Here is a 144,179-nt window from a genome sequence, read left to right on the forward strand (position 1 = left end):
GAACTAACTGCCTTTATCTTGTTGCTTGTAAGATTCTCTTTTTGTCTTTAACCTTTGCCATTTTAATTATTATGTGTCTTTTATTTACCCACACACTGATTGACTTCAAGGAGTGGCTGCAACCACTATGGAGAATCTGCTGTGTAAGGGAAAACCCCACAGAACAGGATTTACTTCTCCTGAGTCCACCCTTTGAGTGTATCACTTGTGGAGGTGGTTGGGTGGTGCTTCAACATGATCTGAAGCTGTCCACCAGTTGCATTGTCTCTGGAGCCTCCCAGGAAGTGCAGGCCAAAGTCATCCTCCACCTTTGCCCTGCCTGGGGCCACCCAGCATGAGCCACAAAGTAATATGCAGATGGCTACTACTGTGCTGGGCTTGGAGGTGCCCAGGATAGGCCAAGCTGCAAACCAAGGGTAGCTGCCACTATTGCCAGGCCTGGGGACACTTAGCGAGAGGTAGGGGGCATGCTGAGGCCAGAAACTGCTTTTTTGAGAGATTTTAGGAAAGTCTGAAACATGAGCCAAGAGAGGCCATTTGTATAAAAAAAGCCACTGGAAAAGCTCAGGTGGACCCACAAGTTGGATGGGGCAGCGTCTCAAGATATCATCGGGGTGAGGAGAACATTGTTAGCTAGGTTGATGGTCTGGGGTTGGGGGGGGGGGGCGCTCAGAAAGGAACAATGGTCTCTTCCAGCACTTCTGTCTGGGAGTAAGTTGCCCCTCTAGCTCTTGCTATCATACCAGACAATTTAATTCCTCCTTGTATGTCTGTGGTACCTTTCAAGCTCCTACCCCAGAGCTGGAGCTCAGAGGGAGTGAGTCGAAGTAAGTCCATGTGCAGATCATTTTAGAGGAATGCCTGGGAATCCAGCAGTCCTCCATCTTAGCCACAATCCAATCTTGTTTTTAAAGCCAGAAGTTATGGGGGCTTCTCTTCCTGGCACTGGAACCCTGGGCTTGGGGGCCTGGTATGAGGATGAGACCCCTTGCTCCTTGGGGGTACTTCCACATCTGAGATATTCCTCCCAATTTTTAACAGCCACACATGGGTTTGGGATTAGTTTGACCCTCTTCTCTGTCCCTCCCACCAGTCTTGCTGTGGCTTCTTCTTTATACCCTTAGCTGTAGGACTTCTGTTCAACCAGATTTCAGGTAGTTCTCAATGATGGTTGTTCTTCTGTCTGGGAGTAAGTTGCCCCTCTAGCTCTTGCTATCATACCAGACAATTTAATTCCTCCTTGTATGTCTGTGGTACCTTTCAAGCTCCTGCCCCAGAGCTGGAGCTCAGAGGGAGTGAGTCGAAGTAAGTCCATGTGCAGATAATTTTAGAGGAATACCTGGGAATCCAGCAGTTTAGTTGTATTTTTATGTGGTTGTGGGAGGATTAAAATATTGCATTTACCTATACCACATATGGAGCAGAACTGATTAATTTTTAATATATTGAAAATGTGAAAATACAACCATTCGTTTTGAGGTTTGTTTTGTTGTTTTTGTTCTTATTAACTAACACACAATCCAGCACAAACTAAGGTAATATACTCAAAGATGGAATTTTCCCCAAAGAGAAACAAATCACAGATAGAGCCAAAGACCCAAGTTCTGCACAAATATTTGCTTGTCTGAAACCAATAAAACAGGGTAAAATGATGTTTTGAAAAAAAGCACAAAAACCTCTTTATTTATAAAATTATATTCAACAAAAAAGAATTATATATTCACTCAGTAAATATTAAGCAAATAGTCATTATACACCAGAGACTAAGTATGGAGTGAATACTATTATTACTACTGCTCATAACTACATCATTAGTAAGAAAAATGTACTGATAATTTATTATGTGTCAGATGCTTTAATAAGTGTTTTACATGCATTATCTCACTCCTTATAATAATCTTATGTAACATGGCATTAATATCATCCCCATATTAGAAATACAGGAATTAATGTTAATGAAATAACCTTCTCACTACAGCAAGCTGATAGAGATGAAAATCCGATATGTCTATAAAAATAAGTTCTGGTATTCAAGTAGTTCACAGTGATATTACAATGATAATTAGAAGGTGTTACAGTAGGAAAATGAGGGAGCACTTAACCTAGACTAGCCTAGAGAGATATGGGAGTCAGCTAATGAGATCAGTGTTGGAGAATGAAGAATTGGCAAATGCTGGCTGGGGCAGAGTTGAACAGAGAAGACACCTTCTCACAGAAGGAGCAGTTATGAAAAGACTCATAGATGAAAGGACTCATAGGCACAAAGACTCTTACCTAGAAAAATAGTAGAAACTTAGATGAGAATAAAATTAATATGGATGAACAGGCTCAAGCAGAGCATAAGTGCTTTAACAAAAGTTAAGGAGTTTGTATTTCATCCTATGATTCATAGAGGGGCATTGAACTATTTTAAGTAGGGGGTTAAATGATTAGTCTTAAGTTTCTTAAAGACTCTTCTAGCATCACTGTTGAAAATATACTGAAGGGGTGTCAATGTTCAAGGCAGACATTAAAACAGATGAGAGCACGTGGTCTTAACTAAAGTGTTTACAGTGGAGATAGAGAATGAACTGACTCAAGGGTTATAATTGAGGTAAAATTAGTAAGAATTCATCACTACTTTATGGTATAAATGCAGAAGTCAAGAAGCAGTCCTAGGTTTCAAATTAGGGCAATTGGGTACCATTCACCAAGATATGAAATACCAAAGAGGGGACCTCAGATTTGGTGCAAAGGTAATTAATTCAATTTCAGACATATTGTGTCACATCAGACTAGCCAAGTGGAGATAACCAGTAGGCAGTTGTTTCCATAGGTCTAAAACATGAGAGAAATCGCTAGGTTAAAAATCTAGGCTTAGGAGTTATCTGTATAAAAATTATATTGAAAAGTAAGTTAGTTGCTGAGATCTCCCTAATAGAATATTAGCAAAATTAGGTTCAGCAAAAGTAAGTTTACAGTTGTTCATATGAAAAATAATACAACAATAAATAATAATGCAAGAATAAACTCTGTTTTTCATACTTGCAATTATAAACCTACCTTGGCCCTACCCTATATATACTAAAGAGAACATTTTAAAATTGAATTTATTAGGGTGTCACTGGTTAATACAATTATATAGGTTTCAGATGTACAATTCTGTAATACATCATCTGTATACTGTACTGTGTGTTCATAACCCCAAGTCAGATCGCTTTCCATAAACATTAATCCTGATTTTTCTCTCCTCCAACTTCCCCACCCTCTTTTCCCTTTGGTAGTCACCATACTGTTGCCTGTGTCTATGAGTTTTTTTTGTTTGGTTGCTTTGTTTTATTCTTTATTCCTTCACCTTTTTCATTCAAACCCCACAACCACGAATCCCCTCTGACAGCTGTCAGTCTGTAAAAGAACATTCTTTCAAACCAGAGGCCCAGTGCACTAAATGTGTGTCCCTCAGCCCAGCCTGCACCCTCTCCAATCTGGGACCCCTTGAGGGATGTCCAACTGCCGGTTTAGGCCTGATTCCGGTGGCTTCCAATCCAGGACTGCTGGCTGCCAACCACTTGCCTGCCTGCCTGCCTGCCTGATTGCCCCTAACTACTTCTGCCTGCCAGCCTGATCAACGCCTAACTGCTCCCCTGGAGGACTGATTGCCCCTAACTGCCCTCCCCTGCCAGCCTGGTCACCCCTAACTACCCTCCCTTGCCAGCATGGTTGCCCCTAACTGCCCTCCCTTGCTGGCCTGGTTGCCCCCAACTGCCCTCCCCTGCAGGCTTGGTTGCCCCCAACTGCCCTCCCCTGCCAGCCTGGTCACCCCTACTGCTCTCCCCTGCCAGCCTGGTTGCCCCTAACTGCTCTCCCCTGCAGGTCTGGTTCACCCCAACTGCCATCCCCTGCAGGCCTGGTCCCCCACAACTGCCCTCCTCTGCAGGCCTTGTTGCACCCAACTGCCCTCCCCTGCAGGCCTGGTCACTCTCAACTGCCCTCCCCTGTAGGTCTGGTCCCCCCAACTGCCATCCCCTGCAGGCCTGGTCCCCCACAACCGCCCTCCTCTGCAGGCCTTGTTGCACCCAACTGCCCTCCCCTGCAGGCCTGGTCACTCCCAACTGCCATCCCCTGTAGGCCTGGTTCACCCCAACTGCCATCCCCTGCAGGCCTTGTCCCCCACAACTGCCCTCCTCTGCAGGCCTTGTTGCACCCAACTGCCCTCCCCTGCAGGCCTGATCCGTCCCAACTGCCCTCCCCTGCTGGCCATCTTGTGGCAGCCATCTTGTGTCCACATGGGGGTGGCCATCTTTGACCACATGGGGGTGGCCATCTTGTGTGTTGGAGTGATGGTCAATTTGCATATTACTCTTTTATTAATAGGATGTTATTTATTTCTGCTCTCATATTTATTATTTTCTTTCTATTGTTTGCTTTAAATTTATTATTTATTTATTTATTTATTTATTTATTTATTTATTTAACTCTTCTCTTTTTTGTTTCTTAAGGTGGGAGTTTAGGTTATTCTTTTTTCTAGTATAAACATTTAGTGATAGAAATATCCTTCTTAGTACTCTTTTGCTCTGTTTCAAAATCATTGACATGATATAATTTTACTGTCATGAACTTCAATGGAATTTTGATTTCTCTTAAGTCTTAATCTTTGACCCATTGATTACTTAGTAGTGTATTGTTAAGTTGCCAGTTATTTAAATTTTTTGTTACATTTTTAATGATTTCTATATACTTGATACGATTTGTTATTTTAAATTTGTTGAGATTTGTTTTATGGTCCAGGGTATGGTCTGCCTTAGAAAATGTTACATGGATACTTGAAAAAATGTTTATTTTGCTCTTTTGCTATTGTTATATGAGCTGTTCCACATATTTCAATTAGATCCTGTGATTGGGTGTTTTTCAGTTCAATATCCTTACTGATTTTCCATCTTGTAATTCTATTCATTGCTGAGAAAGAGGTGGAAATTTCTCCAATTATATTTGTAGATGTTTGCTATTTATCCTTTCATTTCTAACAGGTATTGCTTCACATGTTTTACATTTCTGATTTTTGGGGCATATACACATTATGATAGTTATGTCTTCTTGGGAATTAACCCTTAGGCTTTATATGATGTTGCTCTCTGTCTCTGGTAATTTTCTTTGTTCAGAAATATATTTTGTTTGCTATTAATAAAGCTACTACAGATTTCTTTTGATTATTGTTTAAATAGTATTACTGGTTTTAAACAACTGTCTTAGCTTGTTTTAACAAAAATACCATAGAGTGGGTGGCTTAAACAATAAACATTTCTCAAAATTCTGCAGGCTGGGGAGTCAAAGTTTAAGGCACTGGTAGAACTGATGTCTGGTGAAGGCCTGTTTTCTGGTTTTTATTTTTTGCTGTGTCTTCACATGGTAAAAGGGATGAGGGAGCTTCCTGGGTGCTCCTGTTTTAAGGGCACTAATCCCACTCATAAGGGCTCTACTCTCATAACCTAATCACCACCTAAGAACCCACTTCCAAATAATATCAAGTTGGGAGTTAGATTTCAATGTATGAATTTGGGGGGAAACAAACATTCCATATATAGCATTAACCATATTGTTATATTTGAGGTGAGTTTTTGATAAACAGCATGTAGTTGGGTTATGTTTTCTTATAGACACTGCCAATCTCTACATATTAATTGTTGTAGTAACACCATTTACATTTAATATAATTCTTAGTGATTGTTCTAAGTAGTACAATATATATACATATTATAGTTACTGGTATTGACATCTTACCAGTTTGAGTGATGTACAGAATCCTTACTTCTCTTTATCCTACTCTATCCTTCCTCATCCTAACTAATAAAAGAGTAATATGCAAATTGACCATACTTTTGCTACACCGACAAGCCACACCCATCAGCCAATCAGGAGCGAGTATGCAAATTAACCCAACCAAGATGGCTGCAGCCAAGGAACTGCACCAAACAGGAGGCTTGGGTTTCCCCAGCAATGGAGGAAGCCAAGCTTGCCTGCCGCCATGGCCGGCCTAGGCCTACACTCAAGGCTACAAAGTTTCAATTATAGAAGATAAATAAATCCCAACAAAAATGGCGGCAGCCACGGAGCTGGAGAGAGCAGGAGGTTTGAGTTGCCCCCTGCGATGGAGGATGCCAAGCTTCATGGCCTGTCTTGGCCTCCGCTCAAGGCTACAAAGTTTAAATTATAGAAGATAAATAAACCCCAGATACCAGGGCCTCCGCTTGGGTCGCCGGGGTGTGTGGCCGCACTGCAAACCACCATAGGCCCCTTGCCCAGGCCGCCCCATGCCCCAAGGGAACCCCCACCCTGATCCAGGACACCCTTCAGGGCAAACAAGGCGGCCCCCACCCGTGCACCAGGCCTCTATCCTATCTAATAAAAGAGTAATGTGCAAATTGACCATCACTCCAACAGACAATATGGTTGCCCCCATGTGGTCAAAGATATCTGCCCCCATGTGGACACAAGATGGCCGCGACAAGATGGCCAGCAGGGGAGGGCAGTTGGGAGGGACCAGACCTGCAAGGGAGGGCAGTTAGAGTCAATCAAGCCTGCAGGGGCGGGCAGGTAGGGGTGACCAGGCCAGCAGAGGAGGGAAGTTGGGGGTGACCGGGTCTGTAGGGAAGGGCAGTTAGGGGTGACCAGGCCTTCAGGGGATGGGCAGTTAGGGGTGACCAGGCCAACAGGGGAGGGCAGTTAGGGTCAATCAGGCTGGCAGAGGAGCAGTTAGGCATCAATCAGGCTGTCAGGGGAGTGGTTAGGGGGTGATCAGGCTGGCAGGCAGAAGTGGTTAGGGGCAATCAGGAAGGCAAGCAGGCAAGCAGTTGGGAGTCAGCAGTCCTGGATTGTGAGATGGATGTCCGACTGCCAGGTAGGATTGGGCCTAAACGGGCAGTCGGACATCCCTTGAGGGGTCCCAGATTGGAGAGGGTGCAGGCTAGGCTGAGGGACACACACCCCCGTGCACAAATTTCGTGCACCAGGCCTCTAGTTTATAATATAAATGACTTAAATATTTCCTCTAATGCATTTAGAACTACATCCGACAGTGTTATGATGTTTGCTTCAAACATAAGATATATCTTAGAAAATTCAAGAGGAGGAAGTCTATTACATTTGCCCATATTTTTACTGTTTCTGTTATTATTTCTTTCTTTCACATGTTCCAAGGTTTCCTTAACCATTTTTTCTTCTGTTTCAAGCATGTCCTTTAGTGATTCTTTAAGATGTAGATGTGATGGCAATACATTCTCTTAATTTTCCTTTATCTGAAATTTTTCTTCATTATTGAAGGATATCTTTGCTGAATATACAGGCTGGGGCAAAAGTAGGTTTACAGTTGTGAATATGTGAAACAGTTTATTATATTATTGCTTATTAATTATTGTATTATTTTCCATATGAACAACTGTAAACCTGTTTTTGCCCCAACCTGTAGAGTTTTTGGCTAAGTTATTTTTCTTTCAGCACTTTCTGTGCTGCCCATTCTGGCCTCCATCCTGTCAGATGGTAAATATGCCATCATTTGAATTAGCTTTGAACTGTAGGTAAAATTTAATTTTTATATTTCAAGATTTTGATTTTTATCTTTGGTATTTAGAAGTTTGACTATGAGTCTTCTTGGATGTATCCCATTGAAGGTTCATTCAACTTCTTTAATCTGTAGGTTTCTGTCTTATGCAAATTTGAGAAATTTTTGGCCATTATTTCATTATATACTCTTTCCTCCACATTCTCTTTCTATTCTCTAAAACTCAGTGAAACAAATTTTAGTATGTTCATCATTGCTAATTGAAGCATTTTTATGATGATTGCTTTAAACTCATCAGATAATGCCAACATTTCTGTCATCTATGTGCTGGTATGTATTGATAGTCTTTTCTCATTCAAGTTTTTATTTTAGTCTAAGTGATTTTTTTATTAATAGCTGGACATTTTGGATATAAGATTATGAGACAGGATCCTATTTAACTTTCTGTCTTTGCTGTCTTCCACTGACACTGCTTGTGCATGGTAGAATTGGGTGTTGACTTGTTACTGTAAGGTAGGGGTTGAAAGTCCAGGTTTCCCTCTTGGCTTTCATTGATGCCAGTGGGGAAGAGACTCCTCATTATTTGTGGGCAAATGTGTGAGAGTTACAGCTCCCCAGTAGTCCTTCACTGACTACATCTTGGCTGAGAAAGGGTGGGGTACTTCATTACTTCTCACCATGTGTCCTCTGCTGATACTGTAAGGAAGTGATTACATGTGTGGCACATTCTTGCTGAGCAAGGCTCAAAGTCCCAGCACCTTACTTTGCCTTCTCTAATATCATCCCAGCAGAGGAGGAGGGAGAAGGATGATTCATTATATGCTGCTGAGAGTGGAAATCTATGCTTCCCCCCTTGTGCTTTGCTGGTGGGGTATAGGGGTGAGGCCACTGGTTTTCACATGGTGGTTTTTTGGAGTAGAATGATTTTTTTTTCTAAAAATTTTCTGTCTTCCTCAGTTGGTCCTTTGATTAGCAAAAACAGGTTCTTCTTGTGGCTCTTTTTGTCTGTACTTGTTGGCCTTTCCAGATTGCCAATACCGCTAGAACCCTTTCTAGGATATATGAGGGGAAAATGCACAACAGCACAACCCTGGACTCACTGCTGTGCCAATTCCTCAGGACCAAAGGTCCCTAGACAGTCTCTTTTTCATCTCTACCTTTCAGAATCTTCATATACTTGTTTTATGTATAATATGCATGGTCTTCAAGTGCACATACTAGAAGAAAGAGAATTTTGCCCAGTGCATCTTATTCTCAAACAGGAAGTCACTGCAATCTTCTGGAATTTTATGAACATTAAATGGGTTAAGGTGCATAAATCACTTAGAACAGTACTGACACATAGTAAGTGTTCAATTAACACTTTTCATGTTACTTATTCTAAAAATTGACAACCTATAAAAGTTTGCTTTTTATCTTTTGAAAAGTTGTGCATCAAACAATAAATATCAATGGACACAGACTTACATTCTGAATGGACAGAAGAATCACAGAACACATTTTTCTAAGGCCTTTGAAGAGATTTAGATCTTTTTTGGAGAGATGAGATATGATATTTGAAGGCAATACAAAGTTACATATAATGAATCCCCTAAGGTATGCCATACAAAAGGTCAGTCTTGCTATGATTTGAGCCTGTGTTTATAGGGAATCTGGCTATTGAACAGCTGCTGCTAATGCCATTAATCTATCCTATCCAGCTCTATAACTTGCACTAGGGAGTTATATTTGTTATGGTCATTGATTTCAAAACATTTTGCAGTCATTCGTATCAATTTAAAATACTGCAGTTACTTAAGTCTCACATCAAATATATTATAGAAGGACAGTGAAAGCCAATGTGCATGAATGTTGCAGTATTTATTAAGGTTATTTCCAAATCTCAGCCCACCAATATAGGATGCTTCGTGGTGAAAGAAATTTTGTAATAAGTAGTAGAAATGCAATATGATCTCTTAGAAAATGGAACCTAAGGTATATAATTCATACATTTTTATGCTAGAATGATTAGTAAACAAGGCAATTCTTTGAGAGTTGTGTTAGAATAGGAGGCTGAAATTCTTCAGAGATATCATTCTGTCACATGCAAATAAGAAGGAGAATTCAAGGGTAGAATCATTAATAGTGCTGTTTTCAGATTTTAGTCACTAGTTTTGCATTACTTAGCTAAAAAAATAAACAAAATAAAAAATAAATCCCCTTATGAAAAACGGAGTATAAGTGAAAAATGGGAGAGGTGAAGGAGGGAACCTATGTATTGGCTTTGTCTCTCTAACTCATTCTTGACAAAGTGCACACTGAAAAGATAAGATAAAAAAGAGACCGCCATTGAAATGATTTCAGTGCAGTAATGCTTCTTTGATCATGCACACTCACCCCATCACTTCTGAGGGCAAATAGGTCATATACTTGAAGAGCTTGACTATGAATTAGACCATTGTGAGTGATTGGGGTCCTGACATTTTCCCTCCCCACAGGGTTTTAAAAATTAGATAGTATAAATTGATTGATTTCATGAGACAGCAGGGCTGTCTTAATCTCATCACAAGCAGCTTAATAATAATGGTATAAAATGCTTCAAAAATCAAGCAATTCATATGAAGTTCATTGGTAACTCTGGTACTGTCATTCAACATCATTAATTCCATGTCTGCAAGAGGAAAGTTAGGGAGCCCCTAAGATTCTCAATTGTAAGAAATGGCTTCTTTTCCTGATCCTTGTACCTCCAAATCTAGTTTTGTTGGTTTATCATATTTACATAATAACGAGAGATTAGGTATATGCAATTATAAGTAAAACTCAACATGGCATTGTAGGCAAAGCACTGAATTACAAATAAAAATATTTGGATACTAGCCTTGATGCTGTCCTTTATTTGCTGTGTGCCTATGGGTAGTTCATTTAAATATATCTGTATCTCAGTGTTTTTGAAAAATCAATCATTTAAGAAAATAAAATATGTCCTACTTCATAGGATGTATCGAACAATACGATGGATATGAAAATACTTTAAAAGAATAAAGCATTATAATTCTCACCCCTTTAATATACGCTGGCTTTATGGAAAATACTAGAGGCCTGGTGCATGAAATTCATGCATGGGGGAGGTGGTGGTCCCCTCATCCCAGCCTGCACCCTCTCCAATCGGGAACCCTCAGGGGATGTGTGACTGCTGGTTTAGGACTAAACCAGCAGTTGGACATTCCTCTCACAATCCTGGATCGCTGGCTCCTAACCACTCACCTACCTGCCTGCCTGATTGCCCCTAACTGGCTCCCCTGCCTGCCTGGTCGCCCCCAACTGCCCCCCTCTGCTGGCCTGGTCACCCCTCACCACCCCCCTCTGCTGTCCTGGTCACCCCCAACTGCCCCCCTCTGCCGGCCTGGTCGCCCCTAACTGCCCCCCTCTGCCAGCCTGGTTGCCCCTCACTGCCCCCCTCTGCTGGTCTGGTTGCCCTTAACTGCCCCCCCCCACCAGCCTGGTCATCCCATACAGCCTTCTGTTCAGTCGTTTGGTCGTCCCTCACTCACCCCTCCTGCCGGCCTGGTCACCCCACGCAGCCTATTCGGTCATCCGTTCGGTTGTTTTGGTTGTGATGGTCGCTTAAGCTTTTATATATATACTAGGGGCCTGGTGCACGAAATTCGTGCACTTGGGGTTAGGGGTCCCTCAGCCCAACCTGCCCCCTCTCAGATACTGGGAGCCCTCAGGGGATGTCCTACTGACAGCTTAGGCCTGTGCCCCACAGTGTACCTAAGCCGCAGTCTGGCCTCCCTTTGTGGGAGGCAACCGAGCTGGTCAGGGGAAGGCACCAGCCCCATCACCCCACTGCTACAGCCACTGCTATCGAAAGTGGGGAGCTGGGTGTCCACTCTGACTCCAGGCCAAAAGCCTCCAGCGGAGGCTTTCGGTCTGGTGCCAGAGCAGACCCCAGCTCCCTGCAATCTGTCGTAGGGAGTCAGCTCAGGGTGCCTATGTATGCAAATTAACTGCCATCTTGGTCAGATTTATTTGCATACTCGCTTTGATTGGATGGTGATCGTGGCTTGGGCGTAGCGAAGGTGCGGTCAATTTGTATATTACTGTTTTATTAGGTAGGATATATAGATATAGGATACACACATTTCATGGACATACATTTAACACATGATATATTCCTATGGGAGGTCAACAGTAACAGGATTTTGAAAAGAGACTGGAAGGAAAGAAATAGTAACAAACAAAAAGATAAAGAATGTATTTTGTGGAAAGAGACAATTAGAATTATTAATCTATTTAGTATGCAGAATAAAGACAGAGATGATTATGGTAAACTCTTATAGTCTTTACATAGAATTTGGAGATATTACAATAATAACCACCATGATACCATGGAGAAATATATATATAGTTTGATCTGAGGTCAAAATATTTACTCAAGAATGATAAATACCATGTGATTTTACTTATATGTGGAATCTAAAGAATAAAATAAATGAGCAAACAAAATAGAAACAGACTCATAGATACAGAGAACAAACTGATGGTTGTCAGAGGGGAGAAGGTTGGGGGGCTGGGTGAAAAGGTGATGGGATTAAGAAGTATAAATTGGTAGTTACAGAATGGTCATGGTTGTGTAAAGTACAACATAAGGAATATATATATATATATACACACACACACACACACTAGTGGCCAGGTGCACAAAATTTGTGCATGGGGGGGTTCCCTCAGCCCAGCCTGCACCCTCTCCAATTGTGGATCCCTTGGGGGATGTCCAACCTCCGGTTTAGGCCCGATCCCTGTGGACATCTCTCTCGCAATCTGGGACAGCTGGCTCCTAACCACTCACCTGCCTGCCTGCCTGATCATCCCTGACTGCCTTTGCCTGCCTGCCTGATCGCCCCTAACTTCCTTCCCTTGCCAGCCTGATCTCGCCCCCAACTTCCCTCCCCTACCGACTTGATCTCGCCCCCAACTGCCCTCCCCTGCCAGCCCGGTTGCCCCCAACTCCCCTCTCTGCCTCGGCCCCCAACACCATGGCTTTGTCTGGAAGGAAGTTGGATATCCGGAAGATGGACGGTTAACCTGGTCTAATTTGCATATTACCCTTTTATTATTATAGATAGATTATATAGAATAAGATTGCTTAAAGGGGTGGAAAGTCTTTTTCAGCAGGAGGAGATGCTCTTGGCAGACAAAAACACATAATCCCTATATCTGGACAGATAGCCAGCCATATGCACTATACTGCCAACCGGTCATTAAAAAATTGAACCGCTTTCTTACACCTTACACCAAATAGCTATTGCCCTTAAAGCTCCTCCTCAGCCCCTACCTTAGGTTCTGCCTTCACAGTTCACCCAGATTAGGTTCTGATTGGTCGGTTTCTATGCCAGTTAGCGTCTCTGGGCCTATCAATAGGCCTGATCAGAGAGGCAGGACTGATGAGCAGCCCCAGTGGAGGCCCAAGAAAAAGAGAGGTGAGGCCAGGCCTGGAGCAAAAGAGAGAGGCAAGGGCTGATCAACAGGTGCCACAGAGGCTACAGATCATACCCTGCTTCTCTTTCTAGGTCTTTCTTCAGGCCTGATCCGCAGCACCCTTGGTCGGTCGAGCCTTTGGTCATTTTGGATGTTACGGACCTTGGGTTTTTATATATATTAGGATAGTCAATAATATTCTAATAACTGTGTGTGGTGCCAGGTGGGCACTGGAAATATCAATACTTTGTAAAGTGTATGATTGTCTAACCACTATGCTGTACACCTGAAACTAATACAAAATAATATTGAATGTCAACTGTAATTGAAAAATAAAATTTAAAATAAAATAATAAAAAATGCACTCTGGGATGTTTTGTTTATTTTCTTTAAAGAAGTTTTAGATTCACAAAACAATTGAGAGGTGGTTCAAAGATTAACTGGGGAACTTATATGCATATATGCATAGCCCATGGACACAGACAATAGTGTGGTTAAGGCCTTGGAGGGGTGGGTGCGAGGTAGAGGGGGTTAATGGGGAAAAAGAGGGGGCCATCTGTAATACTTTCAACAATAAAGATCCATTTAAAAATATTTCCTATATACTCCTACCCCCACACATGAATAGCCTCTCTCATTATCAACATCTTATGAAATTGTGGAGGATCCCTATGAATGTCATCCTGGAGTTTTTAACTCTCAGACTTGCCCACATTGTAACTTTAGCAATTTGTCAATCACAATTCCAGTTTCTTTATCCCAGCTCTGGCTCCCATGGCAGTTTCCACTCATGAGTCTGCTATGGTAAATTGATGTTCTGTTTATTCACCTATCAATCTCTCCAATCTTAGGGACAGCAGTTTTCCCTGTATCCTTTCCCTCTCATGTATCTCAGAGAATCTGTCGATTGTTTGTTTAGTCTGTCCAAGCTTTTAATTTATTATTATAGGACCGAGTGTTCACTTCCAAACTCCTTACATGGGAAACCAAAACCAAAAGTGCCTGGAATTATTTTTATAGCCATGTGTTAGGGCTCCCTTTTCACACCAAATCTGGACCCCTTTAAATTCCTGAGGGCTGAGTGTGAATCCCAGCTCATCACCAGATGGGCCCTCAGGTTATAAGTTCCTAGGTCAGTGATGGGCAAACTTTTGAGCTTGGTGTGTCAAACTTCGCCAAAAAAACTGAGCATAACTCGGATAGTGTGTCACTTTGAGGAAAAAACATTATTTCACAAATGTCAAATGTTTCATCCTCAAGAGCAGCAAATGTTTCATCCTAGGCATGCGGCCGCCTGAGCGGCCGCGTGTCATCAGAAATGGCTACGCGTGTCATAGGTTCGCCATCACTGTCCTAGGTGGTTGTGACAGATTATGGTCCCTGTGTATCTTTGTCCTCTTTTGTACTCACTTTTGCCTCCTACCCAACATCAAGTCCTGGAGTCTAGATCCTTAGCTCATTTCTCTTTTATTGCTCACCTTAGCTCAATTCAGTTTATTTCTCAGAAGTTTCTGGTACTCAAGTGTTGGGTCAACATTTCTCCTATTTTATTTTTAATTTTTTGTATTCCTGGTATCCCAGATCACTTGTTTTCCTTGCAAATATTTATTGCTGTTATATGCTGAATCCAGCTTATCCAGAACTAATTCAATAGAGTATGATAATAAGCTTTAAGTATATGGACCCAAACCTTAGATTTAACCTCTTTGATGAAATGTGGCTTTCTGAATCATCCATATAGATATGGAGAATATAACATCTGGAGAGAGATATATTTCCCGCTGTGGAGAAGTAACAAACCATTTATACATATCAAAATTAAAGAGACATTAATTGCTCATAATATACAGGGTAATAGTAAAATAGTCAAAAGTCAATTTTGAAAGAAAACTCTTCTAATATCCATAATACTAACATGGACAAACTTAGAATTTTCATTTGGGTTCTCAGACCCATTCTGAATATCTTTTTAATTCTTATTCATCCTATTACTAGCCATTAAGAGACAGTGTCTGGCCCTAGCCAGTTTTGCTCAATGGATAGAGCATTGGCCTGCAGACTGAAGGGTCCTGGGTTCGATTCTGGTCAAGGGCACATGCCCTAGTTATGGGCTCAATCCCAAATAGGGGGTGTGCAGGAGGCAGCCAATCAATGATTCTCTTTCATCATTGATGTTTTTATCTCTCTCTCCCTCTCCCTTCCTCTCTGAAATCAATATATATATATATATATATATATATATTTTTTTTTGTTAAGAAGACACAGTGTCTGTACATTAGCACTATCCAGTAGCTGATTCTCTATTGAAAGCATATTTTCTGCAGAAATATCTGATCATTATTGGAAACAAATGTTCTAAAGCAAGTCAGTGCTTAAAGCCAAAATAACCCTCTTAGAATTCGCTTAATTGAAACTTACTAAAAACAATGTATTACGTCCATTAGAAACATGTGGGCTTATGAGTACCTGAGCATGTCCCATTTAAACATTTACATCCCACAAATTCCACTTCATGTGACATCTGTTAAATATATTTAAAACTTTGCTTTCTGTGAATGTATCTGTATATTTGGAAAGAATTGTTGTTCTTTTCATGTTCTAAATATGTTTACACTCATTCAGAACATCAAGTATACTGTTAATAGCTTTAATTGTTGGAAAGTTATTAATATATACTAATTCCAATTCTACCACTCTGTATTTATCATCCACTAATTCTAGTTCTGCTTTTTGTAACTGTACAAACAGATCTAATGCCTCTTTTGTATGAGTATCTTTAAAATATTATATTGTCGTTTTCATTTCTGTTCCAATCATCTTTGTCAGGAAGAACATCCTTATAATTTCTTCAATTGTTGCCCCTCTAATAGATACTTTATCTGATGAGCAGGAAGTGCAGGAGTGTTCTCACTACTTTTGTTCCAAACATCGAATACTTTATTAACACAGCCTGTGATAACATTAGCTCTCCCTCCCCCAGCCCTCATGTCTTAGGTTGACTCCAATTGGGTAGGCACATTAAATGAAATTGTTTTTCTGTTGAAATGACAGTTAATATGGTCTGCCATGCCCTATACTTGTACAATTGCTTTTTTAGAGATTTCAACTTTTAAAATATATTTTTATTGATTTCAAAGAGGAAGGGAGAGGGAGAGAAATAGAGTCATTTATCGGCTGCTTCCTGCACATCCCCTACTGGGGATCGAGCCCACAACCTGGGCATGTGCCCTGACCCAGAATCAAACCATGATCTCCTGGTTCATAGGTTGATGCTCAACCATTGAGCCACACTGGTTGGGCTACAATTGCTTTTTTAAACTAAATGCAGGATATATATATATATATATATATATATATATATATATATATTCAAATATTATATATATTCAAATATTATATATATTCAAATATTATATATATTCAAATATATATATATATATATATATATATATATATATATATATATATTCAATTTAGTCTGGGGTCTTAATATCCTTTATAAGTTTATTTCATTCTATTCTTTAAGTTTTTATTCAAGTATAATTTTTTAAATGGTGAATAAAGGACAAAGTCTTTTGGACCATCACTAGGAAAATCAATACAGATTGGAATTTATCTATTAATGAATGACCTTCTTGCAAAGTTTCTTAGGCTGGCTGCATATTATAATCACCTGGGGAGTTTTTAAAAATAAATATCTATGCATGGACCCTGCTCCATACCAATTAAATGGAAATCTCTGTGGGTGGAACTCTGGCCTTAGTAATTGTTTTTCAAGGTTCCTCAGATAATTCTAAAGTACAGCCTGGGTTGCAATGAACTAATCAGGTCATTTTTGTCCAGTTCTCTTTTCTTCTGCTTTCTTTAAAATCTTATAAGGTCCAAAACAACTAAGAATATACAAAGGGAAAGGATAGACTCTTCAATAAATGGTGATAGGAAAACTGAATAGCCACCTGTAAAAGAATGAAATGACCACTATCTTACACCATATGCAAAAATCAACTCAAAATGAATTAAAAACTTGAATGCAAGACCCCAAACTATAAAACTCCAAGAAGAAAACCTGCTATAAGTTCAATGGTATAATCATAGTGATGATTTTTTTTTGGGATTTTACACCAAAAGCAAAGGCAAAAAAAGTAAAAATAATAAAGTGGGACTATAGCAAACTAAAATGATTCTGCACAGTAAAAGAAATCATCAAAAAATGAAAAGGCAAGCTATGGAATGGGATACATATTTGCAAATTATACATCTGGTAAGGGGTTAACAGCCAAAATATGTAAAGAACACAAACAACTCAATGGCAAGAAAAAAAACCCAATCTGATTAAAAAATGGGCAGAGAATTGAATACAGACATTTTCCCCCAAGAAGACATATAAATGGACAACAGGTACATGAAGAGGTTCTCAGCATCACTAATTATCAGGGAAATTCAAGTATAAACAGCAATGAATTATCACCTCACATCTGTTAGAATGGCTGTTATAAAAAAGATGAGAATTAAGTATTAGCAAAGATGAGGAAAAAAGAGAACACTTGTGCACTGTTGGTGGGAATGCAGATTGGTACAGCCACTATGGGAAACAGTATGGATGCTTCTTAAGAATTTAAAAATATAACTACCATATGACCTAGAAATTCTACTTCTGGGTATTTTATGAATGAAATGGAAACACTAACTTGCAAAGATACCTACAACTCTATGTTCATCACAGCATTATTTACCATAGCCAATCCATGGAAACAAAGTGTCCATCAATGGATAAATAAAGAAATTTGATATATATATGAATATTATTAAGCCATGAAAATGAAGGAAACATTTCCAATTATAACAACATGGATGGACCTTGAGAGCATTATACTAAGTAAAATAACTCAGAGAGAGGAAGACAAATACTATATAACATCATTTATATGTGGAATCTTTTTAAAAAACATCCAAACACCTTATAGATACAGAGAACAGATTGGTGGTTATTAAAGGTGGGGCTCGAAGATGGGTGAAATGGATAAAGATAGTCAAAAGGTACAAATTTATAGTTAAAAAATAAATAAGTCTTGGGGGTATAATTTTAAAAATATATACAGTGGTATATGGACATTCACACACAGATTGATTACAAGTAACAAGAACAATTACTTATGTGAGAGAATTTAGCATAATAAACAATAGTAAATTCCTGCTTTGCTGTTAATTTTTAATCACTTTGTCCAATTATTATACTACCTTGAGAAGTAATTCACTAAATAATTAAGAGATATATGATGAGTCATCTCACACCTGTCAGAACGGCAATCATCAATAAATCAACAAATAAGTGCTGGAGAGGATGTGGTGAAAAGGGGAATCCTTGTGGATTGTTGGTGGGAATGCAGACTGGTGCACCCACTGTGGAAAACAGTATGGAGTTTCCTCAAAAAATGGAACTGCCTTAAGACCCAGTGATTCCACTTCTGGGAATATATCTGAAGAAACCTGAAACACTAATTTGAAAGAATATATACACCCCTATGTTCATTGCAGGGTTGTTTACAATACCAAAGATCTGGAAACAGCCCAAATGCCCATCAGTAGATGAGTGGATAGAAAAACTGTGGTACATTTACACAATGAAATACAACTTGGCCATAGAAAAAGAAGGAAACCTTACCTTTTGAGAAAGCATGGATAGACCTGGAGAGTATGATGCTAAGTGAAACAAGACAGTCTGAGAATGACAAGTACCATATGATCTCACTAATATGCAGAATCTAATGAACAAAATAAACTAATGAACAAAATAGAAACAGAGGCATAGATACATGGAACAGACTGACAGATCTCAGGGTAGGAGGACTGGATGAAAGAAGGTGAAGGGATTAAGAAAAAAAAACCATATATACATAACACATAGATACAGACAATAGTGTGGTGGTAGCCAGAGGGAAAGAGGGGTGGGGTAGTGGAAGTGGGCAAAGGAGCAGGGAAATGGGGATGAAAAGAGACTTTGCTTGTGGTGATGAGAACACAATGCAGTGTGCAGATGATGTTTTATTGAGTTGTACACTTGAAATCTGTATGATTTTGTGAATCAATGTCACCCCAAGGAATTCAATGAAAAAAAAAGAGATATATGATAAGTAAAAGACTTACGAGTATGAACACATGGAGCTGTCAACAAAGCATTTAAAATCACACATTTTAGGTATGCATTTTTAAGACATATCAAGATCATCCTTAAAACTCTCTTTGGTTACTTTAAAATGTTTTAATCACTAGGGTTGATGGCTGCCCAGATTAGGTAAGCAATGTGCATATTTTTCCCTTTATTATCCCACATAAGTAACTCTTGGTGCTATATGGTAGATACATGAAAACATTTTTAAAGAAAAGAACATTTTTTATCACAATATACAAATACTAGTGGCCCGGTGCACAAAATTCGTGCACGGGGTGGTGGGGAGGGGGGGTGTCCTTCAGCCCGGCCTGCACCCTCTCCAATCTGGGACCCCCTCGGGGGATGTCCAACTGCCGGTTTAGGCCCGATCCCACTGGACATCCCTCTCACAATTCAGGACTGCTGGCTCCTAACCGCTCACCTGCCTGCTGGCCTGATCGCCCCCAACTGCCCCCCCTTGCTGGCTTGGTCACCTCTTAATGCCCCCCTGCCAGCCTAGTCACCCCCAATTGCCCCCCACCAGCCTGATCACCCCCAACTTGCCCCCCTGACAGCCTGCTCACCCCCAGCTGCACTCCCCACCAACCTGCTCACCCCCAACTGCCCCCCTGCTGTCCTGCTCACACCCAACTGCCCCCCCACCAGCCTGATTGCCCCAACTGACCCCCACTGATGGCCTGATCACCCACAACTGCCCTCCCCTCTTGGCCCCTAACTGCCTCTACCTTGGCCCTGACACCATGGCTTTGTTAGAAGAACGTACGGAATGTCTCCTGGAAGGTCTCCCAGTCTAATTAGCATATTACCTTTTTATTAGTATAGATAGAGGCCTGGTGCACAGGTGGGGGCCAGCTGGTTTTCCCTGAAGGGTGTCCCGGATCAGGGTGGGGGTTCCCTTGGGAGGCAGGGTGGCCTGGGCGAGGGGCCTGTGGTGGTTTGCAGGCTGGCCATGCCCCCATTGGGGTGAGGGTCCCCACTGGGGATGGTGCCGGCCTGGGCGAAGGGCTGGGGCAGTTTGTAGGCCAGCCATGCCCCCATGGGGTGAGGGTCCCCAATGGGGGGTGTGGCCAGCCTGGGTGAGGGGCTGAGGGCCGTTTGCAGGCCTCTCCCTCAGCAGCCGGCACGGGTGACGCAAGCCTCCTGCACACTCTGGCCTGCTCCGTGGTCACTGCCCACAGGCCCCTCCTTTGGCAGCCAGCCTAGGCAGGTGGGAAACGTGGCTTCCTCCATCACCGGGGGTGACCCAAACCTCCCGTCCATTCCATGGCCGCCGCCATCTTTGTCCCACTAATTTGCATGTTCCCTCCTGATTGGCTGTGGGCATCACAGAGTGATGGTCAATTACCATATTTCTCTCTTATTAGTATAGATTATTAGTATAGATTTGTACTAGATCTCCAAAACCAACATATAAACATTCAGGTTTAAATCTTTTTAATCTTTATGATTAAATTTGTTTTAAACTTTATGTTTACATTATTTTTGTAGCTTTCCTCAGCTTTTCAAAAGGTGTAGGAATGTTCCAAAAAATAGTAAAAATTATGAATAATTTGTTGATTTTATGGTACATTTATAATTACAATTTAAAAATAAATAATATTCTTCTGTTATCATCTTACTTGAACAACTTCTCTTTCTTTCCATTGCATGCAAATTATAGCAAAGAACAATTCCAGTATAAATGTTTGTCGCAATGTGAAATCTTTAAGTCTTAAATTGACTAAAATGTTGAACACTTGATACAAACCTACTAGTGGTAAGAGCAAAAGAGAAGAGTCATTGTTGATATGCATTGTTGACAATAAGACATCCCGATCCATATGAACTGTAAGAGTAAACTTAGAGAATGAAAAATCATTCATTGCCATTTCTGCTAAAGTTTCTAGGCTCTTTTACCAACTCTACTTAGTTCAAATCATAGAAAATGCCTGGTCAATATTTCTCTTCTTTCTTATAAGGCCCTTAACTTAACATTTACTATTTAGCTGGGTCCACTGGCTAAGATCTCTTTAATAAAACTCAATTATCTTCTTATTAGAAATAGTGAAAAAATAAATTCCTGTGAAATCATGAGGCCTTATCTTCTCTTGTAAATGATGTCTATATCAAATAAGTTAATTCTAAATTACTGCCCAATTTGATGTTGAAATTTCAGTCATCCCTGCTCTTCTAATCCTAAGGGCAAACTTTTCCTAAACCACGTACATACATTGTATATAGACTCCTAATTAAATCAATCTCATTTTTATAATCTATTTGAAGCCTGCATAATGAGCTACTTTTGACAGAGGTGTAGAACATTAACGCAGCTAGAAATCAGCAGGGTGTCAAAATGTGAACATGAAACCAAATGTACTGGATGATGCTCTCTGTGATACTCTATTATTATTTTCACACATTCTGTTAACACAATATATACAAAATAATTTTTCATAATTTTGTGAAATCTGCATATGGTTACTGATATTTCCCTGCTAAAGATAGGTAAGCTGGTGAAGGTTTTGCTTGGGACCATATCATTATGCTATATGTTATCAAAGATTGATTTTTATAAATCCATACTCCATGCCTCTCACTTTGTGGTAACAATGTTGGCACTTGCACCTTCTTTGTGAATTCCAAGATTAAACATAGCATAACAACAACAACAAAAATAAAGTTATTCATTTCCCAGAAAAAATATCCAACACACTTGACATGTAACCAGTAGCTAACATTAAATATGTATATAAGAAATTCATTGCCAAATTTAGTACTGTGGATAAGTGTCAAGGTCTACAGCCATGCCAAAAAATGACTACACAAGGACATTTTCATAGTTATTTTTGTGCTATTGTATATATAAAGCAACTGTTATACATTGTCCTTGCCTTTTAGAAACTTATACAAAAATGTTTGACATACATGCAACAACATAATGTACTAAGCTTAACTCTCATTATCAAATGCAGAGAAGAACCAAACCTGGATGGGCCGAGAAAAACTTTGTTTCCCAAAGTGTTCACTCTGAAATTGCAGTATATGGTTGGCTACTTCTGGATACTTATTCCTTGACTCTGTGGAAAAACTGTGTGAAAGTTTTAAGGATACTACTGGCAATTGTTTTCTGCCCCCACATACAGCAGGGCATGTGAAAGGAGGCAGAGCTCAAAGCACTTGTCCTCTAGCACCCCTGACTCAGATGTCCTAAATTTGAACCTCATCTCTGAGGACTGAAAAATTCATTCAGACTTGAATGATTCTCTGAGCTCAATCTGTGGCCAGTCGTGCCTGAGCTTCCTAGCCTCACCTCTCTCTGTATAAGGAAGAAAATGGAACTAATTTTTATTGACTACTTCAAGGCACTTTGACATATTTAGTCTCATTTTATCCTCACAACTACACTACAAAGAATGGATATTATTTTGTTTATCTTGGAGGTAGAGACACTGACGTAAATTCGGGAGCCAATGTCATTCTACGATATCAGTGGGCATTGTAATTAAAACTCAGATCTCTCTAACTTCAGAATTACTTCAATTCCTTTGTGACCTAAAGCAAATAATTGATCCACTCTGATATCTGTGAATTATCTCTAATGTGGGGATAGTTCATTTGCCGTAATCACTGTTTAGATATATTATGAGGATAAAAACAGACAATGCATGTGAAAATGCTTTATAAATGGTAAAGCATACAAATGTCATTATCATCATATTCTTCACCACCACCACCATCATTATCATCAGAGAGATGATACACAGGTCTTCTCCAGGTCCAGACAAATTCTCCTTACCTAGATTTCACAACCCCAGTTCATAATGTCCACAGCACTGGGACTAGATGACAAGAAAGGCAATAGGCTCCATTTTTATGAACCCTTGCATTTCCTCAGACTGTACTAAAAACCTCTAGCAGATAAGTCTCTGAGAGATTCTGACAAACTATTTTCTCCTGCTGCAACTGTGGTGAATGAGATTTACTGCCATAAAAGCAAAATAGACTTGTTTGATGTAAAGCATTTCCCAAAGAAATGTCTTCAGAATTAGATTTTATAAGCAGTGCTCTTTGACTTTTATTGAGGCTTTTTTTTTTCTCTCCACCTCTGCAGGTATATGGCCCATCCTCTGCATTATTACACATCTTTTCTAATGAAGAGTTAGGTCCAAGTTCTTTCTGTTCTCTAGCTTTCTGACCAGATCATAAAAACATGTGAAGAGAGGGCACACCGGCTCCCTGAGGGGAGTGCACATATTGCTACTCATATTGTACTTTCCATTTTAATGCACTTCTAGAATTCTGCTGCTTAATATAGTGTGTCTAGAAAGGCAGCCAGTATAATATACTACCCTCAAGGTATCTACATCTAAAAAATAAAATCACCATAAAACACATATTTAAGCCAATTGCTTCAATTGCTCTTAGTGTATTCAAGGAGCTGGAGGTTCCTGTGCAATTCCCACAAACTCATAGTATGAAAGAAAGAAATTTTTAATGCACTACATTTAATTCAACATTACATGATAAATACATAGACCTTTTGTCTTCCAGTGATCATAAGTATCCATAAAATATTATGGCTAGAGATCTTTAGTTTCATTCACCAAAAAGGAGTACATGTTTTCACAAGTATGTCAGTGAATTCCTTAATGAGAAAAAGCTGTGTTATCTGGATTCTTTATGATATCACTTTTTCTTGTGCACATAGCTTTGTGCTTACTTCCTAATGGCATAAAGTTCAAATACCAAAATTTCTGTCTTGTTTATTGAACTAAAATTTTGTGTGGCCTACCACTGGTTCAACCACTTCATTATTCTGCTCAATGGATGTCTTCTGTGAGAGAATGATAGTTTAATACAATTCAATATATTATCCTTGTACCTATAAAGTTTAAACTACATTAGTGGTAAATGGGACAATGATTTATTTAAAACAAGATAAAGTGCAAATTATTCAAAGGGATCTTACTGTCTTAAAAGGTGCAAAGATGTTCTAATTTATCCATACTCCCATAAGAGTTATACAAATCAAATATCCATTAATTTATCTAAATACTTCTTTAAATCATTTATTGTGTTTCGCATATATCACTTTGTAATATATTACTTCACTTCTTTTGACACATTTTTTATATATGTAGTTTCTTTTAAGTTACATGGAGGATCCACTAATGTGGCATTTGATTTGATATATTTCAGACTGAATAGTGCAAAATTTGTATTCATATATAGGATGTATTCCATCTCTTTGTTTCTAGCATCTTAATTATTTATTACTAGAGGCCCGATGCACAAAATTGGTGCAAGAGTAGGCCTTCCTTCCCCTGGCTGCCAGCACTGGCTTCCCTCTGGCACCCGGGACCCGGGCTTCCCTCGCAGCCCTGGCTTCATCTGGAAGGTTGTCCAGAAGGACATCTGGTCTAATTAGCTTATTACACTTTTATTATTATAGATTATAAATATAAAATAATTATGTCTACCAATATAAAGGTACCATAGTCACAAAGAGCACAATTTAGAAATTACTGCCCCCATGGAAATTTATAGAAGTTAAATACTGCCAAAAATAATATTTTAAGTTAAAAGCTCTTTCACCCCAAAAGACCAAAATACATCTGAAGCATTATTTAATTTCTTAGAAAATAGAGGGAAGTGACAGATATCATCATACATATTTAGAGAAGTATTCTCTTTTTGGGGCATAGACATTGAAAAATGGCTTGCAATCTGGGTAAGAAGTAATTTTGCTAATATTCTAAGTGAATAAACTGATACTAATAAAAATAACATTTTTGTGATTATAACTTATCACAGGTACATTCTAGAAAATTTGAAAAATATAGGCAAGCATAATAAAAATGGTAATATCACTCTTGTTTCCATGTACTGAAGTATCATTATTAATATTTTGGGCTATATTTCCCAAACTGTGTGTATGTGCATGTGTGAGAGTGCATGTGTGTGTGTGCATTAAAGAATGTTCTCATTCTGCACATAGTTTTGTCTACTTCTTTTTAGTTGATATAATAAAAATTTTACCATGTAATAAATATGCTTTGAATTTAGCTAATAGTCTTCCACGTGAACAACATACACAATTATTTTCTTACCATTTGGCATTAGGCTTTTTTTTTTTTTTTACAATTTTGTGCTCATGTAAATAGTGAGATTAATATTCTTTATATTTATTTATTTATTTATTTATTTATTTATTTATTTATTTATTATTGTCTAAAATTTTACATATGTCTCCTTTTTCCCCAGTTGACTCCATCCCCCAGCCATTCCCACCCCGGGCAAGCCCCCATTGCCCCAGTGTCTGTGTCCATTGGTTATGCTAAGAGATTAATATTCTTGTACTTAAACATGTGTAGATCACTGATTATTTCCTGAGTATGAATTTCCATATGTGATTTATTGGTCAAAGGGTCTGAACATCTGTTGGAACTTTGTATATACAGCCAAACAGCTCTCTAGAAAGGTTTTCCAAGCCTATCCTCCCACCAGCCCAAAAGCAGTAGGCCCACCTCAGTATTCATTCACTGAGTAAGCTGATTGTTTTCATTCCTGTCAAACTGATAAGCAAAAAAATTACTTTCTTATTTATACAAATATATAAAACATGTTGTCAAAATTATTCATTTCAGGGTCTGACAGGATGTTAAATTTTAAATCTTGCTAAATGTGTCTTTAATGTCATCATCCCTCTTTCTGCCATGTTTTCTTCTACATTCAGAATTCCATCCCCTATTTCCCTAAAGATGAATCAAGTCATGTTATTATACTGCAATCTTCTTACTATCTTTACAAAGGTAAATATTTTTGCACAATATTGAAGAGTGCTAAAAATTTCTATCATTAATTGGGGAGAGAATATTTGGTAGGAGGCCTCTCTGATGTATACCCAGATTACAACTGTCTAAGCTATTATTTCTTTGCTTAAGGCTAACGGCTGCCTTGTATGTTCCTACAAGAAAGGGAGAGCACTTACCACTTGCCAGGCACAATGCTAGAATTATGATGTTACCTCACTCAAACTTCAGCATAATCCTTGGAAGTGGGTAATTTTTTCTTCATATTACATAGGCCAGGAAAATAAGGTACAGTGAGGTGAAATAATCTGCTTAAGGTCACACAGTCCTTAGGAATAAATGCTTAACATAGTAGAGAAGACATTAGCCCCTTTACATCTTTGTCCTCATCTCTCATGTTCTTTTTCTAACTTTAAATCCAATCATATATTTTTCTGTTTTTTCAATATTCAATGCTCTCTTTTGCCTTGACCATTTCCAATAGAAACTACCAAAGAATGAACAGTTCCTGATATCCATTCTCTAAACTCTTCATTCTACAGGTTTCATTTTAGAGGTCATCGCTTGGGGAAACTTCCCTGAGCCTCCTTGATCTAGACGAAATTGTGTGCTCTTGGAGTACTTTTGCATGGCCCCTATGATAACACATATCACAATGGGTCATGAATGCTATATTGAACTGCCTAGCTGTCCTTTAGAACTGAAGCACTCATTTCCCCAGCTGCATCAGAATATTGATAGATGATGGCTCTAACATGGATAGATGGTCCCTCTTCCAGAATTACCTTCAACAGAGAAAGAGCTCTTACCTTAAGGCCATACCCTTTCCCTGAAGTAGGCCACTTCCAATAACTGGTAAATGCAGTTATATAAAGGCTCAAGGACCTTGTCTCAAGATGATACAACTTTGAAGGTCATCTCAGCTCCAAAGTACTCAGATCGACCTTCTGAGGCCTTTGTTAATATTGTATTTCAGTTCTCTGCCCAATCTTACTGCCTTCTCTTCCTCACAGGTATTGGTCCTTGAGAACATTTCCTCCTCCTCAAAAAAAAAAAAAAATTCTGGCATGTGTGATAGTCTGTTTTTGAATGACATAATCTGAAACCTTTAATATTTTAATTGCTTGCTTTATTGGTTGTCTACCTCAGTAAATTATACATTTCAAGGGGACAAGAGAAATGTTTCTTTTCCTCTACACTATCTCCAGAGTATATAGGACAATGCCTGACTCAAAAACAAACGAACAAAAAATCCCTCATTGAATGAAGGAATGAGTGACAAAAGAGACAGGATTCAAATTTATACTTGCTGGAATCAAAAATCGAAGTTCCTTCCACTATGGAATATAACACTGCCCTCTTAGGAAGACCAAATCCAAAATAATACGTAAAAAGATATACTTCTGTCAAGATTACTCAACCCTATTTTGTGTCAACCAGAAATCTTCAAGAGAAAAAAAAATCAACCTTTTAGAAAAATTGTTTAAGCAAAGCCAGCCTGTGTCTAAGCGAAACATATAATTTCCCACCTAATTAAGCCAACCAGTCAAATCATGCACCATAAAAAATCTATTGTACATCAGTTGTTGCTTTAATTAAAACAAAGAACTCAATTCTGCCTCCAGGTATATTAAACTATGCAAATTTCTTTTTTCTTTTAACTTCAATTCTGCTGTACAACTTGAACCTATGGGAATATTTGCCTAATGTGAATCTATAAAACACTAAGCACAGGAAATATTATAATTTCACACCTATAATACATTTCCCTAACAATCCCCAAATAATTCATAACTGGTTGAGACAATAGAGCAGCACACTTTATAATGGATTACCAAAAACCTGCAGCTAAATTTCAGAGGAAACAGCTTATATAATTGTACTTCATTATGAAGCCAAACTAGAGATGACCATAATAAGAGATGCATAAACTCATCACTTTTCAAATGTTGATATTTCTAATACAAATTCAATTCAATTGTTATCTCCAGGTAAACTAACATTGAAATGCAACTTTCACTAAGATTTTGATATGCAACACTTCTATGTATAATACATATATATGCATACATGTTAATACTTATGTGTATTTATGTACATTTGAGCTAACAGAAAATTCCACTTTCTACACATAAGAACATTCAAAGTCATCTTAGAAACCTAAGCCAGCAACCAGTGTAAAATCACCTTTTTCAAGACAACAGTGGAAAACATAGTCCTTAAGAAGGTTTTTAGCAGTGGAATGAAGGACAGGATAAAGCAGTTTTCTTAGCTTCACAATGCAGTCTTATTTAATTTCATGATTGAATATGAAATAGATACAATGAATAATTAAAAATGGTAATTATTTAAATGGAAGTTATGTTTACTTCATTATAAATACGCGCTGTAAATTTAGAAACAAATGGAATTCACATTAATATTAGGCTAAATTCAACAAAAGAGCAAGTCTCAATTTTGGCCTTTAATTCCTATAAATATAGACCAAATAATGCATTGAGGTACAGTTGCATGGGCAATAAGTTCAGAAACAAGTAAGGAAGACAGAAAAGGATATACATATTGAATCACTCAATCTCTATTATAAACTAATAATTTGTAATTTACTAGAGGCCCGGTGCATGAAATTTGTGCATGGGGGGTTTGTCCCTCAGCCCAGCCTGCACCCTCTCCAATCTGGGACCCCTCAAGGGATGTCCCACTGCCCTAAATGGGCAGTCAGACATCCCTCTCACAATCCAGGACTGCTGGCTCCCAACTGCTCACCTGCCTGCCTTCCTGATTGCCCCTAACCACTTCTGCCTGCCAGCCTGATCACCCCCTCACCACTGCCCTGCCAGCCTGATTGATGTCTAACTGCTCCCCTGCCAGCCTGTTTGTCCCCAACTTCCCTCCTCTGCATACCTGGTCACCCCTAACTGCTTTCCCCTGCAGGCTTGATTGCCCCCAACTGCCCTCCCTTGCAGGCCTGGTCCCTCCCAAATGCCCTCCCCTGCTGGCCATCTTGTGGTGGCCATCTTGTGTCCACATGGGGGCAAGATCTTTGACCACATGGGGGCAGCTATCTTGGTCTTGTGTGTTGGAGTGATGGTCAATCTGCATATTACTCTTTTATTAGATAGGATAGAGGCCTGGTGCATGGGTGGAGGCCAGCTGGTTTGCCCTGAAGGGTGCCCTGGATCAGGGTGGGGGTTCCCTTGGGGTGTGGGGCAGCCTGTGTGAGGGGCCTGTGGTGGTTTGCAGGCTGGCCATGCCCCCTGGTGACCCAAGCGGAGGCCCTGGTATCTGGGATATATTTACCTTCTATAATTGAAACTTTGTAGCCTGGAGTGAAGCCAAGCCTCCTGCTTGCTCCATGGTGGCAGCCATTTCTGTTGGAGTTTATTCATCTTCTATAATTGAAACTTTGTAGCCTGGAGTGGAGGCCTAGGCCAGCCAGGGCAGGTGGAAAGCTTGGCTTCCTTGGTCACCGGGGGCAACCCTAGCCTGCTCTCTCCAGCTCCGTGGCTGCCACCATTTTTCTTGGGATTTATCTTCTATAATTGAAACTTTGTATCCTTGAGTGGAGGCCTGGGCTTGCCAGAGTGTGTGGAAAGCTTGGCTTCCTTCCATTGCTGGGGAAACCCAAGCCTCCTTCCTGCTCTCTGTGGCAGCAGCCATCTTGGTTAGGGTTAATTTGCATACTCACACTGAATGGCTGGTGGGCGTGGCTGGTGGGCGTGGCTTGTGTGCAGCGGAGTGATGGTTAATTTGCATATTACCCTTTTATTGGGTAGGATAATAAAAATATTATATTGCAGTAATAGACAGGCATAACATATAATAAAAAAGATAATTTGCCTTGACATTCATTTTTAGATTTATCCTTACACCAAAATAACTCATAAAGTAATTTAATTGAACATGTAAATCAGTCACACTTTTATAACTAGCAGAGACTATTTAAACATTTTCTTCTCTTTGGAAAGTGCTGTAAAATGGTATGCGTTGGTAAGCATATCACCAAGTTCAAAGCAGCTTAAACTTTTGAACTTAAAGACAATAAAGAGAATAAATTCACCAAAAAGCATATGTAAATGATGAACCTAAGAAGAACAAAGAAGCTACCCACATCATTGCAGACTCAGATAAAAGAGCAAATACAAATGTCAGGGAAATAAATTAAAGTAAAAAATGGTATTGCATGATTTCAACATTTAGTTTCATTTATTTTAAGTTAGTACACTGGAGGTTTCAAAAACAATCAACTGCCTCAAAGTTCATCTTTCTTATAAGAATCTCATTAGAACCACTATTCTGGAACATAAGTTTTAAATTACAGGCTAAAAAGGAAAAGACCACCAGTCCAGACAGTGTTGTTCAGTGGTTGAGCGTTGACCTATGAACCAGGACGTCACAGTTTGATTCCAGTCAGGGCACATGCCCAGGTTGTGGGCTTGATCCCCTGTAGGTAGGGGACATGCAGGAGGAAGCCAATCAATAATGCTCATCTTCAATATTTTCAATATTTCTATCTCTCTCTCCTTCTCTCTTCCTCTCTGAAATCAATAAAAAATATATATTTTTTAAAAGACAAAGACCATCAAGTGAATGAAGTTCAATTTTCCTCCCTGACTCCTAATCTCTAAGAATATAATTGATTTGAGCAGAACTAGAATATTTCAAAAACAAAATAATTAATTAAGGCAAGAATCTCTGGGTAAAGCAATTAAAATGTTGTTTATGCATGAATTCACTAATCACATTTTCATTTATGTATATTTAATCAAGACATCTGGGTGTTTTTAATGTTCAGATTTTACAAGTCCCTCCACTTCAGAAGGAAATGTTAAAGAAACTATAAAAGTTGCCTTCACAGTACCTAACAGAGATTCAAAAACTCCCTGTAGATTCCTTTAGCACATACAAATGTTTATATAAGTATTCACTAATGGTTACTTGACTAGTGTATTTAGTTAAATTCTAATTAAGATTGAAACCTGAGCACCCAGTTTATAGCCTACACCAATGGTTCTCCAACATTTTAGTCTTAGGATGTTATTTTGCTCTTAAAATTACTGAGGACCTCAAAGTGCTTTTGTTGACATTAGCATATACTTATTAATATAATATATATATTAGAAAGTAAAACTCAGAATTTTAAAAAAAGTATTAATTATTTTAAAATAATCATGAAACTATTACCCAATATATAAAGAACACATTTTATAACAAATATTTATATTGTACAAAAAATAGTGACAAGAGTGGTAATGTACTATATTTTCAAAACTCTCTGTCTGGCTTAATATATTTTAGCTATAGGCTTGTATTTGCTTCTGCACTTCTGTTGGATTATTTGCTTGGTGGAAGCACATGTAGAAAACAGGTCCTCACCAAGATTTTTGTTTGGAAAAGGCAAGAGCATTTTAATAACATTTTTCAGATAATTATAAATATTTATGTTTGATATTACATCAAAACTCCCCAAGTGGTAGTTTCTTAAAGGATACTTATAATGTGGAATCAGATCACAAGTTACATTATAATCTATTCGTCTATTTTGGCAATATGAATGGATATTTTACCCATCCATTATTTTGCACTATCATGCATTGTTCATTTGTAAAATAGCTCAATGAGTTATGTAGAACATCCAAATATTGACAGGTCATTATGTCATGTCAAAGATTCATGTTCAGGAGCATCATCACCAATCTCATAAGAAAAGTCTTGAGCTATTGAGAAGCTCTCAAGCTCACAGTGATGGATATATTTCACAAAACTCCAACTTTCACTTGAATTCTTGAATTTTATCATTGGCAATGAATAATTTAAGTTGCTTTCCTTAAAACCTCATGCTTATTTTGGTCATTTTTAACAAATTGTGAGCCAAAAACCCATGTCTGAATAAGCATAGATTTTCTGACAGTTGATTTTTAAGTAAAAATAGTGATCCCCAAGAAAATCACTAGTTAGGCTTATAACTCCAACAGTAGCAATTGCATAATTACTTTTCCTCAGTACAACTATTTTCAATATCAGAACATTGAGATTTTATTCTAACTTCAAATTTTGTCACACAGAGTATTAAAAAGATATGTATTCTAGGGTTCAGATTGTATAAAATGAGTAATTTTTACTGCTTAATCAAGTAAATTTTTAATTGAAACTATTTGTTGTTTTGGGTTTTTTTTCCCCTTGTGAGTACATATATACTTTGAAGCCACCAACTATGGTGTCAGCAGTTATGCTCAACGTTGCTTTTGCCCTATTGGTACAAATGTCAACCCATTAAAAATAAAATAGTGTTTTAATATTATTATGAAAATAATTTTGACCTTACAGAGCCCTGAAAGAATTTCACTGATATCCAGGGCTCCACAGACCACACTTTGGGAAGTGATGATCTACATAAAGATCATTCAGGCTGTTGGCAAAATTCAGTTGCTGTTGTTGTAGAACTTATATCCGTGTTTACTTGCTGGTGGACTACTATAGACCAGTCTTTGCTCCTAGAAGCTGCTCACATTCATTCCCATGTCTTCGATATGGATCTCTCTAGCAACAAGGAGTCAAGTCCCTCTTACTCTTGGAGTCTTTCTGCCATATCTATTTGAGTCTAGCCTGAGAAATTTCTATGCTTTTAATAGCTATCTCACTATATTGGATCCACCTGGGAAATCCAAAATAATCTCCCTATTTTGAGGTCTAAAATCTTAAAGAATATTCACAAAACTCCTTTTGTGATGGAACATAACACATTCAAAAGTTTCATAGTTTAAAGCATAGACATCTTTGGGAGATCATTCTGCCTACCACAGTCTTCCCTCTTGCCCCAAAAGGTTCACATCTTTCCCAAACTCAAAATACAGTCACCATAATTTAAGGTCCTCAAATTCCTGATCTCATTACAGTATTAAGTAAAAGTCTAGAATCTCTTCTAAATCTCATCAGCTCAAAAGATACAACAAATCTATACTAATAAAAGCCTAGGTGGTCCTCACATCATCACAAGATGGCCAAAACAAGATGGCCACCACAAGATGGCTGGCAGGGGAGGGCAGTTGGGGGTGATCAGGCATGCAGGGGAGGGCAGTTGGGGGGGACCAGGCCTGCAGGGGAGGGCACTTGGGGGCCATCATACCAGCAGGGGAGGGCAGTTGGGGGTGATCAGGCTGGCAGGGGAGCAGTTAGGCATCAATCAGGACGGCAGGGGAGCGATTAGGGGGCAATCAGGCTGCAGGAAGAAGTGGTTAGGGGCAATCAGGCAGGCAGGCAGGCAAGTGGTTAGGAGCCAGTGGTCCCAGATTGTGAGAGGGATGTCTGACTGAGGGATGGGGCCTAAACCAGCAGTTGGACATCCCCTGTGGGGTCCCAGATTGGAGAGGGTGCAGGCTGGGCTGAGGGACACCCCTCCTGTGCAAAAATTTCATGCACCAGGCCTCTAGTGTTATCATATAAATCATCTATATTACCTCTTTATTTAATCTGGGGCACAATTACTCTCCATCTTTGAATCTGTGAAGCAAAAGAAACAAATCATCTGCTCTTAAAATACAAATGTGGGACACACATAGGATAACAATTATATATATTTTTTTCTGATTAAAGTCTTAACAGGGGAAAACAGAAGGTAAAATAGGAGTTACTGGTCTAAAACATTTTGAAATCCATCTCTGCATGCCCTTTTAAATTTCAGAGACTTGAAATGAGTCTCTACATGCATAGATCCTCTGAGAGTAATCCTTCCCTTATCATGAAAGGAAGCATGTGCTTACAAATGAGTCCCCTCATCAGCTGGTTTTCTTCCAGTAGAATTTTAGAAATCAAACAGCCTTTTCTCATTTTTCAGTTCCTCTATATCTTTCAGTCCAAGCTGGCAGTGTTTCTGTAATATAAAATTCTGAAGAATTAGGTGGCTCTCCCACATATGTCACAGAAATTCACTCCATAAACCAAAGACATTTTCATAGATCTTTCTAATAGAATCCCTTTTTATGAACCCTACTACAAAGTTGGTGGGAATGCAAACTGGTGCAGCCACCGTGGAAAACAGTATGAAGTTTCCTCAAAAAAATTCAAAATGGAACTCCCATTTGACCCAGTGATCCCACTTCTAGGAATATATCCTAAAAAACCAGAAACACCAATCAGAAAGAAAGAAAGAATATATGCACCCCTATGTTCATAGAAGCACAATTTACAATAGCTAAGATCTGGAAACAGACTAAGTGCCCATCAGCAGATGAGTGGGCAAAAAACCTGTGGTACATTTACACAATGGAATATTATGAAGCTGTAAAAAAGAAAGATATCTTACCATTTGCAATATGATGGACCTGGAGAGTATTATGCTAAGCGAAATAAGCCAGTCAGAGAAAAACAAGTATCACGTAATCTCACTTATATGTGGAATCTAATGAATAAAATAAACTGAGGAACAAAATAGATCCAGAGACATAAAAGCGTGGAATAGACTGATGAATTTCAGAGGGGAGGTGGGGGTGAGAGGGTGGGGAGTAATTAACCATGGAACTTATATGCATACTAGAAGCCCAGTGCATGATATTTGTGCACTGGTAGGGTCCCTAGCAGCTGCTGGCTGCTGGCCAGGGCCTCCCTCCCTCCCCCCAGGCAGCCCCGCCTCCTGGTTGAACTCCCAGATGCACTGCCAGTCAAGGGGACAATTTGCATACTACGCTTTTATTATATAGGATGTGGACACAGACAATAGAGTGGTAAAGCCCTGGGATGGGTGGGTGCAGGGTGGAGGGAGTCAATGGGGAAAAAAACACACAAACAAAGGGGACATCTGTAATATTTTCAACAATAAAAGAAAAAATAAAATAAAATAAAATAAAATAAAATAGTTCAGTTTTCATATTTGACTTCCATTGGCTGGCTTGAGTGACAACACCTGTCAGCTTCCTATAGCCCTTTAGTTTGATTGAGATCTGTGAGGCATACCATTAATCTCTCCAAAGAGCCTTTTGCATGACTAAATACTCTGATGTTTTTATATTTCTGAGACTTCATTAAAGGTTTTGAAAGTCACTGCCATCCTTTTCTCTACAGCACACTTTCCTGACAGTGACTTCATAAATTTTTGCATGTTTTGCCATACAGTTAGGCTTAGAATTTTCCAAATTGTCAAGTTCTGGTTCTTTTTATTTAACAACTAGAGGCCCGATGCACAAATTCATGCACCAGTGAGGTCCCTCGACCTGGCCTGCAGGAAATGGGCTGAAACCAGCTCTCCAACATCCCCCAAGGGGTTTCAGATTGTGAGAGGGCACAGGCCAGGCCGAGGGACCCCACTGGTGCACAAATCCCTGCACTGGGCTTCTAGTATGCATATAAGATCTTTGGTTAATCTCTTCCCGCCCTTCCCTCTCCCCTCTTCCCTCTGAGATTCATCAGTCTGTCCCATGTTTCCATGCCTGTGCATTGAGTGTCTGCCCCTGGAGGTCAGTGTGTGTCATAAATACTGGTTGAATGGTCGAACAGTCGAATGGCCACTTAGGCTTTTATATATATAGATTTTTGCCTCAATTTGTCTTTCTCCACTTTCATTTTATTGTAAGCATCAAGAGTAAACCAGGCCACACTTTTCACACTTTGCTTGAAAATGTTAGCTCAATGACCAAATCCATCAGTTACAAATTCTGTTTTCCACACAACCACAGCAAACAATTTCACTGTTATTTGCCAATGCATAATGAGAACCCACTTCCTAAAGTTTCTCATTACATTCCTCTCAATTTTTTCTGAGCCATCACTGGTAGTGTCCTCCAAGTCCATACTTCTACTAATGGTATATACAAGGCAATTAAAGGTATTTATATCATGCTCCAAAAATTCTTTAAATCTCTGCTCACTATCCAATTCCAAAGTCATTCCATATTTTTAGGTATTTGTTATAATAGTACCACACTTCCAATAACAAAATTTGCAATTCTCAGGATTGAACAAGAGAAGCAGAACAAGGAAGATGTCTATATCTGCCTATATTTGTATTTATATCTATATCAAACAAGAAATTTCATACAAGGAAATGGCTTAAAGATTGTGTGGCCTGTGCTGTGCCCATGAGTTCTAGCTAACTATAGTCCATAGAGCAAGCTATGAGGAAAGGAAGATCATGGCAAGCTAGAACTCATGGGCATAGCATAGTCCAAAGCTGCTTTGCCAAAGCCAAAATTTGATCTCTTTGGTGCAGTGGGAGGGAATTCTCAGTATTGTTGTTAAGACCCTTCAAATGATTGATTCAGGCTACCCATCATATGCAGGGTTTTCTTCCTTATTTAAAATCAGCTGATTAGGACTTTAATTATATCTGTAAAGTCCTGATTAGGACTTTAATTATATCTCTATTATACCTTCGCAGAGATTTTCTATATTAATTTGATTGAATAACTGGCAAATGTAGACTAACCAAGTTGAAACATTAAAAAAAAAAAGCACAGCAAAAGTATTCAAAATAATTGTGTTAACATCATTCTGAACTAACCTTAAATTTTAACAGAAAATTAATCTGTCTAGCCAATGGCATAGTAAGGACTTTCAATGAATGAGAATAAGATTTGTAGTATATATATATATATCCTATCCAATAAAGATGAAATATGCAAATTGACCGTCACTCCAACACACAAAGATGGCCGCCCCCATGTGGTCAAATATGGCCACCACAAGATTGCCGGCAGGGGAGGGCAGTTGGGGGTGACCAGGCCTGCAGGGGAGGACAGTTGGGGGGGACCCAGGCCTGCAGGGGAGAGCAGTAGCAGGGGAGCAGGCCTTCAGGGAAGAGCAGTTAGGGGTGACCAGGTCTATAGGGGAGGGAAGTTGGGGGGGACCAGGCCTGCAGGGGAGGGCAGTTGGGGGTGAGCAGGCCGGCAGGGGAGGGCAATTGGGGGGAACCAGGCCTGCAGGGGAGAGCAGTTAGGGGTGACCAGGTCTGCAGGGGAGGGCAGTTAGGGACGACCAGGCCTGCAGGGGAGGGCAACTGGGGCAAACAGGCCTACAGGGGAGGGCAGTTAGGGGTGACCAAGCCAGCAGGGGTGGGCAGTTGGCGGCAACCACGCCTAGTGGGGAGAACGGTTAGGGGTGACCAGGCTGGCAAGGGAGGGCAGTTAGGGGCAATTGGGCCGGCAGGGGAGCAGTTAGGCATTGATCAGGTTGGCAGGGGAGTGGTTAGGGGGTGATCAGGCTGGCAGGCAGAAGTGGTTAGGGGCAATCAGGGAGGCAGGCAGGTGAGCGGTTGGGAGCCAGCAGTCCCAGATTGTGAGAAGGATGTCCCAGATTGGAGAGGGTGCAGGCTGGGCTGATGAACACCCCGCCCCACCCCACCCCCATGCATGAATTTCATGCACTGGGCCTCTAGTGTATATATAATTCTTAATCAGATAGAAAGCACACATAGATCAACTCTCCATTTGACTTTTTGTAGGGGTTATATTGTAGAATTAAATGCAAATAGACCGCATACTTGAAGTCAAAATGTTTCCTGAGGTGAATGGAAATATTGGAATATAATTTTTACATAACTTGTGTAAAGAAATTTTCCCAAAGTTATACATTTTTGAAATTGTAACAAAAACAAAGGAAATATATTAAGTCTATTAGTTTTTGAAGGAGTCTTTTGGGTTTTTATGTACAATATCATGTCATCTGCAAATAAGGACAGCTTTACTTCTTCTTTTCCAAATTGGATGCCTCTTATTTCTTCTTCTTGTCTAATTGCAATGGCTAATACTTCCAGTAATATGTCAAACAGGAGTGGTGAGAGAGGGCATCCATGTCTTATTCCTGTTCTTAGGGGAAATGGTTTTAGTTTTTGCCCATTGAGTATGATGTTTGCTGTGGGTTTATTATATATACCTTTTATTATGTTGAGGTATGATCCTTCTATTCTCACTTTGTTGAGAGTTTTTATCAAGAAAGGGTGTTGGATTTTATCAAATGCTTTTTATGCATCTATTGATATGACTATGTGATTTTTTTTCCCCTCTCAATTTGTTTATGTGATGTATCACGTTTATTGATTTGCGGATATTGTACCATCCTTGCATTCCTGGGATAAATCCTACTTGGTCATGGTGTATGATCTTTCTGATGTACTGCTGGAGCCGATGAATTCGGCAATGTAGCAGGATACAAAATTAACGCCAAGAAATCTATGGCATTTCTATACACCAATAGTGAATTTACAGAAAGAGAGAATAAAAAAGCAATCCCATTTACCATCACACCAAAAAAAAACTAAAATACCTAGGAATAAACTTAACTAAGGAGGTAAAAGACTTATACACGGAAAACTACAGGACACTGAAAAAAGAGATAGAGGAAGACGTAAACAGATGGAAGAACATACCATGTTCATGGATAGGTACAATCAACACCATTAAAATGTCCATACTACCCAAAGCAATCTACAGATTCAATGCACTCCCCATCAAAATACCAACAGCATATTTCACAGACCTAGAAAGAACTCTCCAAAAATTCATCTAGAATAAAAAAAGACCCCGAATAGCCACAACAATCCTGAGAAAGAAGAATAAAGTAGGAGGGATCTCAATACCAGACCTCAAGATGTATTACAAAGCCACAGTTCTCAAAACAGCCTGGTACTGGCACAAGAACAGACATATAGATTAATGGAACAGAATAGAGAATCCAGATATGGACCCAAACCACTATGCTCAATTAATATTTGACAAAGGAGGCATGAACATACAATGGAGTCAAGACAGTCTTTTCAATAAATGGTGTTGGGAAAATTGAACAGATACATTCAAAAAAATGAAAGTAGATCACCAACTTACACCATACACAAAAATCAACTCAAAATGGATACAGGACTTAGACATAAGATGGGAAACCATAAAAATACTAGAGGAATCCACAGGCAACAAAATCTCAGACATATGCCAAAAGAACTTCACTGACACTGCCCCTAGGGCAATGGAAGCTAAAGAGAAAATTAACAAATGGAACTACATCAAAATAAAAAGCTTTTTCACAGCAAAAGAAACCATCAACAAAACAACAAGAAAGCCCACTCTATGGGAGAACATATTTGCAAATGCTATCACTGATAAAGGTTTAATCTCCAACATCTACAGGCAGCTTATGCAACATAAAAGGAAGATAAATGATCCAATAAAAAAATGGGCAGCGGACCTAAATAGAATCTTTTCAAAAGAAGACAGAAGGAAGGCCAAGAGAGACATGAAAACATGCTCAAAGTCACTAATTATCCGAGAAATGCAAATCAAAACGACAATGAGGTACCATCTCACACCTGTCAGAATGGCTATCATCAACAAATCAACAAACGACAAGTGTTGGCGAGGATGCGGAGAAAAAGGAATCCTCGTGCATTGCTGGTGGGAATGCAGACTGGTGCAGCCACTGTGGAGAACAGTATGGAGTTTCCTCAAAAAACTGATAATAGAACTCCCATTTGACCCAGTAATCCCACTCCTGGGAATATATCCAAAGAAACTAGAAACACTAATCAGAAAGGATATATGCACCCCTATGTTCATAGCAGCACAATTTACAATAGCTAAGATTTGGAAACAGCCTAGGTGCCCGTCAGCAGATGACTGGATTAGAAAACTATGGTACATCTACACAATGGAATACTATGCTGCCATAAAAAAGAAGGAATTCTCATCATTTGCAGCAACCTGGATGGAATTGGAGAACATTATGCTAAGTGAAATAAGCCAGTCAATGAAAGAAAAATACCACATGATCTCACTCATTTATAGATAATGAAGAACATTATAAACTGATGAACAAAAATATAGATACAGAGACAGTAAAGCATCAAACAGACTGTCAAATTATAGGGGGAAGGTTAGGGAGAGGTGGGGGAGATAAGAGATCAACTGAAGGACTTATATGCATGCATATAAGCATAACCAATGGACACAAAACTCTGGTGGGTGAGGGCATGTATGGGTGTGGGGTAGGGGAGACAATGGTAAGATATGTACACATATAATACCTTAATAAAAAAAGTGGAAAAAAATAAAAAAAAACAAGGAAATAAAATTGATATATAGGTTAAGCATGTACATGTAACTTTTCAAGAATGAATTTAATGGACAAAATAAAGGCAAGATTGGGTATTCATTATATATAGGATATGTTTAATTATAATGAAATAATCAGGGAAAATTGTGTTCTTCATTGAGTAAAGCAATTTGTAAGATAAAAATATAATCATCATAGCTCTGACTGGTGTGGCTCAGTTGGTTGAGTGTCATCTTATGCACTGAAAGGTTGCTGGTTCAATTCCCAGTCAGAGCACATGCCTGGGTTGCAGGCTCAATCCCCAGCAGGGGGCATGCAGGAATAAGCCAATAGATGTTCAACTCTCATATCAATGTTTCTCTCCATCTCCCTCTCCCTTCCTCTATCTCTAAAAATCAATAAAAATATTTTGAAAAAATATAATCATCAAAAATATCTTAAGAGTGACATCAGGGAAACTATTGAAACACCTAACAAAAACTATCAGAACCAATCTTATCAGAACTCTTGATAGTCAAAGGTTTATAGCCACTAAATTAATGCTAAATCAGAAGGAAGTCCAGTGACACATGGTAGGATATCTTTATGGGGTTTAACTTAATCTTATTAAAAGTAATCTCCATTATAGCAATGGTCTTGGAGACTGCAGCCCACATGCCTATCGTGGGTACCTGATTCCAGGGGAAGTATAGCAGATTTTGCTCCCAAGGAATTGTGCTTATCTGTTATGAACTGCATAAGGGTTTCTTAAACTACTGACACTAGGGGCATGATTTTGTTTTGTTGAACCCAGAATTAGAATACAGAGAAGAAAAAAACAGCTGTGTGGGGGACATTTCCCTAATATATTGAATAGAAAATTTGAAAAGCCACTGTTGCTTGGAGAAAACATAGTTGAGGCAAAATTAAGGTCACAGTGATTCAGTGAATTGATGTGGAGTGAAATATTTTACAGAATAAGAGCTCTGAAAAGCTCTCACACATTCCACAGAATCGAGCAATAATTATACATGCCCAGGGAGGGACACATTCCCAGAAATGACCTGACAAATCCATAGGCTTTCCCATCTGGTAAATATTAAGGCTCCATGAGGGAAGTGAAGGCTAAGGCAGAGTTGTAAAGAGTCTGGCTAAGAATCAAAGGAGTGCCAAAACACAGAGCCAATTTGCAAACATGTGGAGAGTACGTTTTCTTTTCTTCCTAATTTTTTGTGCTCCAGGTGCTTAAGGAAATCTCTGTCAAACCACTGCCATATCACTAAATATCTGAATCACTCCAGTTCCCCCTTCCCCACCTTCCCCACAACAGCAACCAGTGTAGGCTTCTGCAGCTGTGAGTACAAGACAACAGCTGCTTGAGTACTTTCTTGCTCTATCTTCCCGCCCCCAACCAGAATTTAAAACAATGGTTTTAAGGATGCTCAGAGAGATTTTTTTTAAAAGCATAGATAAACAATTTAACAATGTCAGAAAAACAGTACAAGAACAAAATGAACTAAACAAAAAGATAGAAAACATAAAAACAAACAAACAGCTAATTGGAGCTGAAGAATACAATAACTGAACTGAATAATTCAATACAGAGATTCAACAGCAGACTTGACACAAAAGAAATACCACAAAAACCACTGAGACATAGACAAATTAATAGAATTTAACCAATCAGAGGAGTTAAAAGAAAAAATTATAAAAAAGAATAAAAAAAACCTTATAGGGCTTATGGGAAACCATGAAAATAAGCAATGCACACATAATTAGAGGCCCAAAATGAGAAGAGAGGGAGAAAGGGGTAGAAAGCTTACTTTAAGAAATAATACCTGACTATTGTCTGTGTCCATGGGCTATGCATATAAGTTATCTGGTTAATCTCTCCCTCTCCCCACCCCATAGTGTGGCCAAAGGCTTGAGATGGGTGGGTGTGGAGTGGAGGGGGTCAATGGGGGAAAATACAACAACAAAAAAAGGGGGAGACATCTGTAATACTTTCAACAATGAAGATAAATTTTAAAAAAGAATACCTGAGAACTTTTCAAACCTGGGGACAGATTTGCATATTGAAGTTTATGAATCCAATAGGTCACCACAGAACTTCAATCCAAACATACTCTCCAAGACAAAATAATCAACTGTCTAAAGATAGACAGAATTTTAAAAGTAGCGAGAAAAAAAATTCTGTGGTTAGCTCACAATTCTTAGTCATTCTCAGTCACTATAGAAATGAACTTTTAAGACACTGTTTCTCAAATATTTACTAACAATGAAGGAGCAGAAATAGAAGTCTAAATACAATGTGTGTGAGGATGGATGAGACATTAAATCTAAATATCTAGAACTTTGCTTCCTTTCACAATCACATTTTTTCTTAAAAAAATATGAAATGTGTATTTCACTATGTAAGAAATGTTTGTTTTAATGAAAAATGTTTTAAATTATGTGCAGATTAAACTACTTATTTGTCTTTCGATGTTTGAATAATACTAGCATTCTATGAAAGCATAGATATTAATATTATAGTGTTGAAACACAATGCCTTATTGCTTTTTTAAATATTTTACATATTATTTCATATTCATTCACAAGCACCAAAGTCTTTTAAGGAGAAAGGCTTATCCCAATTCGTAAAAACTGACCTAGAAAGGTCAATAGAATGCAAATTATCTTCTCCTGAAACAATGAATCTCTTTGCATGTAGTTTTTGCCATTTATATTGTGAGGTTTTGTACAGGGTCAAGAAAAAGTAGGTTTACAGTTCTGAGTACACAAAACAGAGTTAATTCTTATATTATTATTTATTAACTAGAGGCCTGGTGCATGGATTCATGCACATTTAAAGGAAATTAATTAGAAGAAATATTTTAGAGGTCTGGGAGGGACCACAGGAAGGCTCCAGGGCGTGTTCGGCCTGTCTCACCCAGTTCCAATCAGCTGGACTCCAGCAGCAAGCTAACCTACTGTTCGGAGTGTCTGCCCCCTGGTGGTCAGTGTGAGTCATAGCGACTGGTCCAATGGTTGAACGAATGGTCAGACACTTAGCATATTAGGCTTTTTATTATATAGGATTATTATATTATTTTCCATATGAACAACTGTAAACCTGCTTTTGCCCCACCCTTATGTGTTCTGTATATATATATATATATATATATATATATATATATATATATATATATATATATTTGTGAGTATTCAAAGAGACATAATCTTAAACAATTCCCTCACTATTCTTGCATATGTGTGTATACATTTGTGTTAAGACAACAACGAAAATCTCTGATCATTCAGATTATTTGACATTTGTTTGAAGGGTGATTGTTTGAAAACAAATACTCCAGAAAGTAGTTTCTCACTATCTTTCTGAGGCTTTTATAAATAATAGTTATCAAAAATGATAGAAACTCATAATCAAGGGAACAAATGGGTAGAGAAGAATGAAGAAACTTCCAAAACTAGGGTATAGATAAAAAAGGTTTATTCTCTGAAAAACCTCACTAAGATATTGACTTTTGTGTGTGTTTGAGCAGAGATGTAGAGTCATGGAAAGAATGTACAATATAGTCTCACTAGTCATCCAAGATAAACCAAAATCATTCCTAAATTGGCAGTAATAGCTCAAACCTAGGTGACTAACTTGCTTGGGCCAAAATAGCAAATTAGTGGAATATTAGGAAAGTTACTTGAGGAAGATTTGAACACTGAACCTTTCTGAAGTCCCAGAGCAAAGTGTCAGACTCACAGTAGAATTAATTATTAGAGACAAATGAAGGGAAATAAGACAGATATCAATGTCATCCCATTTATGGAATAGTTAAATTAGGATCTCTGTAAACACATTCCTCAGAGAAACAGCCATAATTTGTTAAAATTGAAAGAAAAAATAAATATGTGCAAATACACATAAGTGTATACAGCAAATGAAGAAATATTTTCATCTGCTAAATCTTGGTAGGAGCAGCAAGAGTCTGGTGCTTGAGACACAACCCACTCCTTCCCATTTTCCTAGTTCAGTATGACAAAGCTCCACCCTGGGCAGGTGTGGCCAAGAAGAAAAAGCTCCCTGTATCTCCACTCTCAAAGGTCAGGAGGGGATAGCCACCAGCATTTGTTATCTCTCGGAGATATGTTATAGAGTCTAAATTTCAGGTGAGTGCACCAGAGAGATAAATGACTTCCTTCCTCCAAGAAGCCTAAATTCAAAGGGTGAAGGCTCTAACTCAGCTACTACAGGCTAAAAATAGTGGCACCCTGATTGCCCTCAGCAAGCTAACCTGCAATTTAGAGGTTGCACACCAGTAAAGACAGCTGAGAGGACCAGAGGTTGGCATTTCCACCCAGTATCCTGCTCATAAAGGAAGAATGTCATTTAAAGAAAATGTACTGTTGTCTACAGACCCAGCTCTGGAGCAGTGACTCAGTAATTTTGCCCAGCGGAAGAGATAGGCCATATGAACAGAAACTTCTGAAGCTCTCCCCACAGAAAATGACTTTATTGGAACAGAGTGTGAGGCAGGCAAGCCTGAGGGCTCTCTAAAAAACAATGAAGTTTTTGTGGTAAGGAACTAAGAGGATACTAGTAGATCTATGAGAGCAATATGCTAAATGTATCTTAACCTATTTTGACAGAAATAATCAGAGAAAGAGACAGCTAAGGGCCCTCCTGGGGTCAGAAGAAATCTCCAAGACTGACTTCAAAATCTACCTCTGCAAAGGGCCTAGAATTTAATTGGATCAGACTGTGTAGCAATTTAAAGTCTCAGGCATTGTCAAAAATAATCCAGCAATCAATAGAAATTGTCAACAACTGGATTTGATAGCAACAGAAGCAGGCAACTTAGCAGAGATAGCATGAAAAGGCAAAGTAAATTTAAAAACACTTGTTAAATTCACTGTCATCAGAGGATAAATGTGTGCTTGCCCAAGGCTGTATCCCCTCAGGAACAATTTCAAGGATTCACACTGTAGGGAAAATAGACTTAAAGTCCATCCAAGACACTTAACAAATAAATAAGCAAACATCAAAAATGATAAGCTCCTTTAGGGGAGAGAAGTAGGGAGTACCACTACTCAAATTTTCTATAATACATTTTCCAAATGTCCAGTTTAAAATGCCAAACTATGAGACATGCAAATAAATGAGAAGGAATGAGCCATATACAGGGGAAAAAAGCAGGCAACATATACTATCTATAAGTGTATTTAGATGTCAAATTTAGCAGACAGATTTAAAAGCAGCCACTGTATATATGATCATAGAATTAAAGGAAAACATGCATAAATAAGCATCATTGTCTCATTGAAAAGAGGATATTAATAAAGAGATGCAAATTATTTTTTTAAAGATTAAATAAAAATTCTGCAGTTGAGTAATACAATAAATAAAACAAAAATTAACCAGAGGGGCACAACATCATTTCAAATGATATAAGAAAGAATCATAGAACTTGAAGATAGGTCAGTAGAGAATATAAACTTAAAGTACAGAGGGGGAAAAAGTAGAAAAACAAGGACAACCTCATAGGAAGGTGGGATAACATTGAGTGCATCAACATACACATAATGGGAGTTCCAGCAGGAGAAAAGAGAAAGGAGCCAGAAAATATTTAAAGAAACAATGGCAGAGAACCAAGATAGCGGCATAGGCAAACACCTGTACTCATTGCCTCCCACAACCACATCAAAATTACAACTAAAATACAGAGTAACCATCATCCAGAACCACCAGAAAGCTGGCTGAATGGAAGTCCTACAACTAGAGAAGTAAAGAAGAAAGCACACTGAGACTGGTAGGAGGGGCAGAGGCACAGAGTGGACTGGCCCAGCACCCATGTGTGTCACTGTTTTAATTGGGAGGGAGATTGCCTCTGCAGAGACCACCTGTGAGGAGCTACACACCAGATGCCCAACCCAGGGTCCCAGAGCTGGGAAAAGAAGTCCCTACAGGCAGTAAGAACTACGGGCTCTGAAAACCAGTGGGGATTGGGGCTAAGTAACACAGAGGCTTCTGGAGACCCAGCTGCTCCTCTTAAAAGGCCAGCACCATGAAATGAACTTACAAGCTCCCACTCACTCTGAGCTCCAGTGCTGGGCACAACTCTGGGGGACCCAGACACATATGAGGCGAAACTGAACTATCTGGCATCAGGGCAGGAACTCAGGGACAGCTTTCTCCCAGACCAAGGTGCTCACAGGCATCATTGCTCCTATGCTGGGACCTTCCTGGTTGCAAAACTGACTGGCAGCCATTTCTGTTTGCTCTGCCCTGGTGATTCCCTGAGACTCTGCCCCATACAATTTACAACCCCACCCAAGCTGTGCACATTGGCTTTTGCTTAAAAATTGCCTGTCCTTGCTCAGGCTAAAACCTGTCAAATAAGCTGCAGCTGGGTCAGGGAACCCCAAAGCTATCAATAAAAGGACCAAGACCTAACACCAGCACCAGTCTGCCTTGCTTCACAGCTGGGCCTCCTCTGGGCACTGCCAAACCCAATACAAAGAGGAGGAATCTGCAGATATCTCTGTAGCTCCTGCTGGGTGGCCCCAGGCAGTGGCTGACTTTGCACCTCCCTGGAGACCCAAGAGTCAGTGTATCCAGTGGTCAGTGTGAGACCATACCAGATTAGAACTCTTCACATCCATAAGAGACACACTCAAGGGGCAGACTCAGTGAGCACCAAAGCCCCACTGAAGCAAGTCCTGCCCCATAAGGGTGTCTCCAGCACAGCATTTCTTCCATTGTAGACATAGCTGGTCCTCACAGCCAATTAGCCTGGAGGTCAATTCCACCCAGTGATACCAACAGCAATCAAGGCTTAACTACAAAAAGACTGTACACACAGCCCACAAAGGGGTGCACCAAGAATGTCTACCTCAGGTGATTGGGGAAGGTGAGTCACTGGGCCCTATAGGACACCTACTACACAAGGCCAATCTACCAACTCAAGGAGACTTAGCAGCTCTACCCAATGCATAGAAAGAAACACAGGGAAGCAGCCAAAATGCAGAGACATAGAAACATGTCACAAATTGAAGAAATGGAAGAAAGCAAACTACTGGACATAGAGTTCAAAACCATGGTTATAAGGTTACTCAAGAATCTTCTAGAAACCTCCAAGGGACTTAGTGAGACTTTCAAGGATCTTAGTGAGAATGCCAAACAAACGGAAAAGGACCAGTCAAAAATTAAGCATACATTGACTGAAATAAAGAATAATATACAGGGATTCAACAGTAGAATAGAGGATCCCAAGAATCAAATCAATGATATCAAATATGAGGAAGCAAAAAAACACCCAACCAGAAGAGCAAAAAGAAAAAAGAATCCAAAAATACAAAGATAGTGTAAGGAGCCTCTGGGACAACTTCAAGAATACATTATGGGGATGCCAGAAGAAGAGAGAAAGCAAGATATTGAAAACCGATTTGAAGAAATAATGACAGAAAACTTCCCCTACCTGGTGAAAGAAATAGACTCACAAGTCCAGGAAGCACTGAGAACCCCAAACAAGAGAAACCCAAAGAGGCCCACACCAAGATACATCATAATTAAAATGCCAAGAGCAAAAGACAAAGAGAGAATCTTAAAAGCAGCAATGGAAAGCAGATAGTTACCTACAAGGGAGTGCCCATATGACTGTCAGCTGATTTCTCAACAGAAACTATGTAGGTCAAAGGGAGTGGGAAGAAATATTCAAAGTGATAAATAGCAAGGACCTACAACCAATATTACTCTACTTTGCAAAGCTATCATTTAGAATTGAAGGTCAGATAAAGAGCTTCACAGACAAGAAAAAGCTAAAGGAGTTCATCACCACCAGACCAGTATTATATGAAATGCTAAAGGGTATTCTTTAAGAAGAGAAAGAAGAAAAATATATAAAATATGAACAACAAAATGGCAACAAATACATATCTATCAACAAGAGAATCTAAAAATCAAATGAATAAAAAAATCTAATGAGGTATTTGCTGGATCATAGAGGGTGGAATGCAGCAGGCCTCAGCTCCAACCACCTCACTGGTATTTTCTGCAGCTGAGCAGCCTCTGGGGACTCTGGGCTCGCATCTCTGCGAAACAGTGTGTCAAGCACCCTGAGCATGTCGGGAGCTGGAGCCAGGACAGATAGTTTTCCCCTTTGTGGAAAACCAGAGACAGAGCCGGGGCTTCTGTTTAGGTTTGGTTGAAAAAAGAATTTAGCCTACATGTACTGCTTTAACCACTGGAAGAATGACAGATGACAAAGATATGTATTGATATGTGTGGTTTGGTCGAATTCCAACTTGCTTCACCCTGTTTCATGATGACATAGCTGAACGGGAGGTAGAACCATATTATTTACTTTTGCCAAGAGAAAGTTATTTGACTTTGGTAACTGACAAAGTGAAAAGGCACTTTCAGAAGGTTATGAGACAAGAAGACATTAGTGAGATATGGTTTGAACAGGAAGGCACGCCACTGAAATGGTATTATCCAATTGGCTTGCTATTTGATCTTCTTGCATCAAGTTCAGTTCTTCCTTGGAACATCACAGTACATTTTAAGGGTTTTTCAGAAAAGGACCTTCTGCACTGTCCCATCTAAGGAAGCAATTGAAGCTCATTTTATGCCTTGTGTGGAAGAAGCTGATGCATTAAAGCACAAAAGCCAAGTAATCAATGAAATGCAGAAGAAAGATCACAAGCAGCTCTTGATGGGATTACATAATGACAGATTTAACCAGTTTGGGGCCATCAATCGGGAACTCATGGAATATCCTGTAGAAGAAAGTGGATTTCGTTACATCCCTTTTAGAATATATCAGACAACAACTGAACAACCTTTCATTCAGAAGCTTTTTTGTCCTGTGGCTACAGATGGACAATTGCATACTTTAGGAGATCTCAAATAACTCTGTCCTGCCATTGCTTCTGAAATTGGAAAAGAAAGAATCAAATGATGATTCATGGAATTGAGCCGATGTTGGAAACACCTCTACAGTGCATGAGTGAACATCTGGGCTATCCAGATAATTTTCTCCATATTATTATCATCCCACAACCCACAGATTGAAGGATCAACTATGACAGGATTTACCAGAGCATGTTACCTTTCTGCTTCAGTCAGGTTAGGTGGAGGCAGCCTGACCAGAAACCCTGCTGCAAGCCAAACAGGAAAAGGATTCCATGTCTGATAAGGGCACTGGGGCTGGTCATGTTTGCATCACCACTGCTTTCCTCCACTGCCCTCATTAAACCTCAGCTGCCATAGGAAAGACTTTACAGTATCACTGCAAGTCTTCTGTGCTCTTGTAAAATATAATGAAGCCAAAAACTTTGGCTTAAGAAGAAAATGGAAATATGTGCCACTCAATTTGTATTTCTGATTAACAAATAAACAGGGGTATTTCCTAAAGTGACCATGATTGGACTTTAGCTCGAAGGAGTGGAAACATTGGTTTAATTTTCAGGAGAATTAGACTTAAGAAAGTAAAAGAGAAATTCTGTTATCAATAACTTGCAGTAGTTTTTTGTAAAAGATCAGATTACAGTAAACCCATCTTTCCTTAATGAAAATTTCCTGTTTATAGTCTGTCTATTGGTATGCAAACAGTCGTGTAACTTTGATAATAAACAGTGAGAGATTTTTAAATAAAGCTTTGAAATATGTTTTGTCTTTTAATAACATAAAAAGAAAGAAATCTAATGAACAGAATAAACTGGTGAATAAAATAGAATCAGAGGCATGGAAATGGAACAGACTGACTATTCTCACAGGGAAGAGGGGGTCGGGGGCGGGAAGAGATTAAACAAAGATCTTATATGCATGTATGCATTGCCTATGGACAGAGACAATAGGGTAGTGAAGGCCTGGGGCAGAGTGGGAACTGGGTGGAGGGGAACTATGGGGGGAAAAAAGAGGAACATCAGTAATAATCTCAACAATAAAGATTAAAAAATAAAAAGAAATAATGGTTAGCAAAGTATAGATTCAATGCAATCTCCATTAAAATACCAATAGCATATTTCACAGACCTAGAACAAACTCTCCAAAAATTTATATGGAATAAAAAATGACCCTGAATAGCCACAGCAATCCTGAGAAAGAAGAACAAATTTGGAGGGATCACAATACCAGATATCAAGTTATATTACAAAGCCACTGTTCTCAAAACTGTCTGATACTAGCACAAGAACAGACATATAGACCAATGGAACAGATCATGACCCAAGCCATTATATTCAATTAATATTTGACAAAAGAGGCAAGAGCATACAATGGAGTCAAGACAGCCTCTTTAGTAAATGGTGTTGGGAAAATTAGACAAATACAGGCAAAAAAATGAAACTAGACCACCAACTTACACCATACACAAAAATAAACTCAAAATGGATAAAATACTTGAACATAAGACAGGAAACCATAAAAATCTTAGAAAAATCTATAGGCAGAAAAATATTAGACATAGCTCATAGAAATAGGTTTACCAATACATCTCCTAGGACTATGGAAACTAAGGAGTAAATAAACAATTGGGACTACATCAAAATAAAAAGCTTCTGCACAGCAAAAGAAACCATCAACAGAACAACAGAGCCCACTGCATGGGAGAACATATTTGCTAATGTTACATCCAATAAGGGCCTAATCTCCAAAATGTATAGGGAACTCATACAACATAACAAAAGGAAGATAACTCAATCAAAAAATGGGCGAAGTACTTAAAAATAGATACTTTTTGAAAGAGGACATACAGAAGGCCAAGAGACATATGAAAACATGCTCAAAGTCACTAATCATCTGAGAGATGAAAATCAAAACGACAATGGGATACCATCTCACACCTGTCAGATTGGCTATCATCAACAAATTGACAAATGACAAGTGCTGGCGAGGATGCGAAGAAAAAGGAACCCTCGTGCACTACTGGTGGGAATGCAGACTGGTGCAGCCACTGTGGAGAATAGTATGGAGTTTCCTCAAAAAATTAAAAATGGAACTGTCATTTGACCCAGTAATCCCACTTCCAGGAATACACCCCAAGAAATCAGAAACACCAATCAGAAAGAACATATGCACCCTTATTTTCAAAGCAACACAATTTACAATAGCTAAGATTTGGAAACAGCCTAAGTGCCCATCAGCAGATGAGTGAATTAAAAAACTGTGGTACATCTACACATGGAATACTATACTTCTGTAAAAACGAAAGAACTCTTACCATTTGCAATAGCATGGATGGAACTGGAGAGCATTATGGTAAGCAAAATAAGACAGTCAGGGAAAGACAAATATCAGATGATCTCACTCATTTGTAGAATATAATGAACAACATAAACTGATGAAAAAAATAGATCCAGAGGCAGAGAAGCATCTAACAGGCCATCACACCTCAGAGGGAAGCCAGAGAAGGGTGGATTTGTGTCTAGCCAATCTGCCTTAAAGAAATGCAAAACTTCTTCTTGCTGAAATCAAGTGATTCTATAGAAACATTCCAATTCCATAATAATAATAAAAAAGAATATGGACAAAGATAAGTGTGTAATTAATAAAGACCATATAAATTATATTACTCTCTTAACTTATTTTAGAAGTGTTATATTAAATGCAAATAATAGCATGCACAAATTTACTTTATTTGATAATAAAAACACAAAGAAAGTGGATGAGAATATAGTTGTTCTGAAGTAAGAAAATGATGCTAGATAAAAACTCAATTGCATAGGAGCAAATGAATTGAACTGGAAATAGTAAATAGAAGTTTAATAAAACAAACTTCAGAAATATATACTGGCTTTTCTTTTTCCTCTCAGCTCTTTAAAAGATATAAAATTATATAAACTAACAATTATATAAATAGATTTTAAGTCTGTGACAGTATGGAAGTAACATGCAAAATAATAATAACACAAATTGGGTAAAGAAGTAACAGATGTAATAGAGAAGAGATATCTGAAGTAGATTCTGATAAGTTAAGATGTATATAATAAGTCCTAGAAAAAAAACAGTAAAATAACTTACAATATAGTGAAATCATTAAATGACTTGAAATATTACACTAGAAAATATTTATTTAATGCAGCAGTAAACAGTAAATAAGGAGTAGAGAAAAAAATAAGACAAATAGAAAACAAAAAATAGAATGGCAGGTATAAATTAAATTAAATCAATATTATAAATAGGAATGGATTAAACAATCAAATAAAAAATCATAGACTGTCAGAATAAGTTCAAACAGAAAACAAGATCCAAATATATGCTGTCTACAAAAGATACTCTTTTATTAAAATATATGTATGTTGAATTTAAAAAGATGGAAAAAGATATACCATACAAAGTGCAATAAAAAAGCCAGGATATATACTAATATATCAAAATATAGACTTTAAAAGGAAAATGTTACTATACACCTAGAGAGACAATTTATAATGATAAAGGGGTCAATATATTTTGAAGACATAGCAAGAATAAAGATATATTCACCTAAGAACAGAACCTGTTAAAGTGCATGAAACAATTCTGTTAGAACTCAAAGGAGAAGTAGACAATTCAACAATAATAGCTATATACTCCAATAATTAACTTTTAATAGTGAATAGAATAAGTAGGTAGAAAAACAACCAAATTATTTAACAAAACTTATAAACCAAATAAATTTAAAAGCCATCTATAGAACTTTGTATCCAACAGCAGATGAAAATATATTCTTAAGTATACATGGAACATTTTCCAGGATACACCATATGCTGAATCATTAAATGGCCACATAAATGTAAAAGTATTGGCACCTTACAAAGTATGTTCTCTGACCACATAAAATAAAATTAGAAATAAATATCAGAAAGAAAATTGGGATGTTCATTTTCAGGTGGAAGTTAATTAAATCAGTCATAAATAATCAATGAGTCAAAGAAAAAAAATCACTGGTGGAATTGGAAATCAATCAACATAATTCATTATCCTAACAAAATATCACAGTAAAACAAACAATTATCTCAACAATTGAAGAAAACATATTAGACAAAATTCAATACTCACTAACGATACAAACTTTCTACAAGTTAGGAATAAAATAGAACTTTTTTTAAAAAAAAATCTTTATTGTTCAGATTATTACAGATGTTCCTCTTTTTTCCTCCCATAGCTCCCCTCCACCCTGTTCCCACCCCACCCCAGGCCTCCCACCCCCACTGACCTCATCCATAGGTGTAAGCTCTTTGTCCAATCTCTTCCCACACCCCCCACAACTCTTTTCCCCAAAGAATTGTCAGTCTGCTCCTTTTCCATGCCCCTGATTCTATTACATTCACCAGTTTGTTCTGTTCATCAGGTTTTTTGTCACTTGATTTTTAGATTCACTTATTGATAGATATGTATTTGTTGTCACTTTGTTGTTCATAATTTTTTATCTTTACCTTTTTCTTCTTCTTCCTCTTCTTAGAGAATACCCTTCAGCATTTCATATAATACTGGTTTGGTGGTGATGAACTCCTTTAGCTTTTTCTTGTCTGTGAAGCTCTTTATCTGACCTTCAATTCTAAATGATAGCTTTGCTGGGTAGAGTAATCTTGGTTGTAGGTTCTTGCTATTCATCACTTTGAATATTTCTTGCCACTCCCTTCTGGTCTGCATAGTTTCTGTTGATAAATCAGCCGACAGTCATATGTGCACTCCCTTGTAGGTAACTATCTGCTTTCCATTGCTGCTTTTAAGATTCTCTCTTTGTCTTTTGCCCTTGGCATTTTAATTATGATGTGTCTTGGTGTGGTCCTCTTTGGATTCCTCTTGTTTGGGCTTCTCTGTGCTTCCTGGACTTGTAAGTCTATTTCTTTCACCAGGTAGGAGAAGTTTTCTGTCATTATTTCTTCAAATCGGTTTTCAATATCTTGCTCTCTCTCTTCTTCTGGCACTCCATAATTCAGATGTTGGTTTGGTTGAAGTTGTCCCAGAGGCTCCTTACACTATCTTCATATTTTTGGATTCTTTTTTGCTTTTCTGGTTGGGTGTTTTTTGCTTCTTCGTATTTCAAATCTTTGACTTGATTCTTGGGATCCTCTAGTCTGCTCTTGAATCTAGCCAATCTGCCTATAATAATATGCTGTTGAATCTAGCCAATCTGCCTATAATATTATTATTATTATTATTATTATTATTATTAATATATTTTATTGATTTTTTACAGAGAAGAAGGGAGTGGGATAGAGAGTTAGAAACATTGATGAGAGAGAACCATCGATCAGCTGCCTTCTTCACACTCCCTACTGGGGATGTGCCCGCAACCCAGGTACATGCCCTTGACCGGAATCAAACCTGGAACCATTGAGTCCGCAGGCCGACGCTCTATCCACTGAGCCAAACCGGTTAGGGCTGTATATTATTCTTTATTTTAATCATTCTATGCTTAATTTCTTATTGGTCCTTTTCCATATCCTTGAAGGTCTCACTAAGTCCCTTGGAGGTTTCTAGAATATTCTTGAGTAACCTTATAACTGTGGTTTTCAACTCTATATCCAGTATTTTGCTTTCATCTATTTCTTTCATTTGTAACATGATTCTTTGTCTCTGCATTTTGGCTGCTTCCTTGTGTTTCTTTCTATGTACTTGGTAGCTGCTAAGTTTCCTTGCGTTGACAGAGTGGCCTTGTGTAGTAGGTATCCTATAGGGCCCAGTGGCTCAGCCTGCCCAGTCACCTGAGGTAGACGCTCTTGGTTCACCCCTTTGTGGGCTCTGTGCACAGTCTTGTTGTAGTTAAGCCTTGATTGCTATTGGTATCACTGGTTAGAATTGACCTCCAGGCCAATTGGCTGTGAGGACCAGCTGTGTCTACACTGGAATATCTGTTGTGCAAGAGACACCCTTATGGGGTAAGACTTGCTTCAGTGGGGCTTTGGTGCTCACTGAGTCTGCCCCTTGAGTGTGTCTCTTATGGATGTGAAGAGTTGTAATCCGGTATGGTCTCACACTGACCACTGGGTACACTGGCTCTTGGACCTCCAAGGAGGTGCAAAGTCAGCCACTGTCTGGGGCTGCCCAGCAGGTGCTACAGAGACATCTGCAGATTAATCCTCTTTGTATGGTGTTTGGAAGTGCCCAGACGAGGCCCAGTTTTGAAGCAAGGCAGGCTGCTGCTGTCAGGCCTTGGGCCTTCTTTTGGAAGCTCTGGGGCTCTCTGACCCAGCTGCAGTTTGACAGGTTTTAGGAGGAGAAAGGACAGGCCATTCATATGCAAAAGCCGATATGCACAGCTTGGGTGGGATTGTAAATTGGGTGGGGTGGGGTCTCTGGGAATCACCAGGATGGAGCAAACATCAATGGCTTCCAGTCAGCCCTGCACAAAAGAGGTCCCCATGTCTCCACATCCTGGTTCCTGTGCAGGAACAATGATCACTGGGAGCACCTCTGAGAGAAAGCCACCCTTGTGTTCCTGTCCCATTGCCAGACAGTCCAGTTTCTCCTCATATGTATCTGGGTCCCCCAGAGTCTCACCCGGAACTGGAGTTCAGAGCAAGCGGGAGCTTCTATCTCCCTCCTGATTAAAGAGCAGCACATCCAGGTGCCAGCACTTTCTGCGCCTCCGCACCTCCTACCAGTCTCAATGTGCTTTCTTCTCCTCTCTAGTTGTGGAACTTCCACTCAGCCAGCTTTCCCGCAGTTCTGGGTGATAGTTGACTGCCTTTTATTTTATTTTTTTACTTATTTATTTATTTATTTTTAAATAAATCTTTATTGTTCAGATTATTACAATTGTTTCTCCTTCCCCCCCCCCATATCTCCCCATCACCCGGTTCCCTCCCCCCGTTGTCCTTATCCATAGGTGTATGATTTTTGTCCAGTCTCTTCCCATACCCCCCACACAGACACCCCTTTCCCCCTGAGAATTATCAATCCATTCCCATTCTATGCCTCTGATTCTATTATGTTCACCAGTTTATTCTGTTCCTAAGATTTTTAATTCACTTGATTTTTAGAATCACTTGTTGATAGATATTTGTTGTTCATAATTTTTATCTTTACTTTTTTCTTCTTTTTCCTCTTTTTAAAGAATACCTTTCAGCATTTCATATAATACTGGTTTGGTGGTGATGAACTCCTTTAGCTTTTTCTTATCTGTGAAGCTCTTTATCTGTCCTTCAATTCTGAATGATAACTTTGCTGGGTAGAGTAGTCTTGGTTGTAGGTTCTTGCTATTCATCACTTTGAATATTTCTTGCCATTCCCGTCTGGCCTGCATAGTTTCCGTTGAGAAATCAGCTGACAGTCGTATGGGTGCTCCCTTGTAGGTAACTAACTGTTTTTCTCTTGCTGCTTGTAAGATTCTCTCTTTGTCTTTTGCCCTTGGCATTTTAATTATGATGTGTCTTGGTGTGGTCCTCTTTGGATTCCTCTTGTTTGGGGTTCTGTGCGCTTCCTGAACATTTAAGTCTATTTCTTTCACCAGGTGGGGGAAGTTTTCTGTCATTATTTCTTCAAATAGGTTTTCAGTATCTTGCTCTCTCTCTTCTGGCACCCCAAAAATTCGGATATTGGTACGCTTAAAGCCATCCTGGAGGCTCCTTATACTATCCTCACACTTTTGGATTCTTCTTTCTTTCCGCCTCTCTGGTTGGGTGTTTTTTTCTTCCTCATATTCCAGATCTTTGGTTTGACTCTTCGGGTGCGGTGGTCTACTCTGTATATTCTTTATTTCAGACAGTGTATGCATAATTTCTGACTGATCCTTTTCCATTTTTTTGGTATTCTCATTAAGGTCCTTGAAGGTCTCTTCAAGTTTCTCAGCGGTTTTTATAAGATTCTTGAGTAACCTTATAAATATGGTTCTGAACACTGTGTCGTCCATTAGTTTGCTTTCATCTATCTCTCCTACTTGTGACATACTTAGATGTCTCCACATTTTGGCTGCCTCCCTGTGTTGATGGAGTGGCTTTGTGTGGTCGGTGACCTATAGGGGCTGGTAGCTCAGCTTCCCCAATCACCCTAGGTGGTCGCTCTTGATACTCCCCTTTGTGGGCTGAGTGGAAAGTCTTGGTGTAGTTAAAAACCCTGATTGCTGTTGGTACACTGGGAGGACTTGACCTCCGGTCCAATTGGTTGTGAGGGCCTGCTGTGTCTATAACGGAAGAATTGCTGTGCTGGAGACACAGTAAGGCTTTGGTGCTCACTGAGTCTGCCTCTTGAATGTGGCCCTTATGAGAGTGGTTGAAATCTGGTGTCGTCCACACCGACAGAAAAGTCACTCTCACTCTCCGACCGGCCGAGAGTCCCGTAGGTGTCTGGGTCCCCCGCGTGTCCCCAGAAACTGGAGTTCAGAGTGGTTGGCATTGTTGGTATCACTGGCGGGAATTGATCTCCAAGCCAGTTGGCTGTGAGGATCAGCAGTGTCTCCGCTGGGAGAGCTTCTGTGCTCAGCTTGGATGGGCGGATTCTCAGGGTGGCGCAGACAAGCTTTGGTTTCCCGTCTGCTCCACCCTAAGAGGGGCGGGTTCTCCGTGCCCGAATTAATGGATGCGCGCCTCTGAGAGAAGGCAGCTTCCGAGCCTCTCCCGATGCCTAACAGACCAGTTTCTCCCCAGCTGGGGCTGGATTTCAGTGCAGACCGGAGGTTTTGTTTTTCTCCCGAACGAGAAATCCAGTCACTGGGAGGGCTGTGCTCAGCTTGGATGGGGCGGAGTCTCAGAATGGCGCAGACAAACTTGGTTTCCGTCCGCACTGCCCTAAGAGGGCCGGTTCCTCCTTGCCCTAACCAAATGCTGCGTGCCTCTGAGAGAAGGCAGCTTTCGAGCCTCTCCCACTGCCAAACAGACCAGTTTCTCCCCAACCGCAGCTGGATTTCAGTGCAGTCGGGAGGTTTTGTTTTTCTCCCAAATGAGAAAGCTAGCCACGCAGCGTCTGCTGCCCTCCCTCTCCACGCGCTGCGAGCAAGCCTGCCGCGTATTCAGCCGCCCGCCCTTTCCGCGCTCACGGATCTCCGCACCTCCACAGCTCCTGAGGCTCAGCGTCCCCCTCTCTTTTTTCTCTAGTTGTAGGTTTTCCACTCTGCCAGCTTTCCGGTGGTTCTGGGCGGTGTGCGCTCTGTTTTCCAGTTGTAGTTTCAAAATTGTTGTGTTAGGCAACAGTTAAGTGTTTACCTTATGCCGCCATCTTGGTTTCTCTGACCTGCCTTTTAGTTGTAATTTTGATGTGGTTGTGAGAGGCAGCAAGTATAGGTGTTTACCTATGCCACCATCTTGGTTTTCTGAGAATGGAACTTTTATTTATTTTTTTAATTTATTTTTTAAATATATTTTATTAATTTTTTACAGAGAGGAAGAGAGAGGGAGAGAGAGCTAGAAACATCAATGAGAGAGAAACATCGACCAGCTGCCTCCTGCACACCCTCCACCAGGGATGTGCCCGCAGCCAATGTACATGCCCTTGACCGGAATCGAACCTGGGACCCTTCAGTCCTCAGGCCGATGCTCTATCCACTGAGCCAAACCGGTTTCGGCAAGAGAATAGAACTTTTAAAACTTGTTAAAATCCATCTTATAAAACTCTCAGGTAGTATTATAATTAACAGGTAAGTAATTAATATTTTCCCCCTAAAAGCAGGAACATAACAAGCATGTCCACTTTCCACATTTCTTTTCATCATTTTTCTGGAGATCCTAGACAGTGTAATAAGGTAAGAGAAATATTTTCAAAAAGATGAATTTACATTGTCTTTTTTTTTTTAGCAGATAGCATGATCATTTGCATAGAAAAATCCCAAGAAATCTTTTTTTTTAAAGTCACTATACCTCTATAGAAAATAAAGCACACCTAGCTCAAATATATTGTTTGTTTCTATTTCGTTCATTGGTTTGTTTTGTCCATTAGATTCCACACATAAGTGAGATCATATGGTATTTGTCTTTCTCTGACTGGCTTATTTTGCTTAGCATTATAATCTGCAGTTCCAACCATGGTGTTGAAAAAAGTAAGAGTTCTTTCTTTTTTACAGCCTCATAGTATTCCATTGTGTAAATCAAGCATGTCAAATCCAAAGGCTAACATGGGCCAAATAAACAAGATTTAAGTTTATGTGGACCGCAAAAAAAAAACAATAGCTTCAATTTTCATAGAAACATAGGTTTCTTTCGATAGAAACATGCTGAATACAAAGGGTTAAAATAAATGAGTGATCATTAACATAAGACAATAGAACATTTTAATAAAAATAAATATATTTTTCTTGAACATTAACTTACCAGACACTGAATAACTGCACAAATTAATAAGCATAATGCAAATAAACCTATTTTTCTTATTCTCCAAAAGTAAAATATTTCCTGTTGCGCACACCAAACAAGTCAGTACAAGACTAATTATGTGGCAATTGGCTGCTAAAATATTCGCTGCTAACTTGGCCGGTGTGGCTCAGTGGTTGAGCGTCAACCTATGAACCAGGAGGTCACGGTTCGATTCCTGGTCAGGGCACACGCCCAGGTTGCAGGGTCGATCCCCAGTGGGGGGCGTGCAGAAGGTGGCCGATCGATGACTGTCTCTCATCATTGATGTTTCTATCTCAATCCCTCTCCCTTCCTCTCTGAAATCAATAAAAAATATTTTAAAGAAAATAAAATATTCGCTGCTAGTATTAGTGGAGAGAAATGGTGCGCCTGCGCGCATAAGGTGCATAAGGGCAATGAATGCAACAGGATTATACTAATCAGTCAGTGAACATTCTAGTTTGTTATTAATAATTATGTATAACAGGATATTGTAAAACTTAAGTTACAAAATTTTTATTAAAACGTTTCTTACATACCGTTATATTGCGCATGTGGGCAGTGAGTTTGACGTAATTGGTGTAAATGTACCACAGCTGTTTTATTCACTCTTCTACTAATGGAAACGTGGGCTGTTTCCAGATCTTGGCTATTATAAATTGTGCTGCTATGAACGTAGGGGTGCATATATTCTTTCTGATTGGTATTTCGGGTTTCTTAAGATATATTCCCAGAATTGGGATTGCAGGGTCCAAAGTCAGTTCCATATTTAACTTTCTGAGGCAACTCCACACTGTTCTCCACAGTGGCTGCACCAGTCTGCATTCCTACCAGCAGTGCGCGAGGGTTCCTTTTTCTCCACATCCTCGCCAACACTGGTTGTTGATCTATTGACGATAGCCTTTCTGGCAGGTGTGAGGTGATATCTTATTGTGGTTTTAATTTGCATCTCTCTAATAATTAGTGATGTTGAGCATTTTTCATAGGTCTATTGGCATTCTGTTTTTAATACCATTCTCAACTAAAAGGATTCAGGGTTCCTAATTATTAGGATGGACGTGATTTTATCTTGCAAATTTTATATTGCAAGTGGAAAAACCCCATTTTTTAAATGTCATTGTTAGTTTTAAGGATTCTTTATCTATTCTTGATATGTCATTGGTAATATACATATATTGGTAGATAAATATAGATATAGATCTCTTTATATAAATATCTATTTATCTATATCTAAATTTGTCCAATTCTAATACCTGCTTTTTCATTTAATTTCTGAATTTTTTTAAAAAGCAAACATTCTAAAATATCAATAAAGTCTATTTTATCAGCTATTTTCTCTTGTCTTCTATATAAGATATCTTTGCCTACCTAATTTTTAAGACACCTGTTTTCTTCTAAAAGTATTGTACTTTTGGCATTCAAATAGAAGCCTAAGATGCAATTTCAATTAGAATAACTGGTTAATCTTAAATATCATAATTTTTAAGCCTTTCAGAAACCTGTGTTTTCAAGGAAACCTGTTTGAAAAGTGTCTAAAGACAGATGGGACATTTGAATGCTTTCATTTTTAGCAGAACACAGGGATTGTCTTCATAAAAGTGGGTAAGAGGGGGAAAAATAGTCCTTAAAGACTGAGCACTGCCTAGCACAAATGTTTAAAATGATATGGATCCTCATTCCATCATCATTTGAAAACTCTTTTCCGAGGGCCTATTCCAGGCCTTCAGGAGAAAGAATAGGGACAAGGAACAAAGCCTGAGAAAATTCCCACCAACTAGCCAACTAGCAGCACACAGGCACAGATACCTGACTTACTTCCTGAATCCCTCCCTCAGAGAAAGCAAAACCTTTAATTTAGTAGGTGTGATACAGGGAAACTTCTAATTTTGTTGAACAGATAATGAGAATGCTGTCCAGGCCCAGGGAAAAATGACGACATAGGAGAGCCCAGCGTCCCCATTTCCCCACATAGATTAGTGACTATGTCGGGAAACAAAACAGTTTTGGGAGACCTCTAGAGTCCCTAGCAACACAGTGAAATAATCGCACAAGAAGAGAAGAAAGACAACTTCATTTTGCTTGTAGCATCCCATTTCTTGTGCTGCCAACATTGTTCAGCACCAAAAATAAACTTCCCAGGGAGAGAGAGCTTCTCTCACCAGGAAAGGAAGGGCAGAGTGAGAAAGATGGAAATCCTGCTATTTGTGGCAGCTTGGATGAAGCTCCAGGGCATGATTCTAAGTGAAATAAGACAGAGGGAGACAAATACCATATGCTATCACCTATATGTAGACTCTAAATGAACCTAAATCAGAAAAAGATAGTAGAGCATTGGTTACCAGAAGCTGGGGTGTGGGAGAAATGTGGAGATATTGGTCAAAGTGTGAGTTATAAAATTAAAAAGTACTGGTGACCTAAAGTGCAGCATGGTGTTTGTAGCTAATAATAGTGTATTGTACTTGAAAATTGTTAAGAGAGTAGATCTTAAATGTTCTCACTTCAAAAAAGAAATGGTAATTATGTAACTAGATGGAAGTGTTATCCAATGCTGTGGTGTAACCATTTAGCAATATATAAAAGCATCAAATCAACATGTACACAAACTTACACAATGTTATATGTCAATTATATCTCAATAAAGTTTTTAAAGTTGATCATGTAATTAAAAATATATTAGCAATTTATTATTGGTTTATAATAGATGCGTAAGTAAAATATATGATTACAATTAGTTTAAAGGTCATATACTATTTTAAGGTGCTTATATTACAGGTAAATTGGTATAATATCAATTGAATTTAGATTATGCCAAATTATGACTTGCACTACAAGCCCTAAAGCAACCACCAAAATAACAAAAAAAAGTTATAGATAGCAAACTAACAAATGAAACAAATGGAATCATAACAAATAGCCAAAAGAATCATATTTAATTTAATTGGTCTGAACACCTGGATTAAAAGGTAGAAATTTTTAGATTGGAACAAAAGAAAAGATTAAATATATTCTGTCTATAAGAAATGCACTCTAAATTAAAAGTTTAAAAAATGGAGGCTGATATAGCATGCTAACCCTAATTAAAAGAAACCTATAATGGCTATACTAACATCATACTAGACTACACTACACTAAACTAGATGTCAGAGTGAAGAATACTACCAGGGATGAAAAAATGTGTTATTTCATGGCCATAAACGGATCAATTCACCATGAGGCATAACCATTCTAACATCTATAACCTAAAAATGTTACAAAGCTTCAAAATACTAGTACATGGAAAAAAAAACTACTACAACTTCAAAAAGCAAGAGATAAATCCACAAATCTAATTGGATATTTCAATATCCCTCTCAAAATGTTTGATAAAATTATGTAGACAGAAAAATCAGGAAGGATATAGAAATCTTAAACAAAACTCTAAACCACTTGACTTCATAGACAATTATACAACTCTCCATCTAATAACATCAGAATAGATAATCTTTTCAGGCACATACGGAACCAAGATAGACTATATTCTACATTATAAAACAAGTCTTAATAAATTGGAAAAAATCAACTAATAAATAATCTTTTCTGACCACAAAGGAATTATATTAGAAATTAATAACAAATATCTCTAGAACCCCCCCAGAATTTAGAATTAAATAATACATTTCAAAATAACTAATGAATGAAAGAAAATACTAAAAAGAATGTATAAATTATTTGAAATTGCCTGAAAATGAAAACACAGGCATCAGAATTCGTGAGATGTCACTAAAACAATATTTATGGGAAAGTTTATAGCATTGAATGTCTATATTAGAAAAGATGAATGATCTCAAAAAATGAAGTCAACTTGCACTTTAAGAAACCAGAGAAAGAAGATGAAATTGAAACTAAAGTAAGACAAATGAAAATAATAAATATTACAGCAAAAATCAATGAAATAGAAAACAGAAAAAATAAGAGCAATTCAATGAAACCAAGTTCTGATTCTTTGAGAACATTAAAATTGATACACTTTTAGGCAGACTGATCAAGGAAATAGGAAAGACACAAAGACCAATATCAGGAATGAGAGGCATACCATATAGTAGATTCAACAGGTAATAAAATAATAAAAAGGGAATATTATTAATAATTTATGTCTATGAATTGGACAAATTAGTTGAAATATAAAAATTCTTTGAAATATGTAAACTGCCAAAATCACTCAAGAAGAAATCAATTACTTGAATAGCACTATATCTATTACATAAATGAAATTCATAGTTAAAAACCTTCGTACAAAGAAAGCTCCGGAATCTAAAAATGTGAAATTGCTGTGGAAGACAGTATGATAGTGTCTCAACGAGGTAAACAGAATTACCATATGATCCAGCAATTTCAACTCTAGATATATACCCAGAAGAATTGAAAGCAGGGGTTTGGACAGATATTTGTACATTGATGTTCACAGCAGCATTATTCATAATAGCCAAAAGATGGAAAATATCTAAATATCCATTGATGGATAAATGAATAAACAAGATGTGATTTATACATAGAATGGAATATTATTCAGCCTTAAAAAGGAACAATATTATACAACATGGATAAATTTTTAAAACATTATGCTATGTAAATCACACCACACACAAAAGGACATATATTATATCATGCCACTTATATGATGTAACTAGAATAGTTAAATTCACAGAGACAGAAAGTAGACTAGTCAGTACCAGGAGCTGGAGGAGGGAAGTAATGAGAATTATTGTTTACTGGGTACAGAATTTTAGTTGGGATAATGAAAAATTTCTGGAGCTGTATAGTGGTGATAGTTACACAACAATGTGAATGTACTTAATGCCCCGGAACTTTACACTTAAAATGTGGTTGAAATGACAAACTTTATGCTATGTATGTATTACCACACAAAAAAACACACTAAAAAAACATTGGGTAGCAATATGCCACATACAAAAGCAAAAGAAAAAATTTTCAGAAGAAGCATGTCACACAATACATATATTCATACACTATGCTTCAATTTATTTAAAGTTTAAGAATAGACAATAATAAAGAATATTTTATTTAGAGATCTATACATCATTGGTCAAACTAAAAAGAAGATAAAAATAAAAATTAATAAGAAAAATGGAGTGGTTAACAGGAAAAGGGAGTGCAATATGAATGGAGCACATGAAAGGATTGTTTCTAAGAGAGTGTTAAGATACTGTTTCTAAATTTATGTGGCAGGTGGAAAAATGTTTGCTTTTTAATATTCTTCATCTGTGCATATGTGAGATTCACACATGTGCGATATATTTCACAAGAAAAGGCGGGGGAGACGGTGGGGGGAGATCATTAGTTCCTCAATAGGTAGGCAAGGGCCATATATTTGACTTCTAATATCACCCAACATAGCTTAGTACAGAAAGAAAATGGTTATTAAAGGACCAATTCTAAAATACATCAATAATTGATGCTTTCTTCAATTCTCTTTGGTTAGCACCTTACTTTGTAATTAATAAAGAAAATGCTAAGCATCTACACTTAGCAAACATATGAGTCACTTTACATACATTCCAAATTGAGAGTAGTGGGGTCAATATTCCACTAAAAAATACTTACTGTCCTTAAGTCAGAACCTCTACATTGTGTCCTTTAGTCACTGACATTAGTTTTGCTTTTGCCCTTTTCTCTTAAACACTGAGAATTATTTTCAACTACAGTATATGGAAAAAGGTTAAGATATACAGTTAAGGACCTAGCTGGTTTGGCTCATTGAATAAAGAGTCAGCCCCCAGACCAAAGGGTCCCAGGTTTGATTCCAGTCAAGGGCACAGACCTCAGTTGCAGGCTGAGGGGGGCAACCAATCCATGTCTCTCTCACACATCAATGTTTCTTTCTCTCCCTTCACTCTCTCTAAAAATCAATGGAAAAATATCTTCAGGTGAGGATTAACCAAGAAGAAGGAGGAGGAGGAGAAGGAGGAGGAGGAGGGGAGAGGGAGGAGGGGGAGGAGAAAGAAATACAGTTAAGAAAAATATTAGCAGAAGCAAAAATTCTGGATTTCTGTCATTGACACTGTTTTGGACTTTACCTGTGATGCAAGCTATTACTTAGAAAATAGGTATGATAGCATTTCTCTACTTCTATAGAGATTGAATGATTTAATACATAATTACAAAGGGTTTGCATGTACAACATGTCTGTATTAATATTTTAATGCTGGTATTCTGCAGAATACAAAATCTTAGTTCTTGTGCCATTTTCTATAATCACCTTAGTTTTACAACCAACTTGGAAATGAATTGACAATTTACTCTCTTAAAACCTACCTCTGTTTCTTTGGACCTAACCTCAGCGTCATTTAACAAAGCATAAAGAAAAAATGACATTAAATCACAGCTATGTAATCCTAGCTGAGTTTCAGTGGATGTTTCTGAATCTGCAAAGCAAGTGGGAGTGTCAACAATGAGAGTAGAATTTTTGCAAGTAAATAAGATCTTCACCTTTTCATTATGCATGAGAGCTTTCCTCCAGAATACAGAAACCTAAATTCGTGTACTGAATAACTGAGGCTGCTGAGAAACAAAGCATGCTGGCCCTCAGTATTACAAATGAGTTAACAACAATAAGCAAAAGTGGAAAAAGTGCTCAATTTTTAAATGGTTTCAAAAACATATCACTCTAGAGACTAATCTCATGTCTCAATGTAACCAAGAAATACTAATGCTTTATATGTCCATAGCATTTTATTTAAAAAAAAAAAAAAAATATATATATATATATATATATATATCTTACCTTATAATAGAGAAACATGCAAATTGACCGCACCTCCGCTATGCCCACGATTGGGCCGGCAGGAGGCTGGGGGCGGGACTCCGGGTGGCATATCCGCCGTTGAGAAGTTCAAGATGGCGGTGCCAAGTGGCCGGGCCCATGCCACCGCTCCCAGGGGTGCATGGGGCCATCGGCACCCCGGGGGGGCGTGGCCGGGCCCATTCCGCCGCTCCCCGGGGTGCCTGGGGCGATAGGCCACCTAGGGGGGCGTGTCCGGGCCCCTCCCGCCCCTCCCGGGGGTCCCAGGGGCCGAGGCTTTCCAGGCCTTGGGCACCAGCGGGGAGCCTGCACCGATCGCAGGAAACCACTGGGGGTTGGCTCCTGTGATCAGTAGCAGGGACGCTGGGTGCGGCAAGCCCAAGGCCGGGAAAGCCTGGGGCGGAGGCTTTCCCGGCCTTGGGCACCAGTGGGCAGCCTGCACAGATCGCAGGAAACCACTGGGGGTCGGCTCCTGCGATCCTTAACAAGGATGTTGGGTGCCGCGGAGCCCAAGGCCACCGCCCGGGGCCAAGCCCCGACCCTGAAAAAGGCAGAAGGCGGTGGCCACAGCCAAGGCCTGGGTCCCTGGTGCCGGCAGAAAACTGGTGCAGGCAGCCAGGTGAATGAAGGTCTATTGCACGAATCTTCGTGCAAACGGGCTACTAGTATATATATATATATATTGATTTCAGAGAGGGATAGAGAGACATCAGTGATGAGAGAGAATCATTGATCGGCTGTCTCCTGCTCGCCCCCTACTGGGGATAGAGCCTGCAACCCTGGCATGTGCCCCTGACTGTAATCGAACCCAGGACCCTTCATTCCCCAGGCTGACGCTCTATCTACTGAGCCAAACCGCCAAACCAGCTAGGTCCCAGAGCACTTTATTTACAAACTACTTCCACACTCTTAATCTCACTTCATCTTGACAACTGATAAGACTTCTCAGAAAGGTTATGTGGGTTGCCTGGTATCATACAGCTAACAAATCATAACACCATCTTTTTTATCCTAAAAGTTATCTACCATACTCTATATATCGAAGGGCACAAGCCTAGGCACTTTGTATAAGAGAGAAACTATAAGTTCATTCAGAGCTAGTGCTATGATGAGGACCCAGTTTGATTAGCCAGATAACTAATACCAATACTAGCTGTACTTCAACAAGAATTGCTTTTAAATTCATTGAATGACTGGGCTTTTCAGTAAAGGGCTTTGGCTTTTAACTAAATTGTAATTAAAAATTTAGAGACGCAACTATTAGCTACCTAATGATCTACAAAGAGAAAAAAATCATTAAAAATGACAGACCAATTTTGCCACTTCTTATAGGATAAGCTACCTGTCATAATTAAAGGACATTTAGAGTATGTAAGTGTGTGTGTGTGTGAGAGAGAGAGAGAGAGAGAGAGAGAGAGAGAGAGAGAAGAGAGTATTTTGTGTAAAGTATTATATTAATGTGTCATATCATTTTATGATACATATTTGTTATCTATCTATCCATACCCCAAAAGAATGATCAATATATAAGCATTCTTAAACAAACAAACAAACAACTAATCATATATTCCCACTCTGAGTAATTGTTAACGTAAAAAAACATTGAAACCTGTAAAGAATTTTTGTGAGTTTATTTTAGCCAAACTGTCTACATATGCCAGAAAGCAGAACCTCAAGGAATTGAGCTAATGCTCCGGAGAATGGAGGGTTACATCTGTATTTATACATTGCAATCAAAGGAAAGGGACATGATGGGTTACGTGAAATCCATTGGTGATAGATTAAGGAGGTCGGATAAAGCAAAGCTGGGAAACCTCTGGGAGAGGGTAAAAAGTGAAATGATGGACATGTGCTTCTTTTACAGAGATGGATACAGGATACTTTAAGGAAATTAACAGTTGACAATTAACTTGATAACAATAACAATGAGGGAATGTCCTGGTGCCATTTGTTGTGCCCTGAGGGGTGGGGGGGGGGAGGGAAGTTACAAGTAAGTTGATCTTTGTCAGGGAAAATACTGGCCTAGGACAGGACTACCCACTATAACCTGTTTGTAGTTAAATATTTAATTTTCAGACCATCTTTTGTGGTTACTTTAGGTCTCTGAGTTTGCAAGACTGCCATGCAGGCCTCCTCTGAGCTTGTCAGGTTAGCATGTGGCCCCTTTCGTCCACATAATTATAGTCAATATCATATATTACAACCTATGTGCTAGGAAAAGCATACTTCAAAATGGTATGTACTTAGAAATCAATCAGAAATATCTAAACATTTCATGTATTTTTCACTTCTAAAAAATTCCTTCCCCAAAACAATTATATCCAATAATTCAATATCAACAGTAGTACCAGAGTTAGTTCCCCCCGCCCCCCAGTGGTTTCTTTGGGATGACTAAAGAAATTCAAGAGAAATATTTTTATAAAAACATTGGAAAGTGATCAGTATCAAACATCATTGCTCAAAGGCAATAAACAATATATGTGCACACACATATATGTATCATCATGAAAAATGCTTACAGCTGTTAATGTAAAAAAAACCCATTGAAACCTGTAAAGAATTTTTGTGAGTTTATTTGAGCCAAACTGTCGACATATGCCGGGAAGCAGAACCTCAACTAATTGAGATAATGCTCTGGAGAATGGCGGGTTACATTTGTATTTATACATTGCAATCAAAGGAGGGACATAGGTGGGTTATATGAAATTCATTGGTGATAGATTAAGGAGGTGGGATAAAGCAAAGCGGTGGGAAACCCATGGGATTGGATAAAAAAATGATGGACACTTACTTAGGTGGGTGCAGGAACAATTAACATGATAATGAAGGAATTTGTGGTATCTGTCCTGGCGCCCACCACATTTGGTTGTGCCCCAAGGGGTCCAGAAAAAGGGAAGTTACAAGTTACCCAGACATTTCAAGGGTATGTTATCATAGATGCAAAAAGACAGATAGGCTCAGTTAAGGTAAAGGTTGACCTTGTCAGTGAAGATACCGGCCTAGGACGTAACTGCCCACCATAACTGCGTTTAGTTTCAGACCATCCTTTGTGGTTACTTTAGGTCTCTGAGTCTGCAAGACTGCCATGCAGGCCTCCCCGGAGCTTGTCCAGGTCAGCATGTGGCCCCTTTTGTCTACACAGCTTAGAAGCAAATATATGAGATTTGGGAAAATAAAAATGAGATGCTATGGTCTTGTCATAAAAGAGACGTTTGTTAAGAGTACTCTGACCTGGTATCTGGTTCCACTTAAGATGAGATTAGAATTCATCACTTCATCCTAACAACAAGTAAAAATCTGAAAAGGTTGTAAAATTAATAATTATCCTTGGATCCATAAGACAGGGGAGGGCACAGGACAAACCATGGCCTTTAAGATTGGAGATACCCACAGGTGAATATAGGGAGTCACCGCTTACCAGGGCAGACTCAGGAGCAGAGACCACCACAGGAACCTGTGTTGAGTTAGGAAAACATAAACTGTAATGGACACATCTCTGGAGACTTACAATTCAGAGAGCCAAAATTCCAAGGGGCTCAGTCATAAGGGGTCACCTACAATATTATGAGACATACCTGCAGGAGCTTGACTAGATCCCCACAGTAAATATTAAAAATATATATATATCCCCTGCCCTAACCGGTTTGGCTCAGTGGATAGAGTGTCGGCCTGCGGACTCAAGGGTCCCAGGTTCGATTCCGGTCAAGGGCATGTATCTTGGTTGCAGGCACATCCCCAGCAGGGGGTGTACAGGAGGCAGCTGATTGATGTTTCTCTCTCATTGATGTTTCTAACTCTCTCTCCCTCTCCCTTCCTCTCTGTAAAAAATCAATAAAATATATTTAAAAAGATAAATATCCCTTTGTTACTGGCAGGGTGAGGGGAAAGTAAACATTTTGAAATACATTTTAATTAACATATTCTTATTAATAGGGCCATATTCTTAGAGGAAAAGAGTTAACAAAAAACATAACCCGTTGGGGTATTATCAAAGACTAACTCACTAGGGAAAGGGAAACACTCAACTCCAGCTACCTCTATTCTTCCACGTGGGAGGAAGGAAATAACCAATTCCAGTCCACTCCAGCCACGTTAATGCCGCCCCTCCCACCCCCCAGCCACTGGGGGAAAAAAGTGAGATACTCTTGTAAAGTTCACAGTATACGAGTATAGGCTCATTAAATGACTGAAACCTAATCACAGGACTACAGAATGCTTTATCCTCCCCATACACACCAGTACATTACTAAGGTCTACTTACAGCAGTTGTTTTTTGTTTTGTTTTTACCCCATACATCATATGCAGCTATTAAGAAAAAATTACAAGGCATACCAAAAGACGAAAAATAAAAATTAAAAATAAAAACACAATTTGAAGAGATAGCAAAAGCATCAGAACCAGACATATCAGGATATTAGAATTTAAAATACATATGATTAACGTGCCAGGGGCTCTAATGAATACAGCAGCATGCAAGAACAGATAGGCAATGTGAGCAGGAAAAGAGATATTCTAAGAAAGAAACAAAAATAAATACTAAAGATTAAAAATACTGCAAGAGACATGAAAAATGTCTTTGATGGGTTTATTTCCACAGTTGAGGAAAGACTCTCTTAGCTTGAGACTATCTCAATAGAAACCACTAAAGTTAAAAAAGAAAGAGAACAAAGAATGAAAAAAACATGACAGAATATTCAAGCATTGTGGGATAATTACAAAAGGTATAATGTACTCATAATGAGAATACCAGAGGGAGAAGAAAGAGAAAGAAGAAAAGAAATACTTGAAACGACTGAGAATTTTTCCAAATTAATATCAGACACCAACTACAGATGCAAGAAGTTAACAGAACACCATGCACTGCCAAAATCATGACACATAGGCAAATCATTTTCAAACAACAGAAAATCAAAGATAAAGAGAAAACTCTTGAAAAAAATGAGAGGAAAAGCAGCTTATCTATAGAGAAAAAAAAAAGATAAGAATTATATTTGACTTCTCAGGAACCATGGAGGCAAGAAGATAGTTGAGTGAAATGTTTAAAGTGCTGAGAGAAATAAAAAGTCTGTACTCTGAAATTATCCTTTAAAAGTGATGCAAGGATAGAAAGACTTTCTGAGACAAACAAAAAGTTAGGCAGCTTGTTACCAGTAGACCTGCCTTGCAAGAAATGTTCAAAGAAGTTTTCAGAGAGAAGGAAATTATTTTAGGTCAGAAACTCAGATATATATAAAGTAAGGAAGAGTACCAAAGGAGGAATAAGTAAAAGTAAAATAAAAACATTTTTCTTATTTTTAATTGGTATAACAGATAACAGTTTGTTCAAAATAATAATGCCAACAGTCATTTGTTTGTATATGTTTATGTATGCTTATGTATAAATGAAATGAATGATAGCAATGATACAAGGGACAGACAGGAGGAATTAGGATAAAATTGTTATTATAAGGTACTCAACGCTACCTTGAAGTGGTATAAGGTTACTTAAAAATAGACTTGTATTACCTGTAAATGCATATTGCAAATTCTAAAGCAACTACTAAAAAAGTAATAAAAATGTATAACTGATATGCTGAGAAAGGAGAGAATTGGGAATCATAAAATGCTCAATTAAAACCACAAAGAGGTAAGACAAAAATAGGAACACAGAACAGGTGTAACAAGTAGAAAACAATAATCAATATAGCATATATTAATCCAATAATAGCAATAGTCACTTTAAACAGTAAGTGTCTAAATGCAACAATTAAAAGACAGAAATTGTCAGAGTGGATCACTAAACAAGACCACCTATAGGTTGTCTATGGGAAACCCACTTTAACTATAAAAACACATATAAATAAAAGTAAACAGATGAAGAAAAATATATCATGCTATCAATTATCAATTATCAAAAGAAAGCAAAAGTAGGTATATTATATTCATACAAAGAAGATGTCAAAGCAATAAAAATCAATAAGAAATAAGGGAAGTGCATAACAACAAAGGGCTCAGTTATATGGAAAGACATAATAATTCTTAATGCCTATGCACCTAACAACTATGTGAGGCAAAAACAATACAATTGCAAAAAGAAATAAATGAATCCACTATCATAGTTGGGGACATTAACACTCCTCTATTAGAAATTGACAGACAAAACAGGAGGAAAATCAGTAAGGGCATAGTTGAACTCAACACCACCACCAATCAACTGGATATAGTTGATATGTACTAATTCATTCAACAAGAGAAGAATATACCTTTATTTTCAAGTTCACATGGAACATTCACAAAGATAGACCACATCCTGGGTCATATAACAACTTCAAAAAAATTTAAAAGTAGGAATCATACAATATCTGCTCTCAAATCACAAAAGTTGTCCCAAAACATAGAGATTAAATAATACCCTTCCAAATAGTACATGAAGCAAAGAAGAAATCTCAGGAAATATTAAAAATATTTTGAACTAAATAAAAATTAGAACAAAACTTATCAAATTTTTCAGATGTGGTAAAAGCAGTGGGAAATTTATAACATTGACTGCATATATTAAAAAAAGAAGAAAGATCTAAAATCAATATTCTAAATTTCCATCTTAGGAAATTAGAAAAAGAAGACAAATTAAATCCATGGTAAGCAAAATAAAATAAAAATAATCAGAGTAGAAATCAATAAAATCAAAACAGGAATTTAATAAAGAAATAAATAAAACCAAAAGCTGGTCTTTGACAAGATTAATAAAATTAAATAAATCTCTAGCCAGTTTAATAAGAAAAAAAAGTTCAGAAATTACTAATATCAGAAATGAAGGAGGAGCTATAATTATAGATACAATGAACATTAAGAAAATAATAAAGGGCCCAGCTGATGTGGACCCGTGGTTGAGCATCAGTCAACCCATGAACCAGCAGGTCAAGGTTTGATTCCTGGTTGGGGCACATGCCTGGCTTGTGGGCTTGATCCCCAGTGAAGGGTGTGCAGGAGGAAGCCCATCAATGATTCTCTCTCATCATTAATGTTTCCATCTCTCTCTCCCTCTCCCTTCCTCTCTGAAATCAATAATAATATATTTTAAAAGAAAATAATAAAAGAATACTGTGACAACTCTATTTCCCCAGATTTGATAAACTAAATAAAACCAACTAATTCTTTGAAAGATACAATTGGTCAAAACTCTCATAAGAAAAAAAATAGATTATCTGAATAGGCCTTTATCCGTTAAAATAATTTAAACAATAATTGTTGGGAAGCATGAGACTTGGTTGGAAAGTTTGTAAGGAGGACATTCTGATAAAGGGGAAGTGTGTGGAAGGCCGCCTGCCCTGTTTATCAGAATTCCGACTTAGGGGAGACATAGGGGAGTGTCAAAGGCAGTGCCCCTAATTATTCCTTGACCTTTCCAAACAAGCCTGTGCATGTGCAGACCCCCGGATGTTTACTGGAATCCTTATGCTTAACCCCTGGATGCCCTTGCCTGGAGGACAATGTAAACATGTGTCCTCCAAAGATTACTCACCCTACTGATTGCATCTAAAGATAAAAATTCCAATAAAGGCCTAATAAGGCAGGCAATGGAGGCTGCTCTGGCCGCTAGAGCCAGGAGCCCCTTAGCCCTCTCTTGCACAGTCAAACTGTCTGAGTAATCTGTTCATCCATTGTTCAGGGGCTGATGGTCAGCCCCAGCAATCAATAACCTCTCAAAACAGAAAGCACCAGGCTCACTTGGATTCACTGGTGAATTTCACCAAACATTTAAGGAAGATGTGTTAATTCTCTTCAATCTCTTTCAGGGGATAGAAGCAGAGGGAAGACTTCCTAACACATTCTGTGAGGACAACATTTATCCAATACCAAAACCAGAAAAACACATTGTAATAAAACAGTTGTACAGAGCAATATTTTTCATATACATAGATGAAAAATCCTCAATAAAAAAATCACTGAATTTAATTCAAAAATATATAATGAGAATTACATAAGACAACAAAGTGGGATTTATCTCAAGTATGCAAGTCTGGCTCAATATTTGAAAATTAATTACTGCAATCCATCACATCAAGAGGCTGAAAAAGAAAATTCACATGATCAGAACAATAGATACATAAAAAGCATTTGATAAAATCCAACACCCATTTATGAAAAACACACAAACAAAAAACCTCTCAGTAAACTAGAATTAGAGGTGGAACTTCCTCAGCTTGATAAGGAATATCTAAAAGATTAATATCATAATTAATGGTGAAGGACTAAAATCAGGGACCAGGGACAGGCAAGGATGTCCCCTCCTACCACTCCTTTTGTATTGAAGTCTTAGCTAATGCTATAAGGCCAAAGAGAGAGAGAGAGAGAGAGAGAGAGAGAGAGAGAGAGAGAGAGAGAAATAAAAGGTATACATGATGGGAAAGAAGATATAAAACCATCTGTGTTCACTATTGACATGATTGTCCACATGGAAAATCTAAAGAGTCAACAAAAATATCCTGAAACTAACAAGTAATATAAGCTTAACATACAAAATCCAATTGTTTTTTCAACATACCACTGATGAACATGAAGAATTTGAAATTTAAACTCACAATAACATTTGCATTAGTACCTCAAAAATGAATTACATATAAATGTTAAAATTTTTTCATGATAAATATAAGGAACACAACCAAACTCAGATGAATTAAATTAAAATTTTATAAAAACTAAATAAACAGAGAAATATTCCATATTCATGGAGAGGATTACTCAGTATTATTAAAATATCAGTTCAACTTGATCTACAGATTCAGTGAGATCCTAATCAAAATCCAAGAAAGTTATTTTTTATATATGGACCAAGTGATTCTAAAATTTATATGGAGGTTGGCCGGTGTAGCTAAGTGGTTGAGCATCGACCCATGAACCAAGAAGTCCCCAGTTTGATTCTTGATCAGGGCACATGCCCGGGTTGCAGGTTGGATCCCCAGTAGGTGACGTGCAGGAGGCAGGCAATCAATGATTCTCTCTCATCATTGATGTTTCCATCTCTCTATCCACTTCCCTTCCTCTCTCTCTAAAAATTCAATGAACACATATATTTTTAAAAATTCTTTATTGTTTAAAGTATTACATATACCATTATATATGTCTCCTTTTTCCCAATAGACCTCTCCCCTGCCACTCTCACCCCCATCCCCCAGCACATGCCCTCACCCCCTAATGTCTGTGTCCATTGTTATGCTTATATGCATGCATACAAGTCCATTGGTTGATCTCTTATCCCCTCCCCCAATTCTACCCTGCCTTCCCTCTGAAGTTCGATGGTCTGTTCGCTGCTTCTATTTCTTTGGATCTATTTTTGTTCATCAGTTTATGTTGTTCATTATATTCCACAAATGAGTGAGATCATGTGATATTTATCTTTCTCTGACTGACTTATTTCGCTTAGCATAATGCTCTCCACATCCATCCATGCTGTTGCGAATGGTAAGAGTTCTTTCTTTTTTACAGCAGTGTAGTATTCCATTGTGTAGATGTACCACAGTTTTTTAATCCATTCATCTGCTGATGATCACTTAGGTTGTTTAAAAATCTTAGCTATTGTAAATTGTGTTGCTATGAACATAAGGGTGCATATGTCTTTTCTGATTGGTATTTCTGCTTTCTTGGGATATATTCCTAGAAATGGGCTTACTGAGGCAAATGGGCAGCAAAATATCTGACATATGTCATAGCAATATCTTTGCCAATACTGCTCCTAGGGCAATGGAAACTAAGGAGAAAATGAACAAATGGGACTACATCAAAATAAAAAAAAACTTCTGCATAGCAAAAGAAACCATCAACAAAACAACAAGAAAGCCCACTGCATGGGAGAACATATTTGCCAATGTTATATAAGATAAAGGCCTAATCTCCAAAATTTATAGGGAACTCATACATCTTAACAAAAGGAAGATAAATAATCCAATCAAAAAATGGGCAAATGACCTAAAAATAGACACTTTTCAAAAGTGGACATACTAAAGGCCAAGAGACATATGAAATCATGCTCAAAGTCACTAATTGTCTGAGAGTTGCAAATCAAAATGACAATGAGATACCATCTCACAACTGTCAGAATGGCTATCTTCAACAAACGACAAGTGCTGGCAAGGATGTGGAGAAAAAGGAACCCTCCTGCACTACTGGTAGGAATGCAGACTGGTGCAACCACTGTGGAAAACAGTATGGAGTTTCCTCAAAAAATTAAAAATGGAACTGCCATTTGACCCAGTAATCCCACTTCCAGGAATATACCCCAAGAAATCAGAAATACCAATCAGAAAGGACATGTGCATGCCTATGTTCATAGCAGCACAATTTACAATAGCTAGGATTTGGAAACAGCCTAAGTACTGAACAGCTGATGAGTGGATTAAAAAAACTGTGGTACATCTACACAATGGAATACTACACTGCTGTAAAAAAGAAAGAACTCTTACCATTCGCAACAGCATGGATGGACCTGGAGAGCATTATGCTAAGAGAAATAAGTCAGTCAGAGAAAGATAAATATCACATGATCTCACTCATTTGTGGAATATAATGAACAACATAAACTTATGAACAAAAATAGATACAGAGACAGAGAAGCATCAAACAGAACGTCAAACTTCAGAGGGAAGGCAGGGTGGTGATGGTAAGAGATCAACCAAAGGACTTGTATGCATGCATATAAGCATAACCAATGGACACAGACATTAGGGGGTGAGGGCATGTTCTGGGGGTGCGGGTGGCTGGGGAAAGGTCAATGGGGGGAAAAGAAGACATATGTAATATTTTAAGCAATAAACAATTTTTTAAAGCAATAATAATAAAACTCCCAGAAAACAAAACCATGCATCTTGATGGCTTCACAGGGGAGTTTTACCAAAGATTCAAAGAAGAACTAAAACCTACCTTCCTCATACTATTCCAAAAAACCCAAGAGGAAAAAACACTTCCAAGCTCTATGAGGCCAGCATTACCTAAATTCCAAAACCAGATAAAGACACTACAAAGAAAGAGAATCATAGTCCAATATCCCTAATGGACATTGAAGCTAAAATCCTCAACAAAATATTAGCAAATCACATCCAGCAATATCTTGAAAAGATTATACACCATGATCAAGTGGGATTATGCCAGGGATGCAAGGGTGGTACAATATTTGCAAATCAGTAAACGTGGCACAGCACATAAATAAATTGAAAGACAAAAATCACATGATCATATCAATAGACGCAGAAAAAGCCATCAACAAAATCCAACACCCATGTTTGATAAAAACTCTCAGAAAACTGGAAATAGAGGGACATACCTCAACATGATAAAGGCCATATATGACAAACCTACAGTGAACATCATATTCAATGGGAAAAAGCTAAAACCATTTCCCATAAGAACAGGAACAAGAAGGAATGCCCACTTTCACCACTCTTATTCAAGACTAGAGGCCTGGTGCATGAAATTCGTGTGCTCCGGGGGGGGGGGCGGTGGAGGTGTCCCTCAGCCCAGCCCTCTCACAGTTCAGAAGCGCTCAGGGGATGTCCAACTGATGGCCCATGAGCCTAGTTTCTGACTGAGTGGAACTCCCCCTGTGGGAGCGCACTAACCACCAGGGAGCAGATCCTGCATTGAGCAGGGTGGGGCCAAAACTGGCTCTCCAACATGCCCCAAGGGGTCTCCATTGCAAGAGGGCCCAGGGACCCCACCGGTGCACAGTCAGGGCCATAGAGGGACGTGGGGGGCTCCAGGGTGTGTCCAGCCTGTCTCACTTAGTCCCAATCGGCCTGACCCCAGCAGCAAACTAACCTACAGGTTGGAGCATCTGCCCCCTGGTGGTCAGTGCACATCATAGTGACTGGTTAACCGGTTGACTGTCTGCCCCCTGGTGGTCAGTGCACATCATAGCGAGTGGTTGAGCGGCCTTAGCATATCATTAGCATATTACGCTTTGATTGGTTGAACACACGACCAGATGACTGGACAGTTAGCATATTTGGCTTTTATTATATAGGATAGTACTGGAAGTCCTAGCCACAGCGATCAGATAAGAAGAAATAAAAGGCATCCAGATTAGAAAGGAGGAAGTAAAACTGTCATTATTTACAGATTACATGATATTGTACATAGAACACCCTAAAGTCTCAACCAAAAAAACTGCTAGGTTTAATAAAGGAATTTGGCAATATAGAATGATACAAAATCAAAGCCCAAAAATTGATGGCTTTTTTTATGCACCAATAATGAATTCTCAGAAAGGGAAACTAAACAAGCAATCCCACTTACTATTGCAACAAAAAATTAAAATATTTAGGAATAAACTTAGCCAAGGAGGCAAAAGACCTGCATTTGGAAAACTACAGGACGTTGGAAAAAGAGATAGAAGAAGATATAAACAAGTGGAAGAATATACCGTGTTCATGGATTGGTAGAATCAACATCATTAAAATGTCCATACTACCCAAGGCAATCTATAGATTCAATGCAATCCCTATTAAAATATCAACAGCATATTTCACAGATCTAGAACAAATACTCCAAAAACTTATATGGAACCAAAAAACACCCTGAATAGTCACAGCAATCTTTAGAAAGAAGAACAAAGTTGGAGGAATCACAATACCAGATTTCAAGTTATACTACAAAGCCACCGTAATCAAAACAACCTGGTACTGGCAAAATAACAGGCATATAGATCAATGGAACAGAACAGAGACCCCAGAAATCAGCCCAAACCTTTGCGCTCAATTAATATTTGACAAAGGGGGCAACAGTATACAATGGAGTCAAGAGAGTCTCTTCAATAAATGGCATTGGGAAAATTGGACAGATACATGCAAAAAAAATGACACTAGAACACCAACTTACACCATACATATAAATAAACTCAAAATGGATAAAAGACTCAAACGTAAGACAGAAAACCATAAAAATCTTAGAAGAATCCATGGGCAGCAAAATATCAGACATCTCTCGTAGCAATATGTTTATGGATACATCTCCTAGGGCAGTGGTTCTCAACCTCTCTAATGCTGCGACCCTTTAATACAGTTCCTCATGTTGTGGTGACCCCCAACCATAAAATTATTTTCATTGCTACTTCATAACTATAATTTTTGCTACTGTTATGAATCGTAATGTAAATATCTGTGTTTTCCGATGGTTGAGAATCGCTGCTGTAGAATCTAAGACCATCGGAAAACACAGGCATTAGAATGGTTGAGAACCACCTAGGGCAGTGGTCGGCAAACTCATTAGTCAACAGAGCCAAATATCAACAGTACAACGATTGAAATTTCTTTTGAGAGCCAAATTTTTTTAAACTTAAACTTATTCTAACGCCATTTCTTCAAAATAGACTCACCCAGGCCTTGGTATTTTGTGGAAGAGCCACACTCAAGGGGCCAAAGAGCCGCATGTGGCTTGCGAGCCGCAGTTTGCCGACCACGGACCTAGGGCAAAGGAAACTAAGGAGAAAATAAACAAATGGGACTACATCAAAATAAAAAGCTTCTGCACAGCAAAAGAAACCATCAACAAAACAAAAAGGGAGCCCACACTATGGGAAACATATTTGGCAATGATACATCTGATAAAGAGTTAATATCCAAAATATATAAGGAACTCATACAACATAACATCTGATAAAGGGTTAATATCCAAAATATATAAGGAACTCATACAACATACAACAGAAGGAAGACAAACAATCCAATTAAAAAATGGGCAAAGGGCCGAAACCGGTTTGGCTCAGTGGATAGAGCGTCGGCCTGCGGACTCAAGGGTCCCAGGTTCGATTCCGGTCAAGGGCATGTACCTTGGTTGCGGGCACATCCCCAGTAGGGGGTGTGCAAGAGGCAGCTGATGGATGTTTCTCTCTCATCGATGTTTCTAACTCTCTATCCCTCTCTCTTCCTCTCTGTAAAAAATCAATAAAATATATTAAAAAATGGGCAAAGGACCTAAATAGACAATTCTCCAAAGTGGATATACAGAAGGCCAAGAGACATAAGAAAATATGCTCAAAGTCACTGATAATCAGAGAGATGCAAATTAAAATGGCAATGAGGTACCATCTCACACATGTCAGAATGGCTACAATCAATAAATCAACAAATGACACGTGCTGGCGAGGATGTGGAGAAAAGGGAATCCTAATAAAAGGCTGGTGGGAAAGCAGACTGGTATAGCCACTGTGGAAAACAGTATGGAGTTTCCTCAAAAAAATTAAATATGGAATTGCCATTTGACGCAGTCATCCCACTTCTAGAAATATATCCTAAGAAACCCTAAATACCAATTAAAAGGAATATATGCACCCCTATGTTCATAGCAGCACAATTTACAATAGCTGGCATTTGGAAACAGCCCAAGTGCCCATCAGTAGATGAGTGGATAAAAAAAGCTGTGGTACATTTACACCATAGAATACTATGCAGCAATAAAGAAAGAAGAATCTCTTACCCTTTGAGACAGCATGGAGGGACCTGGAGAGTATCATGTTAAGTGAAATAAGTTAGTCAGAGAAAGACAAGTACCACATGATCGCACTCATATGTGGAATCTAAGTAACAAAATAAACTGATGAACAGAGTGAATCTAGAGACATAGAGTGTGGATACTCAGAGGGAAGGTGGGGGGTGGGGTGGATGGGAGGTAATCAACCAAGGACCTTGTATGCATATATGCATAACCCATGGACACAGACACTGGGGTGGTGAGGGCCTGGGGTGGGGGATGGGGGCAGGCTGGCGGGGATCAATGGAGGGAAAAGGGGATATATGTAATACTTTCAACAATAAAGAATTACTTTAAAAAAGAGAATTGGAATACAAGACACAGACTGGGAGGAAATATTTACAAAAGATACATCTGATAATGGATTGTAATTCAAAATATAAAAAGGACTGTTCAAATATAATAATAAGAAAACAAAATCCCAAATAAAAAATGGCCCAAAGACTTTAACAGACACCTCACCAAAGAAGATATAGAGATGAAAAATATGCATATGAAAAGATTCTCCACATAATATGTCATCAAATAATGCAAATTAAAACAGCCATAAGACATAACTACACACCTGTTAGAATGACCAAAATCTGAACACTGACAAAACCCAATGCTGGTGAAGATGTGGAGCAACAGGTATAACTGATAGAATACATAATAGCTCAATCACTTTGGAAGACAATTTGGTAGTTTCTTACTAAACTAAATATACTTTTATCATACAATTCAGCCATCTCACTCCTTGATATTTGCCCAAAGAAACTGAAACCTTATATCCATATAAAAATCTGCATATGGATGTTTACAGGAGCTTTATTCATAATTGCCAAAATGTGGAAGCAACCAAGATGTCCTTCAGGAGGTGAATGGATAAATAAGCCATGGCACATCCAGACAATAGAATATTCTTTAATGGTAAAAGGAAATGAACTTTTAGCCATTTAAAGACAAAAGAACCGTAACAATATATTACTAAGTGAAAGACGCCAGTCTGGAAAGGCTACATTCTACGATTTCAACTATAGCTCATTCTGGGAAAGGCAAAACTATGGGAAAAGTAAAAACATCAGTGGTTTCCAAGGTTTGACTAGGATGGGAGGATGCATAGGCAGAGCACAGAGAATTTTCAGTGTAGTAAAAAATACTCTATTTTATCAGAATTACAAAAACACGTCCTTATACATTTATCCACACCCATAGAATATACAACACCCAGAGTGAACTGCATTGTAAACTATGGACTTTGTATGATTATGAGGTGTTAATGTAGATTCATCAAATGTAACAAATTTGCCACTCTGGTGGAGGATTTTGATAATGGAAGTGGCTATGATGTGTGGGAGCAAGAGATATATGAGAAATCCCTCATTTTGCTGTGAAACAAACTTCTCTAAAAAATTAAGTCTACATTTTAATTAAAAAGTATCCTGATCATTCTATCCTAAATAGTACCACTAATATTTGCATTATAGGGAAAGAGTAGATGTTTTGTTCAACCCACCTCCACTCCCTAATGTGGGAATGAATAAAAATGTGGACACACTATCTTGCCTTTGCTTTTGCTCTTGAATGAATAGCTAGTTTCCCACTCTATATTCTTGTCCTTTGCCACCTTTTCTTGAGACCTCCATAAAACTGCCTGCCAATTTATTTCTTCTTGAGGCCACTGTGCTCAGATCATTGTTACACTTTTCCACTTCTTGTCATCTACTTGATTTTGCCTCCTCAATCAGTTCATAGTCCCCAGAGTGTCCTGTAAGACTCACCATCACTAACAGCACCTTTTAAATGGTCCCCAAGGGTGAGAATTGCAGGTTTGCTCTTCCAAGTACTAAGGCAGAATAGAAGTTAAAGCCCTAGAAATAAGACAACTTTGTCTTTCTTAATGAACACATTACATTTAATCAACTGTCCTTTCATACAACAGAATAGATTGGTTTATATAACCTAATCATGTTTAAAAGCACCAAAGGTTTAGAAAAAAATGGCTTGACCTATAGGCTATATCATGAAGAAACATAGTCCTATTTTATTTCCCCTCATATTATTGATTTTTACTCTGTAAATGTGTATACATGGAAATTATGTCTTCCTGTGAGCATTTACCTTAAGAGCTGATCGGGTCAGTATTACAGACAAGGTAGAATTACTTTCACATTTGGAATACACTGATTTCATATAAAATTAAATTCAGTGTTTTCAAATGTATTTTTTAATGTTGAATTCATTGATTCAGGCTGTTTCTACACAAGCACATCAATGTAGCCAATGTGACTAAGTTTGATCATTGATTCATTTATTAAAATGCTATTGGAACTGACCCATAAATCCGGGCAAATCAGTGAAACTAAATAAGTCTTTGTCTTTTAAAACTTGGTTTTATGATTCCAACAGTTTTCTACTATTTGTTTCAGTATTCCCACTAGATGGCAAGCTTTAGTCATAAATACAAAAGTTATTTTAAAAACAATATAAGAAGCTTTTTTTGTTATAATGCGACAAAAAGACTAATGAGATGTTATTAATTTTTATAATAATTATCACTTTATCATGCTTAAAATAAAGAGATTAACAATATTTTTGGAGGAGTAGCTACAAATACTGAATTGGAGAAAGCAAAAGATGATAACCTCCAAAGTAAAATATAATATAAAATGTGTGGCAATACCAAGAAAGCTTTCAAATCCTTGATAAGTCGAGCAAAGCTGAACCCCTCTTCAGGGGAAAGATTGATCTTGCACAGAAAATAGAAGAAAACTAGAACAGACATTCTTTGCCCCGTTTGAATTTAATTTCCATGATGCTTGTTAGAGTTTTTATATTAGTAATATTTGATTGTCAGAAACTCAGGAAGTTAATAATAGGTTTAAAAGGAAAAAAAAATGCTAAAGGCAAGTTTCAATTCAGTGTGAGCCCTAAATAATAGAGCCTAGATTTCTGGAAATTTTTAAGGAAAGATGTACATGAAAGTTTTTTGTTTGTTTGCTGTTTCATTTTGTAATATACTATTCAATGCAAATACAACCAGATAAATCTTTGAAAAAAGTCATTGACCACTAATAGCCAGGCATTTGAAACTGCAGCTGATTTTTGTATTACATTCTGTTATACTAATACAAAGGCTTTGAAGGGGTTTGAAAGGATTTCAAGTAGAGCTTTTCTATCTCAGGTCAAAGTCTAAATCAAGAAAGAGAATACTCATGTGTTTAAAAATCATGTACTGATTTTGAACATGATTGCCTATGGAGAAATTACAAGCTTTCCCTGCAAGACTCTGTCTGGTGGATTGAAAGTTAACATTCTGTGTTTAGATGAATTTTTATTGACTTCTATTATTCAAATGTAAATGAGATCAATGGAAAAGGGAACCTGGTTTAATTGTTACTCAGAAATGTCCACTGACAAAGTTGTTGGTTGGCAGTTTATTATATTTTCATTGGAAAGTAGTTTAAGCTCTGATTTTGCAGCTGTAAGGCAAATTGTGCTACCTAATCAGCCACTACCTCTGTAGTGCTCCATTCAGCAGATACTGAAATCATTAATAAGAGAACATGCTGTTAGAGAGTAGGAATCTTTGAGCATGCTTTCTCCTAGTCGACTTGGCCATAAATCCTAGCTGCAACTAACAAAATAGCCTTACAAGATAGATCACTGTCAACTTTCCTGATAACGTGATGCAGTTACTTACTCCACCAGGCACCAGGACTGTTTAAATGACATGTTGACATTACCTAAGAAAAACTACTTTGTTTTAAATTGTTTGCTCTGCAAAAACAGGAGGTAGTGAATGGGTATAAATATGGTCGGACACAAAGGGTCGGGGCTGCTCTCGGGGCTACGTGGAGAGAGCAGTCAGCGGCCGGTTATTAAAAAAGGTTCCCTAAAATTTAATTTGGTCTGGACTCCAGTGGTCACTTACTCGCGTTCGCTCCACAACAATGCAATAGAACTCTAGAAGCTCGGATTTGCAGTTAGGCACAAAAAGTCTCTAATGGTAATAACTCACAAGAAGGTTGACAATTTATGGCTTTTAACAACATGCAATTTACAGGATGTTGCACGTTGATGCATATGCCCAAGAGTTATATAAAGCCATGAATCATTGCTTTGGTGTTCCTCGGTTCCCTTTAGGACCTCATGAACTCACCATCCCAGAAAAACAGTTCCTCAAGGGAAGCAAACGCCTATAATCACACACATACACAAAGGTAAAATCATAATAGTCTGTGTTATTTGTATTTTTATATAGTGAGTTCAGTTAAACTGTTAAAATCTACAATGATTTATAAATGTGTTATGTAATGTAACAGGAAAGAAAACACTTAACTATTAAATAAAGAGAAACTTTATATAAGATTTATTTAACTATTGTTAGGGGAATACATAGAAAGGATTGTATTTGATATATAACATACTTAATCACATCACACACTAAAAATTTGTTAAACTATGTCAACAGAAAGCATAACTATATTAGTCCACCAATGTTGAGCCAAACCATGAATTTCCAATGCTACAATTGAAAAATACACAAAACCTAAATTTCCCAACTTTTATTTAATTAATATGAAAACCAAATTCAGGACTATGGTGCCAATGTCTTTACCTTCTCCCATTTTCACCTCCTTTCCGGGTGCTACAGCTACTTAGCCCCTCCATACTGCTGCTTGTATGAACAGTGAATTGTTTATCAGGCTCAAATGCTGATTCAGGATTGAACAGTAAATATCTCACCTCATTACTTATTTATTCCTTCTGGATTTCAGTCACTAACCAAAAATTGTCTTTAGTCCAACCTGATCAAAATAGCTTCGATGGGATTAATTACTTCAGAAAATTATTTGTGCAACTGTAGGAGATAATTTGCTTCATTGCACTTACTGCACAAGGAAGGGCGGGAATATTGAAATACAATTGATGGCAAGGTATTGACTTTTTCAGGGACAGGGGACAGGTATTATAAAATGGGGAGCTTTTCTATGGGTACAACATGTGGCTTCCCTTCTTTTCTGTGTACTCTCTTTTCTAAGTTATTTTGTATCTTATTTCTAGTTGGACTTAAGTTTTTGTTAATTTTTTAAAAATCTTTTTACTTTTGCCACAGAGCCAAAATATTAGGCAGAATCCCTACTAAGAAAAACTGAGGATGTAGCTATGGATCCAGAACCAAGATGGCGGCATAAGTAAACACCTGTACTTGCTGCTTCTCACAACCACATAAAAACCACAACTAAAAAACAAAAAAATATATCATCCAGAACCATGGGAAAGCTGGCTGAGTGGAAGTTCTACAACTAGAAGGAAAGAAAAAAGTGCATTGAGACTGGTACAAGGTGCGGAGGTGTGGAGGTATGGAGAAACATGCAAAATGGGCTGGCAACTGGGTGTGCTGTTGTTTTTTCCAATCTGGAGGGAGATACAAGCTCCTGATTGCTCTGAACTCCAGTTCTGGGCAAGACTCTGGGGATTCATATGGGGAGAAACTGGACTGTCTGGCATCGGGCCGGAACGTGATGGGGGCTTTCTCTCAGAGGTTCTCACAGCGAACATTGTTCCTGCATGGGGGCATGGGACATGGAGATGCAGAGACGCGGGTACCTCCCCGGAGCAGGGCTGACTGGCAGCCATTGCTGTTTCCTCTGCCCTGGTGATTCCCTGACACCCGGCCCAACCCAATTTACAACCCCACCCAAGCTGTGCACAGCAGCTTTTGCGTATGAATGACCTGTCTTTTCCCAGCCTAACCTAACAAACTGCAGCTGGGTCAGAGAGCTCCAAAGCTTCCAAATAAAGGCCCAGCAGCCTGCCTTCCTTCAGAGCTGGGCCTCATCTGGGCACTTCCAAACTCCAAACAAAGAGGAGGAATCTGCAGACCTTGCTGTACCTCCTGCTGGGTGGCCTCAGGCAGTGACTGACCTTGCACCTCCTTGGAGATCCAGGAGCCAGTGTACCCAGTGGTCAGTGTGAGATGATACCGGATTACAACTCTTCACATCCATAAGTGACACACTCAAGAGGCAGACTCAGTGAGCACCAAAGCCCCACTGAAGCAAGTCCTGCCCCATAAGGGTGTCTCCAGCACAGCATTTCTTCCATTGTAGACACAGCTGACCCTCACAGCTAATTAGCCTGGAGGTCAATTCCTCCCAGTGATACCAACAGCAGTCAAGGCTTAACTACAACAAGACTGTGCACCCAGCCCACAAAGGGGTGCACCAAGAGAGTCCACCTCAGGTGATTGGGGAAGCTGAGCCACTGGACACTATAGGACACCTACCACACAAGGCCACTCTATCAACACAGGGAAGCAGCCAAAATATGGAGACAAAGAAACATGTCACAACTGAAAGAAATGGAGGAAAGCAACTACTGGCTATAGAGTTCAAATCCACAGTTATAAGGTTAGTCAAGAATCTTCTAGAAACCTTCAAGGGACTTAGTGAGACTTTCAAGGATCTTAGTGAGAATGCCAAAAAAAAAAAAAAATGGAAAAGGACCAGTCAGAAATTAAGCATATACTTTCTGAAATAAAGAATAATATACAGAAATTCAACAGTAGACTAGAGAATCCCAAGAATCAAGTCAAAGATTTGAAATATGAGTAAGCAAAAAACACCCAACCATAAGAGCAAAAAGAAAAAAAAAAGAAAAAAATATGAAGATAGCATAAGGAGCCTCTGGGACAACTTCAAACGTACCAACATTCAAATTATGGGGGTGCCAGAAGAAGAGACAGAGCAAGATATTGAAAACCTATTTGAAGAAATAATGACAAAAAACTTCCCTTACCTGGTGAAAGATATAGACTTACAAGTCCAGGAAGCACAAAGAAGCCCAAACAAGAGGAATCCAAAGAGGACCACATCAAGACACGTCATAATTAAAATGCCAAGGGCAAAAGACAAAGAGAATCTTAAAAGCAGCAAGAGAAAAACAGTTAGTTACCTACAAGGGAGTACCCATATGACTGTCAGCTGATTTCTCAACAGAAACTATGCAGGCCAGAAGGGAGTGGCAAGAAATATTCAAAGTGATGAATAGCAAGAACCTACAACCAAGATTACTCTACCCAACAAAGCTATCATTTAGAATTGAAGGTCAGATAAAGAGCTTCACAGATAAGAAAAAGCTAATGTGTACAGCACCACCAAACCTGATTATATGAAATGTTGAAGGGTATTCCTTAAGAAGAGGAAGAAGAAGAAAAAGGTAAAGATAAAAATTATGAACAACAAAGTGACAACAAATACATATTTATCAATAAGTGAATCTAAAAATCAAGTGAATAAAAAATCTGATGAACAGAATAAACTGGTGAATATAATAGAATCAGTGGCATAGAAAGGGAGTGGACTGACAATTCTCAGGGAGAAGGGGGTGTGGGGGGGTGCAGGAAGAGATTGGACAAAAATCTAACACCTATGGATGAGGACAGTGGTGGGGGGTAAGGGCATGGGGTGGGGGGGGAACCGGGTGGAGGGGAGCTATGGGGGGGAAAAGAAGAATATCTATAATAATTTGAACAATAAAGATTTGTTTAAAAAAAGAAAAACTGCGGTAATCCTAAATTACCAGGTTTAAATCTATTTTGACCAATTTGAATTGACTACCTAATACATGCACATATTTTTGTATGTAAATATAATCCAAAGAAATTCAATTAGATGTCTCTTATTTATAAAATATAGACTCAATGACTTATGTATTGATGTTGGTAATTATTATTCATAAAGCAGCATCTGAAGAGAAAAGAGGTATGGACTGGAAGTATAGGGGGAAAGTTAAGTTTATAGTTTGATATGATACCTGCAAACTAATTAAATTATAGACTAATTATCACTATTGAGTTGTCAAGATCTTATGTAGACAAAGCCATAAATAAGATATGAAAAAGAGTTCGTGTCCCCTTTTTCTCTTCTTCTTTATGAGGCAAAAGGTTATCTTACTCTCAATTCACTCAGTGCCTGTCCTACTGGTAAAACTCTCTTTTTGAGAAATAAGAAATAAGCATCATTCCTTCTTTTAAATTCTGAACCAAAATAGCTTAAAAAAACACTAAAATTTATTAAACTCATGAAGATTTCTGTATTTTTCTTTACTTGTAGAAATGAAACGGTCATTTATAAGATGTAGTTCAAAATATACAAATCAAGCACATTATAACAGTGAACTCTCAAAAGAAATCAAGAAAGACTCTACTCACTGGAATAAAACAGACTTGAAAGATGCAGCCTCATCCTGTCAATTTGAAATAGCAAGGACTCTCCTGAAAGCAAAGCTCTCACAGGAAGACATATGCCTCTGTTTACCTCCAATTAAAATCAGAGGAGCAGAGCAGGACACCTCAGCTTGTCCTAATTACTATGCAGATGTAAAGCGATACTTGGAAATAGCTCCAAATCCACACACTGCAGTTTCGATGAATGAATTAAAAGTGTATTCTGTAAAGAAAGGGCATAAGCATATCTTCTGAGGCTGTTTCAGGTGGACCTATTAAGTGGCCTTCACGATAGGGGTCATTCGTCTGCTGCTGTCTGTCGGACTGACAGAAGGGTGTAGATTGCTATGAAAGACACAAAAGAAATGGTTATAACCTTCATCTCAACACCACTGAATGACAGCTCTCCATAGCTGTCACATGGAAGTCAAGTAGCAGCTATAAATCTAGGAATATTCTGAGATGATAAACTTCCATGCCAAGGGTACCTCAATTGGAGCACAAATCAAGGCTGGCATGGGAGCCTGATTATCCTCTTTATGTCTCAGAATCACATAGGTTTGGAGATTATACTTAAGTCAGGGTTACTGGGAACTTTTAAATGAATGAAATCTTCTCCAAGCAGTTTTTTCCCCCCCTCCAACATATGTATTTATTCAGATAATTGTTATGGAACAGCAATAGGATTTTTCAGTCAAAAAAGATTTGTAGTTTGAGTCATGATCAGACTCTAAAGTAGTGGTTCCCAACGTGGGGCACACGGCCCACAGGGGGGCAATTTGATTTTTAAGAGGGGCAATTGGAGAATGAGTTATTAACAGTGAATTTTTTGCATTTCTTAAGTTTCTAGGGGTCTCATATACAGTATATAAATATAGATTGTGACATATTTATGCATTTCAGTTCTCTATTATATGTTTTGAAACTTTATTTGCTATTTTTTCATATCACTTCATATTATTATTATTTTTAACAATTTCTTAGTGATTTCTTCCTCAGTACTTCAACTGTCCTTTCATTCTGTTATTTTTCTTTGATGGATGCCATGTTCTTTGGAAGCTTGTTTAAACCAAGTTAATGACCTTTTAGGATTCCTCCACATGAATAGGAGTTCATTTTTTGAATAATAAGAATTATATATCACGGGGGCGAGGGGAGCATCAGGACTGTAGAGTGCTTAGGTGGGGCATGGCCCCCAAAAATGGTTTGGAACCACTGCTCTAAAGCATGACACTTCGGGGAGGAAGGAGTATTTCTTTAACTCATACTTTGAATACTGTTACTGAAATTTCAGTTAAAAGCAGTCCTTGAGATGAAATCTTATCATTTGCATACTGCAAATAAGGTATTTTTTAATCAGTTTTTGGTTCACGGACCTCTTTGAAAATCTGATAAAATTATGAATCTTTTCTCTAGATAATAGATAGTTTCTTATATTCATAAAATTTTGAATGCAAATGTAAACGCTTCCTGAATTCTCTTATGCCCATGGACCTATATTAAGAACTGCTGATCCCCAAGACCAAATGTGAAAATGAAACATTCAGATTTCAAAGAAAATAATTTATAATCATTGGCTTCCTTTAGGCAAATATTCTGAGAGGGTGGATTTTGACAATGATGTGATAGCTAAAGTAAAAGCACCTGCACAATATCACAATTCAAACTGTATAATTTAATAAATTCTCTGAAAAGCATATACATTGAGTGATAAATATTATACAATTAGAGAATGTCCAATCATTTGCTTGAATCAGACACAACTAAAGAAGATAAACAACTATGTTGTGGTTCAGAAAAGTAACATAAACCCCAAAGTGTATTCAACATACATAATTATATATAGTGAGACACTTACTCTCTAAGAGTATTTGAATCAGGAGAGTGCATAGTTGAATGCTTAGTATTAGTTATTACCTTGGAAATTTAAGCTTCAACTTAACCAAATGATGTTCTTCATCTTGTATTCTTCTGAAGACACTGGTTTCAGGTTTCCTCAAGCATTTCAATCTGCATGATGATGATAAAAGTTTGAATTCCTGGGGTTTTAAAAATAATGAACTCCACTCAGTTTTACTAGTTGTAAAATTAAAAATTAGGACTCTAACCAAGCCCTAACTTGGACAGAATATTTTACTATGAATCATATTATAGTACTAAGCTAGATATTTGATTTAAACTTTCCTTTTAAATCTGTGTTTAATTCCAAATAAAATTATACTAAGTGCCCTCAGGAGTATCTTATTCAGAAATTCATATAGCCCCATAGAATATGGGACAATATATTTCCCTTAGATAGTGCCTCTGTAATAAAACTCTGTGGTCAAGTGTTCTGTTTCTACTTCTAAAACCTACGCATTATCCAGCTGACATAATTCTTTTTTTAAATAAATCTTTATTGTTCAGATTATTACAGATGTTCCTCTTTTTCCACCCCATAGCTCCCCTCCACCCGGTTCCCACCCCACCCCATGCCCTTACTCCCTGCCACTGTCCTCATCCATAGGTGTAAGATTTTTATCCAATCTCTTCCCGCACCCCTCACACTCCCTTCCCCCCAATAATTGTCAGTACACTCCTTTTCTATGCCCCTGATTCTATATATTCACCAGTTTATTCTGTTCATCAGATTTTTTATTCACTTGATTTTTACATTCACTTGTTGATAGATATGTATTTGTTGTCACTTTGTTGTTCATAATTTTTATCTTTACCTTTTTCTCCTTCTTCCTCTTCTTAAAGAATACCCTTCAGCATTTCATATAATCCAGGTTTGGTGGTGCTGAACTCCTTTACCTTTTTCTTATCTGTGAAGCTCTTCTCTTCATCTGACCTTCAATTCTAAATGATAACTTTGCTGGGTAGAATAATCTTGGTTGTAGGTTCTTGCTATTCATCACTTTGAATATTTCTTGCCACTCTCTTCTGTCCTGCATAGTTTCTGTTGAGAAATCAGCTGACAGTCATATGGGTACTCCCTTGTATGCAACTAACTGTTTTTCTCTTGCTGCTTTTATTTATTTTTAAAAAAATATATTTTATTGATTTTTTTACAGAGAGGAAGGGAGAGGGATAGAGAGCTAGAAACATTGATGAGAGAGAAACATCAATCAGCTGCCTCCTGCATACCTCCTACTGGGGATGTGCCTGCAACCAAGGTATATGCCCTTGACCAGAATCGAACCTAGGACCCTTCAGTCTGCAGGCCGAAGCTCTATCCACTGAGCCACACCGGTTAGGGCTCTTGCTGTTTTTAAGATTGTCTCTTTGTCTTTTGCCCTTGGCATTTTAATTATGTGTCTTGGTGTGGTCCTCTTTGGATTCCTCTTGTTTGGGCTTCTCTGTGCTTCCTGGACTTGTATGTCTATTTCTTTCACCAGGTGGGGGAAGTTTTCTGTCATTATTTCTTCAAATAGGTTTTCAATATCTTGCTCTGTCTCTTTTTCTGGCACCCCCATAATTTGAATGTTGGTACGTTTGAAGTTGTCCCAGAGGCTCCTTACGCTATCTTCATATTTTTTAATATTTTTTTTCTTTTTGCTCTTCTGGTTGGGTGTTTTTTGCTTACTCATATTTCAAATCTTTGACTTGATTCTTGGGATCCTCTGGTCTACTGTTGAATTTCTGTATATTATTCTTTATTTCAGAAAGTGTATGCTTAATTTCTGACTGGTCCTTTTCCATTTTTTTTGGCATTCTCATTAAGATTCTTGAAGGTCTCACTAAGTCCCTTTGAGGCTTCTAGAATATTCTTGAGTAACCTTATAATTGTGGTTTTGAGCTCTATATCCAGTGGTTTGCTTTCCTCCATTTCTTTCATCATTACATGTTTCGTTGTCTCCGCATTTTGGCTGCTTCCCTGTGTTGATAGAGTGGCCTTGTGTGGTAAGTGTCCTATAGGACCCAGTGTCTCAGCCTCCCTAATCACCTGAGGTGGACACTCTTGGTGTACCCCTTTGTAGGCTGGGTGTACAGTCTTGTTGTAGTTAAGCCTTGACTGCTCTTGGTATCACTGGGAGGAATTGACCTCCAGGCCAATTGGTTGTGAAGACCCGCTGTGTCTATAATGGAAGAACTGCTGTGCTGGAGACACCCTTATGGGGCAGGACTTGCTTCAGCGGGGCTTTGGTGTTCACTGAGTCTGCTTCTTGAGTGTGTCACTTGTGGATGTGAGGAGTTGCAATCTGGTATCGTCTCACACTGACCACTAGGTACACTGGCTCCTGGATCTCCAAGGAGGTGCAAAGTCAACCACTGCCTAAGGCCATCTAGCAGGAGCTACAGGGAGTTCTGCAGAATTTTCCTCTTTGTTTGGGGTTTGGAAGTTTTGGAGCTCTCAGACCCAGCTGCAGTTTGTTAGGTTAGGCTGGGAAAGGACAGGCCCTTTGTATGCAAAAGCCGCTGTGCACAGCTTGAGTGGGGTTGTAAATTGGGTGGGGCGGGGTCTCAGGGAGTCACCAGGGCAGAGCAAACAGATATGGCTGCCAATCAGCTGTCTCTGAGTCTCAGCATCTCCATATCTCTGAGTTCCCATGTCTCATTGTCCCCAAGTCCTGCGCCCCAACGTTGTAATGAAGGAGTGCACTCTCAGAGCTGGCGCCCTGGAGGCTGTTCTGGGAGGCAGGAATAGTTGGGATTGAGCGGGCATGGCTCAGTTCCCAGAAGAGAGTGAAGGAATAGTGAAGAGTTTTTTTCAAAAGCTGTTTTGTCTCAAAGCCCCCCCTGGGTCTCTCCCCCTGTGCTGGTAAGGCTGAGAGTGTGTTTTGTCTCGACTCCTCAAGGTCCCTCTCCCAGTGATGGGAACAAGCTGTGTGTCTTGTCTCGGCTCAAAGAATAAACAGAGCGGTGTTGTTCGGACAGAGAAAGAAACATAGAATATAAGATTAATATGTAACTAACAGCTCCCCTTTGGAATTTCCCAGCAGCTTTTGGTCCCCTTTTCCTCCCACCCGTGTGTGACGCCTCCCAACGTGTAGTTTTTGCCTATATAAGCTTGTAAAATTTCCCACTGGGCTTTTCAACCCCTCTGCTCCTGCGTGAGTTAGGAGTTGAGCCCCAGCGCGCTGGAATAAAAACCTCTTGCGGTTTGCATCAAGTGACGCCTCCTGTGGTTGATTGGGGTTGCCGTCAATTCGGGGGACAGAGTAAGGGTCTCCTTTTGGGGGTCTTACAGTAACAATGATCCCTGCGAACACCTCTGTGAGAAAACCACCTTCACTTTCTGACCAGATGCCAGACAGTCCAGTTTCTCCCTGTAGGAGTCTGGGTTCCCAGAGTCTCGTGGGAAACCAGAGTTCAGAGCAGTTGGGAGCTTAAAAACAGCACTCAGTTGCCAACTTGGTTCGCGCACCTCTGTACCTCTGCTTTTCTGCACCTCTGCACTTCCTACCCAGTCTCAATGAGCTTTTTTCTTTCCTTCTAGTTGTAGAACTTCTACTCAGCCAGCTTTCCCGTGGTTCTGGGTGATAGTCGTTTTGTCTTTTAGTTGTAGTTTTGGTGTGGTTGTGAGAGGCAGCACGTACAGGTGTATACCTTATGCCGCCAGCTGACATAATTCTTATATATCTTTAGTTACTTTAAATAAGTGAAATGATTCCCCAAATCCAACCCTACTTTTATTTGAACCTCTCCTTGATTAAAACAACACACTCAGCTATGACCTAGAGCAGTGGTCGGCAAACTGCGGCTCACAAGCCACATGCAGCTCTTTGGCCCCTTGAGTGTGGCTCTTCCACAAAATGCCACAGCCTGGGAGAGTCTATTTTGAAGAAGTGGCGTTAGAAGAAGTTTAAGTTTAAAAAATTTGGCTCTCAAAAGAAATTTCAGTCGTTGTACTGTTGATATTTGGCTCTGTTTACTAATGAGTTTGCTGACCACTGACCTAGAGAAATCAAACATGATTGAACTCAACTGTAAAAGAACTACAACAGCAATGTATGTGTGAAACTGACATTTTTCTACATAATACTTATTTCAGATTTTCAACACCCACATAAGTTAAAGGTATGCTTAATTTTTCCCTTATTTAAGTGATTAACTCTTCTAAAGTACATAAGACATAAAAGATACTAAAAGAGTTGAAATAAAATGAAATTCAAACCAAAGTGTTTTCTTTTGCTTTATTTTTTCCAGATGTTTATGGGGAAGGTAAGAGTCTATGCTAAGTGTAATGTAAGCAAGCCTTATTAGTTCCTTCAATTTCCAAAGAACATAGTTCAGCCCTTCTCAGCTTGAGTCACTTATGTTTATGACATGCAAGCCTAATGAAAAATCCCAAATAATCAAAACCTGAGAACTTTAACTGCCCTATACCCCTGACCTCTGACCGTCATAATGACTGAATCGAAATCGGATGCTCATAACATTAGGAAATATGCATGCCCACTATCCAGTTCTGCCACCTTTAACTGTGTTGACTTTTTGGATGGTTCTCATTTGTATTTTGCTTTGTTTTCAGTCTACAGTACTTGCATTCCAGATGGATGACTTTACTATTAGACTCTGACTTATTGAACTTGGTTTTGTTTTAGGTGACATTCCTTTGGCTTTGGTGAACTTTGTTTCATAGTACATCATCACAGCTTCACAGTGGCTATTAAGAGATGCTCTCTTGCACAGTTGGTTCTTTGGTTACCACGTAGCTCAGAAATTCCTCCCACTTGACTGAAAAACAAAAGTTAATTTGTAATGGAACAGGAACTTGCCTTGCTACCACAGACCTAGGATCTTATATTTCTGTCATAACCACCCCACAACTTCCTTGCTGTAATCTAAATGTTTGTGTCCCCCCAATATTTTTATGTTGAAATCCCAACCCTTAAAGATGATTCTAGTAGGAGGTATGATGTTTGTGAGTTGATTAGGTCATGAGGAAGAGCCCTGATGAATAAAAATAGTGCCCTTAGGAAACAGGCCCAAGAGAACTCCCTTGTCCCTTTGACCATGTGAGGACACAGCAAAAAGGTAACATCTATAATACAGTAAGAGGGACATCACCAGGCATTGAATTTGCCAGCATCTTGATCTTGAACTTCCAAGCCTCCAGAACTCTGAGAAATAAATTTCTGTTGTTTTACCTAGTCTATGGTATTTTGTTATAGCAGCCTGAATGGACCAAGCTATTCCTCTATTTTTTTCTTCTTTTTTTAATCCTCACCTGAGGATATGTTTTTATTGATTTTTAGAGAGAGAGGAAAGGAGAGCAAGAGAGAAAGAAAGAGAGAGAGATAGGGAACATTTGATTTGGGAAACAAATATTGATCAGTTGCCTCCTGTATGTGCTCCAACCAGGGATGGAACCTTCAACTTAGGTATGCAGCCTGACTGGGACAATGCTCCAACCAACTGAGACACCTGGCTAGGGTGATATCCCTCTGTTTTCAAAACACACAACTGAGATTCTGCCTCGATTCAACCTGAGGTGTGTTGTAATAGTCTATGGAAACTAAGCCCTAGTTTATTAGACCATTTGTAATGCTTTCTTAAATAGAAGGATTATGAAAATCAATTACATTGCCAGCCTCCCCTCTCAGTTGATGGCATCCTGCTATAAATATACTGACTCAAGTAATGTCTGCCTCTTGTAATAGCAATGCCACCATCCCTCTCAGCACGAAGACACTGATGGTTGTCTTTGACAAATTTGAGTTAAAATGCATCATGAGAAACTGGACCAGTCCTCTTCTGCTCTTCCCTGGACAAGCCTCTTCCCTCCTCAGAAGCCTAGGTATCAGATGTTCTCAACTTGTATTAATTAAGAACTCATCCCAATTATGCCACAGATTATATTTCTTCTGGTGCTACACAACTTTCTTTCATTCAATTCCTAATGTTATCCAAGCTGTTCTCAGACTCATTGCCTGTGTTGATCTATCCTCTAATCTATCTTCTTCCTCCATGAACTTTCCTTGTACCCCTTTTAGAGGACTGATCTTTCCATTTTAATTGGGCAATCCCCCAAACACAAGAAATAAGTAAAATACTCCTGAATTTGTGATTCCCATTATCTATAAAAATTCAGGCATCTAGAAAAAAACTATGCAATTTGTTTGTTGACCTTAAACAAATAAAAACCCATATATTTCTCCAGCAAAACTAGGTTTATTTGGTAACAACGAATAGCAATCTGGGACATGCAGTTTAATGGAGAACAACAGAAGTCCAGAGAACAAAGGAGAGGAGCATTCATTATCAGAAGAAAGAAGACTTTCAGAGGGGCTGTTGTAAACAAAGAGTCCATTGGAGGAAACTGGGAATTAGGCATCTAGTGGCCGTTTATTGACTGATTTCTAATGGTCTCTCATTGGCTGAGTGATTGCCAGAGAAGGAGATCTTCCTTCTTCCTGCTGGAGTAGTGGAGTAGAAAAACATCTTTCTGTTGTAGATGGAAAGTATATCTCTTCCTGTTTAGGACAATTGCTGATGAGTGGGAAAACATGAGAGCTCCTTCTACAGGCCCGCCCAACTCCAATTTAAATGATGTTTCTATTTATTAACCTTTACAAATTCAAAATATATAGACTCCCTTCAATATTTGTAAAAATATCTTATTACAATCAAATACAATTGGCAAAATCCAAAAAGCATGGTAAGTAGTATAGCAAAGATATAGTTAAAAATCTCTGTTTTGTACATTTGTATGAAGAAGTGATGATAGTGTCTAGATAAAAAAAAAAAAAAACATGTTCATTATTTCTCTATTTAAATCTTCATAAATATTTAACAAAAAAAGACACTGCTTTGATTACTTTTACCAATACCTGTACTTAAACACATATTATCCTCTCTAATAAAATGGTAATATGCAAATTAACCATCACTCCGCTACATAAGCCATGCCCACCAGCCAAGCCACACCCACCAGCCAATCAGGGCGAGTATGCAAATTAACCCCATCCAAGATGGCCACAGCCACAGAGAGCAAGGTTTCCCAGGTAACAGAGCAAGCCAAGCTTTCCGATAGCCGTTGCAGGCCTAAGCCTCCACTCAAGCTACAAAGTTTCAATTATAGAAGGTAAACAAATTCAAACAAAGGGCGGCAGAATGGAGCTTGAGAGAGCAGGCCAGGGTTGCCAGCGGCAACAGGGGAAACAAAGCTTTCTGCACACCCTGGTCGGGCTCACCCACTTAAGGCTATAAAGTTTCAATTGTAGAAGGTGAATTAACTGCCACAGAAATGGCTGCCGTCCTGGAGGGAGCAGCAGGCTTGGCTCCGCTCCAGGCTACAAAGTTTCAATTGTAGAAGGAAAATAAATTCCAGATACCAGGGCCTCCACTTGGGTTGCCAGGGGGCATGGCTCACCTGCAAACCACCACAGGCCCCTCACTCAGGCCACCCCAAGCCCCAAGGGAACCCCACCCTGATCCGGGACACCCTTCAGGGCAAACCAGCTGGCCCCCACCCATGCACCAGGCCTCTATCCTATCTAATAAAAGAGTAATATGCAGATTGACCATCACTCCAACACACAATATAGCTGTCCCCATGTGGTCAAAGATCCTGCCCCCATGTGGACACAAGATGGCCACCACAAGATGGCCAGCAGGAGAGGGCAGTTGGGAGGCACCCGGCCTGCAAGGGAGGGCAGTTGTGAGGGACCAGGCCTGCAAGGGAGGGCAGTTGGAGGTGATCAACCCTGCAGGAGAGGGCAGTTAGGGGTGACCAGGCTGGCAGAGGAGGGAAGTTGGGGGCAAACAGGCTGGCAGGGGAGCAGTTAAGCATCAACCAGGCTGGCAGTGGAGTGGTTAGGGGTGATCTGGCTGGCAGGCAGAAGCAGTTAAGGGCAATCAGGAAAGCAGGCAGGCAAGCAGTTGGGAGCCAGCAGTCCTGGATTGTGAGAGGGATGTCCAACTGCCCGTTTAGGCCCGATGCCACCAGGATCGGGCCTAAATGGGCAGTCGGACATCCCTCCAGGAGTCCCAGATTGGAGAGGATACAGGCTGGGCTGAGGGACAACCCCCCTCCGTGCACGAATTTCGTGCACCGGGCTTCTAATAATAACTATAAAATCTGTATTTTTTTTTCCTGTGAGAGAATTAAAACACACAGACCTTGAAAATATTTCATTCATTTTTATTGTTTTTGCTGAAGGTTATACAAAACAGCACACAGAGTTCTAATAATTCATGTCATAATAAGAGACTTACCTTTTAGTCTCCCTCTCAAAAACCCAAGGTCAGGGCCTTAGTCCACCTCACAAATTTGAGATTTGTCAATTTCTCATGAATCATCTGGTCTTTGAGGTTGCCTCTAGGTTCTACTAAAAGCACTATACTTCATTTGCATTTACATCTACAGGAAAAATATTGTATTGTTCTATCCAACTTGATTCCAAAGGAGTTAAATACAATGCTGATTAGAAAAAACTTCCATGATGTGATTTTCCTAACTTTGTATCCACCAAAACACTGCTGGTTTTCTCCCCCTCATTGTTTCTTTGTAGCATATTTGTTTTCTTTTATTGCCACACGTTTCACCCTACAGTCTCTTATATAACAACTAGAGGCCTGGTACATGAATTTGTGCATGGGTGGGGTCCCTCAGCATAGCCTGCTGGGATTGGGCTGAAACCTGCAGTCCAACGCCACCTGCTGCTCCTGCTTGCTGCTCCTGCTCATCCCAGCCCCACTGCGCCTGCAGCGGGCTCCCGCCCAGTCAGTCCTGATCAGGAGAGCCCTGCCATGAGCCCTGCCTCTGGCGCCCATTGCGAGGGTGTGGGGGGCAGGATGTGATTGGCCCTCCAGGTGGGTGGTGGGACATCCCTACCAGCTGGGACTCCAGATCCATCCTGCTGACGTTCGTGCCGGTTGTCGGAAGCCACCTGGCGGCTTCTTTTATATCATTTCCTCCTTGCAGAGTGTCTAGGGAGGGGAAGCAGCCGTGGTGCCCAAGGCCAACTTCCCGAAGGCCCACATGCTGTCAGGACTGTCGCGGTGCTGGTCCATCAGTGCCTGGCCCATTCTCCAGAGATTGGACCTGCAGGACTACTGAGGGAGTGAGTGGCTGTTGCTGGGCTGGTGGGCTGAGTGGCATTCCCGTTGTGGGAGCGCACTGACCACCAGGAGGCAGCTTCTGCATTGAGTATCTGCCCCTGGTGATTAGTGCGCATTATAGCCACCGGTTGACCAGTCATTCAGTCATTCGATTGCTTAGGCTTTTATATATATAGATGACAATTTGGATGTCAAAGCCAAATATCTTAAATCCTGGGTTTAAAAAAGTATCCCCTCTTAAATTTAAGGGAAGAGGTATATGGTATTTATAATATAACATATTCTAGTTAAGCACAATACATATTGATTAAACAATAATTTACCTTTGTTATATGATTTGTTCAGTAATGTTTTTCTTTATTATTTGGGATATTTTAGCAATTACAACTATTGATGAAAAATGTGATAGAATGGAGAATAGGACAGAGAGAGAAAAATTAAAAAGTAAAGAAAGTAAGCAGAGAGAGGTTTTGAGAATGCTACTCAGAGTGATACCATTATTCATATGGGTTCCATGTTCTATTTTTCCATAACACAGAAAACAGCTTCCTTCATACATCACAAACTTCATTTGAAAACACCAATTCTAGAAAATGAAAGGAGAGTTCCGTTTCCATGGCTCATTATGTCTTTGGATAATCTGATGTACCAATTAGTACAATTTGTGATGTGGACATCAATTTACAAAGAGTTGTGCTGACTGACATAACCAGATATTTATTGTATATATAACTCCTCAAGCTACTTTAAAATGAGAGATCTTGATGGACATAACTTATCCTATTTTCCATTGTTTACCCAAAATATTTTCCTATTTTAAATGATAACATTTATATATACTTGTTTATAGATTCTATTATAATAAACCAAACACTTTCACCTCTAAACTTCTTGTCTATATATTCATTATCTAGCAAAGTCTTTGAAAGAACTTAGGATACCAGAACATTTTTCAGTGCCATTTTCCATATGTGGAGATATGCAAGGATGCTTAGGTGTCCTATTGATCACATGGGGGAAAATGTGTCCGATTTATAAAACTAATGGGAAATAACTATTATTGGGATATACAGGCAGTATGCCCTGGCCACCAGGTTGCTCAGTTGGTTGGAGCATCATTCCTTACACCGAAAGGTTGTGGGTTTAATTCCCCATCAGGACACATACCCAGATTGTGAGTTTGATCCCCAGTCTGGGCAAGTATGAGAGGCAACCAATAGATGTTTTTCTCTCACATAATATTTCTCTCTCTCTCTCTCTCTCTCTCTCTCTGGGGATTTAACAAAACAGGCAGAAATAACTTACTGCTCGGAAATAATTTTCTAAACTAAGATAAAAATATCTTGTGCATACAAAGAATGGATGAAAGCTTTTCAGTATTTGTCATCCTACCTAATAATAGACAAATATGCAAATTGACCACACCTCTGACACACCCACAAGCCACGCCCACCATCCAATCAGAGCGAGCATGCAAATTAACCCAAACCAAGATGGCTACAGCCACAGAGAGCAAGGTTTCCTAGGTAACAGAGGAAGCCAAGCTTTCCGCCTGCCCTTGCCAGGCCTAAGCCTCCACTCAAGCTACAAAGTTTCAATTATAGAAGGTAAACAAATTCAAACAAATGGCGGCAGAATGGAGCTTGAGAGAGCAGGCCAGGGTTGCTGCTGGCAACTGGGAAAGCAAAGCTTTCTGCACACACTGGCCGGGACCACCCGCTTAAGGCAACAAAGCTTCAATTATAACCCCAACAGAAATGGCTGCTGGCCTCAGAGGGAGCCCCAGGCTTGGTTCCACTCCAGGCTACAAAGTTTCAATTGTAGAAGGAAAATAAATTCCAGATACCAGGGCCTCCACTTGGGTTGCCAGAGGGCGTTGCTGGCCTGCAAACCACCATAGGCCCCTCGCTCAGGCTGCCCCACGCCCCAAGGGAACCCCCACCTGGTCCGGGACACCCTTCAGGGCAAACCAGCTGGCCCCCACGCCTGTACCAGGCCTCTATCCTATCTAATAAAAGAGTAATGTGCCGATTGATCATCACTGCAACACACAATATAGCTGCCCCCATGTGGTCAAAGATCCTGCCCCCATGTGGACACAAGATGGCCACTACAAGATGGCCAGCAGGAGAGGGCAGTTGGGAGGCACCCGGCCTGCAAGGCAGGGCAGTTGTGAGGGACCAGGCCTGCAAGGGAGGGCAGTTGAGAGGGACCAGGCTTGCAAGGGAGGGCAGTTGGAGGTGATCAACCCTGCAGGAGAGGGCAGTTAGGGGTGACCAGGCTGGCAGAGGAGGGAAATTGGGGGCAAACAGGCTGGCAGCATAGTGGTTAGGGGGTGATCAGGATGGCAGGCAGAAGCGGTTAGAGGCAATCACGAAGGCAGGCAGGCAAGCAGTTGGGAGCCAGGAGTCCTGGATTGTGAGAGGGATGTCCAACTGCCCGTTTAGGGACCCGACTGCCCACCGGTGGGATCGGGCCTAAACGGGCAGTCGGACATCCCTTGGAGGGTTCCCATATTGGCGAGGGTACAGGCTGGGCTGAGGGACAACCCCCCTCCGTGCACGAATTTCGTGCACCTGGCCTCTAGTCTATAATAATAAAAGTATAATATGCTAATTAGACCAGATGACCTTCTGGACGAAGCCTGGGCTACGAGGGAAGCCCGGGTCCTGGGTGCCAGAGGGAAGCTGGTGCCGGCAGCCAGGGGAATGAAGGCCTACTCTTGCACATATTTCATGTATCGGGCCTCTACCAAATAATGTACTTAATCTAGTTAAGCAGCATATAGTCTGTCTTTTGCTCCTAAAATCATACGATTTCAGGAAGACATTCAGTAAAGTTAGTGGTTAACACATTGCTTGTTCCTATTTAAAATATACTGAAAATGAATCAAGACAAAAGATATGTTATTTGAATCCACAACTACCAAAGGCTATATACCTCTCTTTCTGGTTTCATGTGATACTTGTGCGATATAGTGCAGTAAATTACAAACTGGTTACAGTTAAGCCACATTATTGTATAATTTATACTTAAAAATGAAAATCTGCAAGGGCATGCTGGCTTTAAATTTTTCTAATATAGGAAAAAAGAAGATTTCTAATAAAAGAAATGTGTATAGATGAATTAGCAACTTTGCATGCTGGAAATTTGTAATAACAATTATTTCTATTATACTGAATAATGTTATGCTTAGTAAATGTATGAACATAAGGCCACTGTGTTAATAAAACTAGTGATATGCTGAAAGTTCTCAAAATGTTTGTTATATAAGATATTATTACTTAGTGTCAAGATATTATTACTTAAGCCTGGTTCTTAAAAGATATGAGGTCACATGCTCAAAGTCACTAATCATCAGAGAGATGCAAATCAAAACAATAATGAGGTACCATCTAACACCTGTCAGTATTGCTATCATCAATAAATCAACAAAGGGCAAGGGCTGGCGAGGATACAGAGAAAAATGAACCCTCTTGCACTGCTGGTGGGAATGCAGACTGGTGCAGCCACTGTGGAGAACAGTATGGAGTTTCCTCAAAAAATTAAAAAAGCAACTGCCATTTGACCCAGTAATACCACTTCTAGGAATATATCCCAAGAAATCAGAAACACCAATCAGAAAGGATATATGCACCCCTGTGTTCATAGCAGCACAATTTACAATGGCTAAGTTTTGGAAACAGCCTAAGTGCCCATCAGCAGATGAGTGGATTAGAAAACTGTTTTACATCTACACAATGGAATACTACACTGGTGTAAAAAGAAGAAATTCTTACCATTTGCAACAGCATGGATGGAACTGGAGAGAATTATGCTAAGTGAAATAATCCAGTCAGTGAAAGAAAAATATCACATGATCTCACTCATTTGTGGAATATAATGAACAACATAAACTGATGAACAAAAATAGAACCAGAGATATAGAAGCATCGAACAGACTGTTGAACCTCAGAGGGAAGGTGGGGGGTGAGGGGGTAAGAGATCAACCAAAGGACTTGTATGCATGCATATGAGCATAACCAATGGACACAGACAGTAGGAAGGCGAGGGCTTGTGCTTGGGGGAGAGGGTGTTGCGAGAGAGGTCAATGGGGGAAAAAAGGAGACTCATGTAATACTTTAAACAATAAAAAAAAAAGAGTAGTTTGAAAAAAAAAGATATGAGGTCAAATGCTGGCACTACTTGCAGGTTTTTTGTTGGACTCTCGGAAAGTTTTTGACACTGTGTACCTTATTCCATTATTAAAAAATGGGGATTATACCTACCTTGTAAGGTTATTATAAAACTTATATAAGATAATCAGTGCAGCCCAACCGGCATGGCTCAGTGGTTGAGCATCGACCTATGAACCAAGAGGTCACTGTTTGATTCCTGGTCAGGGCATATGACTAGGTTGTGGGCTCGATCCTCAATGGGGGGCGTGCAGAAGGCAGCCCATCAATGGTTCTCTCTCACCATTGATGTTTCTATCTCTCTCTCCCTCTCTGAAATCAATAAAAATATTTTTAAAAAGATAATCAGTGCAAAATGCTCAGTAGAATGCCTGGCACATAATAAATACCCAAAACTGTTTTATATATAAGTACTATTGTTATTATTGCTATTCCTATTATTATTTTATTATTCTACTAGTAGCCCGTTTGCACGAAGATTCGTGAAATAGACCTTCATTCACCTGGCTGCCTGCACCAGTTTTCTGCAGGCACCGGGGACCCAGGCCTTCTTGGCTGTGGCCACCGCCTTCTGCCTTCTTTCAGGGTCGGGGCTTGGCCCCGGATGGTGGCCTTGGGCTCGGCCGCACCCAGCGTCCCTGCGGAGCCGACCCCCAGTGGTTTCCTGTGATCGGTGCAGGCTCCCCGCTGGTGCCCAAGGCCGGGAAAGCCTCCGCCCGAGGCTTTCCCGGCCTTGGGCTCGGCGGCACCCAGTGTCCCTGCTAGGGATTGCAGGAGCTGACCCCCAGTGGTTTCCTGAGATCCGTGCAGGCTCCCCACTGGTGCCCAAGGCCTTTCCCGGCCTTGGGCTCCGCCACACCCCAACGTGGTTGGTGGGCGTGGCTTGCTTGGTGTGCGTGGCTTGGGCATAGTGAAGGTGCGGTCAATTTGCATATTTGTCTATTATAAGGTAAGATTTTCCAGGGTTAACGTGTTTTCTGTATCCCTTACTTCTCTGTTTCAGAAATTTTCCTATATATTACAACAGCCCTTTCACAGGTGTGTCATAATCTCACAAAGTTGATTACCACTCCTAAGGAAAGTGAGCTGAGAAATTCATTGAATATATTGATGGCTTTGAGTGTGAATCATCTCAGGAATATTAAATGTTAAAATAAGAATGTCAGGTGATGAAAAAGCCTAATACAAAGAATTGTCAAGGATGGCATCCTACTTCAGGTTGAACTGCATTTTGGGTAAGGAGCTTTCATCATATTCTTCAGGCATGTAAATTCCCATCAACAAGTGATTAAGACCAGGCCTTCAGTTGAGGACTGCAAGCCCTCTTTCTACTGTTTTGTGGTCAGTTCTATATGTTAAGTCTCAATTTCCAAAGTTTAAGACAAGGGAGGTATTGTGGATTCAAAGGAATAATGATTTATGTAAGTTTATTATTATTCTGTTTTAAATCATTACAATAAGAATATACATTTTAAAAAGATGTAAAATTGATCTGTCAAAGAAAATCAATAAATATAAAATAAATAAAATATGTCAATTTCTAAATACAAGAAGAAAGGGAAAATGGAAATTCTATCTATAAAAGTTTTCTAACTCTTTATTAAAATACTCAGAATGCACTGATTCTAATTTTTCAATTCTAATTCATAAGATAGCGAGGAATGTGTGACTGGTCAATAATAACAATTAAAATTAATAGGAACATGTTTATTGTTACCTATGAGCAAAATTGAACATATAGGGCATTTTCAAATCAGAAAATATCACCTCTCCCCGGAACATTGGAGTTAATAAGTATGCTGTATGGAAACAGAGTCTGTGAGTTGCATTCTATTGAAATCCTCTGGGATTTACTCCCCAATGGTTGCCAGTTGTATCTTCACACTGTGTAAGAAAACATTTCTTCTAACAGACGCAACACAACTTCCTTAGTTTGCCCTTTGCAAATGAATACACTGCACATTTAGCAAGTACTACTTTTTAAAAATAATATCTCTAATACCTTTGGAGATGCAGCTTATAGTATAGCTAATGAAACAGACTTTAGAGCCGTTCATTTGCAGGGGCCCTTTACACACCCTAGGAGGCAATCTAGCAACTTTGTATTCATAATTTTGTATTAATTTTTTAAAGTGCCCAACTCAAATTTCATAGACTTCAAACTCTACAAATCCCGGATTTCTCCCTGTCTTAGAGTGAATTATTGTTTATTAGGTGGCATTCTTAGCGCCATGAGTATCAGTGAATGCATGAAAGCAGTGCTAAATGTTTTTCTTGCTAATTCATTTTTAATTGAGATATAATTTATATATAACACTGTGCTAGTTTTAGGTGTGCAACATAATGATTTAATATAGTATGTATCTATTGCAAAATGATTACCATAAAAAAGTTCAGTTAACATCCATAACCACACATAGTTTCATTTTTGTGTGTGATGAGAACTATCAAGATCTGATGGGGGTCCTAATATAAGGTGACAGGAGAATATTTGACTTTGGATGGTGGGCACATGGTGCGATATATAGATCTTGAAACACAGAAACCCACACCTGAAACCTTTAAGATAATGTTGACCAATGTCACCCCAATAAATTTAATTTAAAAAGATCTATTGCACTGTATATTTGAGAGCTGCAGATTTCTTTTTGAGATGGTGATTTTGTTCCTTTCAGATATATACCCAGAAGTTGAATTGGTGGACCATGTGGTAGTTCCATTTTTAATTTCTTGAGGAACCTTTATACTGTTTTCCTTTGTGAATGCACTAATTTACATTTTAACCAACAGTGCACAAGGATTCCCATATTTCCATGTTCTCACCAACACTTGTTATCTCTTGTCTTTTAGATAACAGCTATCCTAACAGGTGTGAGATATCTCATTGTAGTTTTGACTTGTATTTCTCTGATGATCAGTGGTGTTAAGCACGTTTTACATGTACCTGTTAGGCATTTGTATGTCTTCTTTGGAAAAATGTCTATTAGATTCTTCTGCCCATATTTAATTGGATTATTTGTGTGTGTTTTTTCTATTGAGTTGTATGAGTTCTTTACATATTTTGTATATTAACTCCTCATCAAATATATGAGGGGTAAATATTTTCTCCCATTATTTAGGTTGCCTAGTCATTATTGTTGATAGTTTCCATTGCTCCACATAATCTGTTTTTGCTGTTGTTGTTTTTGTGGTAGTTTTTTGGGTTGTTGTAGTGGTGGTTTGTTGGTTTTGTTGTTGTTGTTGTTGTTGTTGTTGTTGTTGTTGTTTTTGCCTCTGCTTTTGGTGTCAAATCTAAAAAATCATTACCAAGATCTTTTTCCCATGTTTTCTTCTTGGAGTGTTATGGTTTCTAGTCTTATATTCAAGTCTTTAATCCACTTTTAGTTGATTTTGAATATGGTGTAAGATGGGGTCCAGTTTCATTCTTTTGCATGTAGTTGTCCAGTTTTCCCCATACCATTTATTAAAGAGACACAACATAACATCCTTTTAGTTTGTCCTTCTAACCGAATAAATTGCACTATTACAAGCACTAAATTTACATTGCTGAAGTTTGCATATACAAAATTGAGATGGTCATATTCTGGTCTATTGGCTATGGGAATTTTTATCTGAAGATGGCCAGTGGCCACTTTAGTTGATTGTTCATACAGCAGCTGCCACCCAGCCAGACGTCATGATTCTGTATTTAGTTTTCTTTCCAACAGAAGTACTGTTTAACACATGAGAATATTATCGGGACCCCACCACTTTCCTTGGAAACTTTGTTGCTCAGTGAAGGACATTCTAAGCCAAAATATCCCCTCTCAACTGTCAAAATTCAATAATCAGTTAAGTAATCTTTTACATTTTTGGAAATTAGGGTGACTTGTTCAAGGAAGTTGAATTGCCAAGAGGCAAACATATCTCATATATTACCCAGAGTGTCTAGATCTATGAGAAATTTGTCTCAAAAATAAACAATATCACATTGTTATATACAATGTAGAAGTAGTTTTTATACTGATTACCTTGACAACTCTTCTGTAATCACTGACCATTTAGTCAATATGCAATGAACAAATGGAATATGTCAAGCTAATACTGTAAATTGCTCAAATTAAAGTAACAGCTTGGAAACATTAAGAATAAATGGTTATTGATTACAAGTTTATGGAATATTTATCATGGATCACTGTAGCATTTTCAAGACACTCATTTTCTTTCTTTACTTTTACTTTTTGGGATTCCTCTCCATGGTAATAGAAAGTAAAAGGCTGTCACTGAGTTGTTAATAGGGGAAGGACTTTGACTACTTTCTAAAAATAAAGCAGGGAAGTAAAGATGAAAAGAATAAATGACTGGAAGATGATCACCTCATGACCCCTGTGTTCACCAGGACCACTGCAGCTCAGATTGTTTATGTTTTACAATGTAGAGACAGTTTTCTCTGAACCTATGCTGATGATTATTTTAGATGATGATCAGGCACTTTATTTTTTGTTTTGTTTTCTGAAGGAGTTAAATAACATATACCCACCATATTTGCATAAGCAGACTAGACTAAAATTTGTACTCCACATCTTGTCAGCTGAAGCTATATGTCCTCCCTTTTCTCTGTGAGTTCACCAGATGCATTTATCATCTCTACCATGATCACACAAGGAATAATATTGTATCAGTTTTATATTATTACTAGTGGCCTGGTGCACGAAATTTGTGCACGGAGGGGGGTGTCCCTCAGCTCGGCCTGCACCCTCTCCAATCTGGAACATCCCTCTCACAAGCCAGGACTGCTGGCTCCTAACCACTCACCTGCCTGCCTGCCTGATTGCCCCTAACCACTTTGCCTGCTGGCCTGCTCACTCCCAACTGCCCCTCACCCCACTGGCCTGATCAACCACAACTTCCCTCCCCTTTTGGCCCCTAACCGCCTCTACCTCAGCCTCACCACCATGGTTTTGTCCAGAATAACATCTGGAAGGTCTCCTCTAGTCTAATTAGCATATTACCCTTTTATTAGTATAGATAGAGGCCTGGTGCACGGATGGGGGCTGGCTGGTTTGCCCTGAAGGGTGTCCTGGATCAGGGTAGGGGTTCCCTTAGGGGGCGGGGTGGCCTGGGAAAGGGAATCCCCACAGGGGATGGTGCTGGCCTGGGTGAGGGGCTGGGGCAGTTTGCAGGCCAGCCACACCCCCATGGGGTGAGGGTCCCTGATGGGGGAGCATGGCCAGCCTGGGTAAGGGGCTGAGGGCAGTTTTCAGGCTATCCACACTCCCTTCAGGGTAGGGGTCCCCACTGGGGTGCCTGGCCAGCCTGGGTGAGGGGTTGATGGCTGTTTGCAGGCTGGCCACCCCCCCCCCAAGCGGGGACCCTTACCCCATGGGGGCATGGCCAGCCTGGGTAAGGGGCTGAGGGCCTTTTGCAGGCCCCTCCCTCAGCGGCCAGCCTGGGCGATAGCAACCCAAGCCTTTTGCGCACCCACCTGGGATGGCAGCCAAAGGAGGGGCCTGCGAGCAAAGGACACAGAGCTGGCCCTCCTTCAGCTACAGGCCTAGGTGGGCGGGAAGCTTGGCTTCCTCTGTTGCCAGGGGCAACCCAAGCCTTCCACATGCCTGCCAGGGTTGGCTTCTTGTCCTCCACTTGCAGGCCCCCCCAACGACCTAAGTCTTCTGTGCACCTTCCCAGGCCGGCTCCATGTCCTCTGCTCACAGGCCCCTCCTTTGGCTGCCTGCCCGAATGGTCAGGAAGCTTGGCTTCCTCTGTTGCCAGGGGCAACCCAAGCCTCCTCCTCACTCTGGCTGGCTCTGTGGCCACTGCCATCTTAGTCCCACTAATTTGCATACTCCTCCTGATTGGCTGGTGGGTGTCACAAAGGTACGGTCAATTTGCATATTTCTCTTTTATTGGTGTAGATGTAATGCATTACCACAATTTTATATTTCTTTGTGGGAAGTTGATAGGAGCTTTGAAATATGGTCTTGAACAAGACTATAATCAAACTCTTAATTTCATCATCATCAGTTTTGCATAAAATCTATATTCAGAGTTTTCTGAGGATTATATGAGATAACACTCTATGTACTTAGTGCAGTTCCTGGAATTTTGTAATAGCTCAATGAATATTGCTATGGTTTGGAAGCAACTGCAATGACACTAAATTTCTAGCCCACATTTTCAAGATCATTATATCTGGGAGATTGACTAAATAATTAAATTCAACACATATCATATATTATATATTTAAATTTACCAGATCATTAGCAGCCATGGTCTGAATAAACAATGAGTTTCAATTAAAAAAATGGGCAAAGGAATTAAATAGACAAGTTTTCAAAAGGAAATACAAATGGTCAACAGGTACATGAAGAAGTGTTCAACATTACTAATCATCAAGAAAATACAAATCAAAACTAAGATGAGATATCACCTCACACCTGTTAGAATGGCTATTATCAAAAAGACTAGAGGCCCAGTGCATGAAATTTGTGCACTGGGGAGGGTGTCCCTCAGCCCAGCCTGCACCCTCTCCAATATGGGACCCCTTGGGGGATGTCCAACTGCAGGTTTAGGCCCAATCCCTGTGGGACATCCCTCTCAAAATCTGGGACCGCTGGCTCCTAACTGCTCACCTGCTTGCCTGATTGCCCCCTAACTGCTCCCTTGCTGGCCTGATTGACACCTAACTGCTCCTCTGCTGGCCTGATTGCCCCCAACTACCCTCCCCTGCTGGCCTGATCACCCCCAAGGATTTTATTAGTATAGATATGACCCTTCACAGAAAATTTTACTAACTCTGCTTTACAATAAGGGCTTGACGATTGAATCATTAGGACCAGACACCAAGATTTTCTTTTTTTGAATAGTGGAGGGAATAATTATCTTGTCTTTAAGTTGCCCTGAAATTAAAATGAGATAATGACTTAGAAAAGTATAAAAGCACCATATAAAGACAACTGTCTTTCCCATGTACTGAAAAGATAATGAAATGGTAAAATGAAAAACAGTATTTTTATTCTCCCCCTTCCTTCCTTTACAGCCTTTATTTAAACTTTGAAATTTATAAAAATTTCACTCCAATTTTCATTTCTTTACATTCAATATTATTTTGTATTTGTCTCAGGTTTTATATTAGTTACAGAATAGTGGTTAGACAATAATATACTTTACAAAGGGTTTCCCGATATTTTCAGTACCCACCTGTCATCATACCATCATTACAACACTATTGACTATATTCCCTATTTAAGTGACAATGGGTTTACAGGTTCCTTCCAGTCCTTCTTTTGTGTTGCTCTTTCTTCCTTTTCTTTCTCACTTCTTCCCTCATTTTCTTTCTATAGTATCTCAATTGGCCATCAAAGCTCAGTGAAGGCACTGGGACACGCTTCATCCATTTTATAGACCAGGAAACTGAGGCCAAATCCAGTTGGCTGTGGAACCTGACTCAGCACACAGGGAGCCCTCAGAGCCAGCTCTCTGCCCTTCCTAAGGGGCAGCCGCCGGGCAAACAGAACAAAACTTCCTGTCAGGCTTCTGAGCCTCTTTCTAGAGCACCTCTTCATTGCGGACGCTCCACATTCTTTCCTCTCCCTGGTCCCCTGCCCCCATTCTTTACTGCCCCCGCTTCTACAGAGAAGGTGGTAGGCTTCACACTCACTGCCTAGTCATGCTCTGCCGTGGGGCAGAAAGGCGCAGACTTGCTTTTGGGTCAAGGCGGAAGCAGGAGTCACCACCTCTGAAGTGTGAAGGTTGCCTGGGTGAGGCCTGTTAGCACTGGGAGCTTCTCTGAATCACATCAGTCAGTCCGGAACCCTGCAGTGCAGCACTCCTCCACTGAGGTGGCACCACCCCTCAACCCCCACCTCAGGGCTGAGGGTCCTTGCCCCTCTGCCCCAGAGTCCTTCCATGTTCCTTGATCCCTGGCTGGGCCCACCCGTGTCTTGGGGCCACTGCAGAACTTCTGTCTCTCTGCAGATGAGGAAGATCCCTGTCCTCAATCTCCGCGAAGCTGTGAAGCTGTGACCAGAGGCCCGGTCTGGGTCTCAGCAACCCCATGCCTGCAATGTTCCCAGGGCACCGTGGGCATGGATAGGCTGGCCCAACCGTGCCTACGCCTCCCCGGGGCAGCGATGTTCCCAGGGCCCCACGGGAGTGGCTAGGTGGGCCCAGCCATTTCTCCCCAGGGCGGCGATGTTTCCAGAGCCCCACATGAGTGGCTAGGCAGACCAGCCGCACCTCCCCAAGGCAGCGATATTCCCAGGGCCCTGCAGGAGTGGCTAGGCAGGCCACTGCCCCTCCTGGGGCCTGCGATAGACCCAGACCCCTCCAGTGGCATCTGGCACTGCCCACCCCACCTCCCCAGGCCCGATGGACTGGTACCTTGTAGGCAGTGTCTGGCACTGCCTGCTGGGCCTCCTCCACCCCTGATGAGCCTGTACCCCCCAGGAGCAGGCCATGGTGCTGCCAGCCCTGACTGTGTATGCAAATTAACTGCCGTCTCTGGTGGGTTTATTTGCATACTCACTCTGATTGGCTGTGGGCATAGTGGAGGTATGGTCAATTTACATATTTGTCTATTATTAGGTAAGACAAGAGACAACAAGTGGTGAGGATTGGAAAAAAGAGGGCACTTGAACACTGTTGGCGGGAATGCAAATTGGTACAGCCACTATGGGAAATAGTTTGGAGCTTCTTTAAGAAATTAAAAATAGAACTACATATGGTTCAGTAATTCACCTTCTGGGTAGATATCTGAAAGAAACAAAATCACTATCTCAAAGAGAAATCTACACCCCCATGTTCAGTGTAGCATTATGTACAATAGCCAAGAAATGGAAACAAGCTAAGTGCCCATTGAAAGATAAATAGATAAAGAACATTTTATATATATATATATATATATATATATATATATATATATATATATATATAACATAGGTATGTCTAATGGAATATTATTCAGCCATGAAAACAAAGATAATCCTGCCATTTGATACAACATGAATGAACCTTAAGGCATTATGCTAAGTGACATAAGTCAGACAGAGAAAGACAAATACTGTATTATCGCATTTATATATGGAATCTAACAAATAAACAAAGTCATCAATCTCATAGATAAATAACAGATTGGTGGTTGCCAAAGTCAGGGGACGGGAGTTGAGGGGTGAAGTGGGTGAAGGTGATGAGAAAGTACAAACTTCCAGTCATAAGATAAATAATTACTTGGGATGTAATGTATAGCCTGATGACTCGAGTTAACAATACTGTATTGTATGTTTAGAGTTTATAAGAGAGTGGATTTTGGAAGGTCTCATCACACACACAAAAAAAGTAACCATGTATGGTGATAGATGTTAATAAGAATTATTGTACTAATCATTTTATTGTGGTAATCATATATATATATATATATATATATATATATATATATATATATATATATATATACATATATCAGCTCATTTTATTGTACATTTTGAAAATACAACATTGTATGTCAATTATATCTAAATAAACCCGAAAAATAATTGAATGTAAAAAAATAACAATAAGAAATAAAATAGAGTATTTTAAAATTTAAAAATAAACAATGAGTCCATTCATAAAGTAAAACATGCCTTCTTCACATTACACTTTTCAAAATAGGAGTGGGAACCAACTATGAAGCAAGCTTTGATATGTCAATTGGAGTTAATTAGACACTGTTACTTTTGTCCTCATTTAGAATACACTGGGAAACATGATGTTTGAAGGATTTTATTTTTGTTTGGATTGTGTCTGTTTTGTGTTATTTAATTGGTCACTGTGGATGAAATCTGCTCTAAAGTAACTTTTAACTAACCTATCATTTTATACTTGCCCATTAATTGCAAATACTGTCCTTTTAGTTTAATAGGTTTTCTCATCATTACCCCCTTACTTCTAATTTAGTGTGGCAATCACTCTTTGCTAGGGATGTAAGGATCCCTGCTATTTTATCAGCTCTTCAGTCTTACAATGTCCAGACAGCATGGATGGTTTATTAGGCCACATAGGAAAAAATAATTCTTTCATTCTTATCAAGAGGTAGGTGGGAAATTCCACTATTGTTTTTTGCCCATTATTTCATCTTTCTTCTGATGTTTGTAGGTTTCTTAAAAATCTAACAATGCTTCATAAAGAAGTATTTCTATAAAAATTCATCTCTAGATAGTACTGTTGACTAATCATCTCATTAATGCTCTTTGCTTAGCTCTCTTATCTTCTACATGATATATACCATTTTTGCTTTCAGAGTGATTCACCAAAATGATTTAACACATTTTCTTTTTCAGGCAAAATATTTTAGGACAAAATAATAGGTTTTGTGGTAAAAAGATTGGAGGTAAATGATCCCAGTTCTTTGATCTTTGAGCACAGATTCTGGATCCATAGTTTAGGAGTGATCAGTCACAATTTACACAGTGCTTTTATATCCACTATCGTATTTGACCTTACAGACATATTGTTGAGGCAGTTTTTAATTTTTTACTCATTCTGCAAATGAGGAAACTAAGACATAGCACAAGACAAATGACTTCTGAAAGGTCAAAGAATATGTAACACAGAAATTTAATTTGAACATCAGGTTTCTGACTCAAAAATGTTGTTCTTACTACTATATCTTGCTGTTTTCCCAAAAAGTTTTGGCTGTGAATTTTTATTGTTACATTTTATCCGGCTCTATTCAACCTGGTAGAAAGTTTAGGATCCTAGAACAGCAAATTTAAAACATTTTCCTGTTAATATAACTAAATTCCCCCCACTTACATATGGGTAGAGGGGAAAATAGTGGAGTTTGGTAAATTTGATTAAGATAAAGTTAAATATGTACAGCATCTTGCTAAAAGATAATGCACTAATTTCCTCTCTTCAATCTCTCCATATTCTCAGTTTGTAAAATGGAGAGATTGAAGAGATGAAATATATATATATATATATATATATATATATATATATATATATATATTTCAAAATATATATATATATATTTCAACAATTGTTTCTAATATGAAATGACACAGAATAGAGAAAACTGTTCTCACATTGCTTTGGACACCTTTTAAGTATCCCTGCCCCATTCCCACCCACACCCTGCATACTCACTTCATTACCCTGTTAAATATAGGGAGTTTTATCTATGAAGAATAACTTCACATACATAATGAGAGCAAAATACTAAAGTGAAAAAAGAAAGGAATATATCTAAATGACAGACAGCATTTAAAGAGTATAAAAAAACCCTTTGCTATTAGACCGAGTTTCGTTTGATAAAAGCAACAAGTGTAGTATTGCTGAGCTACAAGTCTAATATTGCTATAAAACATTCAGTCAGTCTCTAAATCAATTGGTGGTTATTAGTGTCCAAATTCCTCTTATCTGTGTCATTGTACATTAGCTCCATAGCTGACCACATATTGACCTAAATGACAGAAAAATGCAGATAAGTATATTTGTATTTAAAACAGCCACAACATCTATTACGACTGGCCTAATTAAATTTTCTTTGAGTCCACTATTTTTAAAAGAAGTTTAGCAGTTTCTACTTCATAATTATGTCAAATAAGAAAATACTTATTATCCTTAGGATTTATCAAAGTTATCCTACACTGGAAAAATAAAATCAATAAGATGAATGCTTAAGTGCCTCCAAAGTTTTGTGATTAGAGGACAAAGAGGACAAGGTAGAACTTTGCAGTAGCTCTAATTAAAACAGGAGTTTCCAAATGCATTCTGAGATACTGCAGAAAAGGGTCCTGGTAATTAAAATGCCACCTTTTCAAAGCATGTTTGGAAATTATAAAAATAGTAACTTCATTGTGAATGAATGCAAAAGTAAATGATATCTGTAAAGGGACCCAGGAGTACATGGCCATGTTATTTACATTTATTTCTATTCATAATTAAGTGCTGAAATGCACTTAAATATAAACATCTTGCACACAAAAATTTTAGATATAATAAAAGATCTGTGGTTTTAAGCCACAAAATTTGGGGGTAGTTGTACACAGCAGTGGATAACCAAGGCATGGTAAATATTGCATATATCCAGCATTTTGCTTCAGTGTTATCTCCATAAAAATCAGACACATATTTAATGAGATTTATTTTTTAAGATTTACTTTCGTAAACTTTTGAAATTTTAAAACTAAAAAACATGTTCATAATGAATAGTATCTGTGGAAACAAAGAAACTTCAGTGCCAGTGTTGGACAATAATAGCTGCATTTAGGACAAAATTTTTAAAAATGAGACATGTGGTGAAAACTAGTCATATGAAAATCCTAGAAGTAGACATTAAAGTTAAAATGACATATCTGTCCTTACTCATGGTTATTTAGGTTATGTAACATCACACCTATGACTGAAATTCCCTTTGCCAGTCATCCAAAGCCATTTCTGTTCATGCCAAATGTCAAAGGACTTCTATTTAGATAAAGATGTCTATTTGTGTCTATTGGGAAATTCATTACCAGTCAGGAAGTTCTCAGGAAATGTCAGACATAAAAGAAAGTATCTTTAAAATAAAAATAAAGACCACAATATCAACCATATTACGTTATTTATAAGAATAAGAGAGAATTTATTTTCAGAGGAATGAGACTGTGAAACAAATTTAAAATTGCATGTGTCATTGAATAGGCATAGGGTTTTGAGAACACATAAAAGTGAGATAACATGCCTAGATTTTATACATAATACCATGCCCTCATTGTGAGTATATTGTAAAACAGAAGACTATTCATTAGGTAGCCTAAGTCCCTTAGGAGTGCATACCAACACAGGAACATGTGTTCTTAGAAAAAGCATATTTAAAATTAAAATTATTTTTATTTTCTTTTAGAGGTGATATTTAATTTATTTTTAATCTCCAAAAGCATTAAAAGATCATATGAGATTGAATGTTTAGTAAATAAAAATGTCATTTAAAACTTTTGAATCATTGCTATAGAAATGTTTCTAGGATTAGATAATATAAATGACTGCAAAATATGTTAAAAATTGTTAAAGTGAGCAGGCTTATAGGTTTAATGTCCTTCTAGATAGTGATTTGATTATTTCTAAGCTTTCCTTCTCTAATGTGCTGAGGTGGAAAGAGCTCTGTTCTTAGAATTAGTAGATCCAATAGCTGGTCTTTGATTTGCTATTAATAAGTACTTAGATCACAGGCAAGTGACTTTTTTCTGGACTTAATTTCCTCACTTTTGAAATAGGGCATTTTCATTAGTATTCCAAGTTCCACCAGCTGTAATATTCTATATCTTTCCACTAGTTTTATTGAAGTTCCCATATTATTTGCTTCTGTGGGTTAATACACTAAGTGCTTTATTAAAGGCAAATATTATCTGAGAAGAGTTGCACAGTAAGCCATTATTAGCCATTAAAACCTCAATTTGATTCAGTTTATTAGATTAGGTAACGGGTTTGAGGGGATATAACTAAGAAAGGGAAGGTTTGACATAAGGGGAAAGAGCAGAAAAACAATGGCAGGATGACCCAAGGAGTCAAAGCTTATATATACTTACAGGGCACTAGCCTATACAACTTCAGTGTTTGCCTAGGAGAGTTCTAGTGATATGCCCATGGGTATTATGCAATAATATTTTGCACATACCCTAACTGAAGTTCCATTTTATATGAAAAAGGGACTTCTTTGGCAAATTGGGTGTTAAATATTTTATTCTGGATCTACTGTCTCAAAGATACCAAGTGTCCTGCCATCATTGTATGGTAGAGTAAAATGCCCTAGCTGAAAGAGAAGAGTACTGGTGCCCTGCTCCACGACAAAGTGAATCATAATAAAAATTGATTTTGTCACTGCCACAGTAAACAAAGCCTACCCAGGGTGCGGCCTCTGTGGAATGATTTAAGGGTTTTCATCAGCCCTAAACTACATCTGCATTAAAGAATGAGAAAGGGAAGTATGAGTTCTCTCCCTCTTGTTCAAGGAGACTTTCCAAAACAATCACACAAGACTTGTGCTTGCAAATTGATCAGATGTTAGTCACTTAGCCACACATAACTGGGAGAGATTATGGGAAACAATACATTTTATTCTGATTGGCAATATGCACTGATAAAATTTAGGATTAACTTGACTAAATTAGGCTTCCGCTGAACATGGCAGCATAGCTAAACATGGTACTCACATACTCCCACAACTACATCAATGTTATAACAAAAATACAGAACAACCATCATTCAGAACTTGAAATATAGCTGAACAGAAGTCCTATAACTAAGGATATAAAGAAGCCATATCTAAACTGGTAGAAGGGGCAGAGACTCAGAATGTACTGGCCCCCTACCCATAGCCCCACACACATACATACATGACAGTTAAAAATCAGCAGGGATGTCTCAGCTGTGGAGATCCTCCTCAGGAGTAAGGGGTCCCAGCTTCATACCAGGTCCCCAAGGCCAGGTTTCTAGTGCTGGGAAGAGAAGTACCCATAACTTCTCGCTGTAAAAACTAGCAGGGATTGTAGCTGAGTAAGACAGCTGGCTGATAGACATGCAGGTGTCCCTTATTAAGAGCCCACACACAGACTTACTGGCACTCACTCCCTCTGAGTTCCAGCACTGGGACTGCAGGTCCAAAGGCAACAGGGACTTATGGGGAGGAACTGAATTATCTGATATCAGGACAAGGGCTGGAGAGGCAGCTTTCTCCCAGACAGAAGTTCTGGCAGAAGCCATTGTTCCACCCCCAACACACACACACACACACACACACACACACACACACACAGCCAGCAGGCAGTATATGTCCATCAACCTGCTAACCTGCTAACACTGTTCACCCTGCCCTGGTGATTCCCTGAGACCCACCCAACTTGCAGTCCCACCCACGCCATTTCCAGTGGCTTTTTCATATAATGGCCTGCCTTGGCTCGTGCTGCAAACTTTCTTAACTCTCTCAAAGGTTCAAAAACCCCAGTCTAGTAGCATCTGCCCTTGTCCTGCCTTGTACTGCTTGCTAAATGGCCCCAGGCCTGGCACTAGTGGCAGCCAGCCTCCATTCAAAATTTGGTCACTGCCAGGCACCTGCAAGACCAACACAAGTGGTGATCTTCTGCAGATGTTTCTGTAGCTCACATCAGGTGGCCCTGGGCAGGACACAGATAGCAGCAGACCTTGGCCTGCACCTCCCTGGAGGTCCGAGAGCCAGAGCACAAGGTGGTCAGTTTCAGACCACTTGGAAGCACCACTCAACCACCTCCTGGAATAACACACTCAAGGGGTGGACTTATCAGGCAACAGAGACTCACTAAAGCCAGTTCTGCTCCACAGAGTTGGTCCCTGCATAGCAGCTCCTGCCCTGTAGTTCTGTAGTTGCAGTCAGTCCTTACAGCCTATATGCCTGCGGGTAAATCCTCCCCATTGATATGCTAACACGAATCAAGGCTCCACTATAATAGCCAACGCTGCAGAAGGGGCATATATAGAGTACCCAACACAGGTGTCTGGGGAGGCTGCACCACTGGGCCTACAGGACATCTGCTATATAAGACCACTCTATCAAGACTGAGAAATGTAGCAGGTCTACCTAATACATAGAAACAAACATAGGGAAGCATCTCTAAGATAAGGGGATAATAAAACACATCCCAAAAGAAAGAAGAGAACAAAACTCCAGAAAAAAATAAATAAATAAAATGGGAACAAGTTGTCTACCAGATGCAGAGTTTAAAACACTGGTCATAAGAATTTTCAATGAATTAGGGGAAAAGTAGATGAACTCAGTGATAACTATAACTGGAAGTTAGGTAACACAAAAATGGAGACAGAAAACATAAGAAGAACCAGTCAGAAATAAATAGTACACTAACTGAAATGAGGAATTCATTACAGGAAATTAATAGTAGAGTAGATGAAACAAAGGATCAAATCAGTGATATGGAAGTTAAGAAAATAGGAAACACCCAATCAGAACAGCACACACACACAAAATAATCTAAAAAATAAAGAGAGAATAGTAAAAGGAGACTGAGACAATGCCAAGCATACCAACATTTGCATCCTAGGGGTGCTGGAAGGAGAAGAGAGAACAAGGAATTGAAAATCTATTTGAAGAAATAATGAAAAAATGACATACTACTTCCCCAACTTGGCAAAGGAAATAGACATACAAGTCCAAGAAGTGCAGAGAGAGTTCCATACAAGATGAACCATAAGTCCAGCCATCGTTGCTCAGTGGCTGAGTATTGACCTATGAACCAGAAGGTTGAGGTTCAAGATTCGCTGTCAGGGCACATGCCCAGATTGTGGGCTCAATCCCCAGTGTGGGGTGTGCAGGAGACAGCTGATCAATGATTCTCTCTCATTATCAACATTTCTATCTCTCCCTTCCTCTCTGAAATCAATAAAAATATGGATATATATTTTTTAATGAACCATAAGACTACCAGCTAATTTCTCAATGGAAACTTTGCAAGCCAGAAAGGATTGGCACAAAACATTCAAAGTGGTGAAAAGCAAGGACCTACAACCAAGATTACTCTACCCAGCAAAGTTATTTAGAATAAAGGAGTTCATGACCACCAAACCAACATTACAAGAAATGTTAAAGAGTCTTCTTTAAGAAGAGGAATAAAGGAACCAGGAAAAAAGATGGCGACCGGCAGGAAGGTAGGGAGAGAGTGTGAGTGAGGAACCCATAGAGGAGAGTGTAGATGTGTGTGGTGTGTGTGTGTGTGTATGAGCTAGGGTCAGTTAGATTCTGCAGGTCTTCCAAGGGGCTCCCGAACAGGGCAGCCCTAGACGGCGGAGCCCCGCGCACAAAGCGGACACTTCTCGGCGGCTGGTGCGGACGCAGAGACCACGCCATCTTGGGAAACAGAGCTGCCCGAGACTCGGATCCTGGCTTCTGACACAAACCAGGACCCTGCAGCCACTGGGGACAGAGAACTGCTATCACAGCTTCAGACAAACAAACAAGAATCCAGACTTCCCGGCAGATTTCCGTGAGTCAAAGAGCCTATCCCCCTCCTCGCAGGCGCTGATAGCGCCATAGTAACTGATAGACCCGCCCCTCCCCCAAGCTGCTGAGCGCCCACAGGCCTGCGGAAAGCGCCATAGTAACTGATAGACGCGCCCCTCGCCCAAGCTGCTCACAGGCGTGCGCGCACAGACAGCGCCATAGTAACTGATAGACCCGCCCCTGGCCCAAGCTGCCGAGCTTTGCGCAGGGACGAGCTCCCTCTTAGGGAATTTGGCGCTCGCTCGCGCACAGGACAGAAGCAGCTCCCCGTCGGGGAAATCTGTCAGTGCGCACAGAGGGCTCCCCTTCTGGGAATTTGGGGGAATTTGGCTCGCGGAGCACAGCTCCCCCTTCGGAGATTCTTAAAAGCGTGCACAGAGGGGCTTCCCTTTGGGGAATTTGGCGCGCAGGACGGACTCCGCCCCCCTGCTGGGACTTTGGGAGAGTGCACTGAGCCGGCTCACCTTCAGGTTTTTAAGAATGTGCGCTCTAGCCGGTTTGGCTCAGTAGAGAGAGCACACACAGGACGCAGCCCCACTTCAGGGAATTTGGCACGCCGGACACAGCTGCCTGGGATCCCTGACTCACAGCGCATTCACACTAAGAGCCAGCGACCCCAATTGTTGGTGCGTGCACACACAGGGACCCTGATTCTCAACGAGAAACCGCACAAGGCAACAGAGACTTTGACACTCGAGTCTTGGTGCAGACACAGGGAAACTCTGACTCCTGGCACATGCTAAGGATCTCATTCTCGGCACATACCAACAGTGTGGTGCAGACAGGGCCCCTGATTCTAAATGTGCACACGAGACCACACGGAACACTGGGGACACTGATCCTGGGCAAGTTTGGTTCCCACCAACCAAAGACAGTCACACGTCCTAGTGTCAGAGCACTTCAGTGAAACTAGGGTGGAGCGAAGTCCCCACAGCACACGGCCCAGGTCCACGCAAACAGAAGCTTGAGCTTTCTGGTAATAGCCAGAATGGGGAAACGAAATAACTCACAGAGGAAAGAAAATGTGGAGTCGCCAAGAAAGGAAATTAGTGAAAATGAAGCTTGCAACATGACCGAAAAGGAGTTCAGAGTAATGGTCATGGAATTTATACATCGGATGGATGAGAAAATCAACAACTTATGCAAGAATCAGGAAGAAATGAAAAGTGATATAGCTACAATCAAAAACACCATGGAAAGTTTCAACAGTAGATTACAAGAAGCAGAGGACCGAATTAGTGAGTTAGAAGATCAGGTACAGAAACAAGCTCAAGCTGAACAGCAATTGGAGAAAAAAATTAAAAAGCAGGAGGAAAGCCTAAGGGAGCTTCGGGACAACATGAAATGAAGTAACATGCGTATAATAGGGCTGCCAGAAGGACAAGAAGAGCAGCAGGGATTAGAAAATCTATTTGAAGAAATAATGACAGAAAACTTCCCGGATATGGGAAAGATAAAAGTTACGCAAGTAAAGAGAGTCCCAAGCAGGATCAACCCCAAAAGACCCACACCAAGACATGTCATAATTTCAATGGCAAATATAAATGATAAAGAGAGAATCCTAAAGGCGGCAAGAGAGAGACAGAGAGTTACCTACAAAGGAACACCCATCAGATTGTCAAATGATTACTCATCAGAAACACAACAAGCTAGAAGTGAATGGAAGGAGGTATACAAAGTGTTGCAAAGCAAAGGACTGAATCCAAGAATACTATATCCAGCAAGACTATCAATCAAAATTGAAGGGGAAATCAGGAGCTTTGCAGACAAAAAAAGCCTCAGGGAGTTTATCACCACCAAACCAGCAATGCAAGAATTGCTAAAGGGAATACTGTAAAAAGAAGAAATAAACAGGTAAGAAGGAATACAGACACAAAAATAGATATGACTGCAAACAAATACCTTTCAGTAATAACTTTAAATGTAAACGGACTAAATGCTCCAATCAAAAGACATCGAGTAGCTGAATGGATAAAAAAACACGACCCATATATATGCTGTCTACAAGAGACCCACCTCAGAACAAGAGACTCACACAGATTGAAAGTGAAGGGATGGAAAAATATCTTTCAGGCAAATGGAAATGAAAAAAAAGCTGGGGTAGCAATACTTATATCTGACAAAATAGACCTCAAAGTAAATGCCATAACAAGAGATAAGGAAGGCCACTTCATAATACTAAAGGGAGAAATCCAACAAGAAGAAATAATTCTGGTAAACATATACGCTCCCAATATAGGAGCACCCAAATACATAAAAAAACTCCTGGAGGATATCAAGGGAGAGATTAATAGCAACACAATCATAGTAGGAGACTTTAATACCCCACTATCACCACTGGACAAATCCTCTAAACAAAAAATCAGCAAAGAAACAGCAATCCTAAATGACTCACTAGACCAGATGGAATTAATTGACATCTTCAGAACATTTCACCCCAAAGCCACAGAATATACATTCTTCTCAAGTGCACATGGGTCATTTTCAAAGATAGACCATATGCTGGGTCACAGGCAAAGTCTCTTCAAATTCAAGAAGATAGAAACTATATCAAGCATCTTCTCAGATCACAGTGGCATAAAACTGGAAATCAACTACAATAAAAACAATCCAAAGAAATCAAACACATGGAGACTAAACAGCATGCTATTAAACAAGGACTGGGTCACCAGAGAGATCAAGGAAGAAATAAAAAACATCATGGCAACAAATGACAATGAAAACACAACAATCCAAAATCTATGGGACACAGCGAAAGCAGTCTTGAGAGGGAAGTTCATAGCTCTACAGGCCTATTGCAAAAAACAAGAAACAATGGTAATAAATTACTTAACCCTACAACTCAAAGAGCTAGAAAAAGAGCAGCAAGAAAAGCCCAGTGTAACCAGAAGGAAGGAAATAACAAAGATCAGAGCGGAGATAAATGACATAGAGACCAAAGAAACAATACATAAGATCAACAAAACCAAGAGCTGGTTCTTTGAAAGGATAAACAAGATTGAGGGACCTCTAGCCAGGCTCACCAAGAAGCAAAGAGAGAGGACCCAAATAAACAAAATCAGAAATGAAAGAGGTGAAATAACAACAGACCCCGCTGAGATACAAAGGATTGTTACAAAATACTACGAACAACTCTATTCCAACAAACTGGACAATCTGGAGGAAATGGACATATTCCTAGAAAAATATAACCTTCCAAAAATCAATCAAGAAGAATCTAAACAGCTCAATAGGCCAATAACTATGGACGAAATTGAAGCAGTCATCAAAAAGCTTCCAGCAAACAAAAGCCCGGGGCCTGATGGCTTCACAGGAGAGTTTTACCAAACATTCAAGGAAGAACTAAAACCTATCCTCCTCAGACTATTCCAAAAAATTCAAGTGGAAGGAACACTTCCAAGCTCCTTCTATGAAGCCAGCATCACCCTAATACCAAAACCAGATAAAGACAACACAATGAAAGAGAATTACAGACCAATATCCCTCATGAACATAGATGCCAAAATCCTCAACAAAATTCTAGCAAATCGGCTCCAGCAGTACATCAGAAAGATCATACACCATGACCAAGTAGGATTTATCCCAGGAATGCAAGGATGGTACAATATCCGCAAATCAATAAACGTGATACATCACATAAACAAATTGAAAGATAAAAATCACATAGTCATATCAATTGATGCAGAAAAAGCATTTGACAAAATCCAACACCCTTTCTTGATAAAAGCTCTCAACAAGGTGGGAATAGATGGCTCATACCTCAACATAATAAAAGCTATATATGATAAACCCACAGCAAACATCATACTCAATGGACAAAAACTAAAGACATTTCCCCTAAGAACAGGAACAAGACAGGGATGCCCACTCTCACCACTCCTGTTTGACATAGTACTGGAAGTATTAGCCATTGCAATTAGACAAGAAGAAGAAATAAAAGGCATCCAGATTGGAAAAGAACAAGTAAAGCTGTCTTTATTTGCAGACGACATGATATTGTACATAAAAAATCCGAAAGACTCCGTCAAAAAACTCATAGACTTAATAAATGAATTCGGCAATGTAGCAGGATACAAAATTAACGCCAAGAAATCTATGGCCTTTCTATACACCAATAGTGAACTTACAGACAGAGAGACTAAAAAGGCAATCCCATTTACCATCGCACCAAAAAAATTAGGATACCTAGGAATAAACTTAACTAAGGAGGTAAAAGACCTATACACGGAAAACTACAGGACACTGAAAAAAGAGATAGAGGAAGACGTAAACAGATGGAAGAACATACCATGTTCATGGATTGGTAGAATCAACATCATTAAAATGTCCATACTACCCAAAGCAATCTATAGATTCAATGCACTCCCCATTAAAATACCAACGGCATATTTCACAGACCTTGAAAGAACTCTCCAAAAATTCATCTGGAATAAAAAAAGACCCCGAATAGCCACAGCAATCCTGAGAAAGAAGAATAAAGTAGGAGGGATCTCAATACCAGATTTCAAGCTGTATTACAAAGCCACTGTTCTCAAAACAGCCTGGTACTGGCACAAGAACAGACATATAGATCAATGGAACAGAATAGAGAATCCAGATATTGACCCAAACCACTATGCTCAATTAATATTTGACAAAGGAGGCATGAACATACAATGGAATAAAGACAGTCTCTTCAATAAATGGTGTTGGGAAAATTGGACAGATACATGCAAAAAAATGAAGCTTGATCACCAACTTACGCCATACACAAAAATAAACTCAAAATGGATACAGGACTTAAACATAAGACGGGAAACCATAAAAATACTAGAGCAATCCACAGGCAGCAAAATGTCAGACATATGCCAAAAGAAATTCTTCACTGACACTGCCCCTAGGGCAATGGAAGCTAAAGAGAAAATTAACAAATGGGACTACATCAAAATAAAAAGCTTTTTCACAGCAAAAGAAACCATCAACAAAACAACAAGAAGGCCCACTGCATGGGAGAACATATTTGCAAATGGCATCACTGATAAAGGTTTAATCTCCAACATCTACAGGCAGCTTATACAACTTAATAAAAGGAAGATAAATGATCCAATAAAAAAATGGGCAACAGACCTAAATAGAATCTTTTCAAAAGAAGACAGAAGGAAGGCCAAGAGACACATGAAAACATGCTCAACGTCACTAATTATCCGAGAGATGCAAATCAAAACAACAATGCGGTACCATCTCACACCTGTCAGAATGGCTATCATCAACAAATCAACAAACGACAAGTGTTGGCGAGGATGCGGAGAAAAAGGAACCCTCGTGCACTGCTGGTGGGATTGCAGACTGGTGCAGCCACTGTGGAGAACAGTATGGAGTTTCCTCAAAAAACTGAAAATGGAACTCCCATTTGACCCAGTAATCCCACTCCTGGGAATATATCCGAAGAAACTAGAAACACCAATTAGAAAGGATATATGCACCCCTATGTTCATAGCAGCGCAATTCACCATAGCTAAGATTTGGAAACAGCCTAGGTGCCCGTCAGCAGATGACTGGATCAGAAAACTGTGGTACATCTACACAATGGAATACTATGCTGCCATAAAAAAGAAGGAATTCTCATCATTTGCAGCAACCTGGGAGGAATTGGAGAACATTATGTTAAGTGAAATAAGTCAGTCAATGAAAGAAAAATACCACATGATCTCACTCATTTATGGATAATAAAGAACATTATAAACTTGAACAAAAAGATAGATACAGAGACAGTAAAGCATCAAACAGACTGTCAAATTACAAGGGGAAGGTTAGGGAGAGGTGGGGGAGATAAGAGATCAATCAAAGGACTTGTATGCATGCATATAAGCATAACCAATGGATGCAAAACTCTGGGGGGTGGGGGCATATATGGGAGTGGGGTGTGGGGAGGGCAATGGTAAGATATGTACACATATAATACCTTAATAAAAAAATTGGAAAAAAAATAAATAAATAAAAACAAAAAAGGAAAAAAAAAATTAAAAAAAAAAAAAAGAAAAGAAATGAACCAAAGGACTTGTATGCATGCATAACCGATGTACACAGACAATGGGGAGTGAGGACATGTGCTGGGAGGTAGGGGGGGCCTGGGGGAAGTCAATGGGTGAAAAAGGAGACATATGTACTACTATTTGTAATACTTTAAACAATAAAAAAAACTGTTGGCACTAAAAAAAAAAAAAAAAAAAAAAAAAAAGAAGAGGAAGAAAAAAGACTTAAAAATATGAATAATAAGATGGCAATAAATACATATCTAGCAATAATTGCTTTATTTTTTTAATTTTTGTTTAGCAATAATTACTTTAAATTGCAAATGGATTAAATGCTGCAGTCAAAAGACATACATATGGGGCTGAATGAATAACAAAACAAGACCCTTACATATGCTATGTAGAAAGACTCACTTCAGATTGAAAGACACACATGAACTGAAAGTAAAGAAATAAGAAAATATATTTTATGAAAATGGAAATAAAAATAAGCTGGGGTAGCAATACTTATAACAGACAAAATAGACTTTATTATTTTTTAATCTTTATTGTTAAAAGTATTACAGATGTCCTCTTTTTTCTCCATAACGTCCTCCACCCTGCACCCTCCTTAGGCCTCCATCACACTATTGTCTATGTCCATGGGTTATACATATATGCATATAGGTTTTTTGGTTAATCTCTTTGCCTCCCCCCACCCCGCCCCCACGCCCCCCACACCTGCCTTCCCTCTGAGTTTCTTCAGTCTGTTCCATGCTTCTATGTCTCTGGATCTATTTTGTTCATCAGTTCATTTTGTTCAGTAGATTCCACATATGAGTGAGATCATGTGATATGTGTTTTCCTCTGACTGGCTTATTTCACTTAGCATAATTCTCTCCAGGTCTCTCCACATTGTCTCAAAGGGTAAAAGATCCTTATAGTATTCCATGGTATAAATGTACCACAGCTTTTTTATCCACTCATCCGCTGGTGGGCACTTGGGCTGTTTCCAGATCTTAGCTATTGTAAATTGTGCTGCTAATGAACATAGGGGAGCATATATTCTTTTTGATTGGTGTTTTGGGATTTTGGGGATATACTTCTAGAAGTGGGATCACTGAGTCAAATGGCAGTTCTATTTTTTTTCTTTTTTGAGGAAGCTCCATACTGTTCTCCACAGTGGCTGCACCAGTCTGCATTCCCACCAGCAGTGCAAGAAGGTCCCTTCTCCACATCCTCCAAATCACTTGTCGTTTGTTGATTTGTTTATGATAGCCATTCTGACAGGTGTGAGGTGATACCTCATTATTGTTTTAATTTGCATCATAAATGGAAGAACATATTTTATGAAAATGGAAATAAAAAATAAGCTGGGGTAGCAATACGTATAACAAACAAAATAGACTTTATTTTTCTCCCTTACCCCCACCCTCGCCTACCTTCCCTCTGAGGTTTGACAGTCTGATCGATGTTTCTCTGTCTCTGTTTCTGTTCATCAGTTTATGTTGTTCATTATATTCCACAAATGAGTAAGATCATGTGATATTTTTCTTTCTCTGACAGGCTTATTTCACTTAGCATAATGCTCTCCAATTCCATCCATGCTGTTGCACATGGTAAGAATTCCTTCTTTTTTACAGCAGCATAATATTCCATTGTGTAGATGTATCACAGTTTTTTTAATTCACTCATCTTCTGATGGGCACTTAGGCTGTTTCCAAATCTTAGCTATGGTGAATTGTGCTGCTATGAACATAGGGGTGCATATATCCTTTCTCATTGGTATTTCTAGTTTCTTGGGATATATTCCTAGAAGTGGGATCACGGGGTCAAATGGGAGTTTCATTTTTAGTTTTTTGTTTGTTTGTTTGTTTTAATAGACTTTAAAACAAAGGTATATAACAAGAGACAAAGAAGGATCCAGCAATTCCACTTCTGGGTATTTATCTGAAGAAACCTGAAACACTAAATCAGAAAGACATATATATCCATATATTCATTGTAGCATTTACAATAACCAGTATATGGAAGGAACATGTGTCCATCAACAGATGAATGGATAAATAATAAGAGGTCCATATACTAATATACAATAAAATATGACTCAGCCATAAAATAAAATAAAAATTAAATATTGCAATTGCAGCAACATGGATGGACCTAGAGGGTATTGTGTTGAGTGAAATAAGTCAGAGGGAGACAAATGCCATATGATTTCATTTATATGTGGAATCTAAAAAACAAAACAAACAAGCAGAAAAGAAACAGACTCATAGATATAGAGAACATTTTGAGGGTTGTCAGATGGGATGGGTGAAAAAGGTAAAGGGATTAAGAATTACAAATTGGTAGTTACAGAATAGTCATAGGGATTTAAAGTGCAGCATAAGAAATATAGTCAATAATATTATAATGACTATGTATGGTGTCAGATGGGTACTAGATTTATTGAGGTGATCACTTTACAAGTTATATCAATGTCTAATCATTGGGTTGTATACCTGAAACTAATATAATATTGTACATAAACTGTAATTGAAAGATAAAAATTACTAAAATAAAGAAAAATACTAAACTAGATTATGAGAACCTTGGTGAAGGCAATGCGACTTAATCACTACATTAATAGTACCTCGTATGGGACCTGGAATATGATAGGTAGTAATTACTTGTCTTATAATAAATTAATACTAATAGAGTCAGTAAATAAAAAAAATTATGGTCCACTTTCTCTGGATAAACAGAAAGATATATATTGGAGACCAGTGACAGTCTTGGCCACAAAATGCAGTCTTAGGGGCTCTGAGGCCCCACATACCTTATTACTTTCCATTAAGGATAGAAAGTCTGCAGTTAAATCAAAAATTCAGTTCCAGAGAATAAGCCTTAAACTTTGCCACGTGGCACTAACTTAATTATCTAAATAAATAATAATAACCAACTTGAAACCCGGAAAAGTATAAATATTATTGGAAGATAAAGTCTCTAATGTTAATAGCCATAATATAGTAAAAATAGAAGCAATGATAAACAGCATGCAAAAGTATACTTTGTCTTGGATTGTAGATAATTATGCCTTTGAAAAACCAGAAAACATTCATATTAGGGAATTACTATTTAGACATATATTTCACTATAATGACCTTAAAGAACAGGTGTGTTAATATCTGCTCAAATTCAGCAAGCAAGATGCTTTCCAAATAATTAAGTAGTAACTGGGATAAAAAAATTTTTTAACTAACCTTCTAAAATACTCTATAACTTTTCCAATATTGTCTATAAACTTTTATGACCAAAACTATACTTCAAAACCATGAATTATTTTTCCATCTTAATTAAAAAAATCAGATTTCACATACTTTTTTTACCTATTGGAGAAACGTCAAGGAGAAATATCCCTTGACTAGTAGGGTAATCAAGGACACTTTATATTAAGTTGTTAATTTGTTTATCTATTCAATCTGGTAGCTTAATGAGAAAAGTGTACATAAATATTTTAGAGCAGAGGGGGATGTATTTTTCATTCTAAGACCATAAAAACCATGGGCCACTCAAAAACAATAACTGTAAGGCCTACTGATGTGCTGCAATCAGAAGTGACTCATTTTGAACAAAAGTCACAAAATCTGTGAAGCAGAGACTGAGCCACAGCAATATAGATCACAACTACAACTGAAAACAAACCAAATAGCCAATGATGCGAGAGCAACGGAGTCCTGCAAGGTACCTACATGGGGTCATTTCAGGGACACTATCTAGCCACGGAGCCTGGAGTTCCCAGATCAATCAAACACCATATGAATTAACTAGGAGGGATAATATAAAAACCCGTGATAAGTCATTACTGCCAAAATACAGATTTATTTATCGTCCTAGCACTCATCTAGCAGAGTTCTGTGGAAGAGCTACTGGATAGGAAAGGTTGATGTTAAGGAGGAAGTTAGGAAAAGTCTGAAGCATAGCAGGCTTGCAGTGTTAGATGGAGGACTGGCAGGTATCTGATCACAGGAACATTCTCTAGATAGCAGGGTATAAGACTTTGGGAAGTTAGTAGGGAACACAAGATTAACAAGTAAATAAAATAATATATGATTTACAAATTATGCTTCCATTATATTTACACAATAAACATTGTGATCTATACATATAAAGTAGATTGTCATATATCTTAATCAGGGATATGAAAAAATGTCTACTAATAAGACTGTTAATCTGCATTAGTCACAAAATCAGAATGCTCCAACTATCTATCTTTATGCCAATCAACATGGAGCTATTAATTTCCTACCATTGGGTTAGCAGGCACTAGTGATCAAAAGATGAAGAAGGTATAGTCCCTGACTTTCTTAAGTTTACAACTAGATCTAGGCAGTAAAATGTACTTAGAGATTTTAAAAATTCCCATGGAGCCCTAGCTGGTTTGGCTCAGTGGATAGAGCATCAGCCTGTGGACTGAAGGGTCCCAGGTTCGATTCCGGTCAAGAGCATGTACCTTGGTTGTGGGCACTTCCCCAGTAGGGGGTGTGCAGGAGGCAGCTGATAGATGTTCTAACTCTCTATTCTTCTCCCTTCCTCTCTGTAAAAAATCAATACAATATTAATTAAAAAAATTCCCATGGAACTCAGAAATAGCATTAACATTAAATTACAGCCACATCAATCCATCCATAGTTGTCATTTTAGTATTTTAATTCCACCTTTTTTCTAGAGATCGTAAAGTCACTATAGCACAAGAAAACAGCAAATCCTAAAAGCAAAATTGATTAAGTGACCCCACCCCCATTGCACTGGGTGCCACATGGCACAACACATAATAGTTAAAGCACCGTAGTGAAATCCTTCATTTCTCAAAGCAGGTGCCTTTGCAGTCAGTAAGTTGTCTTTTGCTCAATACGAAGTCTTTTAGTCAGCAACATGTCTTTGCTTACAGAGCTCTAGATAGACTGCCAGGATTCTGCAAATGAGAAAATTAGAATAATTAAACAGTTATTCATGAATGACCATACTTAACCCAAGATTGTTCCAGTAGAAGGGGCAGGAATAGCTAGTATATTAGTCAGCAACACACAGACCAGATGGAAGGGTGAGTTTTTAAAATATTATTCGAAACAAAGCATTCAGGGACAGTCTGAGACACTCAAACTCCTAAAACCCAGTTTTCTGGGGCAGGAGCCAATGAAGAAAAACAGAACTTTTTTTCAGGCAGATATTTAATTAGGGTTCAAGTAACAATGTGCTCTAAGTGTTATTTCATTTTCCTTTATCTCTGGAGCCCAGAGAGCTAAGGGATCAGTGAAGTGTGCGGTTGATGGCCCCTGACTTAACAGCTTACCATGAACTCACATCCAATAGCTATATATTTAGCCATTTTTATTAAAAATGTATTATATGTGCATTTTAGAAATTTTTTAAATCTAAGAGTGTAAAGACAAAAGAATTCTACCCCACTGAAAACCACTCTTCACAAAACTTTAGTGAATTCTTCCCAGTGTTTATTCTCCTCTCCCTCTTTCTCTCTCTCTCTCTCTCTCTCTCTCTCACACACACACACACACACACACACACACACACACACACAATGGAATCATTTTTATATGCAATTTTGAATTGTTTTCACATCTAACATTATAAGCTTGGCATTTTCCCATGTATTAAGAATTCTGTGAAAAATATTTTCATATTGTTTATATTGAGGTATAATTTACATAGAATAAAATGAAAAGATCTTAAGGGCACAGTTCAACACCCTTATCAAAATACAGATTTTTTCCATCCACTCAAAGACCTGAACACCCCTCTGTGTCCTGGGGTGGTTTCCACTCACCTATCTCCCCTCTGATAAGCTGCCACTTCTTCCCTCACCTGTATGCCTCTCCAGTCTGGAGACTGTGGGGTGCTTTGTGTCCTCCCTCTCTTATGGACCTAAGAAGAGGCGTTGACTTTTCAGTCTTTTCAGTTTTTTACTTATTGTTTGGATGCAGAGGTGACTTCCAGGTTTCTTCCATGTGGAACTAGAAACCAGAAGACTAGGTTGCCTTTTCTCTTGGTTGATTGTTTCCTTTACTGTGCAGAAGCTTTTACCACAATGCAGTCTAATAAACAATACAGGATAAGTAAAACAGATATACATAATCTATTTACATGTAAGAAATATTTAGATGTGTTTCCATAACACACATCTTTATCATAGATTGTTTCGATAAACTATGCAATCTAATTTTCTCTGTGAGGACTGTAGTGAGAGGTATGTCACATTTATTAATGGGTACCTATGTCTTACTGTAATCTCACCATGTAATTTTTTAGCCAAGAAAACTCTAAATTGGAGAAGGCTCTAATTTGGTTAATATAACTTTGATTTTGGTAAACCCAAAATGATTTTTTACCATTCTTTTTAGTAGACTGGTTTTGTTATTGGAGCTTTATTACTAAGACTATGATGAGTTATGCACATTAAAACTATTCATAGAAATGTTTCCAATTCTTTTCCAGATATCTTACATAAAAATGTAAGAAGACTTATTTCTGAATAAACTCGTGAGGAGGAAGCCCAAACTTTTAAACATAAAGTATTAGGATCTCCATTATTGTCTCTGCCACTTTTCAGCCTCACCCTCCCACCCTCACATCTGACTGATAATATGTACTCCTAATCCAATGAGGCTGCACTGCACGCAGTTCCCTCATACATGCTTCTTGTTTTACCTGATAAATTTCCTCTTGGTTTATTCTAATTTTTTCATTGGCTCCCACCTTAAGTATTATTACCTCCAGGATTATTCATCTGGCAGCCCATCCCACCCCAGGCCAAGTAAGGTAACCTTCTCCTATACACCCATATCACCCACTGCATAACCCTATCATTGCAATGTAGCTCAGAAAAAGTGACCTTTTTATATATGTGTTTCCCTTTCTAGGCCACAAGAACCTTGAGGTTTCTTATTCATGTTGTACCCCAGTGCCTCATTCTATTCCTGGTACATGCAAGATATTCAATATATTATGACTGAATGGACAGATGGATGAAATCTGTGAGAGTTACTTAAATTATGGCCTTAGACAAATAAATCATCAATCTAATATATCTGGACTGACGTGCCTTAACCTATAAAATGAAGACTAAATGCTCTCTGTGTTTCTTTCCTCCTGTAACTTTGGATCTATTGTGTCACTTCTTAGAATTCTTAATTATTTAAGTTTATCTAAATAATACATATTTGAAGAATAGACAATGGTGGTGTTTCATTATTAAAACTGATAATACAAAGTAATGTCAAGGCCTTCAGAAAGCCTCTTCATACTGCATCCTTGCTTACATATCATAAGCACAATATAAATAATCAAAAAACTTATCCATTGATTTGGTCCCTGTATTCCACACAAACTTATGTGTAAAGTCCTACATGGCATGATTTGGGGACCATTACAATATACATTCAGACCAAAAGTATGCTGAAGTTGCATTTTCCTATTTTTTTAACTGATACCAATACCATTGAACTGGAGAGAGAGAGAGAGAGAGAGAGAGAGAGAGAGAGAGAGAGAGAGAGGAAGAAGAAGAAGAAGAAGAAGAAGAAGAAGAAGAAGAAGAAGAAGAAGAACAACAACAACAACAACAACAACAACAAGAATAAGAACAAGAACAAGAACAAGAAGAACAAGAAGAAGGAGGAGGAAAGAGAAGAGAGAGAAAACAGGACAGGTGTATGGAAAATTTTGCCTGCTACTACACTCATTGAGAATTAGACCAGAGTGAACTGTTTTCATCCTTCAGTCAGAGGTTTTGTAGGCCTTTCTTAACATCCTAAACACAAACCTTAAGTGTTCAAGGATACATTATATTATAGTCTATGGTACTTAACAATAAGCCAATGACTTTATCTATGCTCAGGCAAGAAAATAGTGATCTGTTCCAATATCAGCAGAGAAACTGGTCATATAAGACTTAATTAGATTCTATTCATTATTTTTCAACCTGATGACTTATTATGGTATTTTAAGACTAATTTGACCATATAACATTCCACTTTACATGCTGACTTTATCATCTATCCCTAGGTGACATACATTTCCATTGTGTCTCATTTACCTGCCAAAGTTCCTAAAATCAACTCAGTTAGCATGACTGAGTTAGGGGTGATATTTGCATACTGTTGTCCCCTTTTCCTGAGGAATTGGTTCCAAGACACCCCCACCCCATGCCATGAATACTAAAATTCCAAGATGCTCAAGTCCCTTATATAAAGTGCCATAGTATTTGCATATAACTACACACATCCTCCCATATACTTTAAATCATCTCTTTTACTTATAATTCCCAATACAATGTAAATTCTATGTAAATAGTTGTTATGCTGTATTGTTTAGGGAATAATGATAAGTCTATATATGTTCAGTACAGAGACAACCATCATAAGCCTAACTACATAATACACAACTACGGAACTTATTTTTTTTCAAATATTTCCTATCCTCAGATGTAAACCCATGGATATGGAAGGCTGACTGCACACTGTATAGGGGCCATGAGGGATGCAGAACAACTTCGGAATTATAATGTGCTGTGGAAGAGCAGTCAGGGGCAGCTAAAAATGTAGACCAGGGCTGTTATTAGCTGAAACAGTGCTTTTATGCAAATGGAAAACTATAAAGTTCCATTTCCTTAAGAAACATTTCTATCTCTCAGAAAAAAAAATAATAGTTTACTGATTTGTTTAGAACAAGAAACTTTAGAGTTATCTTTCAGAAAAGTGTAGAAAATGTACAAATATTGGGTATATCCTATGTAACTGGTGCCCCTTTATGTACAGTGCCCTTGTGACATGCACAGTCTGCACAGCGAGCATAGCAGCACTTGTCTAGGGACCTGGAAGGAGTCAGCAGAAGGCGATGATACAAGAGATCAACCAAAGAACTTGTATGCATATATGCATAACCCATGGACACAGACAATGGTGTCATGTCATAGGCTTGGGGTGAGGGTGGGGTGGAGTGGAGAGGGTCAGTGGGGGACAAAAGGGGGGCATCTGTAATATTTTTCAACAATAAAGATAAATTTAAAAAAAGAAGAAATGATGTGGCAAGAAGACTAGAAGTGGGGGAGAAACAAAAAATAAAAAGAATGAAAGAGCAGCAAACACAAACTTATCAACCTTATCAATTTGTTCAGAACCTCTCATTGCTCCATGATACAGACACATATATCCTGCTACCCAAGAGACCAGTTGCCAGCATAAGATTTTCCATTTTCAGTCCTGTTGTTCTCACTGATGAGAAATATCAAAGATAGAACAAGTTATCAAAGCTTACATCAGAATTCAGAACACTGCTTTTAACTTCAATATGCATTACTAATAAATTATTTGGTGTCTCTCACCAAATTCATTTGGTATAACTAAACCACAATTGAACTGGATTTCCAGGAAGATATGCAGTATCTCATACAAATTAAATTTGCCCTGGCCAGTGGTAACTTAAAGCAGCATATTTCAAATGTGTAATTTTCCAAATACCAGAATTTGTAATCTGACTCATCATTTATTAATCAAAAGAAAAACAGAAAATGACCTTTCACAAACAATTTGAAACATGCTCACACTCATATACCATACACAGGCACACACACACACACACACACACACACACACACACACACATACACACACACAACACACACTATACAAAACTACTGGTCTATAGCAATTTTGTTCAGTTCCTTTAACACCTGCAGGGTTTCAGAAGTGATGCACTGGCTGGGACTGAGCTATAGTCACAGGAGAAAATCCAGCCACTGTGCTACAGTTGTATTTTTCTTTTTTTGTGGAAACTCTTCCTTGTTCCCAGAAAAATATCTTTGTGGTCTAGCCACAGGGTTTGCGGACTCTATGAAATTTTATTTAGCTGCTTTAATAATACAAAGCATCATGCTTTCATGGGATAAAGGTACAAAAAAATAAAAGATGTTATTCTTTACATGATGAGGCTGACACCATACCTAGAAGCATTTTCAAATGCCTTTCCAGGAGTGGTGATGATTTATGCTGGGATGGTTACATTCTTCTCATCCAAGGCACATTCCCATAAGACATCAGGCTCAAGTGATGAAGTGTTTCTGGGGTCAGTGTTCGACATGCAGTAAGGTGATTGATTAAGAGTATAGGTTGGTAATAATACTTCACAACATTACTGAGATGATTAAATGAGATAATCCATATTAAATGCTTGGCACACAGTAAGCACTTAACGAATAAGATCTATTACTACTATTCCTGTTTTAGGAGGATCTAGCCTATGTTATTGGCCTAATTAGCATTACAAAATATGGCATTATAATAGCTGTATTAGCATAGATATATCACTGATTAGAAATGAGGACAACAGTGAATCTCTTTAATGCAGTAGAGCTTAGTTCCCTTGAAACCAACCTTAGAAAGACCCTAATAGACCCCTTTCAAGGAAGAGGAGAAAAATAATAATAAGTGAAGAAGTTAACAGAAATTACTCAGCTAGAAATTACTTGTCATTGTACTTTATCCCCTGAATTAGCTCCCTTTTTCACTGTTATCTCCATTCATTGAATTTCATTACCTATTTTTATAGGATAATTATAGGTGTGAGTGAATGTGTAAAAAGAGAAGTTTTGAATCCAGTTATCTATTGATAGAGAGCAGCCTGAGGTCATTCCTCAAAGATATAAAAGAGGAGATGATATATTAGATCATTCAGCATGATGACAAGTCAAATTATGCCCCCTTCCAAGGCAAAGATTGTCTTATCAGAAACTTCCTGGGCACTTCGCATATACCGGGTTAATAGGCTTTAAGGGGAACAACCTCAACCTGCAGGTGCCCCAATTGTTGGCTCCTCTATTCACTTAAAAGCTGTCATCTCTGCAATGGGGTGAAATAAGGAATGCATAGATCCATGGGTAAATGTAAAAGGCTTCCTGAATTTAGCTCTCTCTAATTAGATACTTCTTTCTCTTTTCTTTCCACTAGGATTTAGAGTATTTTAGCAATAACGTACTTCAGAATCACCAAGATGCAGAGTTCAGCCTCCTTGTTAGAGCTAAGCTTTAGAAGAGTTGGTCAAAATGATCTACTTCCAGTAAAAAGCATCTATGTCTGATAGGCCAGGTTCAGGAGAAAAATGGATGCCCTATTTGATCCAGGGGAATTTCCTAGTAATTAATGATAAGTCAATTTCAGTAAATCCTGTCCTCTTGTTACATAGTAGGAAATAAACAAAATATTAACCTGAAATTCATTACTATTCATTCAACAAACATCTGCTGATCACCTACTATATCTCAAACATAAGGTAGAGGTAATATGTGCAGTTAGTGGAACACATGGCAATGAGAGAAAGGGGGAAATATAAATGAGATTGATTCCAAGTGAGGGAGAAATAGGAAGGCCTTTTAAAGTTGGTGGATTTAAGTAGTGACTTGCAATTTCACCTTTAAAAAAATACTACACTGGGTATCTACTGGGTGCCAGGCATTGTAGTTGCTCCCAAATGTGCATAGCCCAGAGTTACCTCTTACCAATAAAAAGTACTGAACACCTGACACCAAATAATATTTTAAATGTTAATATTGAGGGAAAGGCTTATCTACAGATAGAGAAAACATTTGACTTTGGGGAACACACTACCTTCCTATCTCCTTTGAAACAGATAAACAGTTGTACCAGAGTGTTCAAAATTCCCAATTCACTCATTTGGATAGAATTGGCATCTTCCAAGTGGAGCACATGCTTAAAGTTGAAAAATAAAATGACCCTAAACTGAAAAATGACTTATCTTTGGGGAGATGCAGCAGATTAGATACAGAAGAGAGAATAAGATATGATAAAGGTTGTATATGACATAAAGAGAAGAAAGGAAAGTTAAAGATATCCTAGCTCTAACCTACATTTGCAGTATATTTCCCAAGATATATAACACTAATATACTTTGTACCCAAACCATTTTTGACTGCTTTCTTCATTAATTTACTTTCCATTTCCATTACTTTGTTCAAATTGATTCTTTTGCCTTGGATGTCTTTCTTCCCATATCCTCCTGTTGAAGTTTTATCAGTCCTTGAAAAGGGCAAGTTCAAAGGCACCCTCCCCCCCCATGAGGCCTTCCCAGATCTGTCTCACACAAAAAAATTCCTCCCTTAAAGATCTAAGCGAAACATCTGTGCTTTCTTTATGACTTTTATCAAGTTTATGTTAAAATGGTATGTGTTTAGTTATTGAAAAGATTGCAAGTACTTAGAGAAAAAATCTATTTTATTTGTTTTGGTGAGTTTACATACCAGCTTACCATTGTGCCATAGGTAACCAATAAATGAAATTGATTTTAATAGGAAAAACACAGAGAGGAGACAGGAAGACTTTAGCCATGTATGAAAATGAGCCAATACGGTTGATTTTTAAACCTGAGTGAACATACATACAAATGCACAGACACATAGAAACACATACAATATTAATGGCAATATTATTATTTTAGTTGCACCTTTAAGCTAGATTCTTTAGGAACAGATTTCATTATTTCTTTCACATAAATTCATTTATGGTATAACACATATATGTTTATAATGATATATAATTTTGAAATAATACTAATGATAGTGGTAGTAGAACTAATGATTACAGAATATTTTTGATTGTCAATCAACACTTGTCTTCGCTACATTTCATCCCATTACTCATAGGCATAGATAATCTCAACGACTATCACAACTATCTTCCCATCTCCTATACAAGGAGGCTAGAATCCCATGTTTAACTCCTGTATTACTCAAAGTTCTCCAGAGAAACAGAAATGATGGGATCGAATTTACTCATGTTACTGTGTAGACTGGCAAGCCCCAAATCTGCAGGGTAGGCCAACAAGCTGGAGATCCAGGGAAGAGTTTATGCTGTAGCTCAAGTGCAAAGACAGTATAGAAGCAGAATTTCCTCTTCCTCAGCGGGGCTCAGTCTGTTTTAAGCCCTTCAACCCATTGGACAAGATCCACCCACATTATGGAGGTAATCTGTTCTCCTCAAAGTATACTGATTTTAATATTAATCTCATCTAAAAATACCTTAAAAGTAACACCAAGGCTAGTGTTTGGCCAAATATCTAGATAACATGGCCTAACCAGGTTAAAACACAAAATTAAACACCACACCTCTCTAAGATATTTTTTGGCCAAATAAAATGTATTTAGCCCTATAATCTTTTACATAAATCAACCCCATTAGCCTTAATACTTCCATGATTGATGCCAATTCATCAAATGCGCATTAGTCAGGAATAATGTCTCAGCTATAAATGCAGGGCTAAGTGCTCTGTTACCAAGAAGTAAAAAAGCTGCAGTTTCTGCTCTTATTGTATATTACTGTAGTTTTATGACTGTTAAATGAATTCCTACATTTACTATGTTGCCCCCACAGCAAAGAACATCTAGGATTTCAGCATAATTCTAGAAATGACCCAAAATGCACTTTGGTGAATTGCATGCTGTGTGCAATATCTTGGAATGGAGCCAAGAACTACGGAATAATATGCTGGCATAGCTGGTGGATATATCACCATTCATTTTTCATTTTGAATCTGTGTAATATACCCTGGAGTCTACTATTGAAAGGCACATTTTAAGTAGAGAATAAGTGCCTATTTGCAGGTTAAAAATTGTTCAATTACCAAATAAAAAGTCAACATATCTGGGTCGGGGCTCTTATGGGAGGCAACCAAATCTTTGTGTCTCTCTCACATTGATATTTCTCTCTTTCTGTCTTCCCCCTTCCTTTCTATTCTCTAAAAATTAATGGAAAAAATATCCTCGGATGAGGATTAACAACAACAAGAAATGAACCCTGATCCATCATCCTTCACATCCTATACAAAAATTTGCTTAAAATGGACTATAGACATAGGCATGAACCTATAAAATTTTGCTATAAAACATAGAAGAAATTCTTAGTAAACTTGGCACGGTTTTGTATCTTGACATCCTATATAATAAAAGGCTAATATGGAAATTGTCCCCTCGACCAGGAGTTCAACCAAGGGGCAGGGCCTGCCAGCCAACCACCCACACCCCTCCCCCCAGCCAGCCCAGCCCGATTGGCCCCTATCGGGGCAGGCTGGCCAGATGCCACCAGTGCACGAATTTGTGCACCAGGCCCATAGTGTATATATAAAAATGGAACAGCATACTTAAGATTGGAATATTCAATATCCATAAAGTATATCTCATTTTAAAATATTAAAAATATAAACTTCCATTAATAGATTATTTAATAAACAAGAAAATAATTTAAACTGCTTACAATTAAGTAGTTCTGTTTTTATCTTGAACTGTTATGCAAATTTTCAAATGAACTGATGCAAAAATAAAGGGGCATATATAAGGAATATAAAGTTTTATTTTTAACTTTCAGCAGTCCCTCTCTACCTCCCAACCCCTGACCCAGATTCTTAAAAAAAGGAATGTGGATGTTAAAAAAAAAGTTTTTCCCATTAATAACAAATAATTAAGAAAATTTAAAATGAACAGGTTCATGCTGATTTTTCTATATTCTTATCTGTTCCTCAAAGTGTAGTTTGCAGAGTCATGCCCTAAAAAACAATTTTGGAAACTTGTATATCTTAGGTTAATATTAAGTTTCAGATCTCCAGCATGACTTCTGAAATTCAATGTCCCCTTAAAATGTGCTGTTTAAATTACTTGGATTGAATCTTTGAATTATTTCTGTAATAAAAACTATATATATGTATATGTATATGTATATGTATATGTATATGTATATGTATATGTATATGTATATGTATATGTATGTATATAAATGTTACTCCTCACTTGACATTTTTTCATTGATTTTTAGAGAGAGTAAAAGGGAGAGGTAGAGACAGAGAGAAACATCAATGTGAGAGAGACACATTGATTGGTTGCGTCCATCATGCCCCCAAACAGGTCCAGGGATCAAGCCTGCAACCAAGGCTTGACTGGAATTGAACCTGTGACCCTTCAGTCCATGGGCCAACACTCTGGCCACTGAGCCAAACTGGCTAGGGCAAAAATATATATTCTTAGAGAATGAACTAAACGTCACTCAAACAATAATAACAGATATGAAATTTAAAAAATATTTTATGAAGTTATGAAAAATATAGTTATTGGTGTATTTATGGATTTTTAAAAACTCAACACAAAAAAGAAAGCCTGATAGGAAAGTACAAAAAGAGAACTAGGGCAAAACCTTCTGAAAACCAAAATGTTATGAGGATATAGGAAGGGAGGGCAATTAAATTAAGTGTTGGTATCTTTTTATAAATTTTACACTAAGTTTTTCACCATTTATCTTTCAAGGGCCAGTCCTCTGAACCACCACATAGTTGACAGCTGCTGCAGGTTGGGTCTTGTTTGGATCCCACCCTAGCATTCTCTCAGTTCCAATTAAATTAAGGTGCCTAGTCACTAAAGACAGGAAAAGACTGCTTAACATCAAGTATTTCACCATTTTGTGCAGCCTGACTTAGTTTTCATTGAAAGCTTCATGAATATATTCAAGCTCCAGGGGAAACCACAGCAAACCAAGCAAAAGGCAGATTTAAATCAGAAGCAGAGTAACTACTCCTCACTCCTCTCTCCTCTCAGCATGGGATGGCCAGTTCAGAGCATTGTTATTTTCTTCTTTGGAAGAAAGTCTATCTTCCTACTAATGGGGGAAAAATCCCTCCCCTAACTGATTTTCATTTGCCCTTTGTTTTTGTACTTTTTCTGTTTTTTGCATTGATATTTAAATTTATTAGACAGAATTTTGTTTTTTACATACATATTCAAATGTTCAAGACAGAGTTGGCTAAGGAGTTTTGTGATTATGGCTTCAACTATGCTTTGCTTATGGATATGAAATTCTGCTTGGTTACTTTTTAAATAATTGTCCCAATTTCTCCTTTAGGGACGTAAGCACAGGTGACCAAGGGTGCCTCAGCCAGTCTCTAAACAGATACTGACACGTACTACCCAAGGTACTTACTTAATATTGGCCGAGCATAAGTTACACAGGAGACAGACATGCAATGCACAAATCACTCACGGTTTATTTACCAGAGTCCTGGTGGTTTCCAGACCTCGGCAGGCCACCCAGGGATCCGCGCCGACAGACACACACACTGGACGTTGGACGTTGCAGCTGCGGCTCGGCGTCTTGTTTGAGGCCTCAGTTTCCGGCTCACTGTTTGGACTCACAGTCCACGGCAGAGCTTGGGCAGATTGCAGGAAGGGGGGTGGAGAGTGACCGTCTGTGGAGGAGCAGAGCAGGCCTCTCTGATCTTCCTCTGGTGCTTCCTCTTTTTATGTGCCTAGATGGGTGTCTTCAGTGTGTCTTATCAGCGGGTCCCAGGAACCTTGCATATCTAGTTTTACATATGGGGAACAGATCACTTTATCTATTTTCTACATACAGGCCACTCAGGGGTGTTTATCAACCTGTTTACATTACATTCAATACTTTTTAACATCACACTTTAATATCACACTGTAATTCCACACTTTGATACTTATTCTATATTATTCTTAACACTATTACTATAACAATAATCCTATAGCTGTTCATGCTGCATGTGAAAGGATTCTTAGTACTGTGCACTGGGCCAGTTTAACACACACGATGGCAGTGTTTGTGTCAAACTATGCCCCAAAGTGATAAGGACCTAGAAATTTATTTCCAGTCCCAAAATAAAGCCTTGAAATCTATACCTTAAGGTTTTCTATATCGAGTGTCAGACATTCAGATGAAAATAGAAAATTGGGCCGCCAAAATGGCAATATAGGAGACCTAAGCCTCCATCCCCACACAATGATCAACAATTAGCTATCTGTGAACAAAAATGGCTCTGTGAATGGTCCAGAGTCCACTAAGAAGTTTTAGCAACACAGTGCAACAAAAAACCTGATATTGTGTGCACAAGAAGAGAAGGAAGACAGCTTAATTTTCTCTACGTCATCCCATTCCCCAAGTTGGCATTATGCAATACCAAGAGGGAACTTCCCAGCTGGAAAGAGTTCCCCTTGCCAGGAAAAGAAGACTGGGTTGAACAACATCTTTCCCTGCCTTTGGGGGCACTGCATAAAGGCCCCACTTCAGTTTCACCCCATCCAGATGGCTAGAAATAAGGGAGAAAAACAGGGATTAACAATAATAGCCATGCAGCATGATCAATCATGGTTAACAGTGACTGCTCTACAAACAAACCCAATAGATTGTGACTGAAGAAAGACCCAACAGCCAGCACAGCTGCCACCGTGCACTGTAGATTTCACCTGTTTTCAC

The 144,179-nt window shown here is 38.9% G+C and overlaps 1 pseudogene across 1 annotated transcript; it reads left to right on the forward strand.

Moving 5' to 3' along the window:
* Window positions 1-48,206: 48,206 nt before the first annotated feature.
* Window positions 48,207-49,028, forward strand: LOC307096296 (autophagy protein 5-like; annotated as a pseudogene). Its single transcript has one exon. The product of its transcript is annotated as an autophagy protein 5-like (transcript).
* The last annotated feature ends 95,151 nt before the right edge of the window (window positions 49,029-144,179 follow it).

The sequence above is a fragment of the Cnephaeus nilssonii genome, assembly GCF_951640355.1.
Source record: "Cnephaeus nilssonii genome assembly, chromosome: X".
Taxonomy (NCBI): Eukaryota; Metazoa; Chordata; class Mammalia; order Chiroptera; family Vespertilionidae; genus Cnephaeus; species Cnephaeus nilssonii.